Source organism: Nematolebias whitei, chromosome 21 (assembly GCF_014905685.2).
Source record: "Nematolebias whitei isolate Nwh7 chromosome 21, NemWhi1, whole genome shotgun sequence".
NCBI classification, from domain to species: domain Eukaryota; kingdom Metazoa; phylum Chordata; class Actinopteri; order Cyprinodontiformes; family Rivulidae; genus Nematolebias; species Nematolebias whitei.
In genome coordinates this window covers 16421236-16534592 of record NC_056518.1, presented here as the reverse complement: position 1 = coordinate 16534592, position 113357 = coordinate 16421236, and the positions used below count along the sequence as shown (strand labels likewise).

General features: G+C 41.1%; 10 protein-coding genes across 13 annotated transcripts in view; 6 read left to right on the top strand and 4 right to left on the bottom strand.

Moving 5' to 3' along the window:
* The window catches only part of pkdccb (protein kinase domain containing, cytoplasmic b), a 7401-nt gene extending 2163 nt beyond the window's left edge, over nt 1–5238 (bottom strand). Inside the window, exons 1-5 of the mRNA XM_037694924.1 lie at nt 4608–5238; nt 4088–4222; nt 2655–2926; nt 2419–2498; nt 2074–2181 (exon numbers count right to left, since the gene is read on the bottom strand). Coding sequence (XP_037550852.1) covers nt 2074–2181; nt 2419–2498; nt 2655–2926; nt 4088–4222; nt 4608–5180 — 1168 coding nt within the window. The 5' untranslated portion in view covers nt 5181–5238. The remainder of the gene's footprint in view (nt 1–2073; nt 2182–2418; nt 2499–2654; nt 2927–4087; nt 4223–4607) is intronic.
* A 2533-nt stretch (nt 5239–7771) lies between these two features.
* On the top strand, nt 7772–18738 carry disp2 (dispatched homolog 2 (Drosophila)). The gene is made up of 10 exons (XM_037694890.1): nt 7772–7993; nt 11001–11139; nt 11298–11560; nt 11648–11677; nt 11750–11873; nt 12565–12680; nt 13154–13278; nt 13485–13582; nt 13788–13946; nt 15420–18738. The coding sequence occupies exons 1-10, from the start codon at nt 7899–7901 to the stop codon at nt 18729–18731; spliced, it is 4461 nt and encodes a 1486-aa protein (XP_037550818.1). The 5' UTR covers nt 7772–7898; the 3' UTR covers nt 18732–18738.
* Nucleotides 18739–22701: 3963 nt separating this feature from the next.
* Nucleotides 22702–24884, bottom strand: rpusd2 (RNA pseudouridine synthase domain containing 2). Its single transcript, XM_037694903.1, has 3 exons — nt 24244–24884; nt 23777–24073; nt 22702–23697 (listed from the first exon to the last, which is right to left on the bottom strand). Exons 1-3 carry the CDS (start codon nt 24796–24798, stop codon nt 22909–22911), a joined length of 1641 nt encoding a protein of 546 aa, XP_037550831.1. The 5' UTR covers nt 24799–24884; the 3' UTR covers nt 22702–22908.
* Nucleotides 24885–26195: 1311 nt separating this feature from the next.
* pcmtl (l-isoaspartyl protein carboxyl methyltransferase, like) lies at nt 26196–30163 on the bottom strand. Of its 3 annotated transcripts, XM_037694912.1 has the most exons (9): nt 30156–30163; nt 29767–29902; nt 28214–28318; nt 27698–27729; nt 27466–27570; nt 27225–27345; nt 27052–27137; nt 26772–26941; nt 26196–26689 (listed from the first exon to the last, which is right to left on the bottom strand). In XM_037694912.1, exons 2-9 carry the CDS (start codon nt 29882–29884, stop codon nt 26677–26679), a joined length of 750 nt encoding a protein of 249 aa, XP_037550840.1. In that variant the 5' UTR covers nt 29885–29902; nt 30156–30163; the 3' UTR covers nt 26196–26676. The 3 variants fall into 3 exon arrangements, with proteins under 3 accessions (XP_037550840.1, XP_037550841.1, XP_037550839.1); XM_037694913.1 differs by lacking the exon at nt 30156–30163 and having other exon boundaries at nt 26196–26730; nt 29767–29932; XM_037694911.1 differs by lacking the exon at nt 30156–30163 and having other exon boundaries at nt 29767–29932.
* A 167-nt stretch (nt 30164–30330) lies between these two features.
* On the top strand, nt 30331–32039 carry ccdc32 (coiled-coil domain containing 32). Its single transcript, XM_037694919.1, has 4 exons — nt 30331–30435; nt 30628–30899; nt 31041–31194; nt 31327–32039. The coding sequence occupies exons 2-4, from the start codon at nt 30650–30652 to the stop codon at nt 31502–31504; spliced, it is 582 nt and encodes a 193-aa protein (XP_037550847.1). The 5' UTR covers nt 30331–30435; nt 30628–30649; the 3' UTR covers nt 31505–32039.
* A 4587-nt stretch (nt 32040–36626) lies between these two features.
* On the top strand, nt 36627–41503 carry prlh2r (prolactin releasing hormone 2 receptor). Its single transcript, XM_037695342.1, is given in 3 exon segments — nt 36627–36741; nt 40242–41002; nt 41177–41503. Coding segments are annotated over 3 exon segments (1203 nt in total).
* Nucleotides 41504–48313: 6810 nt separating this feature from the next.
* On the top strand, nt 48314–56118 carry LOC119427326 (14-3-3 protein beta/alpha-1). 2 transcript variants are annotated; one of them, XM_037694915.1, is made up of 6 exons: nt 48314–48431; nt 48869–49276; nt 51339–51462; nt 53994–54157; nt 54256–54351; nt 55208–56118. In XM_037694915.1, exons 2-6 carry the CDS (start codon nt 48977–48979, stop codon nt 55277–55279), a joined length of 756 nt encoding a protein of 251 aa, XP_037550843.1. In that variant the 5' UTR covers nt 48314–48431; nt 48869–48976; the 3' UTR covers nt 55280–56118. The 2 variants fall into 2 exon arrangements, with proteins under 2 accessions (XP_037550843.1, XP_037550842.1); XM_037694914.1 differs by having other exon boundaries at nt 48314–48435.
* A 954-nt stretch (nt 56119–57072) lies between these two features.
* On the top strand, nt 57073–72533 carry adam17a (ADAM metallopeptidase domain 17a). Its single transcript, XM_037694921.1, has 19 exons — nt 57073–57272; nt 57440–57572; nt 60409–60542; nt 60632–60720; nt 61065–61254; nt 63226–63356; nt 63516–63602; nt 64190–64315; nt 64399–64543; nt 64846–64937; nt 65298–65450; nt 66532–66731; nt 66823–66926; nt 67037–67171; nt 67382–67509; nt 67586–67664; nt 67784–67872; nt 68022–68081; nt 71157–72533. The coding sequence occupies exons 1-19, from the start codon at nt 57170–57172 to the stop codon at nt 71553–71555; spliced, it is 2577 nt and encodes an 858-aa protein (XP_037550849.1). The 5' UTR covers nt 57073–57169; the 3' UTR covers nt 71556–72533.
* Nucleotides 72516–74706, bottom strand: iah1 (isoamyl acetate hydrolyzing esterase 1 (putative)). Its single transcript, XM_037694925.1, has 6 exons — nt 74587–74706; nt 74424–74476; nt 73783–73934; nt 73166–73327; nt 72952–73073; nt 72516–72850 (listed from the first exon to the last, which is right to left on the bottom strand). The coding sequence occupies exons 1-6, from the start codon at nt 74647–74649 to the stop codon at nt 72674–72676; spliced, it is 729 nt and encodes a 242-aa protein (XP_037550853.1). The 5' UTR covers nt 74650–74706; the 3' UTR covers nt 72516–72673.
* Nucleotides 74707–74914: 208 nt separating this feature from the next.
* rpap1 (RNA polymerase II associated protein 1) lies at nt 74915–99338 on the top strand. The gene is made up of 27 exons (XM_037694893.1): nt 74915–74945; nt 75464–75648; nt 75741–75889; nt 76063–76155; nt 76804–76960; nt 77061–77207; nt 77299–77514; nt 77722–77837; nt 77927–78025; nt 78211–78312; nt 78396–78563; nt 78765–78944; nt 79624–79758; nt 79838–80008; nt 80276–80433; nt 81380–81550; nt 81625–81820; nt 82005–82114; nt 82256–82451; nt 82577–82723; nt 82853–82995; nt 84468–84900; nt 85017–85135; nt 85202–85433; nt 85509–85685; nt 89552–89608; nt 98890–99338. Exons 2-27 carry the CDS (start codon nt 75468–75470, stop codon nt 99037–99039), a joined length of 4203 nt encoding a protein of 1400 aa, XP_037550821.1. The 5' UTR covers nt 74915–74945; nt 75464–75467; the 3' UTR covers nt 99040–99338.
* Nucleotides 99339–113357: the final 14019 nt, after the last annotated feature.

Genomic DNA, 113357 nt, shown 5'->3' with positions numbered 1-113357 from the left:
GTGTGTGTGTGTGTGTGTGTGTGTGTGTGTGTGTGTGTGTGTGTGTGGAGGAAAAGAGTTGAGAATCTACGTTTTAGATCTGAGAAGAAGAAAAAAGAAACCGAGGTTCAGAAGATCCCGACGAGGGGGAGGGAAAAATGAGGCCTGTTAGGGAGCTAAAGGGCGAAGACAAAAACTGACAAGTCTCCGAGGGGACGAGTGATTTAGTCGATTTTACACACAAAGGGCTCAAATCCTCAATTAATCCACGCTGAAGCTCCATCTTTGCTACATTTTGGCCTCCTCTGTCACTTTCAGAAGACGGAAAAATTACACCCACATCCTTGAAGATTCCATCTGTCAGCAATTTCAAATTAAGACGAGGCCCGATGAGTATCTTTCTCTCTCTCACACAAGCTTGGGCATTTTTTCTTTATTTGGAAGCGCTCCTAAGCTTAACCTAACCACAGTTCACACTTTACCTCTAATTCCAGTAATAAAAATGTCCTGACATGGGAAAACTGGTGTTACTGACCTGAAATGATTAAAATATTTTGTGCCTTGCTGAGTTGATGAAGTTAAATATTGTTTCAGCCACTCTAATCAGAGGACAAGCCCAGCTGACCTTAACTTGACGCCACAAACTAAAACCAACCGAGCTTGTCCTCCAGCTCCACAACAAAATACCTCTGTTCCAGCTAACCGTGCAAAATGTTCAAATAATAAACAAACGCATATTTTTGGATCTTATCGCCCAGCAGCCGACTCCTGGCACCTCCTCGTTAAGCTGAAACATTCCCTCCCATCGGCCGCCTCGGCGAGCAGGCCTCTTTACCTCCTGAACCTGGGATTAAATTCACAAAGCGCTGCTATATAAACAGTCCAGCATCTGGGGAGGGAGGAGGCTGGAAAAAAAAAATCCCACAGAAACGCAGCCAGCCAGTCGTTCTGTTATTAATATTTCATACGGCGGGGCTGGAGGGAAACTTTCTGTGCTCCTATGGAGGCCGGAATGTGACAAAATGAAATAAATGCATAATATAAACATAACAATTAAATGCGTAATTTAATTATTAAATACATCATTAAATCATTAAATATACAATTTAATTATTAAATACACAATTAAATAATGAAATGTACCTTTGAAATTATTTCATGATTTATTTATTTATTTAATTTTGTCACCTTCCGTCCTCCAGTGACACCATGAAATGATGTTAACTGTCAGTCTCACTCGTCAAACTCAGTGGGCGGGACTAATCATAACCCTGACGCCTGATTGGCTGCTCCTCACAGCAAGCGAAGACAAATCGACCGCAGATAATGGATTGATCCACAGACAAGAAAATATATTCCAAAACTTTAGGAAGCGGTAATTGTGTTTACGTGTATTTGGATGAAACCTTTTCTCATATCATGAATGTAAAGAAGAAGACGCGCTTTTACGAGCTGCATGGAGGGAACTTCCACGTACGAACTGACGTCAGACCAAAGCAATGGATTTCACATGATCAGCGTTAGCCCCGCCCACTGAGTTTGACGAGTGAGACTGACAGTTAACATCTTTTCATGGTGACACACGAGGGAGGAATGTGACAAAATTAAATAAATGAATAAATCATGAAATAAATAATTTAATTGTGTATTTAGAATAGAATAGAATATACTTTTTTTTGTCATATAATCAGCTAAAAGCGAAGACCACAAGCACAACAGTAAAAAAACAAACAAAAAAACACACAACAGAAGACACCAAAGTTCTTGCACACCTTCCAGGCCTCAACATATTATCTTTTAATGATTTAATGATGTATCTAATATTTAAATGATACATTGCATTATTATGTATTTCATTGTGTCACATTCCGTCCTCCATATAAAGGGCGTGAAAAGGTTTAAATTGTAAAAACCAGCGCTTCCTGGGACAGATAGATTAATCCCACTTTGCTGGATTTGTCTTCTTATTCCAGCTGCATATAAACTTGTCAAAAATCCAAATAAACCCCTGACAACAGGCCTATCTCGAAAAGTGGAGCAGGAAACTTTTCTTTTGTTTTTACAAAAGGCAGCTTTTATTTGACAAGCTCTTACCTCTGACTATGGATGGGGGCAGGTTGTCCAGGTGTAGGCCCGCCTTGTACAGGAGGAGGATGTGTTCAAAGGCCTCCAGAGTCTGACTGATGTCAGCCTTCAGCTCCCCTGGACACACACAACGCACTCATGGTCAAAAAACAGGACCTACACGCACACGCCCAGCCCGATGACACCATTTCACCTCAACGGATAAAAGCTTGTTCTTTTTTCCCAGTATCACATGTCAAGAAGCATCTTGTCGAGCTCATTAAGTAAAAACTATTCGGCGTGTCTTCACACGACTGTCGTAATGGAGCGATTCGCTCTCTGATCTTCTCCGTGGTTAATCAGCCCTTTCTTTACCTGTGGTGTTCATGATGTGGTCTACCAGGTGTGTGAGGCCGTGCGGGGCCTGGTGGGGCAGCAGGTAGGTGAAAAAAAACCTGCAGTGGGAGAAAACAGACAAGCCCCGTCACATCGCGCCCACAGAACAGCACTTTTCTCGCCCTGCTGTTAAAACGAGCACAAAGCTGTCAAAAAGCTGCAGCTTCTGAAGGGTGAACAGCAGCGTCGTCACGTTTCCAGCTGGATGTTCTTACCTGTAGGCGTTGTAAAGGTTCCTCTTCTCGTTCAGCCCCTCACACAGCCCCCGAGCCGAGCAGGCCAGGGTGAAGTTTCGGTGTGGGAACCGGAGGGTGCAGTCCGCGTCGGCCCGACAGGCCGTCTCCTCCGGGCTGGCGTCGTCCAGGTCGGTGAGCTTCAGCTGACCGGACACGGTGACGAACTGCCGCGGCTGGAAGTCCAGCAGCCCCACGGAGCCCAGCGGGGACCGGGACAGGAAGTGGAGGAGCCGGACCAGGTCCAGACACACCTGGAGACGGGACATGTCAAAAACTTGATCAGACGGTCATGGAAACGTGGAAGATTGAACAAAAATGTCTCTAACACAACTGTTCAACGATCAAACTGATTCTAAATTGTGCTTTTTTTTTAGCTGTTTGTATTTTAAAATGTTCGGCTCTTTTAGGCGTCGTGTCTTTTTGTAACTTTTGCACAAGAAAAGCTTTATTTATAAATATTCCTCCTATGAATCACTCAAATTTATTCAAAACAAAAATTTTATCTGTTTCAGAAAATTTGCTCAGTTTTTTTTCTGCTAATTAGCCTTTGATACTTTCAGCTAGTCTTTAGCTACCATTTTGCCACATTTAGCTTTTAGCTAGCTTTTTGTTTCCTTCGGTTTTCCGTTAGCCCTTTGCATTTTTAGCATTTAGCTATCTCCCTTTCAGCTTTCATACTTTATTGTTACAGAAAACGTTTTTAGATAAATAAGTGTTTAAGACATTTGTTTGAATAATTACAGCCATATTTTTTTTGGTATAATTCACCGTGCTGATTATCACGTGCATGAGATTTTTTTAGGTTTATTCTATAATTTTCAAACATTTTATATGCAAACATTAATAATGAGCTTTTTACACTGTTTTTTTTTTAACCTGTGCAATCAAACTGAATTAATCATCATTACTTAAATTAATTATTGTTTTATAAAATAGATCGTCACAGTTTGGGCAGAACGCCATTTCCAGATCGGTTTTGAGTTTAAATCAGAAGAAAAGCAGCAAACACTTGTTCCTGTCACAGCACAGCTGCAGAGTGAGATAAAGTTCAGAGACGTCCTTGTTGGGATCAGAGCACCGTGAAACCAAACACCTTCAGATTACTGAAGCCCGAGGGGCCCGGCAGCGATAATCAGGGGGATCACTAGTCTGTTTGGGTGATGCAGCAAAAAAAAGAGCCTCGGCTGAGAGGATAATTGCTGTATATTTGGTTACTTTTGTCACTCCCACCTATTCTTTCCTTCAAACAGATCCGTGCACGAAGAAATGCACATTGACTCCCGCTGAGCTGAAAACTGTTTGAGATGAAGTTCACAGCCAGCGGTGGATTCACTCCAGGCCTGATCAAACATGAGGGGGTCAGACTGCAGGAGATTCTGCCCATGACCTCCGACAGCTGAGGAGGAGCTCACCCTGAATCTGTCCTCCCAGGGGCTCTGCAGCAGCTGGATCATCTGGAGAGGAGCCCCCTGCTCCAGGATGACTGCCACCCTTCCTCTTTCCACTCCTCCTCCCCCTCCTTGGACTCCTGCACAGTGACCCTTGAGCTGCAGAGAGAAGGGGAAAGCAACTGTTAGAGCAAACGAGAGCTCGTCTCTCCAACGCAGTAGAAGGAAAACGAGTTGTCACACAATTTTACTGGTTTGGTTCTAAATTGGAAATGTGATGGTCGGAGCTCAGTTTCTGATGAAGCTGGGGACAGAGAGGAGAGGACAGAGGCACATTGTGTTGCTGCTGCCATCCTGGAAGCAAAGGTCAGAGCAGGGTCAGTGGATTTAATTTAATTACAGAAGGCCCTGCAGAGGCAGCTCGCGGGGTGAGACAAAGGAAAATGTGCCACGGAACATGGAAACTCCAGTTCAACAACTTCCAGAGCTCAGGACGTCATAGATCTGCAGCTGAAGTTGTATAGTTTGAAACAGGACGCGTCACCTGGATGACGTTTGGATGCCGCAGCCTGTCCAACAGGATCATCTCCCTCCTCAGTTTGGAAGAAACCAGCTCCCGGCAGCCTGTCGGCTCCTTAAAATCCTCCAAACACTTGTTCATGTCGACGCCCTGCTCGTTGACCAGCTTCAGGGCCACGGGAGGCTGACCCCCGGCCAGATGCGCCCTGACAACCAGCTTGGTGTACCCGGACCCGAGGACCTCCACCGCCCGCATGTCCACCAGGGAGTCGCAGCCCATGTGGTCCCGGGAGCCAAGCGTGACCTCATTCCACAGACTGTAACCCAAAACCGAGTCTGGGTCGGACTGTGAGGGACGTTTCCCGTTTGGCTCGGCAGGGAACAGCAGCGGGATCAGTTCTTTGCGCCTCTGGTTGAGTTGGTGGATCAGAGCCCGGCGGAGCGCCTCCTCCTCCTCCTCCTCACCTCCAGGAGTAGCAGACCCATTGGGAAGAGTTCTGGCTCCGAGCTGCTGCTGCACGCTGGTGACCAGGAGGGACACCAGAATGGACAGAACCACGACAGCCAGGAGGGCGGCCGCGCGTAAAGAGTGGCCCATCCCGGGCGCTCCTGTGCAGGGGCCACAGCGCTGCTCCGAGCGGAACTGCAGGAGGAGAAGCTGTGTCTGCTCCTCTGTGTTTCCACTCCCTCTCTCTTTCTGGAGGTGTGTCCTGTCCGCTAGTAACTTTACACCCAGCGGATAAACCGCAGGAGAGCTCGACCTCATGTCGTCAGTCGTGTTGGACACAACCGAATTTACAAGAACAGCCATAAAATGTTGCTCTTGGCGATACTTTTACTCCAATTCAGCACCCAAAAACTAACAAAAACACAGATAATTTAGGCTTGTAGACAGTCTGTGATCATAAAGTTAATTTTACATTTGTTGGGCCTTCATTTAAATCTAAAAAGTCCTTAAATATTTAAATTTATCTGTGTTTAAATGGGAGAGGGGAAAAAAAACCCGAACAAACAATAAATAAATTCTTGGCTGTCACTTCCATGTTTGTCCACTAGATGGCAGCAAAGCGCCCTGTGGGCTTGAAGAAAGCTGAGATTTTTCAAATCAGTTCAAATCAGTTCAGGAGCAAAACAAAGAAAAATACAAAACACAACATTCAGAAACAAAAACCTTGAATGTCTACAAATGCTGGAACTGAATGGGTAAAGTTAAAATAAGCAGGACATAAGGAAGAAGCGGGTAAAGACAATGGATGGATAACTAATGCTAGCAAATATGTAGGTAGTGGCTAAAATAAAAAAGCAGGAGCTAAAAGCTTAAGTTAGCAAAGTCATATAAGCTAAAAATAAAACACTAGCTAAAAAAATCCCCAAAACAAATTCAGATTTAGAAGACAAAAACGTGGCTTAAATGCATTTTTATGGTTTGCTGCTGAAATAAATGCTTATTTTTTCTTTACATCGTGTCCTTTGTCTTGCTGTTCTTGTGTTAGCGCAGTAGATTTAGGTTTTCTGGGATGGTATTTACAATTAAACGTCAAGATGAGTCCACAAACGACGTTTTTGTTCCCTTCCAGTCCTCTTGTGTGTGTTTTTGTGCCACATGTCTGGAAGCAGCGCTGCAGCTGTAATGAAGCGTTTCCCTTCTCGTCACCATTCAGAGGCAAGACTCTGCCACAGGAAATTACCACGGCTGTCACCTCAGAACCAGCCCCTCGTTCTGTGTCCAGTTTACAGTATGGAGCCTGTTAGGCTCTGGGTATGTGTGCATGTGGCAGACTGAGCAGCTAAACTCGGCGTTTGAAGTCATTAAGGCCTCAGCCGTGTCAGCTGCCACACAAGCTGTTCCCTAAACTCCATGCCAACCACAAGCACAGCAGCTTTTTGTTCAGTTTTAGGTTTTGGATTTCACACGGAGACTCCCATGTGATCACTTACAGCTGGGGGCGAATCAGTATCAGGTTAGGAATTAAAATCTCCACCCCAGTCTCTGATTTAAAACTATAAAACATGACTTTGAGCACTTCCAATATGTTCTCACACCCTTTTTCTTTGTTTTTTAATAAAAAAGATCTCCATCTGTCCAATCCATCATTTTACTTTTACCCCCTCAGAGGTGAGTGATCTGAGCTGGGAGCCATGATTCATATTTATAACAAGAACCAGAGCAGCAGTCGCTTCGTTAACAGGAAGGTCTGATGTGTCACAGTCTCTAATTTACTTGAAATAAAAAGCACAGTGTTTCCGTCTCTTTTATCTTTATTTTATGTTCTCTTTTTATTCAACACATCCAAGGGAGGAACGACTGTGCAGAGCATCAATCTGAGCAATTACACAAATTTCTGAATAAATCAGAAACTGCTGGAAAGACATCACATAAAGCTGCTGCATCGTTCGTTACTTCACATGAATACTGATATTGTTTTTATTTAATGCGTGTATATATATAAAAAAAGATTTTATCTCCTTTAAGATGTTTGGCTACAATAATAAGATAAATATTTAATTTATGCACATGGATTTTGGAAAACTTTAGATCTTTTTATTTCTCATATTCCTCAGACGTACCCCTCCAGATATTAGAATTTCTAAATAAAATAACATTTTGAATTTTTGTTGTCTGTTTTTGACGAGTACCCAAATCATTAATTTGTCTTTATTTTATTTTAGTTGAATAAAACAAGTTAGAATTGATCTGACACTTTGCTGATTCTACTAGCATGTTCCGTTTTATCTTCTAAATATTGTTTTGCTTCTAGACTTTTGACATGTTTAGCTTTTAGCTGATCCGTTGCTACTTTAATTTAAATAAACTTTTGCTACATTTAATGTTTTTTAGCTATATTTAACATAGCTTACATTTCGTGTTTTTTGCTACCTTTATTTTGCTGCTTTGAACATTTAGTCACCTTTTGGCTACATTTAGTTAGCATTTTTTTACTTTTTCATTTGTGTTTTGCTACTTTTAGCTGTTTGCTAGTATTTTTGTCCTTCAGCTAGTGTTCTGCTTTCTTATGCTCTGAAATTAGTTGAAACTAATTTCATAGTCTTTTGTGGAGGACATCTGGACATCAGCTGAATGTTGGTCCAGAGCCTGCAGCCTCTGCTGTGCACCAGTTGGACACGCAGCATCCTCCGCGTCACGGCGGCTCTCAGCCAATCAGAGCGCAGCTCGGGGCAGATTAACACAACAGCCGAGCCTCTGCTCCTCATGGATCCAGTCTGCGCAGAGAGAAGACTAGCTGCTCAGTCAAAGCGCCACAAAATGACCCCAGATCGGTAGGACCACCCTCCCCCCGAGGTGGACGTGGGGAGGATGGATCCTGTCTCTGTGAGAGGACAAAGCTCAGAGGGGATGGAGATGGACGAGCCTCCTGAAGATGAGAAGAAAACCCAGCGTGCTCGTCAGAGGTGGGCTGTTGTTTCCTGACTGATGTGTAACGACCCTACAGATGATGCTGTCATGTTTTATGTCCACACCTCATTTGAATACACTGTTTTTATGTTTTGGAACAGCATGAATGAAGCATGGATCTGTATGCATGAAACAATTCAAGCTTTTGTAAATGACACAGATCAGAACAGGATCTGCTCACCTGTCTGAGATCTGCTCTGTGTCTCTGTCCTGCGTTGGTTGTCAGGGTTACAGATGTCACTTGGCTCCAGACTGTAGTAGTAAAATAAAATGTTTCAGACATGAGAGGGGGAGACAGCTGAGAGCTGCGTCCCTGTTTTGCTCGGCAACAAGACCCACTTTTGCCTCTCATAGGTTCTTCTCAGTGCTCATCCAGCAGTTGTCCTCCTGAATACAAAGTGAGACGTTTTATGCTGGTTTGCTCATTTAAAAGACTTCTAAAAACCAGTTGATGCTGTGCTGCAGAGAAACAGCTCAGCCTCTTTTGAGATCATTTTGAATGACTGAGAAGAACCAGCTCGGACCAGAAACATCACTGGAATACACTTTTTGTTCTTCTAAATAAACAGATTTAGTTTTTTATGCATCTAGAGACCTTCTTATTCTAATGCTGAAGAAATCTACATCGTGAGAAAAGTTATGCCAAAGAAACTGGTTAATTCTCCAGTTTGCTTGACCCAGACAAGATTGACCTCATAAAGTTTGTCCCAGTGTGTTTTGGTTGCGTTTGTTCGCACAAACATGATGCACACAGTTCAGGGCTGCAGCTGGAAGTCACTTTAGGTGAAAGTGTCCAAAAACACTTGGGGTGCAGGGCTCAGACCAGTTCTTCAACCTGGACCACCTGGCCGACGTCAGAGCATTTAGTCCTGCAGCCTGGGGACACCGTGCTTGTTTTCTTAAGTTTTGTAAAACGTGAGTTCCCCTTTCCAGTAAAAACTTACGCTCAAACTCAAACCATATCCACAAGGTTAAATATCGCCTGTAAAGGATTTGATGGTGTCCATTAATTATTTAGATTTTAGTGGTTTTATTGGAGAATAAATATAGAACTTCAGTTGATCACCGATCCCCGAGGGTGCTCATCGTCTGTTCATCCTATTACAAGATGCAAATATAACCTGTGTGAGGTCCATTAGGCTCTGTTGACTTTCTCCGTTGCCACGGTGACACGATAGGAAGAGCGGTTGCATCCAGACTCCAGTGGAAAGGCAAACATGTGGAGGACAGCATGGCCTCTTTAACAAGGCAGGTCTGTTTATGTCCCATGATCAAATTTGTTGCTTTATGTGAGCTTTTGAGTTTAAAACAAAAAATAAATAAAATAAACCAGCTTCCAAAATGGCCCAAATTATGAAAAGTAAACCAAAGTAGTTACAAAACAGAAAAGACTTGTATTGTTCAGCATTCGCACCATTGTTTTCCTGTTTTGTTTGTTTTGTGCACGTTTTTGCAGTGTAACTAATTCGGCATAGATTGTCCTGTTTTAGCATTTTGTATATCAAAACATTCGGCTCATTCAGGAGATTGTTGCTTTGACTTTTGGTTTTTGTAACTTTTATACTTTTAAAAATATTTCACATTTTTTATAAATACTTTCCCCATTTAAATACACGTAAATCCCTTTAATACCTCCAAAATTTTTCTCTTTTAATTTTTTTTTTATTATGCAAGCTCCATTTTGTCTTATGTTACTTTTAGCTTTTAGGAAACATTGTTAGCTTTTAGCTAGTCTTTTGCTACTTTTCGTTTTTGGTTAGGTTTCTTTTAGCTTTCAGCTAATAGTCTGCTTCTTTTAGTTTTGACCTGGTGTTTTGTTTATTTTAGCTTAAAGCTAGTATTCGGCTTCTTTTAGCTTTCAGCTAGTGTTTTGCTTATTTAGGTACAAGGTAGTGTTAGCTTCTTTTAGCTTTCAGATAATAGTCTGCTTCTTTTAGTTTTTAGTTGGTGTCTTGCTTCTTTTAGCTTTAAGCTAGTGTTCAACTTCTTTTAGCTTTCAGCTAATAGTCTGCTTCTTTTAGTTTTTACCGGGTGTTTTGTTTATTTTAGCTTTAAGCTAGTATTCAGCTTCTTTTAGCTTTCAGCTAGTGTTTTGCTTATTTAAGTACAAGGTAGTGTTAGCTTCTTTGAGCAGCCTGCTTCTTTTAGTTTTTAGTTGGCGTCTTGCGTCCATTAGCTTTAAGCTAGTGTTCAGCTTCTTTTAGCTTTAACAGCTCAGTTTTAGCCTTTTCAGCAGGTTTCATCAGTCACTCAGCGTTTGCACTTCTCTAATGTTTTTTAAATGTTCCAACTTCCTCCTATGGTAAAGTGTACAGTTTTAAAAGTGTATTTTCTGCGTTTACAATCTTCAGATATCTTGTTCCAACATTTACTAAACACCTTGTAACAGAGATGTGTCTAAAGTTTGTTAACAGACAAAATGAAATATATAAATGCTGCTCTGCAGATAGACAGACCATAAATCCAACCATAAGAATCAGGCCTTGTTGATCTTGAGGTTTATGTTCGTGTCAGTCACATTTTTTATGATTTTTAGCTTTTAGTGCACGTGGAAGATCATATTTCAGCTGAGATATTTCAACCTGAGCCAAAATACTAGAACAAGATATTAATAAACAACCATCGAGCAAACATGTTGTTAACCCAAAAAGGAGGGGAGCGTGTCCTGGGTTCACCTGACACCAATTACCCAGAAGTCAGTGGGTCTTGTTATCTATCCTGGACAGCAGCTCTGCACCTTAATGACACGGTGCTGGGGTGTGAAAACTGTCTCTACTTCCTCCTCCTTCTTCTTTAGTTGGCCCCACTTTTACATCCAGGAGCCACAGTGTGTGTGTTTGTGTGTGTGTGTGTGTCCGAAATCCACTTCTTTCTTATTACTTCTGCTTGCATGAGCAGTTCTCCCCTGAATATGAGATGAAGCTGAGCCAAGATGTTTGTCACCATCCTTCCTTCTTTTTTTTGTATTTACTTGTTATTTTTGCTGTATTTCTCTTTCCTCAGTGAGATCCCGCAGGTTTCTCTGTGCCCGCCTGACAGCTCCGAGGAGGCCCAGCTGACAATCTTCCAGTCTGAAGGGGAGCTCTGCGACAGCTGCAGCAGCCTTGGCAGACCTTCTTCCTCCTTCCAGCTTTATCACCAAGTACGTCTGAGCTCTACTGCACCACTGCTCAGCACAGACACAAGACTTGCTGTATTTTGAAGCCAAAAACTTGTTTTATTGTTAAATATCTTCTCAAAAAGTGGATACGCTCAGTGTTTTTAGTCTAATATCTGCGTACGTGTTCTTCACTCCTTGAGGTTCCTCAGCGTATTCAGGCTGGAGACTGTGATTCTCCACAGCTCCGAAAATGCCCGCACTGCAGCCGACTTGGGCCGGTCAAACCGTACAGCTGTCACTCAAGCGGTCCCTGTGCCGAGGGAGGGTTAGCGGCGAAGGCAGGATGCAGCTGTGGTTCTGCCCGTCAGACGCCCAGCCACAGGCCGGTGAGGTGTCACTGGCTGCACGGGTCCAACGAAGGCAGGACACAGAAACTGAAGCAGAGACACGTAGTGACAGTGAGGTGGGCTCCAGATGGATCACAAAGTTCATGCAGGTTTCTTTAGTCACTGGCTTTTATGTTAACATCATATCGTTCTGCTGTGAATAGGGACGGAGGGCTTTACTGCGTAGTTAAAAAGTAAGAGCTGAACACCAGTTTTTTTCCTCATTTACCACATATGAGTTTCTGACGCTTCTTGTTTGTTTGCAGTTATTCCCAGGTGATAGTGGAGTATCCACTGGCAGTCCTCCTGGGCTGCACCCTGGTGCTGCTGGGGTTCTCACTGGCCGGACTGTTCGTCGGCCCTCTGCCAGATTTCTCTGATCCACTGCTGGTGAGTCACCGATCCACGGCTGAACCGTGTGACGAGACAAGTCACGAGCTCAGCCTCATTTACTTCATTCACTTCACTTCACGTCTGATTCAGTAAATTAAATCACACTCACCGTCATTAATAAGTCTTTGAAATCACTCCTTGCAGAAAGAGCGTCATTAAATTTATTCTGAAAGTTTCAACCTTCAGTTAAAAGCAATGCGGGATTAAAACTGAATGGATTTGCATTAGAAAATAAGATTATTTTGACTCATTTATGCTTTAATAAAGTAACATTAAGCTAGCCTTTTCCTACTTTTAGCTTGCAACTTTCAACTTTTAGCTGACAGCTAGTGTTTTGTCCATCGTAGCCTTTAGCTAGATTTAGCTTTCGGCTAATGTTCTGCATATTTTACTTCTTATCTGGTGTCTAGTTTTCATTAGCTTTAAACCAGTGTTCAGCTCGTTTTAGCTTTAAGTTAGTATTGTTTCTTTTAATTTTCAGCTTTTAGCTGGCATCTTGCTTCTTTTAGCTTTAAGCTAGAGTTCCTCATTTAGCCTTTAGCTAGTGTTCTTCTTCTTTTAGCTGAGCATCAAACATTGTTTGTTTTTTTCAAACAATATTATGTGATGCTGATTACGGTAACTGAATAATTTGCAGCCGTGCTTTGACTGAAATCAGCGTTTGTGTTTTTGTGTCTGGACCCCTCAGGGTTTCGAGCCGCGGGGAACATATCTCGGGGTTCGGCTGTCCAGTTTGTCTAAGCTGCAGGAGAACACTGGTCCGGGGAAGACTCTGTCTCTTTTACCCCCACAGCTCAGAAAAAGGTCAGCAGACGTTCGCCGAACGCACAAACCAGTGCAAACAGATGCTGAACGTAGTTTGGAAACTTTCAGGAAATAATAATGTGATGTACATCTATACAACAGATGGTCGATGTTAGCCAACGTAAAAATATCTATAGGTCACTTTTACAGATAATGAGCTAAAATCTGATGTGGTGGTAGCTGAGAGCCTTCCACCACACATATTGTCTTTCAAAGATTTCACTAAAACGACTTTAACTTTATGATTTCCCAAAATGACCTTAGTCTAAAACTTTAGCACAAAAGGTGCAGAGTAGTAAGCATTCCTTCAGGGTATGTTGGGGCTTTTCAATAATTTTCTTCTAACCTGAACCCACTGAAATCCTTGACTTTTTAGGGCCATTTCTGCAACCATTGTTGTTTGTTCTGCTCTGTTTAAGTAGTTTGACTTCAAATGTGACGTTGTGATGTGATGATATATTCTGTCCTTCCAGCCTCAGTAGATCTGCAGACGTTCTCAGCAGAGGCAGTAACAGCAGTCAGGTCACCTCCAGAGGTCGGACTAAGAGGATGCTGGCTGCAGATTTGTCTCCGCACACTTTCCTCTGTGACGCTCCAGGTGAGTGAGTTATCATCTGTATAATTAACCGTGTTTATTAATGAAAACGATAAACTTAAGTCACACTCGATTAAAAAAAAAAAAAAAAGGCCAGTTTAGGAGGTTAGAGTTTTGATAAGAGAGTTTTGTGCTTTTGTTTGAAATGGTTCTAACCATGCCCACAATCCCATGAGTCACTGTTGGATGTTGAATCCATCTCTTCGCAGATGAGCGTTTTGCCCAGTTGGTGTTCAGATCTGAAAACTCAGCCAGTCTCTGGAGTCTGAAGGCGATCCACGCCATGTGTGAGATGGAGCAATCCAGGGTTGGCTCTGATCCCCTTTTTCCTTTAGACATCAACTTCGATTAACTTTCCTCTCATCTTTCTCTTTAATATCTATAATCCTCTTTTCTAGAACAGCCTGCGCACAATATCTAATGTGAAATTAACTGATTTTTTTTTATATATATATAAATTGGTTTTAAAACTGGGCACCAGTTCAAAAAACCTTTTTCCTTGTGTGAATCAGATTCGCTCCCAGGCTGAGTTCCAGGACCTGTGCCAGCAGCATGAGGGTGTGGACGGCGAGGGAACGTCGAGGAGCGGCTGTTGTCCCAGCTGGTCTCTGGGGAATTACTTGGCGGTCCTCTCAAACGCCTCCTGCTGCCTCAGCCTTACCTCACAGCAGGCACTGTATCGTCCTTCTTATTTTGACAATCAGCCACAAGCTAATTAAATTAATTGATGAACTGACATTTTAGATGCTGATGTTTTAAAATAGTTGCTCAGAGACAACCTCTACTCAGCTGGCCTCCCCTCCAACATACAACTGTTTTATCTTTACCTCTTCTTAAAAAAACTCTGGCTTTTGAATAAAGGTTGGTAACCCCTTCTTTAAGATGTTGTGTACACCCTAAAAACTGCTAGTTATTAAGAAACTAGACAAACTTTAATGTTTTACATCAACCCAAATAAATGTTGTTTTTTTTATCAATCAAGTTTGTTGTTTGAACTTAACCAAGAGACTTTAAATGTACCGGTAGTCTCCAAGGCCCTGTTTACATGAAAACGATTTCTGGTGAAAATGGAAGAGTTTCGTTTTGTACTGTTCATTTACATGAAAATAGCAAATGTTTTCTCTGATGACGGCACAATTTGAGAACAGGTTCCAGAGTACAATGGTTCAAAAACGTCCCGGTGTTCGAAAATTAATCTTTTTTGTCAGCCGGAATCTGCTCATGCGCAGTACGACGCAAAACATAACGGCTTCCTACAATCCTCAGAAGTAGAAACTATAGACAATGGCAGATACCAGAGTATTGTTTGTGCTTCTGACTCATAAATGTAACTACGACTCTCCAACGCAGTGCTCATTTTCTACCTTTATACTTAAACCATCGAAGACGGATCTCATACAGCTCCACTCTGTTACTTATCAGATATATGCAAAGAAGAAACACGACTAGGAGGTGCTACTGGACGCCAAAGAACGTAGCACCAACTGTTGCCGTTGCTGTGTAAACAGAGATTGTAATTAGAATGTTTTCAAGTAAATGTGTTTATAGAAATGGGAAAAAAAAAAAATTTCATTGGATCGTTGTCGTGTAAACAGGGCACAAAATAAAACCCTCCTTACAACACCATCCCTTTTGAAGCCGTAACATATCTTCAACCCTGTTGAACTCCACTGCTTCTGCAGAAATTACGTCTTCCATGTTTCTCAAGTTGGTTGTTTTAGACACAAAATTAGGTTTGTGAAAAAAAGACGTACACAATTCATGGGGTCTGGACACTTGAACGTTACATACTGAAATACTTGAGGCACAGTCATCTGGGAGTTGAATCCTGAGAGGCTTTTATTCCATGTTTATGTTTCATTAAGTTAATAAAAAATACTTGTTTAGAGACTGAATCTACTTGGTTAGGTTTATGATTAAGGTCATCTTTCTATAACACTACTTCATAAATCTGGCCATAAAAGCTATGCATGTCTTGGTAAAATGTACGGATCATGTGCTAAGACCATTTCTGCTCTTTTAAATACTAAACTGTCAGCCATTGCACTTGCATTGACCTAATCTTTGGCCAACAAAAGCAGACACTAGAATATTAGTAAAAACTATTAATGGGTCTAATTTTCGTTATCTTTTCTTCTCACCAGATTTTGGAGTCTTTAAACCTTCTTCGAAAATGTGCCCTGTACTATCACAAAGGGGATCTCATGGAGACCTGTGTCGAGACGCCCAAACACGGCAGCTGCTCCTCTGTTCCCTCCTGCTGTAAACAATCCCGCGTGGTGTTCCAAATCCTGCACTTTCTCGTAGACAAAGACTTCCTCAGCCCGCAGACGGTTGAATACCAAATCCCAACACTGAAGTACAGCCTGCTGTTTCTACCCGTTGACAAGGGAGAGCACATGATGGAGATCTACATGAACAGTCTCGAAGGCAGGGATCTGACGTACAATAATACAACTATAACTGGCATAGACTTTGGCATCAAGAAGACCCTCTTCAAGTATTACCTGGCGAGAGATTCAGTATACCCAGTCCTAGCCGTTTTCTCTCTCCTGTTCACCATGGCATTATACCTCCACTCTTTCTTCATAGTAGCAGTATCTCTTCTAGCAATCACAGCTTCCCTTCTAACCTCATATTTCTTCTACAAAGTAGCATTTCGCCTGACCTTCTTTCCCATGGTCAACTTCTCAGTAGCTCTGATTCTCTTAGGAAGTTGTTCCAATCAGGTCTTTATCTTTTCTGACTTCTGGAAGCTGCAGCTAACGCAGAACCCCTCGGCGTCCCTGGAGAAGAGAGTAAACAGAGCCTTGCAGGAAATGGGCTGGTTGATTTTGGCATCAGGGTTGACCTCCAGTGCAGCGTTTTTCTCTGGTTATCTCAGCAGCATCACAGCAATCAGATGCTTCTCTGTTTATCTCGGAACTTCCTCTCTCATCAACTCACTGTTGGCGTTAATGTGGCTGCCGTGCTCTTTCGTTCTGTGTGAGCGCTTCAGAAAGTCGCCCTCGGCGTCAGGGGCGATGCAAGCATGGAAGTCCTGCTGCGTCAAAAACGCGAGCAGCTTCTGGGACGCGAGTTCACGCAAGAGATGCATCTTCAGTGTCGTGCAGAAGCTACGAGAGTTAAAACAAGCTCTGTCAGACACGTCTAATTTGTTGTTCCTGAAAATCCTGCCTTGTGGAGTTGTAAAGTTTCGGTACATCTGGGTGTGCTGGTTTGCAGTGCTGGCAGCTGGTGGTACGTACATGTCCTGCGTCGACCCAGGCATGAAGTTGTCCTCTCTTGAAAGCTGGGTCACCCAGCTTTTCCGCTCCAGCCATCCGTTTGAGAGATACGACGCAGAGTATCGGCACATGTTCATGTTTGAAAGGCAGAGAAATGGGGAGGATAAACCCGTTACGTTAACGCTTGTTTGGGGAGTCAAACCCACTGATAACGGAGACCACTTTAACCCAGACAGCAACGGCTCTTTAGTTTTTGACACTGACTTCAACATGAGTCGACCTGAAGCGCAGGTTTGGTTGAGGGATCTATGTAGACGGGTTCAGAACCAAAGCTTTTATTCCCCTCCATCACCAGAGATTAAAGATGACATGACAGATAACGTCTGTCTTGTGGAGCAGCTGGTGAGCTGGATTTCCATCAGGAGGTGCTTAGAAAATGATGACACCCTTCATTTTTGCTGTAACATCACTTTCCCGTACACTCCCAGCGATTTTGAGAGCTGCCTCAATATGATGCTGGCAGAGATGTACGCTGAAGGCCATCCTGTTAACGGTGGAGGCGTGTACTTCCAGCCGGACGGCAGAATTGCTGCCCTTGTGTTGGCATTCAAAACCACATACCTCAACAGCTTCAACTTCAGCAGGACCAGCGTTTTTTACAGGGAAATCCTGGCGTGGTTTAACAAAGAGATGTCAGGAGCACCACAAGGGCTGGAGAAAGGCTGGTTCATCAGCCAGTTGTCTCTTTTTGACCTGCAGCAGTCTTTAAGTTCAGAGATTCTGGTAGTAGCTGGCTTCTCTATAGCTCTGACTTTTGTTTTGTTCCTTTCAACCACCTGGAATATTCCACTGAGCATCTACGCCACTGTCGCTGTGGGAGGGAGTGTGTTTGTCAGCACTGGCCTCCTTGTTCTGCTTGAATGGCAGCTGAGTGGCATTGAGGCTCTGTTTATATCCTCAGCTGCAGGGTTGTCTGTTGACTTTGTAGCAAATTACTGCATATCATACAGCCTGGCTCCACATTCAGACAAAATTGGAAAAGTTGCGCACTCCACTAAAAAGATGGGGTGTCCTGTAGCAATAGTTTCTGGGGCATTTTTCTTTATGGGGATCATCATGTTACCTACCACAGCCTTACATTTCAGAAAAACTGGGATTTTCTTGTTTCTAGTGAAATGTGTCGCGTGTGGATTTGCGACCTTCTTTTTCCAGTCCCTGTGCTGTTTTTTCGGACCCAGAGAAAACTGTGGAACGATTGCGCTGCCGTGCTTTTCAGCGCAGACGGACGCTGTGCTGACCGCTTATTCTGAACCATCGACAGCTTCAGCTGCCAACGGGGCCTTTGGCAGATTGAGAAGGAGACGGAGTCATGACAAAGAGGCGTGTGGTTACCTTTACCCTAACCAGCAGAATCAGCACAGGCAGAAACCGAGTGGAGGTGCACGGGCAGAGCAGTACGAGCTGCAGCCGTTGGCTTATCGCCGGAGTGACAGCTTTGAGAACAGCACGTGCACCAGTAAGCTATCTAACCGGCCCTCTGTGCTCTCAGATGAGATTGAGTATTGTGTAGGCGATGTAGAGAAGAATGGCATGGACAGGGAAAGTGAAGAAATGTGCAGTCAGCAGATGGGTCAACAACCGCCAGCTGTCCAGACGTCATCTCCTTACAGAGAAAACACCCTCCGCCCTGCAAGCCTGCTGCAAAAAGACCCTTCTACAGGAAAGCTGCTGTGTAAAACCTGCATGGGTCAGTCGGTTGGGGCAAAGCTGTGGAGCAATACCTCCTACTCCTCATCCTCAAGCATAGAGGAGACCATCATCAGCCACACAATGGAGACCACAGACCAGCCGTCTGTCTGCAAAGATGCAAACCCCACAAAGGAGGGACTGATTGAGCACAAAGGGGCCCACTCCTCCCAGTCTCAGAGCTCCTGTGAGGGCCTGGAGGACTCCTGTGAGGGCCTGGAGGACTCCTGCGAAACATGTCTGAGTGACCTCGAAGCAGGACCTTCAAACCTGCAACAACACGAGGCAGAGCTTCAGCTACAGCCGGGACACCTCAACGGAAAGAGAGACACGCTGAGGCTCTCACTGAAAGAAACCGTTTATGAAAGCTGTGGGAAGGACCGTGCTGGCAGGAGTGAGGAGGTGGTCATTTTGCCCAACAGTAAATCGGACTTACCAGACGTTTGGATAAAGCGAGATGGCAAGCGAGAGGATGCATGCTGAGCAACGTTGGAAAAAACGATTGCAAACACTGTGGATCCTTGTTTCAAAAACACAGTAAACTATTAAACAAAAATTACATTTGTAAAGAACTTTAAATGGAAATATAAGCCACTTGCAAATGTAATCTCTGACAGCATGCTTTTTAAATGTTGCTGCGAAGGTCTGTTCAAGACAAAGTCAGTGTTTTCTCAAGCTGAGGATGATGAGAGCTTTCTGTTCAGCGACATCGTTGCATCACTTGAGACAAGAGTTTGTTTTAAACCCACCATTAACTTCAGCTTTAGGACTGTTGAACTTATGAAGATGAACTCTGCACAGACAAGCCTTTTACTAAAACAGTATGAACTCTGTGCACCGTGTTGGAATTTACTCCAACGAGCCACACTGAACAAAATATTAATGTAACACTTTTGTTTTTGCTCCCATTTTTTCATGAACCGAACTCCAAGATCTGAGACTTTTTCTTTGTACACAAAATACATTTTTCTCTCAAATATTGTTACAAATGTGTGTCTGTTAGTGAGCACTTTTTTCTAATCCATCTCACAGGTGTGGTATGTCAAGATGCTGATTAGACAGAATGATTATTGCACAGGTGAGCGTTAGGCTGACCACAACAAAAGGCAAAATGTGCAGTTTCATCACAGCACAATGTCACAGATGTTACGTTTTGATGGTGTGCAGTTTACATGCTGGCTGCAGGAATGCCCATGTTCACTCGATTCACAGCGTTGACATCAACAAACTGCTCACTCACACGTCATACGTCTTCCATCTGTCCTGCACAGTGAAAACCAGGACTCATCAGTGAAGAGAACTTCTCCAATGTATCATACTCCATCAAATGAGATCATTTGCCCCCTCAAGTCAGTTGCGATGATGAACTGCAGTCAGGAGACTCCGATGAGGACGACGAGCATGCGGATGAACTCCCCTGAGACGTTTCTGACAGTTTGTGCAGAAATGTTTTGATTATGTTGCAGCAGCTGTCCAGGTGGCTGGTCTCAGAAGATCTTGGAGGTGAAGATGCTGAATGTAGAGGTCCTGGGCTGGTGTGGTTACACGTGGTCTACAGTTGTAAGGCCTGTTGGATGCACTGACAAATTCTGTGAAACACCTTTGGACACAGCTTATGGTAGAGAAATGAACATTCAATTCACAGGCAACGGCTCTGGTGGACATTCCTGCAGTCAGCATGTAAACTGCACGCTCCCTCAAAACTTTAGACATCTGTGACATTGTGCTGTGATGAAACTGCACACTTTACAGTGGCCTTTTGTTGTGGTCAGCCCAAGGCTCACCTGTGCAATAATCATTCTGTGTAATCAGCATCTTGACATACCACACCTGTGAGATGGATTAGAAAAAAGTGCTCACTAACAGATTTACACACATTTGTAACAATATTTGAGAGAAAAAGTATTTTGTTCAAAGAAAAAGTCTCAGATCTTTGAGTTCAGCTCATGAAAAAATGGAATAAAACAAGTGTTACGTTTATATTTTTGTTCTGTATAAATTTAAAGGGAGCAGCACGGTGGCGCAACTGGTAGAGCTGTTGCCTTTATAGGTGGAGTTTGCATGTTCTCTCCGTGCATGCATGGGTTTTCTCTGTGTACTTCAGTTTCCTCCCACAGACCAAAAACATGCATGTTAGGCTGATTGGTAACTCTAAATTGTCCCTAGGTGAGAGCGAGAGAGTGAATGGTTGTTTGTCTCTATGTGTCCCTGTGATGGACTGGAGACCTGTCCAGGGTGTCCCGCCTCTCGCACAGTGATTGCTGGACATGGGCACCGGCGACCCCCGTGACCTAAAATGGAAGAAGCGAGTAAAAGATAATGGATGGATAAATTCAAAGGTTTTGTGTTTGTTTCAGGTCTGTTAACCTCAGCTCTTAAACTCATAACGTTGATTCTAAATTACAAGAAGAAAAATAATTCTGGGAATTTGCTAAATTCTAGTTTTTCCCTCAAGTACATCACATTTACACATTAAAGTTTGTCTCTCAAAGCTGTGTAGGATCCGTTTCCCCTCACAACTCATATTTGTGGGAGTGGTGGTGCAGAGGTGGTCCTGTGATCGGAAGATCGCTGGTTCAACTTCCCAGACAGTCGACTCAAAATGTGGGTGGGAAAAGTGGTGAAGCACCTACACCTGCCTCCACCCTCATTTGCCCCACTCTGGGCCCTTGACCCCCACCATCTGCTCCCCCAGCGCCCTAGATAGCAGCTCTCTGCTCCACTCAGTGTCTGTGGTTGTCACGAAGGACATCCGGCGTAAAAATAATTGCCACGTCTTCGTGCGAGTTAGCTCGCTGTGGCGGCCCCTGAAGAAGTGAGCAGCCGCAAAAAAAAAAAAAAAAAAAGAAGTTATATTTGTTGTAGAAAAATGTTTTAACCTTTTTACAGATAAATTAAATCTTTATATAGAACTGATCAAATCTTTCATATAGGAGTTATACTTGCTCCAGTTGAATAACATAAATGTTTAAGAAACACACTTTAAATATTATTTTTATATATTTTCTGAATCGCAACATTAAATAATTTTATTTTACTGGAATATTTAATATTTTTTGCACTTTATGCTGTAATCTCGTCTGTCGTACCACAATACCTGAATGGTCGCGTCAGAAATTAAATCTTATGCAGCATTTATGAACTTCTTAAGATTTTTTTTTTATTATTTCTAAAAAATCTATTTTGACTTTAAATTAACCATGAATCAATTACAATCAAGCTTTATGTCTTAATGTGCAAATAAAAGGTTTTGATTAATACTATTTTGTAATATTTTTGAAGTTTATTTTCTAGAAAACCAATCTTGACTGTACCCTACTCGTTACATGGATCAGTAATTTATTTTAAATCACATTAAGATGCTTTGCTCTCTCCTCTAAGTGTAAATTTTAATAGAAATAGTTGTCAGATCAGACTGTTTGAAACATTTAGCTCACAAGGCAATAAATATTTGGGAGTACAGAGGATTTTATATCCCTTGGTAGGGTTGAAATGACCAAATATAAGAAGATATGGCTCTTATAGAAAGTTATATTTTGTATGGAGAAATAGAATATAAATCACTTGTTAAAGTTACTAACGCCTGTCAGTCATTTATGCTTGATGACTTAGAAAATCACATTTAGTTAGCATCGGTGTGCCATGTATGCTTTTTTAAATTTAAAGTCCTGGTAATGAAACTGTGTACTGTCAGAGCCAAATCTTGTATTTACTGATTTTATAGTTCAAATGAGTTTCAAATACAAACATTATTTGTTTTAACACATTTCCACAGAAGCTCTAATGCATTTTCCCAACGTGTTAATGTTACAGACCTGTGCACGAACAGCGCTGGTAGAAAATCTGTCTCTGCAAACTGTTTTCAGACACGAGAGAGCTGCACGTAAAAACAAAAAAAATCCATGCACGAGTATATTTTTTTAAATAATTGCCACAAAATCAGAACGTGGCTTTAATTATCCTCCACATGCTTTAACTGGAACGGTTTTGTTTGCATCATATTTAATAAAAACACACATTTTGGCTTATTTCGTAGCCGACGGTCTGTCGTTCAGCTTTTCTCCACAGCTGAGCTCATTCTGTGCAGCAGATCACGTTTATCACATTACCAGCATGTTCCAAGTGTCTCAATAAGTTTGGTTTTTATTACTGAAAGTGTTTTGTGCAAAGTAAGACGTGTTTATTGTTCTTCAAATGATATTAGGTATAAAAACAGACATGTTACGTGGCAGTGACTGTGGTTGAGCATGAAAAGATGAACATAAAATGTGCCTATGAGCAGATCTTTTGAAGCTCTTACCCTAAATGTCAGATAATCACGGAGCCTTTGTTTGAACTCATTCAGCAGAACCTGCCTTACAGACAACAATCAGGTTTCTGTTGGCACAAAAAAAACAGTGTCATCCCTGTTAGAATTGCCAGTGTTGTTAGTTTTTCACAAAAAATAAAACCCTTTTCCTGCACACCAGTGATTTATTGTTTTGTTCCAGCAAATTACAGCCTTCCGCTATGTTGTTTAATAAGTCCTCACAGGAAAATGGATTTTAAATTAAAGCAGCCAAACAAAACTTCCAAGTTACTAAAGATCTGCTGAGAAGTGACGAAACGAATCAAGGAGCCTTAAAATAAAACGATTTCTATCGTGTCCGTTAGAACTGTTTTACTCCGTTTCCACCCAGTCCTCTTTGGCCCAGTCGGGGAATCGTGTTGAATATTCAAAGTCGGGTCCTTTGTAGCGTAAAGCATGGAGATACATGATGAGTTCATTACTAGTGGGGTCCGCTCGCATCAGTTTACATTCACTGCACAGGTGGTCTCGGGTCACGGAGGGATTTTTCTGTGCAGAGCGGTCTGCTGTGGTCACATCATCATTTGATTTTGTTAAAGTTGGAGATTCATTAAGATTCACACTTTCAGTGCTTTTGAGCTGGTTGTCACCAACACGTTGCTCTGCTGGTACTTCACTTCCTCCACTCTCGGCAGGTTCAGAGAAACTACGTAAATTGTCCACTTGCTCACATGACTTCTCTGAATCCTTTGTGACCCCAGTGCAGTCATCTATCAGATCGAGCAGGTGTAAATTTTCCTGCGAGCGATGTTCCTCTACTAAAGCCTGGAGCAGCTCCTCGTTGCTCTTTTCAATCATTCCCCCTTTGCCCCTGTGAGGACCCCACACTAAGGACCCATAGATGGGATCGTTGAGGATGGGAAAACCCAAGTACTGAAGGTGGACCCGGATCTGGTGAGTGCGTCCAGTGAGGGGTAAACAGCGGACCACGCTTGTTTTTCCATTAAAGCTGAGCCTCTGGAAAACAGTTCGGGACTCCTTCCCCTTTGGGTCGACTCTACAGAGGCCGACTTTGAAGGCAACCACCAGGATGGGCTCCTCACAGATTAGCTCGGCCTCAGGAAACTCCCCCTCTACCCGACACACATACTCCTTTTCAAGCTGGAAAACAAAGTAAGATGTCTGAAGAACCCCCCCAAAATTGAAACACAAGTACAATCTCAAGCCCTCCTGAACGTACCTGTCTGTCTCTCACCATCTGGTCCAGCTTCTTTGACGTCTCGAGTGTCCGAGCGAACAGCAGGACTCCGGACGTAAGCCTGTCCAGCCTGTGGATAGTGTGGAGCGCAGAGATGCCGTGCTCTTTACCCAGAATGAAAATCACAGAGTTGTGGCGGAAACGACCACAGGGGTGGACAGGGATGGAGGCAGGCTTGTCAACTACAAGAACTTCCCCGTCGTCCACCAGAATCTCCAGGGGCCTGCCGACTACAGGTGGCTCGTGGCGGTGCACGGTGTTGCCTATGAGGTCATTATTCTAGAAAGAGAGAAGATGCAACTTCAAGTTGGGGTCACTCATGAGTTACAGTATTATAAACCAAAAATCCTAGAGACTCAAGTTACATATTAAATATGACAACAATCAGATTAAAAGTATAAAAATCATATAACACCTAAAATGTCTGAAGACACACAGTGATCACTGACCCTGAGCACCATGGACAGGTTCTTCACAGGGTTCCCATTGAGCCGGATACGACCCTTCTCGACCGCCTTCTCGTAATACTCCATAGACTCGGCTCTGAACTCGTTCGTGAACACCTCCTGGAGGCTCTTTCCAATCCACCGACCTTTGCAGTAAGTCTTGAAGTCAAAATAATAAGGATACACCTTCCGCAGCCCGTTTTCGAAGTAATAGGACGCCTCGTCGAAGTGCTCCTGCCTGAAGCTGACGCCTGGGTTGCGTTTCTGCGGCGGTGGGATGTACCTCTCTTTCGGACGGAGCTTCCTCCCCCCTGCTTCCCTCCGCCTCTTCCCCCTGCCACTCGCCTCCTGTTGATCCAGCTCCTCGCTTTTACGTTTTCCATTTTCTGTCGCCGCGGCTTCTCCCACCGCTGGTTCAGAGTTTGCGTCCGACCGAACTTCTACGTTCTTACCCGCCGCCTCCATCGCCAAGTGCCTTTGTTTCGTCTGCGAATAAATAAAACAAGGACCCAGAAGTTTATAAATGCTGCGAGACGGAATGAAACAAGCTAAATACATTTATTTGTTAGTCTGGGCCAAAAGCAGCGAACTTCCAGCTAATGCGCACACGCGTATAGCTTCGACTGGAGTGGGTCCTTCTTTGAACAAGCGCATAATGATGACGTAGTAGCTAGCTCAGTTTTTGTTTACATTTTTTCAATACGTTATTAACTTTTTATTAGTTATGATAAATATCACATTCACACCTTCAAATATTTACAACAGAAGCCCAACTTCCAGATTTTATTATCTTCTATAAATATTTATATAGAATCTTTAAAACGAAGCTCAAATGCTAAAGCCATTCAAAGAACTTGAAGAACTTCAACTCCCTCGAGCACCGATTTGATTTTAACATTGTAAAATATTGTTTTATGTTCTGTAATACCCTTGATTGCTGTATTTGTGTTTATAATTAGTTCTCCTTTGTTCATATATGTTCTATATTTGCAATAAAAATACATTTTTCAAGTTTCCCAATATGGCTCAAATTTGTTTACAATTAAGAGCGAAAAACTATTTTTGTTTTCATTTTGAAGACAATATATTTATTCATTTAGAAAAAAATATTCTGTATGATTTGACAATTATGCATATTTAATTTGCAGAATAAAGTACACCAGCTACTTTTGTTCTTCATAAAAAAGATGTCAATGACAGCATCAGTTTCCAGTAACTTTTACAAAGTAAACGTATGAAAGTCAGTATAATTTTTTTTAACCAGTTAAAATATTGACTTGTGGCTGTACAGTGCATCTACGAAGTAAACTATTTATTGTTTTCTAATATATAATTTTTTTAATGGAGCACTTGGTGAGATCCTTCCATAACCTTCAGCCGCTTTAAAGCTGTTATTTAAAGATATAAACATTAAAAACAAAACAATCCAGGAAAAAAAAAAAACCTTCTCAAGAAGTATTCGTTGGTTACAATAAAAACAAAATCTTTTTCACTTTTATGATATTCCAAAAACTGATTTACGCCACTTTATGTAACATTTAATTCAGTATATCCATCCATCTATTATCTTTACCCACTTCTACCTTTCAGTATCTTTTATTATTAAATTTGATTTACATGTTTAATTACATTTTTTGTTGTTCAAAAATGTGTTTGTGTTATTCATTCATTTAGCCTTTATTTATGCGTTAGTCTCACTGAGCCTCGAGAACTCATTTACAATAGACCCGTTTTAAACAAAGAACACAGATGAGGTACAGACAATAGACAAAAAGCATATAAAATGAAAAGTAAATAGAAGAAATGATATAAGAATGAAACAAAAACAACTACATGTAAAATAGTGAGGAAAAATACTAAAAACGGGAACATGTCTACATGGTTCTGCAATTAACAGTTTCATATCTTTTGTCAAACAGAGCATATTCACAGATATGTAAAAAGCAGTCTCAGAAAAATATATATCACTTTATTGTGTTATTTTTTATTAGTTTTGTGGCTTATCCCCATGTGTTCACTGCATTTGTGATCAAAGCATTCCCTTAAGCTTGCACAAACATTAAGCACTCATTTGAATCTCCTGCAAGCATTTTAAACTATTACTGTTGCTTCCAAGATGTAATAGGTCATTGCTTCACAAGCTTTCTCATAAACAACGCTGCCAGTTCTTTCTCATCAACATTCCCGTTTTTCTTTCTCCCAAGAATTGTGGGAACACGGCAATCAGTAAACCAGAGCTCACTTATTCGGTTACTTATTGTGTCGGCTCTCCAGGCAGGCAGTCTGTTCAGGATCAGGATTCTCTTTTTACGGTGCTCGGTGTCGGCCCAGTGGAGCAGAAGGTCATGAACACATGAGCTCAATGAGTGAGGAGAACTACCAGACCCCAGAAATACAACACCAGTGCCACCTCCTGCAGGGGCAACCACACTGCAGTCACAGCTCGCCTCTGAAGAAACAAGGAAGGATAGCAATGAAGGTGAATTACTCCTTTTCACTTTTGGAATAATAGATTCAATGTTTTTATTTACCCTGGCCACTGATGCCTCTTGTCAGTGAGTGGAACATAAATCACTCCCATCAAAGCTTTCTTGAGGAAGGTCCCGTTGCTTTGACGATCATACTGTTCTAGCGCCTGACTGCCACCTTCAGGGCCCACTGGAAGAACCATCCTTCCTCCTGGCTTTAGCTGCTCTAAGAGCTTTTGTAAGAAAAAACATCTAGTTCAACAAACAGAAGTCAAAAGGACTTTTACATCTTACATTTAAGAAAACGACTATGTATACTACAACATTGTGTATGTGTCCTTACATCCTTGGGAACGGCAGCTGCAGCCGCACCAACATGAATGGCATCATATGGCGCTCCATCTGGAAAGCCAAGTCTTCCATCTCCCACTGCAAACACATTAGTGCGTCACAGGTAATACAGTCTTTTGCTGTACTGTCTAAATATCAACATCACTTTAAAGTGTCGTGACTTACCTATAAATCTCACCCGTCCAGAAGACAGCAGCTCAGGGTCATCAGCTTGCACATTTTTTATTGACATTTGCACCAGTTCATCAATGTGTTCGATGCCAACCACTCTACCACTGGGTCCCGTCTACATGATAGGAAAACACAGCCTTGCACTCAGTCATACTGTAAATTTAATACAAAGTCAGACCACAATATAAAGTCAGATTTTTAAAGGATCTTGATTAAGTTTAAACACAGAACTGACCATTCTTGCAAAGCAGGCTGTGAGATATCCACTTCCTGAACCTACATCCAGTGCCGAGGCGCCTTCAGTCAGTTTGTCGCTCAGCAGCTCCAAAGCATGCGCGTGCTGTCAAATACAGCAAATAAACACACATAAAATCTTTTGATGACTCATGTGCACAACATTATTTACTTCCTACAACGCTATGTAGCTTCTTAATTATTGACAGTCCAGTTTGGCATTCATTACTCACCATGTGGGGAGCACTGATGGTTGCCCTGTAGCCTGAAAAAATAAACAAAAGATAGTCACTGCTCATCTGCACTAATGAAACAATGACTGTTATATTGATAGATTTAGTGATAACCCACATAGCTGCTTAGTGACATATGACACTCACTGAGGCAGATTTAGTCATTGTCATTGTCTTACTTGTCACTGATTTTCTACCCTAAGACCTATTTGTAGCTTATCGTTGCTACATATGAATCCTGCCTCACAGATTATTTACAAATCCAATTAATCTGACAATCTCTTTCTAGCCAGTTGTTTCAGTAGCGATATCTTGGTTCACTTGATCCACAGTGGTGAATGTTTGCAATATGTGTGACAGATTGACAGTTGTTGACCCATCCTTGTGTTACAGCCATTACTTAATTTACTTGAATGTTTCCATGCTCCCATAAATCAAAGGTGTGTTGATGCCACTAGATAGAGGAATAAATCTGTGGTCTTAATGTTGTTGAAAAAGTGAGACTGGACTGAGTACCTATGGTCTGTGGAGAATCTGCATAAGGATAGTCTCTGGAGTAAAGTCCTCTGTCAGTGGCCAGCATGGCTTCAAACACTCGGTCGTTGCGAATGACCCCATGATCTGGAGAAAAATATAAAGGAGAATTAAACTCAGCGAATGGCAAAACTGTACAAGACAAAATCTCTGGTGGATTGCATGTTTTAGGCATGCCAGTAAATCAAGTTTAGCAGCTGGTTTTTGTCTGATCCACATTTACTGCCTTATATGTCAGGGACTCCATCTTCTAGTTAGTGAGTAACTCTGTCAGGAGACAGGTGCTAGCCAAGGTAATCACCTCTGAAATAATTTGTACCCTGACTCAGGAGCACACAAAGCAGAAAAAGCAGATTTAAATAACTACTCGTCAACTTCAACCAAGTAAACCTAAAAAAGTTCCATGTGTTAACTTATTGTGTGAGTGTTGTTGGTTTATTGTTGAAGTTGTAGTTCAAAGTAAAAATAAATGCCATTATAGTTCTCAGTGAGGTATTATTTGTCTTCTACTTAGAAAGCAGAGCAGCTGAGTCCATGTAAACTGTTTTTTTATTGTAGTTGTAACGTTACATCTGCTGGACACAAGAGATGTACCTTCCTGATTACATCACTGTAAACTGTTGTTTACTTTATTCTTGGGAATTATTGTTTTTTTTTTTTTTTTTTTTTTCGTCTTTTTTGGGAAGGCTGTGGCTGAGTGGTTAGAGCAGTCGTCCTCCAATGCGAGAGTTGGGGGTTCGATTCCACCAGCAGTCACATGCCGAAGTGTCCCTGGGCAAGACACTGAACCCCTCATTGCCTCTGATGTGTGTGCGTGTATGAATGTGATAAAGCACTGATTATTTTTTGTACAGATAGAGTGCTGTATGAATGGGTAAATGAGGGCACAGATTGTGTTGGAAAGTGCTTTGAGCATCTTGATAAGATAGAAAGGTGATATATAATTAGTACATTTTTACCATTTTTTTGGTGTCAGCACAGACACAATGTGTTTATTTTATATCCTCATCATTAAGCACAGCGTTCCTAACAGTTTAGAGCAGCAGGGGTTTCCAATCCTGGTACTTGAGGGCCACTATCCTGCATGTTTTACTTGTTTCCCTGCTCCAGAACACCTGGTTAAATTACCTCTTCATGTCCTGAGGTTCTGGTGTGCTGGAACCGAGAAACCAAATCGTGCAGGATAGTGACCCCGAAGGACCAGGACAGACCTCAGTTACCGGTAGTTTTCCACAGACATAATCTGGATCTCCCCCTCAATAAAGGACAGACAATGTTTCACTATCAAGTTTTAATTGACGTATCCCCCAGATCGTGATTTACTCTTAATTTCAGACAGGAGGAATCCCCACCTCTTATATGAACAAACAAATAACATGAAAGTTTCAGGTTACAAGTTGATGCTGTCTGCCTTTTTTAAAAAAAATATAAAGTTAAAGAGGGACACAGATTGTGGCAGAGATGGTGACCCAGCCTATCAGAGCCCACTCACTGTCTGAACAAGGGTATCAAAGCTGGATCTCTAGTATTTTTACCTCTCAGCCTGTTGATGAGCTCTGAATGTGTCTTGCCACTGGACATCCACGCCATGGTCCGGGACAGCAGCACACCCATGGGGACAGCCAAGACAGCCAGGCGCAACACCGCTCGCATCTCCTCCACTGGACCTCCCTGTAGTTCAACAACCACTGAAATCCTCATTGACTGACACACAATAAACTATACTGTATTTTATTCTGGGCTCCTGCAAAACGCTTTTTGAAGCTGAGCTGCAAGAAGTAGCAGTGAAAATGTTTTACAAAACTACTTGACTTAACTTGTTAAGTAAACGTTACTTAACGAAAATACACACCGGTACACGGTCACTAATGTTTATGTCGTCAGTAAAGGAATTTAATCTAGATCATTATTTGTAGTTGTTTACCTTGCTAGTTGGTGGTCACCGTCACTTTAAGATGAGAAACACTTCCTGGCTCCAAACAGTCCTCAACCAATAGGATTCGATTGTTTCCACGTGTCGTCAAAACTGTCCAATCATATCTGAAATACGTTTGATTGGCAGCTACATTGTCCAATCATATACCGGTGGTTAAGGGGCGGTCAGTTCACTGTTGATGTACAGTTAGCCTTCAAAGCTAAACTCTCGTAACTAAACTGAAAGTATTAGCTATAATAACAATTAACCTGTCGAGATTATTACCCAGGTAAGAAATATGTTTCAGTTTTAATGTAACAAGGCGGAAAATTGTTTGAAGAACATAAAAAAAAGACTAGCACCAATCTAGTAGGTTTAAATGTGCAGTAAGCTAATTATTTTAAAGTCACGTAATGATTCGCTTTAGTCTTGTTGAAGGGATGCGGTTTAACTTAGGACTGATTTGTGGCATCTGTTTTAGCTCAGTGACTGGACCCAGAAATATGATTGAGGACTTCGAGAACCAGGAGGTTCGGTCCAGTGGCGAGCTTTGGTCGGAAATCTGCTCCAGTCTGCCGGAGGTCCAGTCTGAGACTGGTCCGGTGGAGGACACCACTGACTTCACAGATTCTTTCCGTCCAGCATCGCAACAAGGAGTGCAGAGCAATGAGCAAGTGAACGGGACCAGAACCAGTTCTCCCAGAGCTGAGTGGGAACCCATGGAGGACTCTGAGGTCTACATTGCAGGTTTAGGTATGCCCCTGGTCTCAGTTTTCCCCCTGTCCTCTCAGACAGCATCACTAACTCTTACAGGGATGCCTTCATGTCAGTGTGGTTTAAAATAAAAATAAATAAATAAAGAATAAAACACGATGATTTTATGTTTATTTGCAGAGAACCGCCTGAAGAAAATAAAGGGCCAGTCCAGTGATGTGACCTCCAGAGACATCTTGCGCTCTTTGTCTCAAGCCAAGAAAGAATGCTGGGATCGGTTCCTGCATGACGCCCAGACCTCCGAGCTCTTCCAAAGTGGTGACATGGATGAGAGGTAGGACATGGAAGTGGAGCATCCTCCACAACTGAATCTAAATGAGTTTTTTCCACCTCAAATGGATATTATGAGAGAATGTGCTCCTTTGTAAGACCTTCCGTCTGTAACTTCTCGCATCGCCTTTCCCAGCGCTCTGGAGCACCTCAAGAGATGGCTGATCCCAGAGAAGGTTGCCATCAGTGCAGAGGAGCTGGAGTATCTCCTGAGGCCGTCTCGGAGTGAAGAACCAGCGGGACCAAATCAGACCCAGGACAGAGCAGAAGACACGCAGAGCGCTGAAGAAGACCCTCACAGCCCAGAGAAATGATCCTGTTCAAATGTGAATGCTGAGCGGAATAGTTTGTACATGTTCTGTAAGAATGATCTGTGAGTGGAGCCCCGTTATGTTAAAGAAGTGTTCTGAACAAGCCTTTATCAAAAAGCAGCTTCTCTGTATTCTCAGTTGTTGCGTCATGTCTTATCGTTGCAACTCAAAAATATTGCATGTACTAGAAGTTTGGTTTGTTACAAAACAACAGCATTAAGTTAAGTCTCATAAAGGTTTTCATTTTTAACTAAATGTGCAGAAGTAGAAGAGAGATCGTGTTTACGCTCATGTTGCAATAAAATGCAACGCCTGCAGATGAGAAGTTTTCTATTTTTTAAAAGTTTAACATCTAGAGTCTGATTTAAAGTGACTTTTACATGTTCAAGAAAATACTGTAACATACTATGTAATATTTCTTTTGTATCCGCATAAAAAATGGTAAGAATTGATGCTGATCTTTGCTTGTTACATGCAGCTGAAACTAGAACAGTTATGTTAAAGTGCTGTTGAAACGTGCCTGCTGGTGTACCATTAAAAGGACAGTTTTATAATTAAAACTGTTGGTCTGGTGAGGTTTTGTTTGTGTTTTGCAGTAAAGGACCTTACGACGCAACTGTGACCACGGCTCTGAGATCTTTAGATGGCAGCGTGGAGCCAAATTCATTTCATCCTTAGTTAAAAAAACTCATGAACCACAAAACATAAAGTTCAGCTTAAAAATGTAAGACTAGTTGATGGCTTGAAATCGTAAGAAAAATGGCAATTCTTCTATTCCAGTCTCGTTGATTTCTGAGTTTTTGCGACCAGTGAGCCATGCCGCCATCACTGATCAGGCAGTTTTTGAAAATCTTAATTTATTTTGTAAGTGCAGCTTGTAAAAGTCATGCTCATGATTGAATCTACACTTTTCAAATGACGATGGGCACATTTGAACCTGCTGTTAATTTTTACTTTTTACCTGGACATTTGAGGCTGTATCCTTAACTGTTTCCAATGTTCTAAAGAGAGCTCCTCTGCAGGTGTCAAAATACAGCTCAGGTGCTATAGAATAAAAGAAACTGAACTGAGAAGGCTTTGAGGCAACTCTGCAACTACTTTGAAAGAAAACATGCCACACAAAGTTTTTGAACATGTTCATAACTCCAGCAACAGGACTGCAAGCCTCTGACTGAACAGAGAAAACCCAAGACCCCGACGCAAGATTTTAGAGACAAGTATGGACACGTACCATCAATCATCCCATTTCTTGAGCTGGTTTTCTTCCCTCATATCGAACACTTGTAACTACCAGTCTAACACGACCCTTATACCCCTCACGGATATTTCTCAATACAGAAGTCTGTTACTCATGTGAATGAAATGAGGTTACAAGGATCACGTCATCATACCAGCACTCAGACTCAGAGATTCTGCAGAAACTTCACCGTCAGTGGGGCTGGGAAGCCTGTCCTGAGTTCAATCCCGGATTTGGACCTGGGGTCTGTCGGTGTGGCGTTTACATGTTCTCATGTTTGTATGGGTTTTCTCAGAGTACTCCAGTTTCCTCTACCAGTCCAAAAACATGCATGTCAGGCTGCCTTCAGGCCCAGGCCTCCCTTGTAAAACAGATTTGTGACCTCGAGGTGATTTGCCTGGTGAAATAAAAAAGGTTAATAAAAATAACTCTGTCCAGTGATTCAGCTGAACTAAACAAATAGAACTTGAAAGTGTCTTGTTTTAGCTTTTTATTTTAGAGAATTGTGTGGTGATAAATGATGAAGCATCAAAAGTGGATAGCTTTAATGGATTTATACATTTTCATTTGCACTGAACTTTTATTTTTAAGCTGTAGTAAATTTGCATCAAGGTGAATCTGCACAATTAATGCGGGAAAAACACACAAAAAAAAACAATCAAAGTGTCCCACAGGTATGTTTGTTATTGCAGAGATGATGTGTGAGGCGATCGTTGGCCTCAGATGCAACAAGTACCCAAATTTACCATTTAACAAAATAAACTCAGCCTGGGAAAATCTTGATAAAACCAGTTAATTAAAACAAAAACAGCAGCCGAAGCTTCATCCTCGATGTGGACACCAAAACCTCCAGGATTCGACTTGTTGTCCTCAAAGACCCAAAAGAAGAACTCCAACATCGACTATCTTTATTTCTCTTTTAAATAAATTCAAATAAAATGGACTTTTGTTGCTTCCTGAACACTATTTCAAAAGGATCAGTTACTGAAAAGCTTTGTACGGGGTAATAAGCAGAATTAAATATTAGTAAGAGCTGCTGAAAAGCAGGAAATTAAAATCTGCTTAAAACCTTCTCCTTAATAAAAAAATGCAACATCCATCTCTGTAAGGTGTTCATAAAGAAATCCATCTGTGAGATTTGATTAAATAAATGAACCATATCATATTCCTCATGTTTAATCACTGATATTTGTTGAGTTTTCTAAAAAATACATTTGTCTTTCTCAACTTTCAGGAATCCTTAACGTCAAACTGCTGTCGATGAATCTATTGCCAGAAAATGGCAGAAACGAATGCTGGGTTGTACTTTTATTACTTATCAGAAACACCGATATCCTCCAGCAAATATTGATGCTGTGGAGCCAAAAGCAATTGGTTTATTTTGTTCTGACTTTTGCTCTTATAGCGTTTCAACCGGCTGCCCCTCAAAGGCCACGAGGATCCCACACCAGCTCAAAGCACAGTTTAGATGAAGGTCAATGGCATTTTAGTCAGGCCAGCTGAGAGGAAAACATCAGAAACAACCTACTTGACCTGTTCTTGTATAAATAAAATCTTGGTAAACAAGTTAAAAAAAATTATTGAAAGGAAGCAGAAAAATAAATGGGCTCGTAAGTGATTTTGTCATGTTTTTTTGATTGATTAAATCTGTGCTTTTCTAAGAAGGTGCAGGCGTGTGACACAGTCATTTCCTCTATAGAGAAGTCTAAACACCTCAGAGCTGAATGCAATGAATTCAGTCATTTTAGGGCTCGTTCAGTTTATCGTGAGGGCAGAAACGACGGCAACTAAGACCCTAAAATAACCACAAAAAAAAAGACCTGAGAGGCCCCGTCAGGTGGATTCACAGTGGATTTGTCATGCTGCACACATTTTGATGACACTGAAAAGAAAGAGTAAAGACCAGGAAGTCCACTGTGGCTGTCAGAACATCACAGGTGAGAATTTACCAAACCAGAAAATCTGCCCTGCAACAACAACCATGAGACCTTGGAGTGGCAGAACACACAGGTTTATTACTTTGTGGATATTGCACTAATAAAAAGTTACACAGTGCCAAAAGAACTCATCACAGGGAGGGAAGAATGGGGCACTTGGCCTTCCTGAAGGATCTCACAGCTCAGCAGTCTAATAACTCTGAAACCACTCATAATAACCTCAGTCCTGTCCCCATCAGCACATACATCTATCCCAGGGTGAAGCACTCCTGAGGGAAGCCACAGCTGAAGTCTCTGCAGGACTCAAAGGTTTCGATGTGTCACTAACAACAATCACAACCAGTGTGAAAAGGCGGCTGAGACGAGCTGGTCTGGGAAGCTCAGTCCTCACCTCCTTCTACAGGTGTGCAGTGGAGAGCATCCTGTGCTCCTGCATCAACGTGTGGCATGGAGGCTGCACAGCTGCAGAAAGAAAAGCTTTGCAGAGAGTGGTGAAGGCTGCACAGAAGTCTGTCGGAGTCAGCCTCCCCACCATCACAAACAAACATCTACACCTCTAGATGCAGGAAGAGGGCCACCTGCATCATGAAGGACCCCACTCACCCAGCACACACACTTTTTGCCCTCAGGAAGGAGGTTGAGGAGCATTAAGTGTAGAACCACTAGACTGAGGAACAGCTTCTACCCTGAAGCTGTTAGACTCATGAATCTCTAACTAGAATAATCACTGTGAAAAAATCACATCATGTTGCTGCTGATCTGTTTCATGTTGCTGCTGATCTGTTTCATGATGCTGCTGATCTGTTTCATGTTGCTGCTGATCTGTTTCATGTTGCTGCTGATCTGTTTCATGTTGCTGCTGATCTGTTTCATGTTGCTGTGTTCATGCGTGCACATCTGCTCACTCAGACTCATGTTCGTGTTGCTGTTCGGCGTATTGATTTTTATGCTACTAGTGCTTAGTGTATATTTAGTTGATGTTTATCTGAGGTCACATCTTATTACTGTTTGCTTTTACATTTTAATACTATTGTTGGATGTAACTGGGACCCTGTGTACACAATTTTGTTGCATGACAAATAAAGAACCTTGAATCCTTGAAAAATAAAATAAAATCAACCTCCAAGAAAAGAAAATCAGATATTTATGAACAACTTGGTGCTCTGAAGCAATTGTTCAGATTTGTTGTAGGTTCTGTGGAAAAATAACAACCGTTAAATATCTTACCTGTTGCAGATGGCTCTTTAAGCAGCCTCAGTTTAAAGATTTTCAGTGAAATCAGATTTGAAAACTGTTTGTGCTTTTGATGATTTCTTGTTGCAAGGAAGGTTTTGACAACAACTGGTAGGATTTCTTGAAGATGTTCACAAGGTATTATAGACACAGTACTGTTTCTCCAATACATATTGTGAACTCTGATTTACATCCTGCCAACTTTTTTTGATACATATACATCAAAACATGAGGATTTTTATCCTCTTTCACTCTCTGTGTGTCGTACTGATGCAAGGTTTAAGTTTCTCTCAAATCCTCGCAGAATGCACACCCAGTATACCCCAGACTTCGTTATATTGAAGCTCAAAATATTATTTTCAAAACAGAAGATAAAAGGTATTTTTAACGTCATATATTTTGAGAAAAACACAGCAGAAACATTAAATTTTTTAAAAAAAGCATCCGTGTTCTGCCACTCACGGATCGAGAATATCTGACATCAAGTTGTAGCTTTTGCACAGGAGCTGTTTGTCTGAGGCTTAATTTTCAGTCTGTCAGAGAGTGAGAGACACAGGTGTGTGGTTACCATGGTGACCATAACGAGTCACTGGCAGCAGTGTTATTTCTTATGGTCAAAATATAAGCATTTGGTTTGCAGTTTGATTAATACATGTAAGGAAAACCAAACAAAGAGCTTTTTGTTGCGTATAATATTTAAATTATAAATAATTTTTACATGTGTGCCAGTATAGTACTATGTATTTGGTACCACTTGACCCGTCACTGTATTGGTCCTGACGACTTACACAACAGGACTCACAAGTCTTAAATTAGTTTTAGCGTCTCAAATATTTAACATGCATGTGTTCGACGGTGGAGAAAAGTTTTGGTTTGCTAATTAAAAGTTCAATTTGGGCTACGTTTTTAAACTATTAGAATCTGAGTGTGTTTGTCGAAAAAGTGTCCGTCCTGTGCAGAACCTCACAGCTGGAAACGGGACGTCGTTAGTTCATAATTTATAGTTGAGAGCGAGAGATGCATTTTCATCAGGAATCAAAATCTAAAAAAAAAATTAAAAAAAAAGACAGAGTTGAGGCATCATTTGTTTATTAATGAAGAAATATGATAATAAAACAGCCATTTTAAGATGAAGAGCAGAAACTTTTATCGATTCTTTGTTTAGTATTTACAGGAGAGTCGTTTTTTATTTCGCCCTATGGGAGGTGACTCATTCACTCAAACACACACTGTGAGGTGTGTGTGAGACACACACTGAGAGAGAAACGGCACACATAAAGGCGAGCGGGCTGCAGAGAAGAAGTGACGGCTGCACAACTGCAGGACTCCCACCCCCCCACCAAGACGGAGGACACAAACAGGTGCTGAGACGTCCATCTGAAGCCTTAAAAAGGTACTCTTCTATTTCAAATGAACTTTATATACACAGTATAGGATTCTACCTCTTGTATTTTCCTATAGGCAGACTAATGGGAGCTTTATTAAGTTTAAAATCTTAGTTTGAGCCTGATTATTCTGTGGTTCTGTGCACAAAGTAAAGCAATGTGCTTGTTGATCATGGCAAACATGACAAATTTAGCTTTAAAAAAACCAAAAAACCTGCTGGTAGTTTTGTAGCAGGATTGTGATCAGCCTGACTGGGTCATTTTTGCGCTCCTATTCCTGCTCCACAATGTGATGAAGCTGTAATGAAGCAGCTGCCCCCTGGTTTTTATTTTGCTTTGGAGCTAAAGAAAATTCAGCTTCTCAGACAGAATTTCTTTTTTTTTTTATTGTGCTTTTGTTCTTTATATCATTTTAAAACGAGAGCAGCGGAGTGAGATCACTCTGTTCTGATGTCAAAATGATGCCATTTATATCTTGTCCTTCAACCAAGCAGATGCATTTACAAATCTCTTCAAGTATTTGGTTGTTTCTCTTTCTTTCTGCTTCTGTTTGCCTTATTTGTTGAAAGGAAGCAGAATTTCAAATGAAAGTGTCTTTGTGAAAGTACAGCAGGCAAATCATGTTGTCATTCATGACTGTTTCCATGCATGTGATCAGGCTGATTGAGGAGTATTTCTTGTTACTCAGCACTTCCTGGAGCACAGATTTCATTTGACATTTTATGATCAGTAAGAGTTCAGGATTACTATCACTAAACGTAACTTTGATCCAAATGGCAAAAAATGAAATAAGGTTTAGGGAGGAGGGAGACTAATGGCTGAAAACTAAGCAGATGTTTATTAAAAGGTACCAAAAAAAGCCTTTTAGTGAGGCTGGAGTCCTTAAGTGGTCATTACTCATTCTGTCTAAACATCTCTTATCATTAAATTCAACATCAATGGCTCTCATGGAACTAATAGGAGAGATAACAAATGTTGATCAAAAACAGCATTGTGTTAGTGCTTTTGTTGATTAAAAAAGGCCTTTGACACTACTGACCACACCATTCTCCTCGAAAAACTGAATAAATATGGCATTGGAGGATTAGCACTACAGTGGGCACCTTGTTATTTGAATAATAGGAGACAGTTTGTACAGGTAAATGGTTGAAGATCTGAATTTTGTGTGAATGGGTGTGGAGTTCCTCAGGGCTCTGTGTTGGGACCAAAGTTGTTTATTTTGTATGTGAATGATCTGGTTGATGTGTCAGGGCTTTTGAAGTGTGTTTCGTTTGCAGATGATACAACATTTTTTTGTTCGGGTGAAGATATTGAACGGATGTTCGAGATGATACAGGCAGAAGTCTTAAAAATACAAACTTGGTTCCAACTTAATAAGTTATCATTAAATTTGGAAAAAAACAAACTACATGATGTTTAGTAATAGAAAGAAAATTATTGAAGTCCCATTTAAAATTGACAATATGGAAATTCATAAAGTTAATGAAATTAAATTTTTGGGTGTCATTATTGATGAGAGGCTGACATGGAAATCTCATATAAATTACTTAAGAATAAAAATAGCAAAATTAATTGCATTACTGTATAAAGTAAAAGAGTTTTTAGATGACAAAGCTTCCTATATATTGTATAATGTAATGATTGTTCCATATTTAATCTATTGTATTCAAGTTTGGGGAAAAGCATGCAAAACAATTACAAATCCTAATTTCATTTTCCAAAAAGAGCTATAAGAATTATTAGTAGGAAGTGCTATGGCCGCCCATTGAATATATTATTTCATCAGCTGAAATTATTAATATTGTATGAGTTGGTTGAATATAGTATTTTGCAAGTCATGTATAAAGCTCATAAAATATATTACCCCCTAAATTCAATTAAATTCGTTTTTAAAAACAGTCATTATATCCTTAAGGGAATGGAAATGTTTGTAAAACCTCCATTAAGAACTAATCTGAAGGAGCTGTGTTGTAATTCAGGGAACAGGATTATGGAATTGTCTTGATATCACCATAAAAATTTCCAAAACAATTTATATGTTTAAAAAGATGATTAAGTTAAAATTGTTAGGAAAGTACGGTGTGAAAGATGCCTAATTTTTTTTTGTTTTCACTTTGGAGATGTTCAAGCCTGAGTTGTTGTTGGTTTGTAGTTATTAAAAAAAAAAAATTAAATAAGGGGCAGATATAATAATCTTTTTCTTCTTTCTGCACCCTTTTCATTCAATGTTTTTTTTTCTTTTTGATGAATTTGTTTTGTTTATTTTTATTTTAAATGAATGAATAAATGAATTAAATAACAAATAAATAATTAAACTCATAAATGGTTCAAATACTGTGATTTAATGAGAAATGACTGTATTAACTAAAAAAGGTTAAATTGTGTCATCTGGACCATTTTCTTTAAGTGAGTTTAAGTTCTGTCCCCCATCCAAAGAACTTCCTCAGTCTACGGCTTGCCATTGTTGTACATGATGACTGATTGTTTTGGATGGATGTGTTTTGCATAAAATCCTAAACAGGAGATTGTCTTGAAACACAGCAGTGAAGACTGCCTGTAGGACAGATCTGGTTGGCAGGCTATAGACTGAGGAAGTCCTCTGGATGGGGAACGAAACATTTATCACTTAAAGAAACTGGTCCAGATGACATTTAACCTTTTGTGTTGACTGTATTAACAGTTCTTCACCCTTAAATCATTGTAAGGTCCTGTTGAGTAAAGTTACTTTATTCACAGCAGTACAGCCTGAGCTGATACTATAAATTTACAATGCAAGGCTCTTTTTAAAAACCGCTTGTTTCTTGTTGTTTCACCTGTAGTGATGGACTGGGAGAAGGCAGCCAATCACTCCAGGGTGAACACGTCATCTCTGACCTCTGACTCCTTGCCCTCCTTCTTCTTGCCTGGCTGCAATTCTTCCCTCCACCCTTTCTCACTCATTTCCGTCCCCTCCTTCTCTGGCTTCGACCTGCTGCTCAGTCTAAAGCTGCTCTTCATCCCCCTCTACTCCGCCGTGGTTCTGATCGCCTGCTCCGGGAACCTCCTGCTCCTCTTCCTCATCTGGCACAAGAAGAAGAGACACAACACCACAAACTTTCTGATCAGTAACTTGGCGCTCGTTGACCTGGCGATGTGCGTCCTCTGCGTCCCTCTGACGGCGTCCTACGCTTTCGACAGGCGTGGATGGGTGTTTGGATCCCACATGTGCTACTTTGTGACCATCATGCAGTCCACGGCTGTGTACGCCGCGGTTCTGTCCCTCATGGCTATTGCGGTGGACCGGTACATAGTCGTAGCTTATCCCATTCGCAAAAGAGCGGGATGCCAGTTTTGCTGGTGTCTAGTGATCCTGATCTGGTTGTCCTCCCTGGGATTATCCACACCTACAGCTGTGCACACCGTCTACCTGGACCTGGATGCAACCGGTCTGGAGATGGCCGTGTGTGAGGAGTTCTGGGACGGCCAGGAGCGAGGTCGCCTCATTTACTCCTGCTTCATCCTCTTCTTCTCCTACTTTGTTCCTCTGGCCGCTGTCTCCATTTCCTACTGCGCTATATCCTTCCACCTGAAGCAGAGGACCACGTCTGGTTTGACCGCCTGTCCAGAGTTAAAATGTGCACGGGCCGCCTGGAGCAGACGGAGGAGGAAGACTTTCTGCTTGCTGCTGGTGTCCATTCTCTGCTTTGCTTTCTCCTGGCTCCCGTTACAGGTACACAAAAAACTGACCGTATGAATAAATAGCTCCACATATCATACGAATAACTCCACTTTGTAAGAATCCCTGAAAGACAACTTAATTGCTGAAAGACAACTTAATTGCTGAAAGACAACTTAACTGCTGAAGGCAACGTGTTTTTGTTTTATAACACCCTTTACCTTCCAGGTGGTGAACCTGATCCGTGACCTGGACACGGACTTTTCCATCCTGGGAAAGAATTACGTGAACGTCATCCAGGTGTCGGCTCACCTGCTCGCAATGAGCTCCGCCTGCTACAACCCGTTCATCTACGCCTCGCTGCACAACAAGTTCTTGTCCTACCTGTGCCTCCACCCGCTGTCCCGGAGGAGACGGAAAGGGAAGGACAGAGGTCAGAGGTCAAGCATCCTGACAGCGTCCCACAGGATGCTGCGCCTCCACACGTCCACCATTGTGGCAGATGCACCCGGAGTTGTCCTGGATGACACTGTCCCGCAAGAAAGTTACACCTGATGTAGCTAAAAACAGAATAAAACACACTTAATGCACCTCAGCTGGGAAATTTGTCACCGTTAGACAAATGGTATGAAAACAGCAATTGTTATGATGAATTTCACTCAGCTGATCAGAGGAAGTACTTTCCTTTCATTTCATATAAACCCTCCTACTGCCCTTGGGTCAAAATGATGGACGAGGCCTCAGTTTAAGGCTTTAGAGTCGCTTTGACCCCAGAGCAGCAGGAGGATTAATAAAGGGACATTACATTCACATCATTTTTCTTCAGCAAATACTGATTTTTCTGTCCTTCTCAGTGTTAAATGACTGATTTTTCACATGTTCATTTGTCGTACGGTGCATGTGTGTGCGCAAATATCTGTGGCCAGTTTAAATGTCAACCTTGAGAAATCCACAAAGAGCAAAGACTGAAGAAATGCCAAGCCTCGTGGGATTTTTTTGTGTGTGTGGGGATTAATTCAGAATTAGCTCTGTTAATCCAATGCTTCTGCTATTTAAAATGCATTTCTTGTTTTCTCTGTCAGTGCTCTCAGTTTTAGCACTTTGTGTGTCTCTGAATATTTGGTCCAAACTGCTCAGCTGAGTCACAACATGTTCCAGCAGAGTGTGAACTTAAGCACGGAGAGCTTTGAGAATCTCAAGTTATAACCCCCCCCCCCCCACACACACACCACCACCAGTAACAAGCAGCAAAACACAATGTCTTATGAGTCGACACAAAACTGCTTTTCTGACCTCTTTTGTGAAGCTGCATGACCCAAATGATTCGAGCGCTGTCGAGCTGTAACAAGCTGCGCCTTGTTGTTTTGTAAGAAAGCAGAGCTCTGGATATATATGAATATTACATTACACTGAGGGGAGTTTGTAAGCAGTGTTGTTCCACTGTTTCTGAGCTACCTTTGTTGAAAAAAAGAACTGAAATGCTCATTTTAAAAAGAGCAAAGATGGTTAATTAAACCAGACACTTGAAATGGGACAGATTTAGCACCAATATATGAATCACGGTCGAAGCAAACGTATTGAAGCACATAATCTCAGACAAAGGCTCTCACATAGACACAACAAGTATCGAGACTGAGAATCACTCAGGCACATAACACACTTGCGTAAACTTTAATCTCGCAGAGCATATGTGTCAAAATCAAGGCCCGGGGGCCAAATGTGGCCCCCATCTTATCTGGTCCCCAAGATGATATTTTAAATGTAAAATACTTTTATCACTTTTTTTTTTTTTTTCAGAAATATTTGATTATGATGTCAAAAATGCAACAGAGAACATGAAATGAGACCAATCAAACTTTTGTTGAGGAATCTGCAACCAAGAAAAAATGCTGAGTATCTGATTTGAGTTAATGTAGATTCTGAAATTGGCCCTTAGTTTGAAAAAGGGGTTAATTTGGGCCCCCAAGTGAGCTAGACACCCCTGTCTATCTAAAGCATTTTGAGAAAAAATAGCAGGGTGGGGGGGCAAAAAAAGAGTCAAATTAATAGATAAAATTAAAAATATACATTGGCTGCAGACCAGTTAACTGTGGAGGTGGACACCTGTGGGTGCAACACCAGAGAGTTAATTTGTCACGAATTATTGACAAATTTTATTGATCTTTTTTTCCTGCAGACACTCTTTTAGGGGAAGAAACACATAGAAGAATGAATGCAGCAGCGGTGATGCAGCAACGCAACGGTTCCAAACATTTGCAGCCTGTTTGATTAACCAGTCACTGCTGGTTTATAGATTTATAACAAGATTTGAAAGGTGTGATGTTGCCCAGTCCTCTGGGTTTAGTATTCCCAGAGAAAACTAACAGCTCAAAAGCAATTCTCCTGTTCAGACTTACATAATAAATCCCATTAATGAGAGGTGGTGATGCACAAGAGAGCGAAGGAGTAGAAAAATTACACCCAGCTCAAATGACAGGAAATTTGATCATCTTTTCACGTATGTGAATCAATTATATTTAATGTAAGGTGATTATCATTAGAAATAAATCTTTTGAAACCAGGTTTTATGTTATCACAATGAGGAGAAACTTGCAGTTAAGAACTAAATAAACAGAAAGCCATTAGTGATGTTTAGACGTGTACCTTCTGGCTAAAGCCATTAATGAGCAATTACACAAGAAGACGGCGCGCTGTTATTCAGATTTCTCCCTTCAGACTGAATATTTAGCAAATAAAACAAGGTTCTGCTGTTTGCTTACTCAGATGTGATTTTATTCTTCGTTTTCGCTTTTAAAAAGTTTTTTATTCAGGGATTTATAAAAGCAAAAATGAACTAATTGCGCTCATTTTCAGTTTTTTTTTTTCAAGGGTGATTTTTGAAGTGATATTATGTTTGTGTTACTATGAGAATGTAAATTTCCTGAAGCTGCTGAAGAGTCTGCCATGAGTTGAGAAAACCTTTGGATTGATCAGATCGTGGTTATTAAGATCTCTATGATTATCTGCAAAAACAAATAAAGGAAGTAGCAGCCAGCTACCTGGCCCAAATAACAAATTCAGTATATTATGAAACTAATGAGTTTTAATAATAGGCTTGATATGAACTGCTGTGATTTGTTTGAGATTGCAGTTGTTTTAAGATGTCAGTAGTTCAGTTTAGTCTTTTGAATCAACCGATAGGTCATTCAAAAAGCTATCTACAACAGGTAAGATATTAACTCTTCATAACCTTTTCAAAGAACTCCACTGCAAAAGAGCTGAACATCTCTTTTCTTAATTACAGATAACAGTGATTTATATTAAAACAGATAATAAATGTTTTTATTTAATGTGCATTTCATGTGAGGTTGAATCTGCAGCCTGGATATGAGTCTCCAGAAAAATAAAATGCATGTTGAATATAATTTTACCATACCATACCATTTTATTTATAGAGCACTTTAAACAGCGACAGGGCCAACCAAAGTGCTGTACAAACAGAAACAAACAGGCAAAGCACACAGCAACATATAACAAAATGTAACATTTTGCACAAATGTATCTGCTGCCATCTTAACAGGAAATGAGAGTGAAACTGCCCTCCAGCAATACAATGCACACAAATCACACCAGGGCTTCATCAGGTCAATCAGGTCCAGATGACCTGACTGACCATTATTGGATTTTGTACCTGGATGACTGAGCATGAACTTTGATGTCTTGAACCACTTTGGCTGTGGCTGCCTGCCTGGGAGGAGTCGACGGGGGACAGGACAGCCCTCAGAAACCATCTTATCACCGGCAAACTGGTTGGTCCACTAAAGGAGTGTACTGCTTAGTGGGGAAAAATGTTTACTTGGGACTCCTCAGACTGATGAAATCCTATGGATAGAGGGCAAAACGTCTTTCCACAATAAAGAAACTGTTCAAATGGTATCAGGACCAAATAAGTCCCTGATACCAGGTGAGTACCTGTATAGAGTGAGCTGGTACTTACCTGGTATCTGCAAGATGGTACTTACTGGAACCAGGTAATTATGTAGTACTTCCTTAGCACTAGGTTCTTATCTGGTACCTAGTATTTACCTGACACTTACACTACTTTTCCATAGCACCTATTCGGCATGGTTCGACTCGGCTCAATACTGTTTCAAGGCTTTTTCTACTAGCAAATATTCGAGAAATCGCCCCCTCTGGGGTTCCAACCGTATCACACTGGTGCCGTACCACATTTGGTATCCCCAAAATAATTTGTTTCCTGGCCTTAAAACATGACGTCAGAACACTGTCAGTCACTGATTGGTTAGAGGGTGGAGTCACTGGTTGTTTGAGAAACTTTTACTACAACCCGATCCGCCATTTGCAATAACTCGAACTCAAGGAGCGACTGGATCTATTTTGAAGATTTTAAAAACAGTAATGACAACAAGGTGCAGGTGCCTTTTGTGCTTAGTGGCTGACAATAAAATTCAGAACGAGTAAGATTGAGCTCTGTCGGTCCCCCGGTCCTCTCACTGGAGCCTTGAAGATCCGTCAGGCCGGGCAGGCCACCATCTCCTTGCTCCGAGCTCCGCTGGTAACCGCTGAGGATCCTCAAGGTTGCCAACCCGCAGGAGTGCACGAGGTCGAGGCCCGGAGCCCGAGCCCTGGATGGCAGGGTCTGGGATGGAGGGTGGAAATGATTTTTAAAAGCATTATATATATATATATATATATATATATATAATCATTGAATATAAAAAAAACAGTGCTGACTTTATCATGAAGTTCTGTTTTCACTTTAATGACATTTAATGACTTTATTAAATAATCTGTTAAAGTTAACTCAGCTGAAAAATAATAAAAAGAAACAAAATTATTGGATCTCTCAGGAATATTTCCCTGAAATTGTTAAAAGAGCTATAGCCTTTAGTTCAACTTTATTAGATGTACAAATCACAAAACAAGAATTAAACTTTAAAGCAAAGCTAAAATAAAAAAAAATTAAAAAAATCTGCATACAAGAAACAAAGCCACACATCTAAATTGAACAGTAAAAACAGGCACAATGAGTGCAAATGCATCAAATGATGAAGAAAAATATACAATTTTAAATAAAATCTGGTTCATCAGAGATTTAATGGTGAACTAAAGTTAATTAAAAGTTAATTAGCAGGATATTGTTTAATTGGATTATTTTAATAATCTGTATTCTTTTTAATTTACCAGAAACTCCAAAACAAATTCTCACCCTGTACTGGGACCTGTTTCAGGGTCTTACCACCAGCATTACCTGAAATTACCAAAAGCATGGAGGAAAATTAATCAGTACTTGTTAGAAACGATAGAAATCCATATATATATATATATATATATATTATGTATTTTAAACAGAAATGAACAAACCTAAAGAACTCAAGCCATTCTGTGAATCTCTAGAAGAGAATGACACAAAAAGACAGGTGAAGTTAAAAAGAAGATGGCAGGAGGTGTGAGAATGAGCCTGATTGTTGAAAGGTGAAAGGCTTTAGAGGTGTGGAGTAAAAACACGCCAGGACTTCTACCAGAATACACCTTCTTTCATCACAGTCCTAACTCTGAGGGGATGGAAATCCCATTGGAAGCCATTTTATCACCTCTCCAGAGAGTTCTGACACAATTTGAGCATAAATAAATAAATAAATACATATTAATAAATAAAATGATGTGACAAGTTAAAACATGGTTGCTCAATATTTACGAAATCTTTCATCAAGATGGCCACACCAGCCAACAGACACAAAAATAACTCGACCAGAGTGGTAGTAGCTGAGCATCTTCCCCAACACAAAAGTCAACATGTCTTTTGAATTTTAATGCAAGCAGCTTGTTGACTTTAAATGTTTCACATTCAGTGTCTATATTTGTTAAGAAGTATCAATTCTGGGAATTTTATGTCTGGGAAAACATTTTTTTAAACAATTTCCCCTATGAACGAGAAGTCTTGCTTGTATCAGTGGTGCCATCTAGTGGCCAGAATAAAAACCAGTCTACCAGAACCAGTCAGCTAATAGAGTAAAAATGTATTATTACTTTCATTTTGTTCTCTTATCATATTAAACTAATGTAACAAATTTCACGAATGTATTTGCTTAAATTTCTAGGCAATATAATCAAACCCAGAGTGGTAAGAATGTGTTAAAGTATTTTATTGAAGGTTCTGGAAGCAACAAAACACAAGTACCTGCAACATTTTCTAAATTGGGACTAGCAGAAATACTAGAAATGAAGTCTGTCACATGATGGATGTCCAACCTTTTATTGCAACATAAACTGTGTGTGGTTAAACAAAATCACAGTTGTGGCTCAGAAGATAAATGCTTTGTTTACCTTTAATTCAGCCAAGACTTGTCAAATTGAGATGGGAAAATCCATCAGAAAATTGATGGTCTATAATAAGTGAGACAGGAAGTAGGCATGCAGTACAAAACCACGTGAATTGACTTTTTTATAAGCATTTTCCATCACTTTGATTGAAGCTCCCATTTACTTGCCTGTTGGGTGGGTAAATAACGCACACATATGATGACATTAGGGATGTAACGGCAGAGAATCAAAAGCCAAATCTGATAAAAACGCTTAAAACTGCATTTACCATCTCATGCTAACAATCAATCAACAGCAAAATACAATATTTTATAAATGTTACTTTTTGAACTATCACAGAGGTGACTTTTCACTAAATCGTTGTAATAAAAATGTTAATTTCCACGTTGAGTCCAGACCACACCCGCCTACTCTACAGTGTTTAAGAACTAAATCGCCATTGGACGAGAATCACTATAGCAACGAGATGACGTCTTCGTCCCTTGTTCGCGGTCCATGGCCACGGCTGCACCCCATTTACAGCCCGGCTGACAAAGCAGCTAGCCGGGTAGGAGGAAGTCGCACAACATTTCAAACGGCGTGTCAGCCGGGGCTTCACACCGTTGTCCCATTCTGATCCTAGGGCAAGTCCAGCGAATGCCCTCTTCGATCATGTGACTGAAAAAATCAAAACGGAGTTGTGTCGATAACAAGGTCAAAAAGTAAAACAAAGTTAGAGAAAATGCACAATGCGATTAACTAAAATGTCTATTTTAATTTCTGGTGTTGTTTTCTGATATGTTTATTATATCGTTATTGCAAATTTATGTTGTTAGCTTTTAATTACGTCATAAAATTAGATCGCATTTATGAGGGAAACTCCACCCTTGCCGCTCGTCCTGCTTTTAGTGACAGACAACGACTGCGCCTTCAAACTGCAGCGCTAGGCTACTCAGGTCCCGCCTTCATCCCCCGCGCTAAAGGACTATTGGTTCAAACTATCGCCTGGTCCTGTCCATCAAAAATAAACCCGGCTTGTGATTGGACGACCTACACCCAGCTCTAGATGAACCCCTCCTATTTTAGCACGTTCAGTTGGAGTTTTCTCTGCCGCGGCTGCTGTTTTTTCTTCCTTTTTCTGTCCTACTTGAATCGATCTGGGGGCCGAATTTGGACTTCAGTAGGTTCGAGACCATTACTACCTTATTTATTTTCATTTAAACGTATTACCGCTGGCTTTTGATGAAACTAATAGGGCTTTTGGCGTATTTAGAGACGTGTATGAGAAACGCTAATGAATTGAAAGGAGTGGCTGGTGTTGCTAGCTAGCGTCATCGTCGTTGGCGGTTCGCTTCGCAGCATGGACCAGCGAACAAATCTACATTGATATTCACACAGTCAGTCTTGTCTTTAAAAAAAAAAAAACAACCTTGGATGTAGATTAACTGCTTATTGAAGTTGGCAAATTATTATCTGGTCTGTGTGGCAATTACAGTAAATTTAAGCTCAGAATGACGTCGTGCGCTATTGTCTTAAAAAAAAAAAAAATCAGTTCTGATGACTTATTAGACTAGCCAGATCATCAGGGAACCAGCTGACATTATATTTATTTTACAGGTTTGTGGAGAGATAAACCGCAGATCCCTAGCTACATCCACCCTTCAATTTATCAACCCTTGACTGTCATTTGTACGCCCGGATATCCCATTTAATACAGAAACTACGATGGATAAAACGGATCTTATCCAGAAGGCCAAGCTGGCAGAGCAGGCTGAGCGCTACGATGACATGGCAGAGTGCATGAAGGAGGTCACAGAGAAGGGAGGCGAGCTGTCAAACGAGGAGAGGAACCTGCTCTCTGTCGCCTACAAAAACGTGGTCGGGGCGAGGCGGTCCTCATGGAGGGTGTTGTCCAGCATCGGGATGAAGACCGACGGGAGTGGGTGCGAGAAGAAGAAGCAGATGGTCCATGAGTACCGGGCGAAGGTGGAGAAGGAGCTGCAGGACATCTGCTACTGTGTTTTGGTAAGAGATTTGATCATAGTTTAATATACAACAGGAGTGATCATTCCTGTGATTATTGAATTTATGGTGTCACACGGTTGTTGTTCATTCACAAGTATGTGTCTAATGGCATCTGTTTCCTGTGAGCTGTTCTGTTTTGTATAAATAAAACCTCTGAAGACAGACAGGACAAGGAAGTATTATGTAGTCTTCCGACTGTTCCTGCCTTTTTGGGAATCTGGATTTTAGAACAATAGGCTTGAAACCTTTTGAGGGCGTGAAGTGGCAAGAGGTCAGTATTGAATCTCCAAGGTGTGTCTGAAAGAACTGTGTTAAACACACACAAAGTTTATTCTTAGACACCAAGTTCCATCAGACGGCAAGCAGCCTAATGTGTATAAATGACTCACACTCAGTTTTATACAGTTCACCGATGTGGCACTCTTCCTGCTGTCATTTATTGAAACCAGTGGATTTAAATGTATCATGTGCCACTTTAAAAGGCTTAGCTTCAATGAAATAATGGGTGATGCTGCTTTAACCTCATGCTTGCTGCACAGATTGGTGGTTGATATTATCACACTTCCTCAATAAATTATGGACCTCTGATTTTTTTTTTTAAGTAACATTGAAAAGCTGGGACCGTTTTGGGCGTACATGAGACTATGCACTGGCTGGCTGTGACTCAGCACAGTTTCTCTGCCAGCCTGTGCTGATTGAGGGTTTGTGAAGAGAGGAGGGTGTGTCGGTCCTCAAGCCTTAGCTTGTCTTCAGAAGCTTGACATGTCAGCTATGCACTTTTTGCTGGAAAAAGAGTAGAACGCAAAAAGACCAAATGGATTTGTGTCTGTCTGCAAGGCAGGAGAAACGCAAAGTTGTTTGGAAAATCATGCTGGTGAACTTTTTTTTTTATAAATTTTTTTTAAATATCTGGTCATACAGGGGGGTTTTGCACATTAAGTTTTCCGCAAATGTAGATTGGTTTTATTTTTGTTTTTCCTACTGACAGAGTATACAATAAAAGCAAAATTTTCAACACATGAGTCATGAGTTTCAGCTGAGACAAACTTCCCAAACCTGGTTACAATCAAATGCAAATGGTCAATTGTTATGAATTATAATGCTGATAAAATGTTAGTTACAGTTTTTTACCTTCACAACGTTAGATATGTTATGAATGTTACTGTTAACATCAACACATGGTCCAAGGCAATGTGTTGGACCTATGACTAAGATGTATGCGTCTGCCTATCTCGCATAGAAAACCTTTCCAACGTTGCTCTCACCTCAAAAGCATGCCCTCCTGTTTACCATCAGAGCCCCCTCTTCCCCTCCAAAAATAATAAAAATAACAATCAGTGCCCAAAATAATTTGACTAGACAACTGTCTTTCTGTAAACCATCAGCGTATGGAAATACTGTTTTGCTATTTAAAACCTTTGGGATTTTCTTAGCAAATTTTACTTTTAAAGATGGGTGTCAAGCTTGCAGCAAATTTTTTTTCTGTAATGTTCAGAACCTCTGGTTAATTTAAGTGTAAGTAAATGTTTTTTATAAATTATATTGGTTGTTTCTATATATAGATTTCCTCTTGAACCCTTAGACTCATTGAAGACACTTCTGAACTTGTAAGACATAGAAGGACCTGTGTTTTTCTTTTTTATTTTATTATTTAATTTTGTTAATTAAATGTTATTTACAGCATGCAGTGCTGTCAGAGCTTGTGTGTTTCGCTAGACTTTACAAATAAAACTTTACCAAAAAAAAAAATGCACAACAATATTTCGTAACGGCGCAGAAGGGAAAAGAGCACAAGCAGAAATCAGCATTTGTGGTCAAGTTTAAGGAACCTGTCTAGAAGCAGGTTGTACTTTGCAAAGAGGATGTTTGTTTTATGCCTTCTCTTTTGTAGTGCGACAATGATATAAATATGGGATGACTAGGGTGAATGATGGTAGTAATAACCCTTTAAATGTGACTGCTATAATATAGCTTTGCAGGTTTAATTAATGGATCTCTGCTCTGGGTGTAAACGCTCAAGTTTATCTATCAAAAACTAACCTTGTACGTCTTTTATTCACAGAACTTGCTGGACTCTTATTTAATTGAAAATGCCACAAATCCAGAGAGCAAAGTCTTCTATTTAAAGATGAAGGGGGACTACTATAGATACCTTGCTGAAGTTGCTTCTGGAGAAACCAAGTCGGGTAAGATTACAACAATCCTACATTTTCTTTAAATTCCCTTCAGTATTATTAATCCCCTTAAACACTAAGAATAAATGTCTGATATTTAAAGTTGTTGACACTTAACTGCGATTACTTCCTACTTTCCCTGCTGTGTGTTCTGTTCGGTATAGGGCTGGGCGATAGAGACCAAAATTAATATCTCGATATTAATTTAAAAGATAAATCACAATATACAATAAATCTCTATTTTTTATTTCCATAAAGTAATAACAAAAATGTTTCAGAGTCAAAGCTTTGTCCCAATTGTCACACAGGCACATTTATTAACAACAGCTGTAACTGTACAAAATAAATGTCTAAAAAATAAACTATTTACTTATTAAATGGTTTTATTTTTAGACCTTTATTTACATACATTAAATAATAATCCTCTTCAGCTGGGGACAGCTGTGGCTGAGAGGCTAGAGTAGTTGTCTTCAGATGGGAGAGTTGGGGGTTCGATTCCACCAGCAGTCACATGGTGAAGTGTTCCTGGGCAAGACACTGAGCCCCTCATTGCCTCCGATGTGTGTCCCATTGGTGTATGAATGTGATAAAGCTCTGATTATTCTTTGTAGGGATCCAGCAGAATGTTGTATGAATGGGTAAATGAGGACACAGATTGTGTTGTAAAGTACTTTCAGTGTCTTGATAATATAAAAAGGTGCTATAGAAGTGCAGTCCATTCAGCTGCGCCACCTTCACAATGTTGGTAAACGTGTGTGAACCGCAGCTGCAGGTCCGACAGACTTAAGCCTCCTTCCCTGAGACCAACCACAGTATAAAACTCATTTAGCCGTGCTGTGCCTTATGAAACAAAAAGTGAGAGGTGGCACCGCAACATTAAAGCAGCAGCTTATCATATCGCCAAGACACGGTCCCAGTCTCAGCTGTCGAACAAGACTGCTAAAGCGTTGTCTTGTTAGCCGCTAAGGACCGTGTCTTTAGCGGTATGATAAACTGCTGCTTAATTAATGTTGCAACACCGCACTGTTCCTCATAAGGCACAGCACGGCTAAATGAGTTTTATACCGTGTTTGTTTCAGGGAAGGAGGCTGAAGTCTGTCAGACCTGCAGCTGCAGTTCACACACGCTTCATACCCCACTGATTTTAAAAGGTGAAAAAGATTTGTAGTTCCGACCTTTTGGTCGGGACTTGTTTTTGGCATTATCTACATTTTTCTGTTCCTCATCTGACAATTTAAATCCAATCGATCTCCATCTCGATTTCCAAGTATAAAACTATATTGATATAGTCTGAACTTATATCACAAAAAACCCCACTTTATTTTTAAAATATCACCCAGCTCTAGTTCAGTAGTACAGTTTCCTCACCGCTTGCCCTTAGTAGTCTAAAGGCACTTTCGTAAAGTATTTCAAGCTGGAACTTGGATGCCTTAGGCCGCCTCTGTGTCTTCTGAATTGGCCGAGGGTGTTGAAGCCAACTCGACAACCTGATGCACCTTTGTGCTGTGACGCAAGGTAGTGACAGATTTGGAACAGTCGATGTATGAAAACATAAACTGGTTTTGTGGCTCAATAATGTGAAATGATGACATATGGTCTATATTGAATTAAAAATACAGATTTATTACCTAGGAAAGATCGATGATGATGCACAGCAACTTTGCAACTAGTTTTAAAGAAATTAGAAAAGATTAACCACATAAAGGATCGTTTACTTGAGTTAAATTTGTCATGTTTTGAAAACCGTATGAGAGAAACCTCCATCACACATTTAATGCTTTTTGCTCCAAACATCTTTAGATTCTTTATTACTTGCTTCTTTTCTAAAAAGTCACATCTCTGCTGGTTTTGCCTCATGAAGGACCCCACTCACCCAGCATATATATCCACCCCGCTCCCCCCAGGAAGGAGGTTGAGGAGCATTAGGCGTAGAACCACTAGACTGAGGAACAGCTTCTACCCTGAGGCTGTTAGACTCATGAATCTCTAACCAGAATAATCACTGTGAAAAATCACATCATGTTGTTGCTGATTCGTTTCATGTTGTGTTCATGTGTGCTCATCTGCTCACACAGACTCATGCTCATGTTCGTGCTGCTGTTCGATGTAATGTTTTTATGCTATTAGTGCTTAGTTTATGTTTAGTTGTTTTTCTTAGTTCACATCTTAGATGTTATCATTGTTTTTCTTTTACATTTTATTGTTGAATGTAACTGGGACTCTGTGTACATAATTTTGTTCGCACCACATGTACCACATGTGGTGCGAACGACAATAAAGAAACTGACTCTGATTTGTCTGGATTCATTTGTGATAAACGGCTAGAGTCAACATAAAGACCGACTGGTCGTTGTGACCATTTTGCAGAAATGTTTTGTGAAAGTGCCTTCAGAAATCTTTAAAACTGATCTACTTTAACATACGGCTTCTTAAAAAACCTCATAGTAACCTAATATTATTTGCAATATATTTTTGAATTAAATTTGTGCCAAATTCTGTGCTTTAAGCAGAAACTTAAATGCTTATTTTTTTTTCTCTTTCAGGGACCATTGACCAATCACAAGAATCTTACCAGGCTGCATTTGACGTCAGCTCCACTGAGATGGACCCCACACATCCCATTCGCCTGGGGTTGGCTCTTAACTTCTCCGTCTTCTTCTATGAGATCCTCAACTCACCAGAAAAAGCTTGCGAGTTGGCTAAAAAGGTTGACAAACTTAGTAAATACAGTTTACCGCTCGCTTGTGCCTTCTGTTGTAAATTGAGAGGTTTGTTCATAATATTACCGTTTGTCTTTGTTTACAGGCATTTGATGACGCCATCGCAGAGCTGGATCAGCTACATGAGGAGTCCTACAAAGACAGCACTCTCATCATGCAGCTCCTCCGAGACAACCTGACAGTAAGTCTTTCATATAAGACCGTTTCTGTGGATAAAGGGGGTCATATTACAATCTCAGAGTTAAAATAACCTCTTACATTATGGTAATTAGTCAAATTTAAGGGCCCTTCAAAACCAAACTGCAGAAATTGAAATGCAGCAAAGGTCGGGCCTTTCTGTCAGCTTGAACATCTACACTTATGAGTGATATATATAAGTCGTCAGTGCAGGTGTAGTGCAGCAGTAAAGACCATAACCACAGAAGCAAACTTCGGCTCAGAGCAGAACTTAAAGCAGGGGCTTTGTAGCGACTGAATGCTGTAAGAAAGCATCACATATATGAAGCATGTGGTTAGAAAATCCTCCTACATCCTCAGTTTGTTTGGCCACTTCTGTCATACAGTTCATCAGACGCTAACAAAACTACTTCATATGTATAGAGTTGTTTACAGCAAGTAAACATCTGGAGATGTTTGTTCACTACTGGATCAAAAATCATCACTATACAATAAAAAAAAAGCTTATTTTTAAATTACTTGTGTTTTTACGTGATTTAAAATGAACCTAAACTAAAAACTCACCTCTTTACATACTCTATTTTAAATTGGGAATGATTTAAGAATACAGTGTTTTAATCTGAAGTGCACTTTGCTGCTCTATTTTTTTTAATTAAAGTTTCTAAACGTATGTTTATACATTGTCTTCCTGACTGTTTTTTGCCCTTCAAAGTCAAAAACGAAATGAAAAACTTCAAATAACAGGGTTGTGTTCACATGTTCCAAAATTAAATAATTCCAGGAAAATTCATAAGTCACATAGTATCCGAGTACTTTGCTTTATTTTGTATTGTTTTAATCGAGTGCCTATTTTTCCTCAGTTATGGACGTCAGACAACGCTCCTGAGGAGGCCGACGGCGGGGAAGGAGAGGGAGGCGAGACCGAGAACTAGAGCACCAACTTCCTCTATATTGTTGGGATTCTTTCTCTAAACAAAACAAAAAAAACAACTTTTTACATTTTTCTTTATTCCTTAATGCTTCACTCAATCATTCCACCAGTTCATTCCATTCATGAGTTAATATAAAGAACCAAAATTATTTGTGCCAAGCAGATTAGGACAATAATTGGTGAAAAGAGGAACCATCTATTCCTTTTACTGGTAGTTTTGCTTCTTGGCCTTCCCATCTGTGTAGTTTGAACTGCCGAAAGTATCTGATACTCTGAAATTATATCGCCCCCCCCACCCCAGTTCACTTTAGAGGCAAAGAAGTTGGAAGCTTGACTCAATCAAGTGAGACAAAGTATAAACATGCAATAGTTTCCCTCACATATTTTTTGTAGTATGTATCTACACGTGTGGTGTTACCTGTGCTGAGGTACAAGATTAAAGATGTAATTTTTACACTGCAGGGAAATCCAGTGCGCTACACTTAAAAAAAATATTTCAACACATAAGCAGTGCTCATTGGTTGGACGTTCACTTCCTGATCTCGTCATATTTCACTAAAAATCTGTTTGGGATAAATTTATGGCTTTTATCAGACATTGTTACTGGAGAGATGTGCTCGTCCTGCACGTCTCTTCAGATATTACACTGGAATGGGAACAATGCGGTTTTGTACACTTTGCGAGGGTATTATTTTCTAGTCTGTCCAGTGATTGTCACTAGAGATTTGGACCACTATTGTTTTGTAATTGAGTCAGTTGTAGTCCCCAAGAGCCTCGTGGAACTTTTGAATCCTGGTGCATCTACCATGTTAACAAGAATAAAACATTTTATAAACCAAACGTGTTTACTGTCTCTATTTTTACGTGCGTTAGATTTAAGATGTTAAAAAACTTGTGAGCTTTGAAGTTAATTTGTGAGTGTTGTGTTATGCATTTCTATTTAACATGACAAAACAAACGGGAATCTATCAAAATACATATACAGTATATTAAATGCAGGCTGTGTTTTCAATCTTCGCCATTAAATGAATTTGCTGACCTCAAATGAACCATGTTGTTAAAAACTTAAATTATAAAAAAATAAACACTGCATCATTGCAGTGTATTTTAATAGTGCAAATGCTGTTGGAGTCGTTTTTAAACCAACTACTGCATATTGTGCTATTTTAGCCTCGTATATCAAAATATTAGGCTTTTTCAAGCAATAAGTGCTGTGACTTTTGTAACTTAAACATTTTAAAATGTTTAACTTGTTTACAAATGATTTTCCAACTGGGAAAACAGAAATGACTAATGTTCTTTGAAGGCTGATACAGCATACTTGCTGTTTTAATTTACGCTACATAGGTTTTAGCTGCTGTTCTGCTACTTTTAGCTTCTAATTGGCTTTTTGCTACATTTAATGTTAGCATTTTAGCATTCAGCTAGTGTTCTGCCTCCCTTCCTTTAACATCTCATTTTCAGCAAATAGCAGTTGGTATTACTTATACAGTCTAAATTACAATATTGTGAATATTGCAGATTGTTTTCAGTCCATAATAAATCACTTAACATGCAGTTGTATTTATCTGATTGTAAAAAGTTCAGTGTGCCACACCTAAACTAACAGCTACATAAGTACTTTCCGGTTCTTAGATGGTGGTGATTAAAAAATATTTAATTATACCATAGCTTAAATGGTGATTACTATTCATAATTAGTATTTTTTTCTCCACTTTAAAAAGCAGAATCGATCATTTTCATTAGTGTTTTCTTTTTTTTTCTACTTCTCGGAAAGCGGATGTTTCCACTCGGGGCACTTCCGGGTTACACTGGAACTCCTAGCAGCTTCCGAGACGATCCGAAACCTTTTATTGTTGAGTCGTGAATGTGACAAAACCGCTCGGACACGATGAAAACATTGCTTTTAGTCCTTTTCGCTCCCTGTTGGATAAACGGCGCCGTTAAATCAAGATTTACCACGGAGGGAAATCACGAACACAACCCAGAGTTGGGTAAGCTCGGCTAACGTTAGCTTGAATCAGCGCCAACCATAAAGCTATTGTGACGGTCGCACCTCTGATTATAAGCGCCGCTGTTTTGTCTTACGTCCTTTATGAGGGCGTTAGTTTGCGAAGCCGCTGAATCTGTGTGCTTGCTTGACTCCTGTGTGTGTTTCCAGATCATCTGAACGCCATCCTGTCAGATTATGAAGTGCTGCCTCTGTCCGACCTCCAGCTGCACTCTGTGAGGAAGAGGGACGTCAACCCTCAGTCTCACCTGGAGCGCCTGGTGAGCTTCAGAGCCCTGCACAGGTAAAGAACAAGTCCCAGCTTGCCTGCATCATATCTCTGCTTTCTCACAAGATAAATTACCTTAACTAAATAAAAATCACACTGACTCTATTTTACCTGTCTGACCTATAAACAAACTGAAATGTAAACAGTACTTGTATGTTTAGTTATTAATAAATGGACTAGTTGTATTTGTACACTGTCATACTATTGTAATACTACTGTATTTATATAGCGCCTTTCTATCTTATGAAGACACTCAAAGTGCTTTACACTACAATCCGTGTCCTCATTTACCCATTCATACAGCTCTCTACTAGATCTCTACAAAGCTAATTGAACAAATCATTCTAAAGAGACTAATCAGTGCTTTATCACATTCATACACTGATGGGACACACATCAGAGGCAATGAGGGGTTCAGTGTCTTGCCCAGGGACACTTCAGCATGCGACTGCTGGTGGATTTGAACCCCCAACTCTTGCATTGGAGGACGACTGCTCTATAACGACTCAGCCACAGCCGCCCCACTATTCAAAAGTTATTTATAAGTGAATACTTTAGATGCTCATTCATATCCTGCACTATGCCTCTGCTTTTACATGTCTGCTGTAGACCCATGTTTTATTATGTGCAGTGCCTTGAGATGACACTTGTGAATTAGCACTATATAATAAATAAACTGAATTGAATCAAATTGAATTGACGCTGGCTGGCTGGTATGCAGCATACAGTATGCACAGGACTAAAATAGGTATTTCAAACTCAGGCAGCAAGAAAATAAATGAGTCACATTTTAAAAGTTTTTAGTGGATGGTAGGACACTGCATTGATAGGTTTTTAAATCCATATAATTAAAAAATGAGGTCAGCAGAGATTCACAGCGTCACTTGATTGACTCTTTTATCCTCTAACCTGTGCACAGTTACACATTCATTCAACCTTTATTTAGACAAGTTAATCCCATTGAGCCTCAAGGACTCATTTACAAGAGAGACCTGATTTCAACAGAGTGTTGACAACAATGGACAATAATGACAACAATACAGTTATAAAAAGGCATACATATATATATAGTATATATTTATTATATATATATGAGCAAATATAACCTATATTAGGTAAGACCGATTGCACTTGTTTCAGAAACACAAACATTTGTTTATCATGAAAGTGTTTGCACCACAGTGGTTCATGCCCTGCTAACTATTTTACTATGGGATCTTTTAATTTCTCACCGTTAAAAATGCTTTTATTAGTAAATGGTTAAAATGTCACTGTGGGTTAAGGAAAATGCAAAAGTCAATAATTCAGAATAAGCCAACAAAGTCCATGCTCAATAATCCAGGTATACAATCCAACAATTTTCAGTGAGGTCATCTGGACAGTTTCTTTTTATGTGCTGAAACATTTCACCTTTCATCCAGAAGGCTTCATCAGTCAAGGAAACACACAACACAAAACTGTTTCTTTCCCCAACAGCTTACTCCAAAGTGGAACAAACCAGTTAGGTTGGTGCTAAGATGGAGTTCAGAATAAGCTCTGAGATTCTGCAGCTTGTTCTCATAAGCATCCACTTCTGTCTTTTACAAGAAAATATTTCCATTCAAACTCTTAATGTCTGATTATTTTTCACAGGTTAACTGATAGATCTTCGTTTAACTAAAGTCATCTTTTTGCCATCATCTATATTTGAGAAGAATGAGGATGAATATGCTCAGACCCTGTTTAGTGCTGTTAATATCAGGGTTAGTTCTGGGCTAATTTTTGGTTTAAATGTATGTATCAGCTGATAAACTGGTCCAGATTACATGATTGAAACTGTTTTGTTGTTATCTACCTGGATGATTGAGCTTACAACCCTTTTTCTGCACCCCTTTGGCCTTGGTTGTCCACAGGCTGTTTCTGTGAGCAGCAAGTTTGGCCATCTGTGCTTTGCACGTGTTAAAAGCCTACTTTTGAGATTCTAACAGGAGATGGCTTGAATCACAGCAGGGAAGGCTACCTGTGGGACAGATCTGATTGGCAGGTCGTAGACTGATGAAGTCCTCTTGATGGGGGACGAAACGTTTCTCACTTAAAGAGACAGGTCCAGATGACATGATTGAACCCTTTTTGTATTTATCAGCAGTGTTAATATATAGTGATCTGGTAAACAGATAGTTTATACAGTTTATGTATAAATAAAAGTCATATATTAGCAAACATATTTCAGTGCCACAAACTATAAATAGGAGTTACCAGATGATATATTTAGTGTATACTTATGTCTTACTAAAATAGTGTAAAAAAAGTAGTTTTTACCTCAAAAACTAAGACAACACTCCAGCATATTTTCTTTAAATGCACATTTTTAATGCTGGGACTTTAGTTTCATATATAAATATATATATAAATTGAAGCATTGCACTGGGTTTCTTTCTCTTTTCTTTTTTTAAAGCGTATAAAAAGAATGTGACACACATTTTAGCTGATTTTTGTCGGCGCAGTTGATTGCATAACAGCTCTTCCCCATTGCAGTTTTGTTTTCTGTTTTTGAGCCGCTCATACGACCCGTTGTCATTCAGTCTGGGGTCATTTCTGTCTCAGTCAGCTTCACCTCAGATGGACTTGTTGGCGGTGATATCACGCGCATAACCTTTTGTTGATGTAAGCCAAAAAATATATCGTAAGCTGCACAATTGTAGACCAACAATTCTTTCAGCAGTATTACGCCAGCAGTGTGGGTATTGTACATGTATGTGGTAAAAATATACTTTAATGATACGAAAAGTATCCAATATGACTCCTGAAGATTTGTCATACTTACTGTGAGTTAAAAATAAATATTGCATTTAAATTTTTTTCCTGCCTTCAGAAATTTCCAGCTCTACGTGACCACAAACACAGACCTTTTTACCGACAACTTCAAAGCTGTGTTTGTTAATAAAAACGGAGAGGAGGAGAAATATGACGTTCAGCTTCAGAACTACTTCACTGGACACGTTGTTGGTGAGTTGATGGAGGCGTTTCTCTTAAGCCCAACTCTCCTGGGTATTGTGTTTCTCAGAGGAAAAATTATATATCTCTATATTTTTTAGGTGAGGAGAACTCACGAGTGCAGGCTCACATCGACGGAGACGAGTTTTCTGCTCTCATCCAGACAGATGAAGCAGAATATAACGTAGAGGTGAATATCTTCATAAGAGCTGATTATTTAATGCCGTCACCTTTAAATCGGTATAGCTTCTCAAAGTATTTTTTGTATAACTAGTTCAACTTTCCTTTTATGATGTATTGTATTGGATATGGTCAGTTTTTATGTATTTGTATTCACAAATATTAAAAAATGCACACAATACGTTTCATCAGTCCACTTAATCTCTAATAAACTCCTGACTGAAAATTTTACATATTTTGCTCCCATCTTGTTTTATAACTTTTTTTGTATTTCCTTTTGAATTAAACACCCTTATTATGGTTTGAGAACCTCTCTGATGTGGTTTCTTCTTTTTTTGGGGGGGTGCTGTCCAGCCCTTGTGGAGGTTTACAGATTCCCCAGTTGGCAGCAGGTTGCTGGTTTATCGATCAGAAGATATCAAGAATCTGAGCCGGATCGCATCTCCAAAAGTGTGCGGCTACATCAGTTCAGATGCAGCGAATCTTCTGCCTGAGAATATCAGGAGCAGATGGGAAAGGCTTAAGGAGACGGACTTTAAAAACGGTGAGCTCTGCTGTTTATTTGGTTGGAAATAGCGTCTGAATGAATGGACTTACTTGTTCAACCTAAACTGTGTCCTGTTTTTTAAATAGGTGAAAAACAATGTATGATTTAAGATAAAGAGGAATAATTTGAAGGTTATAATATTAAGATTACGTTTAAAATGTTCAGCAACCTTTTTATAAACTTCGTCATGTACCTACATACTTGAGCTGCTACGTCGAAAACCAAAATGTTTGGTTCTGCGTTGGAACTGTTAAGAATATCAGTGTTTATGTGTGAGAGGAGTTATCTCCAACACCTCTCACTGGATTCTGGTTGGTTGAGTTGAGGTGAAGGTTCATATGGAGGAAGCATTAAAATTCATGAAGCCTCCGCTGCCGACCGATGGCTCTGAGTCAGCACTGGCCTCCCACATCTTATTGTGAAGGACGAAGCAGAGCTCTCCCACTCTTCTAAATCATGTAGAGCCAAGTGCAGCTCATGATGTAATGTTCAGAATGGTATCTTTTTTTTAAGCTGATGGTTCAAAGAGTTTATTGAGCTTTAAGTTACATTGTCCCAATCTAAGGTGTTAGGATATCAAAGTATAAAGTCTATACCTAATTCTTATTTTTGGCTTTAACATCCAAAAAGACATAACGTTAAAAGAAAATATATTTAATGAAGACTATTCTTACAATTGGGCAGCACGGTGGCACAACTGGTAGAGCTGCTGCCTCTCAGCGAGCAGGTTACCCTGGTTCAAATCCCGGTCCGGGGGCCTTTCTGGGTGGAGTTTGCATGTTCTCTTTGTGCATGCGTGGGTTTTTTCTGGGTACTCTGGTTTCCTCCCACAGACCAAAAACATGCATGTTAGGCTGATTGGTAACTCTAAATTGTCCCTAGGTGTGAGTGAGAGAGTGAATGGTTGTTTGTCTCGTTTGTCTCTATGTGTCCCTGTGATGGACTTGCGACCCGTCCAGGGTGTACCCCGCCCCTCGCACAGTGATTGCTGGACATGGGCACCAGCGACCCCGTGACCCAAAATGGAATAAACGGGTAAAGATAATGGATGGATGGATTCTTACAATTCTAGAGCGTGGCGTCATTTAAAAAAACAATTTATAAACTGCACTGATGTAAACTTGCATTATCCACTATAGCAGGGGTATTCAATTAAAACTCACTGAGGTCCAGTTACTAAAATTTCCTCTAACGAAAGTCCAGCGTTTGACTTTTATGGTCTTGCCTACCCGTATTCACATTTTCATTGTTAACAAACTGCACTTTGCAGTAAACAACTACCTCTTTTATCATATTTAAAAGTGGGCAAACAAATTTAAGGCCTTTATTTCAGATTAAAACAAAGCACAGAATAAAACACATATTGAATGTGCAAACGGAGCCTAATAAGCCTTTTTCTCTTAAACTGAAGAGGTCCAAGAATTGAAGGCTTACACTTGAAGTAAAAAAAGTTCACATCTTTAGAAAACAGAAAACAACAAAGTGGCTCTAATTACTAAAGGTATGGCCTTTTATTCGGCTTACTTATTGAGTAACTTTATTAGCATATTAATGGTTGGGAAGATCATATTGACGAGGGTAAAACACTAGCCAAGTTAGCCGTTAGCTCTATGGAGTCTTGCATTGTAAGCGCTGTGATTGTTGCTGCGGCGTTAACGCAGCTACTGACACGCCCAACAGGATTTTAAAACAAAAAGACAACTCACCGTCGAGTAGATGATTGAGTAGTTTCAAGTGTCGCTGACTGTAGATCTCGCCCAAGTTGTTTAGCAACAACAGCAGAGTCGGAGCACAGCCACAGCGAGCAGCAGCGTGACGCAGCAAGCAAAGCGGTAGCCTGGTCCGATGTTCTGTCGGGTCCAGACAGAGCCATCACTCGGTCCGGATCCGCCAATTAGTGACGTCTGCACTATAGTATAAATCTGACCTTTCCAATCTCCTCACTGCCCCTCCTGTTTTTTCTTGCAGAAAGCCAACACAGAGAGAAAAGACAAGTCCATGACCATAAGAAGAATACGTGCACCCTGCTGCTAGTTGCAGACTATCGCTTCTACGAACACATGGGCCGCGGACAGGAGAGCGTCACTCTCAACTACCTGGTCTGATACAATAATGCTGCATTCAGATCATCTTCTGTAGGACTGCTGAGTAACCTTTATGTTACTAGCTTTGATAAATCTGTTTTTGTTCATCTGTATTGGCATGTACAGTATCTCTGCATCATATGTAGGTGTTCTAAACATCGTATTTTGAAACAGATCGAGCTGATTGATCGAGTTGACGACATCTACAGAAACACCACCTGGGACGATGAGTTTAAAGGCTACGGGGTGCAGATCCAGCAGGTGTGCAGCTGGCACGGAGTGCTCCTTTTCTCCTGAACCCTTTTGTGTTGAGCTGCGACTTCAAACTTTAGTGCTCTCAGCTGATTAATGGCGTCACTTTATTCAGCACCACTCCCGGAAACAAGGTTGAAAATAACACAGTGCTTCAGCCAGTCTGTAAATAGCTCTTTTTTTTAGGAAGAACTGTCAGCTTGTTGTTTATGTCTGATGGGGTAAATTGATTAGTTAAAAAGGGCTTTATAAAAACACATAGGTTATTACATATTTATTTATATTTACTAAAAATGTAAAGAAGAATTTGCACTGTTGCATTGATCTACAATATAAATCCCAGAATGAATGGCTGTTCTGTCTTCCTTGCAAAAACTGCTGCTATAGCTCAGAGTTCGGCTGGTTTTAACAAGCAGCGGTGTGTGATCTGTAGGAGCTGTGTTTGTCATTTGCATCTTAAGAATTTTTTTTTCTTCAAATGTGTAAGTTATGAACCAGCAGACAGAGTTGCAGCATTGCTTTCTTATTGATTATTTAGACCTTGCAGCAGCCACGCTCGAATTGCTCTAAATGTTGTTTTTGTTTGTTCTCATCAGATTATTATTAATAAAGAGCCGACAAAGAGTCCCTATGGTTCTGACGACAAAAGCTGGGTTCACTATAATATGAAGGATAGCCCCGTTGAAGGAAAGGATGTCTGGGATGTCAAGAAACTCTTGGAGGTAACGCGACTCGTTACTGTTTATCAGCGTATCAGTTTGAACGTAAAGACATCTTAACAGTCCGTTCTCCTCACGTCTTACAGCAATTCAGCTCAGACATCGCAGACAATGCCTCCTCTGTGTGCCTGGCCCACCTCTTCACATACCAGGATTTTGATCAGGGTACCCTGGGGCTGGCCTACGTCGCCCCATCCAGACCTCACCCATTGGGTGGCCTCTGCTCAGAACGTAAGATGCACCCCTCACCATCAAAAGGCCTGCTTTGATCTGCTAACCATCAAATAATGCATGGACATATGATGATAGATTTTCTTATAACACCTAACATATTCTATGATGATAGATTATTAAAATAAATCCCATATAGAAAGTTGTTGTGGTGTTGAAGGCTGTAGATTTTACTTATCGAAGTAAATCTATTGGCTAATCATTTAGAGTGGAAGAATTTAAAAATAATTCAAATACTTCAGCGCTGCTTTCAAAATCCCAAACAATCCGAGATAATTCTGTTAATTTTTGTCACGTTGTAGCCTACTACCCATCTCACTCTGCCAAGAAACCCAGTTACCTCAACACAGGTCTGACCAGCACCAAGAACTATGGCAAAACTATACTCACTAAGGTTTGTGCACTAGATTTTAACCGAGATGTTATGCAACCGGACATTTAGCCAAGTTGATCCTCTGAGTGGAGCAGATGCATCTTCTGTGTGGGTGTTGCGGACTGATGCTAGCTTGTTCTGTCGTTTTAAATTCCTTTTAATGTCTGCCACATTGCTAACACTTAGAGATGACTAATCAGGACTTTCTGAAGCATCTCTAACTTTGAATGGATTTAATTTAGTGGAAATGTATAACATTTTATCATCAGTTCATTATTTTGTTTTTATTATGATCAGAAAACATAAAGACTTTTCTAAACTAACTCACTTTTGGCTGTTAGCTCCACTATAGTTAAACGTGATGGGCTTGTGGCTCCACAGGAAGCAGATTTGGTGACGACTCACGAGCTGGGTCATAACTTTGGAGCAGAACACGATCCTGATAACATCGCTTCCTGTGCTCCCAGTGATGACGACGGGGGGAAATTTGTCATGTACCCCATTGCTGTTAGCGGAGACCATGCTAACAACAAGGTACCCAGTTCAACACATTGCTCTTCATCTGTGGTAATACTGTATGTGTGGTTGAAACAGTCTATGCGATCAAAGATACAACATAGAGAAAATGTGTTTGAGTTGTTGCAGAAATCCTTTACTGTTGAGTCACAGTTGTTCCTGTGAAATGTGACGCACAGAAATGTGATGTCCCTCCTCCATCATTGACCCTGACAGCCCATATGCTTATGACTTGATGTTGTTTAACCACTGAGATTATTTTTGTCTTTTGCTTGACCACTTTTAACAGAGAAGAAGCATCAAACCTGGGTTGTATTCCAGTTCTTGCTGTGGAGCGTTTTGTTTAGTTTTTTTCCCAGAAATTCGTTGCTTTCTACGAATTTGGCGGTGACGTTGTTTTCGGTGTCATCTTTGTTTAACGCCTCTGGCGTCCTTCTGTTACATTTTGCATGAGTGGTCTGACTAGATTGAACTACGATCACATAGAGTAAGCCAAGAAAGAGCAAGTCTGAACTGGTGCAGCCACATTACCAGACTGACAAGAAGTGCAGCTGTGTTTTTAGGGACATGTGATCAGCTCTTAAGAGGAATGGGACACATTGTGAAAATGTATTTATATATATATATAATTTATTATTATTATTTTTTTTTTGTAACTTATCAGTTGATGGTTTGTGAAGTGGGGGAGGCTTCTTAGCTTTGAAATGACATTCTCAAGGAAACTACAAATAAAAAAAGCTTATTCACCAAGATCACTATGCTGCTAAGGTAGTCCTATCAAACTTCAGCAGCTCTATAACAGGAATAATTTCAGTTGTTTCCAGATTCTGCTGCTGTTGTGTGTTTGACATAATCAGTGTTAGCACACCAGTATGAAAACCAACGTATTGTCATGAGTCTGAGACTTTCAGTTCTGCATTTCACAGGGCTTATTTGTTCCATTGCAAATATGTATTCTGGATTTATATATATATATTTTTAATTAATTAGTTGTTTGGGTTCAAGACAGGGTTTCATCTTGTACCATTATATATTTGTACAGCAAACCATTACAGTTAAGATGTCTCCCCTGTTTATTTGCTTCTCTTCCCTCCCGAAGCACTTCTCCACATGCAGTAAGATATCCATCGGCAAAACGTTGCGTCTCAAGGCTTCGATCTGCTTCAAGGAGAGGAACAGTAAAGTCTGTGGAAACTCCAGGGTGGAGGCCGGGGAAGAATGCGACCCCGGGTTACTCCACCTCAATGATGACAACTGCTGCACTGCAGACTGCAAGTTCAAAAAAGGCGCTAACTGCAGGTAAGTTACATAAAAGTCAAATGAAATTTATTTGCTTATCAAATCCAAGGAAACAGATACTCAGGCAGTGGATTAACTTGTGTTCCCACAGTGACAGAAACAGCCCGTGCTGTAAGAGCTGTCAGTTTATGCAGGCTGGCACAAGATGCCAGGAGCCCATTAGTGCCACCTGTAAAGGCAAATCTTCCTGCACAGGTAAGCTCCTGCACATGATCTCCAACAGCCTCTGTGTTACCAAGGAATTTACTTTATGCTTGCAAAAATCAAAAATAATGAAGTATATTTTCCTTTTCCTCAACTCACAGGCAACAGCAGTCAGTGCCCTCCTCCTGAAAACGCTGCTGATAACACGATTTGTGTTGACAACGGCCGCTGCCATAAAGGAGAGTGTAACCCCTTCTGTGAGGCCATGCAGAACTTAAGGTCCTGCGCGTGCAACGGTAATGAGCACCCTTACAGGAGGAGTGGAGAGTTTGCAGCTGTAGCTGGCAAAGAACAGCTGAGCATTTTCATCCAATCTGTGTTGCTTCTGATTGTTCTATTACACAAAACAAAGTTTAATCGTCCGACTCGGAAAAGTGAGGTTAAATTGTGCTGCCTAGCTTACCTCCATTAAAAGTGAATTTTAAATATTCTTTGGCTTCTTGCAGAGACAAATGATTCCTGCAAAGTTTGCTGCAGGGGAAAAGATGGCACCTGCTCCCCTTTTAACCAGACCACCGGCTTCCTTTACCTTCGCAAAGGCAAACCCTGCACAGTGGGCTTCTGTGACGGAAACGTGAGTCCGCAAATCTTTGCATTCGTTTTCAAAATGCGTGAATGTTTAACGTTTATTCTGTTCTTCGTTCAAACAGGGCAAATGCATGAAGCAGGTTCAGGATGTTATTGAGAGGCTGTGGGATTTTATCGACAAACTGGACATCAACACGTTTAGTAAGTTTGTAGCATGAAAGCTAATTAAAGCAGAGAGGGAAGCCTAGTGAGATTCTAACCTGAATCTGTGCTCGTTGACTTAGTTCTGTTTGTCTGTGCCATCTTCTTGTCCACATCAGGGAAGTTCTTGGCTGATAACATCGTGGGCTCAGTCGTGGTGTTTTCTCTCATCGTTTGGATTCCTCTCGGCTTCGTGGTTCACTATGTGGTAAGAATATTTCAATCATTTCTGCTGATCTTTGCTGTCTTTGCTCTTTGTCGGTGTTAATAATGTGAATAAAGAACGAGATATCTTTTAATTTTTAACCATTTGACTTGAAGCGCTAACAGTGCTGCATTTCTTGTTTCCCTCTGAAGGACAAACGTCTTGACCAGCAGTATGAAGAGAGTGCAAAGTACTTATGCCCCCCTCAGAGTGTAAGTTCTTTAAGTGATGTGGTCCTATCCAGTGCACAAGCCTTGCTGCCACACAAACCAGACTAATTAAACCCCACGTTTGCTCTGACCTCGTGAATCTTTAATGGGCAGGGAAACCAAAAGTGCATGAAGGGGTACTGTTGATTGTTGTGCACAATAAACATCCTGCTCAGTAGAAAAATGCATACTTGACTTTATCAGTATTTAAAACAAGGCCTGAAAATATAAAAACTAAAGTATGCATATGACAGGGCTTTGCCAATTATTTGACTTTTTTATAGGGTTTGTTTTTATGTTTGTAAGACTCTAAAAACATGAAATTATTTATATCTTTTCATATACAATGCATCCAGAATTGTGTCCACGTTTTGTCATTTTACACAACCTTATTCCAAATTTTATTAATCTTTCCTCAAAACTCTACACACAATAACTCATTATGACGATGTGAATAAAGATTGAGATTTTTGCAAATTAATTAAAAAATAGAAAACTAATCACATTTACATAAGTATTCACAGCCTTTGCCATGAAGCTCCAAATTGAGCTCAGATGCTGTTTCCACTGATCATCCTTGAGATGTTTCTACAACTTAAATGGAGTCCACCTGTGGTCAATTCAGTTGATTGGACTTGATTTGAAAGACACACACCTGTCTATAGAAGGTCCTACAGTGCATGTCTGAGCACAAACACCAAGCATGAAGTCAAAGGTCTGTAGACCTCAGAGACAGGGTTGTGTGGAGGCATGAATCTGGGGAAGCATGCAGCAAACTCTGCTGCTCTGAAGGTCCCAGTGACCTCCATCATTTGTAAATGGAAGAAGTTTGGAACCACCAGGACTCTTTCTAGAGCTGACTGCTCATCTAAACTGAGCAATCTGGGAAGAAGGGCCTTAGTTAGGGAGGTGACCAAGAACCCGATGGTCACTCTGTCAGAGCTCCAGTGTTCCTCTGTGGAGAGAGGAGAACCTTCCAGAAGGACAATCATCTCTGCAGCAATCCACTAATCAGACCTGTATGGTAGAGTGGTCAGATGAAAGCCACTCTTTCATAAAAGGCAACATGGCAGCCCAGCTGGAGTTTACCAAGAGGCACCTGAAGGACTTGGACCATGAGAAACAAAATTCTGCTGAGATGATTGTCCTTTTGGAAGGTTCTCCTCTCTTCAGAGGAACACTGGAGCTCTGACAGAGTAACCATTGGGTTCTTGGTCACCTCCCTGACTAATAAGACCCTTCTTCCTCGATTGCTCAGTTTAGACAGCCGGCCAGCTCTAGGAAGAGTCCTGGTGGTTCCAAACTTCTTCCATTTTCAAATGACGGTCACTGAGCTCATTAGGACCTTCAGATTTGTGCCTCCACACAACCCTGTCTCTGAGGTCTACAGACCTTTGACTTCATGCTTGGTGTTTGCGCTCCGACATGCACTGTGGGACCTTCTATAGACAGGCGTGTGTATTTCCAAGTCAAGTCCAATCAACTGAATTGATCACAGGTGGACTCCAATTAAGTTGAAGAAACATCTCAAGGAGGATTAGTGGAAACGGAACGCGTGAGCTCAGTTTGGAGCTTCATGGCAAACGCTGTGAATACTTAAATGTGGTTTCTTAGTTTTCTATTTTTAATACATTTTTAAGAAATCTAATCTTTTTTTCACATTGTCATAATGAGGTACTGTGTGTAGAGTTTTGAGGAAATATTAATTTAATACAATTTAAATTAAGGCGGTAACATAAAATGTGGAAAAAGTGAAGTGCTGTGAAAACTTTCTGGACGCTCTATAGTTGGACAGTTTTTATGGATTCAAATCTGAGGGAAAGTTTCATTCTTTAATGCCATTTTAAAATGCCATATTGATTATTATTATTAGCAAATTATCCCCTAGTTGGTTTGTGTTTCTAACCCCTTTGAATCAAATCGAATCCCAGTAGCGCTTGTTAATACATGAAACGTTTCTTTGAATAAGGACATGAGATTGTCAAACTCCTCTTTAATCTGGTGTTAAATTGTCCCACAGGGTCAAAACTAATTCAGAGAATATTTGAGGCAGGGGGTCAGAGTTTGTTTTTGCCGTTCTGTCACTGTCGGGGTCTCAATCATTTGTCCATCACTCTTTGCCCTGGAACTGCAGCAGATGGTGGAGGTTTGTAATAGAGCTCCCGCCATAGGTGAGTGTGTTTGTGCCACGGCCTGATGTTGAGATGTCTTACCATTGAGCATGGTGCCCCCCCCGGTTTGGGATACTCCTGCAGTCACTCTCTTTGTCGTAATCGCTGATCGAGCTGCACAACTCTTCTTCAGACGGGCAAAGAGAGGAAGGAAGGCTGTGTTCTTGGGCACAGATGCGTAGCCTCGTCTGATCAGAAATTACCTCAAGGAAGCAAGATTGCATTTTAGGAGTATTCAAAACAGCAAAAGGGTTTAAGTTGTTTTTTATTTATTTAGTTTTTTTTTTTTTTTTTGTGTGAAATCAGATGGAGTACGTCTATTTTAAGTTTGCACAGTGCCGTTAACATCACAAGGAAAAATGTTCTGCAGGTGGCTGTTTTTTTATTTTTATCCATCTTATTACGATCATCTGTACTGAGTCAAGTCCAGTTTTTGGGCTCGATGGGAAAAATGTTGAGACTGAGGGTGCATTCCTCTGCAGACCTTTCCCTGAGCCGACATTTTGACTTGCCAGGACGGGATAAGCTCAGGTGCAAAATGACAGAATTACTGGTGACTGATTTCTTTTTAGATGTGCTAACACCAGAGTCCTGGTGTCCTTAGAATAACTTCAACCACCATGATCCTCCTGTGTTCTGACAACTCTAAATGTCCCGGCAGAAAGGTTTGCTTTACTCGTTCCAGTCTTCACATCAGGTTAGGCTTGGGGATGAAGATAGAATTTCGTGGAATCTTACAGATGGTAGAAATATATAATAACTAAATAATTATTTATTGGTTACGTATGAAGTTCAGAGATGTGTCTGACATGAACAGAATGGAGTAAAAAAGGAATGGCTCCCTCCTCAGTCAAGAGGCAGAAAGCTCTGATGGGCCCTCTCCTCACTTGTCATTTTCACTTTCCAGAGTCAAGACAAGCTGAACAACTTCGAGTTAACGCCCGTGCGCATCGTCAAGCTTCCTCCACTTCACTCCTCCTCCTCCGCCGGCCGGACCGCGCCCTCTTCCCAGTCTCCGCCGCAGCCAAGCCAGGTTTGGGCCCCTCCCGCGGCCAGCAGTGCCCAGGACCCCGACCCGAGCTGCGACGGCAACCCGGACAGCGCCGGAGCCCTGCGGATGGACACCATCCCGGAGGACACCAGCAGCGACTCTCATCTGGCAGAGGACGGTTTCACAACCGCAGGAGCCTCCTCGTCGGCTACGAAATCCTCCTTCGGGGATCTGACAGAACTGAACCCAGCAGCCAGGGACCGGCGCCGCCTCATGAGGCAGGACCGCATTGACACTAAAGAGACTGACTGCTGAGAGGAAACAGGTGGAGGAAGAACAAACGCGTCCTAAATATTTAAAGCTACATGACTTTAGTGTTGGCTCCACAGGCAGCAGCAGATTGTGTGGGTCAGAGTTCAGGTTGTGAAATGTGGTTTTATTTCAGTCACCTCTAAGTTGAATATTACTGTGAGTTCACATCTTTGTGCCTTTTTAGTTGTAGGCTGAGGAATCTACGAGGATAACGGGCTTTCCTCGTAGCGCAGCTTTTATGATTCAAACACTTTGACTTGAGTTTCTGAAAAGGCTTTTCAGAAGTAAAATATTTAAAAAATGAGCTACACTGATCCTGAAGCACCCGGCTGTATATAAAGAATATATTGTTTAGCAGTAGGCTTTGATTTTGGATCACCAGGAAAAGTCTCATTTTAGCACACGCACTAAATCCTTGTTCACCAAACTGGTTCCATTTACAGCTGATTTTGTTACAAGCGAGGAAACATTTCAGTGGAGCTTCTTGAATTCACACTAAAATGGACAGATCTGTCTCAATGCTTCTAAATGCACTTAGATTTTTTTTAACATCACTCTTTGTACACATAATTTGAGTGTATTGATGGGGTTGTGTGTGTACACTGTAATGTACAAGGACTAGTTTTAGTATCTTTTTTTACTTTAATATGAAACTGAAAGTTGGATGAACATGAGTTTTCTGAAATGGGATTGTTGACACATGTGCTTTTTGTGGCGTTTGTTCTATTGTGACTTATTCATGCGCAGCAGAAACTTCCCTGCCTTTCATGACATTCTGAATTCGATCTCGTCGCCCCCTCAGGTGCTCGGATATTGGTTTGGTTTTTGTACTCTAGTGCCAATGTGAGCTCCGCACATCATTGTCTCACCACTGTTACCTGCTTCGTCACACGTCAACACTGTAAAACACTTCTTCTTGTAGGTCAAGATAAGCAGAAGTTAAATTTTATACCAGACTATATGTATATTATAACTGTCTTGTAAAGTTTTTAATGTTCTTTGCTTGCATTCAAAACCATCTCCAATAAAAAATATCTTTATTGTACATGTTTTAACGCTTCATTATCTCAGCTGTGGAATGAGTTTAGTCCTCCATTGATCTAAAGCAGCATTTTTTCCCCTCACTGGTTGCAAAGGAGGCTGCTTTCTGGGCTCTTTGCATCCACATCTCCCCAGTAAGGCAGGATGAAGGGCAGGTGAGCCAGGCGAGTTTCTAGTAAAGTCCACAGTTGCTGGGACACAAACTGGTTTCCTTTCTCCGACAGGTGCAGCCCATCAGACAGGTAGACTGTATAATCCTGAAGAATCGATAAAAAGAACAAGATGCTTGTAGAAACGGAAGATTTGTTTTCAGAGGGCAGTTCTTTGACTTCAACATGTCAAAGGCTCGTGCACTCACTTGTCCGTCTTTCTGCATGAGTGTCCAGAGATCTAGAACGTCTGAACCGCACTGACCGGCTGCCTGGACACAAGCCTGAGCGTACTGTCCCGTAACCGAGTTGTGGCGATTGAGAGGACATCCTGGAAGAGACGACGAGGAGGTGCTCATGTTCTTTGCGGGACAGCTGAGGAAGAATAAGGGATCAAATAAAACGACGGCCTGGCAGGATTACCTTTGAGAATACACTCTTGCTCCCAGGCTGGCTCATGAAGAGGAGGAGGAGTGATGAAGATAACTTTGTCTGCCGACACACCAGCTGAGGTCAGAAACTTGCTGATGTCCTTCAGGTTTTCTGAATACTCCTGTAGAGGGACATACTGCTGCGGGTTCTTATCTGAAGAAGGAAAAGAGAGTTATTAGTGACAGTTTTTCTAAGTTCGAGTCTTTTCCAGCTCTGCAAAAGTGCATTCATATCTAATACAGTTAATTGGTGCCGTGCATCCAGATAATAATAACATATTAGGACTATTATTATTAGACATTATTATTGTTTAGTGTATATTTTAGATCCTTATATACTGTTTCTTTTTATTATTTATATTTTTGGGTGTAACTGGGAACTTGAGTACACAATTTCGTTCCACCTCATGTACCACATGCGATGCGAATGACAATAAAGAACCTTGAACTTGACTAAACTACTGTTATTACAGATGTAGTCCTCACTTTTAACAGGGTAACAAAATAATGTGGGATACTTTAAAAACAAGATCGTTGGAATCTCGCTGACTTTGCAAGAAAATACACACCCTGACTAATGCTAAATCTGCTTCTCGAGCAAGGCTGTACCTTCCAGTGCAGAGTCGTTGGCTCCAAAGAAAACTGTGACAGCAGAGACGTGCGCGTCTGATGGGTTCTGGCTGCTAATGAGGCGAGGAAGAACGATCTTGGCCCATCTGCTGTTGTAGCCAGACAGCCCTCTGTTTACAACATCACATTTTCTGATGGGGATGTAAAGCTCAGAGTCACAGGTCCATCAAAGACAGATGTGCAGAAAGCTAAACTAACAGCAGTGGGAGTTTTTTTTTTTTTTTTTTTTAATTAAATCAAGTGGGTCAAATTTACATTAAAAAAAATAAGAGGCTCAAAAATGCAGTTTGTAAGTGGTAAATTGAAGAAAAAACTCAAAAGGCAACAATTTAAAATAAAAAAAATGATTGAGCCATTTAAAATTGCATAATATATCCTGTATTTAAAGTTATAGAAGGCAAAAGTAGTTATGATAAAATATGAAATATAAGTTAAAGTAATTAAGACACTAGAAATGATTAATGTTGAAATTGTAGATAATATGAAAAGTCCAGGGTTTAAATGCAAATAGGGTATTTGAAATATATTTAGAGTTAATTAATTAACACAAAATAATCCTTATGATTTTTTTTTTTTTTTGGCTAAACCTAAATAAGAAAGAATAAAGGGTAATTATTCACCTTGCAAGCTTGTTGGCAATGTCTGCTCCCCATCCATTGGGCTGAAAAGAAAACTGAAAGAAACACTTTAATGTTAGGATGGCAGGTCTGCGGCTGAAGCTAATTAAGAGCAAGGAAGATAAAATGAAGGATACAACTGAACGGGTTTAATGTCGGAACCAACCTGTGTGATGGAGTCACCAAATAAAACAACTTTAGGCCAAACTACTGGATTGAATTTGGACATAACGAAACAAACTTCTGTTCCGGATGTAGACCGGAAGTAAATAAAATAAAGCGAGGATCCTGTTTGTCCGTGGATTTAATTAACTCGGGTAAATTTTATCCACGTTTTATTAGTTACAAAGCCTTCTAATTGATGAATACGTGTCAGAAATTAATTAAATAGCTGCAAAAATAAGAAACGCAGATCTCCGATTTGCTTTTATTTTGAAGGAAGTGTTTTTTGTGCAACAATAAACACGCTCCGTGTGAACTGCAGACCCGTGTGGAGGTTCCTGAAGGAGTCAATAAAAAAACAAGGTAAGCTAACATTAATAACTACTGTGAACAACATTAAGATAATTTTACGAGATTCTGTTTACTAATGTTTTGTAATATTTGACCCTAAACTGAATGCGTTTTGATATTTTAAGCTAGCCGTCGGCTAACATTTACTGCGCGTGCCGAAGTAAACTAAACTACACGTGAAAACGATAAAGCACTTCTCAGTTGAAATGAGTATTTTTTGTCTTACTATGAGACAGTGCTCGTTAGTGTTAGCGTTAACCACACAAAAACGTGAAATCAAAATATAATGTAAGATTATAATCTTATACGACTATGTACTATAATCTTAAATCATTTCAGGTTTAAAGAACCAGTTTTCACACGTAAACAAACAGGGGCCAAACATTCACCTGTGTGGGCCCTCCTTGAGTCATCCACATTGTTCAACCCATCAATCAGTGTGTTGTGGTTTAATTACTCATGATCAGGTGATTCGTAAATTCTTGGAAACACAAAAGACATATCTCTCTTGTCTTCATTACTGTGTTTAGAGGGATGCTGCGGCGTCCAAAACCCACTGACTCCGAGGAGGACCTCCTGAAGGAGCAGGAGCACTTTCTGACTTCTGGTGCTCCATCTGCTGCCAGTGTGCTCCGCCGTCCTGACAAGAGGAGAGGAGGAGGAGGACAGAATGGGGAAAATGAAGGGAATCAGAAGGATGTGGTCACCATAGAAGGTTACAAATGAGTTGTGCTTTGGAGACACAGATATTTAAAGATGTGTGTGTTCTGCCAGCTATGATTTATTTTGCTCTTGTGTTTGATGCAGATCTCCCAGATGAACTGCCCTCTCTGACGCCAGCCCCTGCTAAGAAGTCCCGCTTTAAAGCCAGTCGTGTCACCTTTGAGGATGAAGATGCTGAAGACCGGCTGGACAAACAGGATTCTCACATCAGTGCGGTCCTCTCCAGGATCGTTGTAAGCGTTCTCGGTCAAATCACATCGCTGAATGGTGTGGAGAAGGATCTGAAAGATGTTTAAATATAAACTTGTGCACATTGTGTAATAATAAAACTTATTTTGTTTTGGTTTATATTTTTATTACAGTTTTTTTTTGAGGGGATAGTAACATTATCCTTTTTTGCTTTAAGGAGAGAGATACCAGCTGTGCTCCCATATCTCTGCCTGCGTTTACAGGCCTGGCTTTCCCCAAAGTTCTGCACCGTTCAGAAACCAGCAGTCAGGTAAAAAACAGAAAAGAAAAAGGAAAAAACGTATTATTTATTCATTACCCTGTCTTTAAAACACATACCATTTTAGTGTTTTGTTTTTAATCCAATGTAAACATTTCAGGTATTTTTTTAAACTATTTTTATGTATGTATTTATTTTAGTACTTTGAATTTAATATAGTAAGAATATTTATAAGGATGTAAAATTGTTACAGTACATTTTCCAAACCTCCAAATAATAAATAAGTTAGAAAATGCATCTAGTCCTCAACAAATCTTCTCTTGTGGAGTAAAAAGTTTGTGTCAGTTCATTACGGTGAGCACAAAAACATCCACGAATCCTATTGTACTTCAGTTTCAAGTCATGGGAGACGAGGTTATTAATTCATCTGTCAAAAAGAAAAGAAACTGGGTGCAGGGTTGAGGACGAACTCGTATTTGCTTTGGAAACGAACGCTTGTGTAGTCAGAATGTTGGTAGTCTTGCAGGCTGGTACATTCAGGGGAAGAGTTCAAATCAGCCTTTAAGTATAAAAAACTGTGGAAAAATAGAAGACGACAAAAATCCACTGTACATTACAAAGGATGTGCACATCCCTGACTGGTCAGTCATTTTTGTCTCATTGTCTAAAAGATTCTGTTTATTTGGTTCTGACCTTCAGGCACCACCGTCATCAGTTAAAGGAAAGAAAAGCATTTTTGCTCGTCAGATTGCTGCCCAGAGACTAAAGGAGGGAAAGACGGTTTTACCCTGTTCCTCTGAATCTCCTCAGACACTTGAAGCCAAAAAGCAGAGCCTCTCTCCTGAAGCTCATTCTGGTAAGAATCAAGTTTGTAAGAAATATAAGAGAAGAGAAAACTGTCAAAATGTCTCTTTATTCCTGTCATTTTTGTTCACTAAAACCACCTCTAGTCTCAGGTCCCAGGTTGGTTTCAGGTGAGGGGCTTCAAGGTCCAGATGGCTCAGGAGACACCATGAGGATCCACTTGGAGAATCAGGTCAAGCTCCAAGCGATGTCCCAGGCTGAGATACAACAGGAGCAAAGAAAGCTCTTGTCTCAACTTGGTAAGCAGAGACGTGGTCAGAAAATTAAAACGCCTTCAGTTTTCTTGTATTTCTGTTAATGGTGTTTTTTTTCTTCCTTTCTGCTTTCCAGATCCCAGACTGGTGGAGTTTATTAGATCTCGTAAAGCTCAGAGCGCTCCGTCCTCTGGATCCCCGTCCACGCACTCCGCAGAGGGAAGCAATCAGGAAGATCCTCCTCTTGAAGCTGCAGACAGCAGAGACTCCTCCAAGGCTGCAGTTTCATTTCCGACACCACAGGAGGCGGAGATGGAGGAAGAAGAGGAACCACCAGCAGCAGCAGTAAGCGGTATGTTCGTTGCTTGTGGTTTTATTCACCCTTGAACATATATTATTTCTTCAATCCTCCTTTTTTTGCACAACAAGCTCTTTTTTTATGTTTAGTATTGAATCTAATTAGCTGAGAAGTGCCTCAAATTATGTTTGTGTTGTAAACAAACCTGCAGTGGTGTTTCAGGATGATTTGTCTCGTTGTGTCTCATAGATGTGAATTCAGTGGAGGATCTTCCTGTGAAGCCCCAGAAAGACTGGGTCCACATGGACAAGCTGGAGCTGGAGAAGCTGGAGTGGATGAGAGACTTGCCTTCACCCAGAAAAAAAGGAACCAAGAGGGTGAGGCCTGATTTCAGCTCATATATGTGTTGTCTTGAATTTAAATGTTTGATTTAGTGATCAGCACATCATTTGGTTTGTCCTAAAAGGCCATGCAGGCTCGGTTCGACTTTGCAGGGACCTTAATTCCACCAACCGAGGACCTGCCAACCCATTTAGGGCTGCACCACCACGGAGAGGAGCCTGAGGTCTGTAGTTTTCCTCGAGAAAATAAAAAGTTCTTCAACTGTTTGTGTTTGTGTCGTTGGATAGAAACTACTTTTCCAAATTTGCCAACATCTCAGATTAAACAAGATAAAGTTTCACCAATTTAAAAGAAAATATTGTGAGATTATTTTTTTAATCATCGTTAAACCTGATGATGTTTCTGCAGAGAGCAGGTTACTCCCTGCAGGAACTCTTCCTGCTGTCTCGGAGTCAACTTATCCAGCAGAGGAGTTTGGCTCTTGGCACGCTCGCCAACATCCTCTCCAAGGTACACGCATGTAATTTAACACACGCACGCACAAAGACGCATGCAGACAGTCAGTTAGGTGACTGTGTTTTATCCCCTGGCAGGCACGAGCTGGAACCTACCTGTCGGTTCTGAAAGGCAGCGTTATCTCCACCCTGCTCGACGCCGGCCTGCTCTTCCTGCTCCGCTTCGCTCTGGATGATAATGTGGAAGGAGTGATGTCTGCAGCTGTGCATGCGCTTAAAGCACTCCTTGTGTGTGCTGAGGATGAAGTGAGTTCACACTGAATATTACATTTAGGTTTAATAACATTAATTAATGAAAAATATGGCCCTCAGATTTATACTTTTAGTTTCTTCTAGTAGTAAAAATAATAAGTTTAGACATTAATGTTAAGTTAATCAGGAGGATTATTGCAGACTTTGTTAGCTGCATGTGACAACAGAGCTCTGGGTGTCCTGGGTTCATTTCAGGAGTGTTTGGACTGCACCTTCTCCTGGTTTCGTGGCATGGCGTCTTTCCCTATGCAGCCATCTTCTCAAGAGGAGGAAGACGATGATGATGAAGGGCTGGATGAACTCATGAAGGAGACGGCCAAGGAAAAGGAAGAGAAGAAAAGTGATTATGATGTCAGCAGGCAGGATGTTGTTAAGGTAAAACAAAAGTGGTGCTTAACGTTCTGTTTTCACCTCGTTATTGTTGTCCCTGATGTGGACTGAAGAGGGGAACTGGAAATATTCTCCGTCCATTTGTCCATCTTGTGAGCTGATAGCTTGAAAAATAAGTGACATACTGGCTTCTATTTTGGTGTGTGGCTGCATTTAGGTGTAAGAAATGTCTATCGAAAGGAAAAAGTTGGTAAAGATAATGGATGGATGAATGGATGGGTTGCCACATAAAAATCCAAGATGGCCACCACCATTTATATATGTAAACCGGCCACCCCCATTATTTAAGGAAACTACGTTTTCTAGTTTTTATATTACTTAAAAGTATAGTTTCCTCAAAAGAGTGGGGTGGCCAAGGATTAATCTATGGTGGCCACAACCCCCTGGCTCCCCCATTGCACCTGGTGGTGGAAAATATTGTTCTCCAGGATTCACAAGTCTGCGGTGCCTTGAACAAGAAAAATAAACTATTATACACAGTGTAACTTGTATCCACTTGATAATCTCATGCCAAAAACATGAAGCTTTACTTGGATTCTTTGTTCAATTCCAGTCCAGAAGAACACTCATCTCAACAGCTGCAAACATTCACTATTGAAATCTCTCGGCGACGGGGCACATGGGCATACCACTGATGAAGGCTGACCTCAAGTCTGTGTTTCAGGGTCTGTTGAAGATGAAGCTCCTCCCCAGGCTGCGTTACATCCTTGAGGTCATCCGACCGGCGCCTCGAGTCGTTCAGGACGTCCTGCAGGTTCTGACGCGGATCGCTCGACACACCTCGTCATCCGCCACGCAGGTAACGATGTCCACTTTGATAAATTTACAGTCTCTTTCATTGAATCTGTGGTTTATCATCTGCTGCATTCTGCTTCCAGGTGTTGGACTGTCCTCGACTGATGCAGACGGTGATGTCAGAGTTCCTTCCCACTTCCTGGACGTCGTCATTGTCTCTCAGTCCTCAGTCTGTTTATGGACACACACTCACCAGCGCCATGAAGCTGTTAAGGGTTATAGCTACCACTGGCAGACACGCCTGTGCCAGATTGGTAATTATTTTTAATTCTGACAGTTCTGCTGGTTCAAGTGGGCTATATTAGCTTGAAAACAGACTGAACAGAGTAAACATCCTTTATGCATTCAGTTTTTGTGAATTAAATTTTCATTATAAAACAAACAAAAAATAATCTAGTAATGCCTCATTAAAAGTACAGACTTGATGTGTTTTATGTAAATATGAGTAAACTCTGATTAAGGTTGCAGTATGCTTTAATGTCCTGTAGAGTACTTTACTCATTCTTGTTCTTCATTCCCAGTTAAACTCTCTGGGAGTGAGGGAGCGGTTGTTGTGCCTCCTGAGTGCAGAGCCCAGTGAGCTGCTGCTGGAGCAGAGCGAGGCCTTCGGGATCACCACAGAGGCCTACAGGCTGTGGACTGTAGCAGCCGGCTACGGTCAAGCCTGCAGCTTGTACACGTAAGTTACCACGTACAGTTCAGAATCCTCATCTATAAAAATCTAAATAAAACTCCATGATTTGAATTAGTTTTGTTTTTCTTACCACAGACCTCAAACCTCTCATTTAACACCAAATTGATAGAATCATAGTGGTTCTTTGTGATTTGAGAGGAAAAATGTGCTTGATATGAGACAATTATACGTGTCATATTTTCCGCCGTATAAGTTGCATCAGTCCAAAAATGTCTACTGAAGTAACAAAATCCATAAATGCGTCGCTTCGCCGTATAAGTCGCATCTATTATACGTCACCTCTGACGTCACTGCTGACAACCTGGAAATGTGGCCGGTGCTGTGCCAGGCTGCCAAATGGCGGCCGCGGGAGCGTGCACGGGAGGACTTTAACAAGAATTTAACAAGATTAACACTTAAAAACAATTGCTTGTTTGCTCAAAATTATAGCAAAGGTGTGTCTCAGTTTAACTTTTACTTAATAAATGCACTTCAATGGTCAAATCAGCTGCATTTCGCCGGGGCGGCGCAGCGAAATGAAGCTTATTTGATGGTTGCTCCAGGCATGATCCTGGAGATGGACAAACGTGGCTCTCTGTGGCAAACCGATTTTGTCATTAATAGCCACTTTTTACCTATTACATGACACAACAGCATGCCATACAACTCGAGTGCCATCTAGCGGCTGAAAATGGTAGTGTTCAATATTTTCCTTGTCAGAATGAATGAAAACGGTCATATCTTCAGCCAAAAATTGGTTTATAAATATGGGGAAATAATCCATAAATGTCACTTCAGCGTATAAGTCGCAGGGCATGTTAATTATGCAAAAAACTGTGACTTACAGGCTGAAAAATACGGTAGTAAACTATCATGTTTATAAGTCATAAATGTGCTTTTTAACTTAAGTTGAGTATTCAGTTTTTTATTTTGCCACTGTTTTCCCCCACAGGGACCTGTATCCAGCCTTAGTGAGGACACTGCAGTCTGTCCACAGCCTTCAGCCGTCCTCGGATCCTCTGCCGTCTCTGCAGATCCACCGTCTGTCAGCTCTGCTTTCTCTGCTCACACAAGTTACACACACCGCCGGCTGCCACCAGGAGCTTCAGGCTGGAGCGGTCAGGTACCGAGAGGGGACGACACGAACTGTTCGCTCGATTCTCCTGTTTCTACACGTTTGCTCTGTTTTCACCACAGCGCTCGAGGAGAAGAATGCCCACCTCCGCCCCCCGTGTCCTGGAGTCAGGTCACTGGTTTGCAGGCGTCCTTGTTGGGACATTTGAAGGGTTTCGTTAAGAACCTCGATAATCCAGCTCTGAAAGACAACAGCCTGGCTCTGATACCCGTTTATCTGCTTTACTTACAAACCTTCTACCATCAACTCTCCAGACAGGTGCCATTTCTAACCCCACGTGTTTGTGTGCTGTTGTGCTTTATGTAACGTTGAAGTTTAAAATCTCAGTTCCTGTTATCTCAGAAAGTCTCATTTTACTTTTTGGTTGCAACATAAAATACAAATAATATAAAACAAAACAATCTATGAAACACGTGTTTCTACGATTGCCATTTTTCTACAGAGCTCCTTTAAGCCGGTGGAAACTCTACAAGAACTGGAGCTTCTGACCTCCGAGGTTCTTCTTCCCCTCATGGGTCACAGTGTTGTTCAAGGCCTGATAAATAACCTCAGGTACACTTGATTTACCTGTGATCCACACAGGCCCTGCTGTTCTTCTTCGACCCCCTTCTCATGTGGTCACATTCAAGCTTTTTTAAAATAATAACTAAATGTTTCTATGTGTGCTTTCAATAACACATTTCTTTCCACCAGGTCTTCCTCAGTGGTGTGTAATGTTCAGTTTAGTCCTCTGGGCCTGGAGACGACACCCAACCTTCCTGGTTTAGCCTGTTCAGGATGGAGGAATCGTCCCGGGCTGGTTGTTTCCAGCTCCCCCTTCCCCCTTTTAATAGGATTGGGACTCCTCTTGAAAACGATCACAGGGATCCATAAAGGTCTCAGTAGGAAGGTAGGTCATACCAAAAGACACGCTCAAATGAAAAGTGGCTGAGTCCAGGGAAATTTCAACTTCTAGCAACGAGAACAACCTTAAAGTTTTAAATATTTTGACGGATCTTGTCTTCTAATCTGTAGTTCGCTGACCTCCTGCTGTCGGAGCCTGTGATTGGTTACCTGCAACGCTGCAGTCAGGCCACACCCACTCTGTCTCACAGCCAGGCTTGGCTCCTTCGCCACGAACACCTCCTCCTGTACCTGCTGCTCCGGCTCGCACAAAGACTGGTGAGTCTGATGTAAACTACAACTCCCAACAATCTGTGCAGCAAAAACATTCAGGTTGTATATTTTTTTTCTAATTTATGTTGTGATAGGTATTATTAAACTTATATTTTGCTTTTTAATATTTCTCAGGTTCCTGTTGAGCCAGAAGTAGCAAAATATTCTTCACTTTACCACAAGGTGGCGCTGGTGCTCCTCCCCTGGTTACTGCCAGGCAGTGAATACCTGGCGCATGAACTGCTCTCCACCATTATCTTTAACAAGGACTTTATATCGTAAGCATAACATTTTATTTTCTGTTAATCCAGGATAAAGTTTCACAAGAAGCTAACACAAAGTATTCTGCCTTTGGGTCTAAAGTCTTGTCCCTGTAGCTTGATAGGTTTGACTTCTGATTAGTTTATATTAAAATGTAATTTCTTAGAAAAATTTAAATGAATAAAATGCACATTTTCAATAAACGTTTAACGACTTTTAGCACCATTAAATTCACGACCGTTTGTTCCTCATAAATTATCAACCAGTGATGGATTTAATAGGTTTTTATTGTTCTTCTCCAGTGGCTGTAAAAAGGACAAACAAAGTCAGGTGTGTGGATGTGGAATATTTATTTGCTCAACTTAATTACCTCCTCAGAGCCCCCACATGAAGGAGCTGCTCAGATGTTTTTCAAACCTAATTTGGGGGATTTGACTTCTTGTCTCTGGCGCCTCTGTTCACATTTGGTGATAAATTGTGTAACTGAAAACCTTTTGTGATTACCCACGCTGTGTGTAGATACACACGCAGACACGGCTCTCAGAGGGCTGTCAGCTCAGGACAAACAGGACATCTGAAGGTCTGCGGGGGCTTCTGTAAAATGAATCATGTCTTCAGACATCTGAACTGTTGTTGTTTTGAGATTAACACAGATTAGAGTATTTTTTGTGTGTGTGAAATTACCTTTTGTTAAGCCTAATTACCCTACAGATGCAACTTAAGGTAGTCACATTGCTGTATCCATCCATCCATCCATCTATACATACATACATACATACATACATACATACATACTTCCATACATACATACATACAGACAGACAGACAGACAGACAGTTCTTATTAGCCTTCTCCAAGGCCGTCACCAACATGCTGGTGAGTCCCAGAAACCGTAAGTGGTCTGTAATTCTCACAAATCACTTCAATCTTACGGCTGAGCTCGTAAATCAGCTGATTTTGAGTGCTCGAAGCACAAACCAAACCTTCACATACGCTCGGCAGCTTTGCCATGGCCGAAACTGCTGCCGCCGTCTTCTTCAATAGTCGATAAAATAAGAATCTGTCGGTGCCAAAAAGCAGAAACCCTGCCATCATGATTCCAATTATATAAACATCTTCGGCATCCTCCTGAGACAATACAGAAAGGCACATCAACTTCCATTCCCCCCATGGATCCATGACGTATCCTGCTGTGTGTGTCTCAGCAGGGCATGAGGGCTCTCCAGGACCCTGTCGCTTGGTTGAAACATTTTTATCAATTGCATTGAAAGTCCAACTGACCAAATCCATGACAGTAGTTTACGATAAGGAAGATGTGTAGAAAAAAAAATAAAAAATAACCTTGACGTTGTGAAAAATGTCTGTGCTGCTGCTAATTACTTTGGGTTAAACCAGTTGTGGGTGTTTAAACAACTCTTATCTGTGTGACGAACAGTTGATGAAAGTCCAAACAAACTACCTGCTGCTGTTTGGTTTGTGTGATTTGCAGGGAGGGACACAGTGGAGGACCGGAGGCTGTGGAGCTTGAGGAGCTCAAGCTTCAGGAGAGCCCACACCTCCACACCGCTCCCTCCCTCCAGACTGTGGGCGCTCTCCTGCGAGAAGCCTGCACCCAGCTGCCCTCCATACGGGGCTGCTTCCTCACTTACCTGGCCCATCTGGAGCAGTCAGTGTTCACATCCCGAGATGCTTTCCAGGGCCGTAATCCGTGGATCAGCTCCCATCTCCTTCCAGAACTCAACGGCCCCGCAGTACCCTCTGACTGGCCTTTTCTGCCCCTCATCAGCCTGTACGAGCGAACGGGGGTGTCTGCGGGTGGAGGCCTGGCTGTGGAGGAGCTTCCTCATGGAGCTCTGCAGGCGGCGACTCACTGTCTGCAGTGGCTGCTGATGCTGGAGGTCTGGAGGGAGGATGCTCTGACGGTACAGAAGTCATTCTGATGACACTAAAGGCAGAGTTGCTGTGACTGAGATTAGCACATCTGCCAGATGTTATTGGCTGACATTACACCTGCCGATTTGAACGTTTGCTGTTTTAGGTGATCCCGCCTGTGGCGAAGCTCGCCCGCCTCTCCTGTGTGTTCCTGTGTTCAAGCGACCTGTTCCTGGAGAAACCAGTTCAAAAGCTAACCTGGGGACTGTTCAGACTTCTGACCAGGTCTGGCAACACCAGAATCTAAAATAAATCCAGAAGCTCCTGCTAAACCAACGTTTTTTATTCCAGGGGGTCCAAGCTGGACTTGTTAGACCTGGATGTACCACCTCCAGGTCTCGCCTCCTTCCAGGATTTGTACACAGCCCTGTTGACCCAGTATGAGGCCGTGTCCTTTGGGGACCAGCTGTTTGGCTGTTGGGTGCTCTTGCCCTTGCAGAGGAGGTACAGCACCACCATGAAGCTGGCTGTGTTCGGAGAGCACGTAGGGATGCTAAGATCCCTGGGGGTCACCCTGGAGGAGGTAATCAATTAAACATAAAGTAGTTTGAAGCAGTTCTTGTCTCCTCTAACCTGCGTCCTGTCTCTTCATCTGAAGCTGTCCATCCCCATCGAGCGGTTCACCTCCCCGCCTGAAGACTCCCTCCCTCTTCTTCGGCTTTACTTTCGCTCCTTAGTGACGGGGACCCTGAAGTCCTCCTGGTGTCCTGTCTTATACACGGTGGCTTTATCTCACGTGAACGCTTTCATCTTCTCTCAGGATGCTGCAGCACAGGTACCGCACTCACATTGTGGCTCAGCACAAACAAATGTCTCGCGTAAATCTAAAAAAAAAATAAAATGAATAAATGAGCTTTTTATGGTGATGCTTGAAATGTGAGGAGAACTTGCTCGTGTGTTGAAGCTGTATTGACTTTACAAAGATCTATGAACATTTTCTGCTCCAAATAATGTCCTGCAGAGGATAAAAAGAAAGGTTAACTGAGTTTAAAGAACAATTCTTATGTTGGAGCCACAAAGTAAAGTGTTCCTCTTCTGCTTTTATAGAAGCAAAGTAGAAACGAAGAGAATCGTGATCAAGATTGGAAAAATATACAAAAAGTTAGTGTCTGGTTATACTTTACTCCTTGGAAGGGTTAAGTTTAAATGAATGTCATCATAGCTTGTTAATCAAATGTTTGAATGCTGCTGGAACAGTTGGCGTGAACAAAATATTTATCTCCTGCTGCCCAAGTTTGGGCTTGCACGTACAGTATTTTTGCTTGTTGTGTTGACAAAATGGATGAACCGTCGGTTGGATTTTATTAAAACTCACAAAATAATCACTGGATATAAATCTACAGCGGGCTGACTTTCTGAGTTAACCCAGTTGAAGATGGCCGCCGCATCCAGCAGACTCTTGGCAGCACAAAAATACTCTATTACTCACTTACTCATTACAAGTTTTGAGCTAAAATTTGGCCGATAGTCATTCATGACACATACTTTGAGCTCTGCAGCAAGTTTAATTAAAAATCTGGCATTAACCATCAGTGTTAACGCTGTCTGTTAGCGAAAAATCTCATGAACCACTGGACAGGTTTTAATGAAACTTTCAGGAAATAATCACTGCGTGCACATCTACAATTAATTAACTCTTGGAGTAAACCTGATTCCAAATGGCTTCTACTCAGTTATTTTTATAGATACTGAGTTTAAATTCAGTGTGGTAGTAGTTGAGTCCTTCCCCTCTCATCTTCAGATAATCTCAGTCTAACGCTCTGGCATGAAAGGCGACGGGCGATATGCATTCCTTCAAGCAATGCTAGGTGTTTAAGATACATATTAGTTTTCACAAATTCTAAGTTTAATTTAGTCAAATTAGATTCCAGAAATGTTTGTTTTGTAGTACAGCAGTCCCTCAATTATTGCGGGGGATCCGTACCCTGAAGCCCCGCGATAAAGCGAAAACCGCGAAGTACATGTAGTAAGTAGTAGTTTATTTTAGTATTTATATATAAAGGTGTTTTAACACTCTTCCCACACTCTTGCAATATTCTAAACAATGTTTCTAAACTCTAACGCTCTAAAAGAGCACAGAATGTCATGATTTCAGCTCCCTGCCTCCTCTGCTCTTTGCCACCTTCAAGTGCTCTTGGCCACGCCCACTTATTCGCTCTGCACGGAGAACAGCTGATCAGCTGCAGCAGGAAGTTTATCCTGCAGTATGTGCTGCACAAAGGTGCAGCAGGTACTAAATAATTTAAAATAATTTATGTTAAATAAAAATTCCATGCCAATTGTGTGGCAGGGCCAATCTTATTTTGAAAAACCGCAATAGAGCTAGTCTGCGATAAACGAACCATGAAGTAGCGAGTTACTACTGTATTCTGATATAAATGAGTCTTGCATCATCTTTTCTTCAAAATATAACATTTAGGAGTTTTATTATATTAAATTAAAGTACAAACTGGATTCCAAAAAAGTTGGGACACCAAACAAATTGTGAATAAAAACTGAATGCAATGATGTGGAGGTGCCAACATCTAATATTTTATTCAGAATAGAACACAAATCACAGATCAAAAGTTTAAACTGAGAGAATGTATCATTTTAAGGGAAAAATCTGTTGTTTCCAAATTTCATGGCATCAACAAATCCCAAAAAAGTTGGGACAAGTCCATTTTTACCACTGTGTGGCATCCCCCCTTCTTCTTACAACACTCAACAGACGTCTGGGGACAGAGGAGACCAGTTTCTCCAGTTTAGAAATAGGAATGCTCTCCCATTCATGTCTAATACAGGCCTCTAACTGTTCAATCGTCTTGGGCCTTCTTTGTCGCACCTTCCTCTTTATGATGCGCCAAATGTTCTCTATAGGTGAAAGATCTGGACTGCAGGCTGGCCATTTCAGTACCCGGATCCTTCTCCTACGTAGCCATGATGTTGTGATTGCTGCAGAATGTGGTCTGGCATTATCGTGTTGAAAAATGCAGGGTCTTCCCTGAAAGAGATGACGTCTAGATGGGAGCATATGTTGTTCTAGAACCTGAACATAGTTCTCTGCATTAATGGTGCCTTTCCAGACATGCAAGCTGCCCTTGCCACAAGCGCTCATGCAACCCCATACCATCAGTGATGCAGGCTTCTGAACGGAGCGTTGATAACAACTTGGGCTATCCTTGTCCTCTCTGGTCCGGATGACATGGCGTCCCAGTGTTCCATAAAGAACTTCAAATTGTGACTCATCTGACCACAGAACAGTCTTCCATTTTGCCACACTCCATTTTAAATGACCCCTGGCCCAGTGCAAATGTCTGAGCTTGTGGAGCTTGCTTAGAAATGGCTTCCTCTTTGCACTGTAGAGTTTCAGCTGGCAACGGCGGATGACACGGTGGATTGTGTTCACTGAGAATGCTTTCTGGAAGTATTTCAGAGCCCATTCTGTTATTTCCTTGACAGTGGCATTCCTGTTTGAGGAGCAGTGACGTTTAAGGGCCCGGAGATCACGACCATCCAGTAGAGTTTTACGGCCTTGACCCTTATGCACAGCGATGGCTCCAGATTCTCTGAATCTTTTGATGATGTTATGCACGGTTGATGATGATAACTTAAAAGTCTTTGCTATTTTACGCTGGGTAACACCATTCTGGTATTGCTGCACTATCTTTCTGTGCAACAATGGTGGAATTGGTGATCCTCTTACCATCTTGGCTTCTGAGAGACACTGACACTCTGAGAAGCTCTTTTCAATCATGTTGTCAATTGACCTAATTAGTGTTAATTGGTCTTCCAGCTGTTCATTATATGCTCAATTTCCTTTTTCCAGCCACTTATTGCTACTTGTCCCAACTTTTTTGGGATTTGTTGACACTGAAATTTTGAATCAACATATTTTTCCTTTTAAAATGTTACATTTACTCAGATTAAACTTTTGATCTGTCATCTATGTTGTATTACGAATAAAATATTGACATTTGCCATCTCCACATCATTGCATTTGGTTTTTATTCACAATTTGTTTTGTGTCCCAACTTTTTTGGAATCCCGTTTGTAGAAAGTTAGATTATGCAACAAAATATAAACAAATTATTTGCCTCAAACTCAGATTTTGTACTTTAAACTGTGATTGCACCTCCATAGAGGTAATATTACACAATTATAAAGTAGTTTTTATGATTATTTGTATTTCTGTTTGTTGGGAGCAGTGCTGGTTGTAGAGTCTGATCTCTGCTGCGAGGAAACGACCTCCGAGATCACTAGTTTTAGACATTTCAGCACTAAAGTAGCTGTTCAGAGCCTTCAATGTCACACATGGACACAACGTTGTCCAGGTAGAGCTCCTGTGCTGAGACGAGGGGGGGGGGGGGGGGGCACTCAGGACAAAACTTCCACCTCAAACGACCTATTAAAGTCATTTTCATACAGAAGCTGAGATTTGGCTCTAAAATATCTTACGCAACTACAGCTGATCAATGGTTGTTGTGTTTTTAAAACAATATACGACTAATCCCAAATACATTTATCAAGTTTGGGTTAAAGAACATATTTTCGAACATGATTATTTCCTTATTTCCAAACGTTGAAGAGCAGTGCAGCTGATTTGAAGCTGTAGAGGTGCCTCAGTCGAGAGCGTGACTTCACCCTCTTGTTCTTTTCCAGGAGCTTGAAGCTGCTCGACAGAGTATGCTGAGAAAAATCTACCACCTGACTGATGAGGTACTGCTCTGCTTTCTGCACACACCGCTTGTTTTTCCCGTCTCTGTTCTTTCTTTCCTCTAGACGTTCATTGATTTCTCTCCCCTGCTCTTCACGTTCTTGCTTCATTTTTGATCAACCTGTCTGCGTCGCCGTTTATCTACTTGTTGACCTTTCATCAAGTTTAGCAGAGCTAATTTTTTCTGACAATTAAAGCTTAGTTTTAAAAAGTTTCTTCTTGGTTTTTGAATGTAATGATACTAGTTTTCTAATAAAATGTGTAATTTGTAAAGATGCACGATATTGGATTTTTGGCCGATATCCGATATGCCGATATATTAAAACTTATTTGGCCGATAACCGATACCAATACTGATATTTTTCCCCTAGACCTACTTACAGAGACTACATAGCTTTCTCTGCTGTGGAATTAAAATACTACATTATTCTGCATGATCTTTGTCAGTTTGGCCTAGTGCCAAATGCAGATGCCAAAAAGGCTGAAAATGATGCAACACTTCAACTTGGATTATGTTTAATTTCAAACTTAATCATGATGACAACACTCAAACAGTACAAATTTGTAACTTTTCACAAATCCAAACTCAACCTGTCCACAAGCAACAAGTGAAAAGCACATAAGTAGAAGTGCGTTAATAGATATACTTGACAGTTTTTAATTAAAATTTAACTTAAAACAGAAGTCCAATACGTGGTTACACGATCTTAATGATCAACTCAAATCTCCTTGTCACTGGGTTGTCATTCAAGAACAGCACCTTTTATATCGGTGAGTTATTTTGATGCAATGGCTGATGTCCGATATTTAACTTTATCGCTAATATCAGCCGATACAGTACCATGCCAATAATATCATGCATCCCTAGTAATTAGTAGAGGTGCACCGATTTCCTTTTATTTTTGGAAATCGGAAATCGGCCGATACTTGTATGAGAAACCGATTTTACCAATTTTTTTTAGATTTAACAACAATTATCTGAACTTCATTTATATTTCAGAGCACTAATTCATGGTCAGTTAAAACAAGTTTGTATTGTTTCTATGATATTGTTCAAGGGTATGTTTTACAACAAAGTAAGATTGGAAAATTAAAGGTGTATTGTGACCTTATAACACCTGACGGTGTCGCTTATAAAACAAAATTGGTATCGGCCAAAATCGGAATCGGCAGGTCAGACTTTTTAGAAATCAGTGATCGGCCAGAAAACTGCAATCGGTGCACCCCTAGTTTTTATGTGGTTTGAAGGATTTAATCACTATATAAATAGTTGTTTCATTATTTCAGCTCTAATTTGGTGTCATTTAACAGCCGGACCTGTCCATCAGCTCGGCTCTAACATCATATTAAGTGTATCATATTAAAATTAAAAAACAGCTGTATTTCTTCACCTAAAAGTTTATTTTTTGCTTCCCGAGGAACCCAGATGGATTTTTGCTTTGCCCAAACAGCCAGTTGACATAACATCTTTGCAAATCAGCTCCAATCGACATTTGCAGATGGTCTGAGATGCTTTTCCAGTCAGACATCTGAAAATGTGAGTCAGTCGAGTCACATCCAGACTGACTGAACTGATTTTACATAAACACTTCTGGGACAAAGATGCCAGGTTTAATTCCAGGCTTCCAGAGTCTGCACATCTGAGTGGATGAAACGCAGAAGGCCACTTTTCTCTGAGGGATTTGTCAGCGTGAGGTCGTGCATGAGACGCTGTATGAATGAGCGTGAATAGGTGGATGTTGTTTCAGGTATGAATGTGCTTTCACTGGATAACAGCAGAAAATGACGATACAAGAACAGTCTTTAACCGTTTATAAGAAAGAAAGGAGACCGTAGGAACGATGTGGACTGACGGTCTGTGAACAGGTTGAAAAACAAACCATGTGTCGAGGTTTCTTTACCGGCAAAGCTAAAAAAAACAACATGACTGAACTCGAGTGTTCTATTTCATATAGGCTTCGCCCTTTAAGGCTGTCGCTGATGGTTTATCCCGTTATGCGCAGCATAAGCACTGAAAAAAAATTAGTCCACGCCCACCTGCTGTGTGGGCCCCACCCGGTCCGTATAAATTACGTTAAGAGCGGGAAATCGGCTCCCATTTTTTCTTCAGCGAGCTAATATAGCACTGTCAGAAGAACAAAGAAGATAAATTGTGTAAATGACCAACCTTTGCGGAAGATGCTTGGCCCGGCAGTCGACCTCCGGTCGTCCGGTGAGTTCTCCTCCCCGAGGAGAAGATGACAGCAGTCTTATTCCAAGGTAAGCGTCGGGGAACTTTTCCCAGTGACAGGTCATTACACGCTGGACAACGCCATCTTGTGTTTTTCCTCTTATCGCCGACCCTCGGGGCGAACCGGATGGTTCCTCCGGGGCAAGGTGTGCTCAGCTGCAGCCCCCGCTGCTCATTCCCTCCTGGGGAGCGTAGTGTAGGTGGAGGGGGGCTGAGTGAATGCTCACCCCATCCCACCTCGTTTCGCATCGGCGATCACACCGCTCCCGGCCGACAGCGCCCTCAGGGGTTGCCCGGCGGAACCCGGGAGGAGGCTGACATGAAGGGACCCCTTTTTTTCTACGTCCCTCGCCTTTTCCCGCCAGTTCGGATGATCGGCGGAAAGGTTATTTTTCACCGACGTGTTTTTCCAGGCAGCCGCAGTTGGCAACAACCTGCGCTGCTAGCATATAGCATGTCCAAGGGACTGAAGGCCGCAGACCTGCCTTGGAGACAAAGAACTCCTTCTGTAAGGCAACTGACGCTATTCCTCGGTTCCCTCCCCTGGAGCCAAGCCTCGCGGAAGCTTCCGGAGCGAAGCTGCCCAGGTCGGAGCAGCGTCCCGTCCCTCCGGAGGAACCAGACGGCGACCAAAGCTCTCCAATCGAGCCCACCGATGTGTTTTCAGGCAGCCGCAGTTAGCAACAACATGCGCTGCTAGCATTTAGCATGTCGAAAAGGCTGGAGGCCTCAGACCTGCCGGAGGAGACAAAGAGCTCCCTGTGTAATCGGCAGACGCCATCCTCAACATGTGCGTCGCTCCCTCGGTTTGCTTGTCGAGGATTGTAGCATGGATGACGGTAATCCAACGTTCCATCTGGCTCCGTCACTTTCCATTGCTGCCGGAAAAGCTGCACAAAGACCGGATGGAGGGCCCCATCTCATCGGACGCGCTGTTCGGAAGCAGCTTGACGTCCATGCTGACGAATTCGAAGCAGTCGAAGGAGACGTCGGAAGCTGTACGCCATCTCATCAAGCCACGCGGCTCATTCCGTCCCCCAGCCCGCTGGAGAGATCGTCGAAAGCAGAGGCAATAACATCGACGCTCCACGGCAGCAGCAGCTTCGTCTCGCCCAGCTCCACCACCAGCCCCGCCCGCCAGAGACCACCCCTCCTCAGTCCGGCAGCCTGCATTTCAGCGTTTTTCCCCAGAGATCGCCTGCAGACGGCGCTCGGAGCAAACAAACCGCAGGGCTCACGGGGGAGAAGTTTTAAGAGATGACGGTCTGCGGAGGATGTGTGTATAAATGACACAGGAATTGAATAAATGATTTTTCAAAGATCAAATGCCTGTTTTTAGCCAGTCTGTAAGCTCGGATGAGCTCACAGCCGCTACACACACACCCTCCACTCATAAAGAGCCGGTGTCCTTAAATAAAGGTTTTTTAAATCCACCGCCGCTCCTTCACATGCCCAGACGCTCACGTGACACCACGGTAAGCGAAATAACTTGTTGTCAATCAGACCCGCACGATCACCTCCCAACGGTGTTAACGCGCTCCCGAGCGAGACAAGCAGCCTCCATCCTAACGGCACTGTGTCGATGATGCACGCACAGCTGCCCGGCGCTCACCGGCCCACATCGGGATAAATGTGGGACCGCAGGCCGGGTCCGGTGGAGGTCCCTGCTCTCAGCGAAAACAACACACGCCTCTCCTGAATGAACGCGAGTGGCCGTCATCCACCGCGTCTCAGCGATCAGCAGCTCACGGCGGCATAAGCGTGAGACAGCTGAATGAATCCAATGACGGGCCCCGCCCTCAGCGAGAGCGGCGCGCGTCCCCCCAGAGGAAACGTGCGCTCCCGCGAGGCTCACAACCTTCACTTCGACAGCACGGCGTTGATGACGTCACGCCCTCCACCTCTCAACGTTCGCACAGCGACGTTAAACGTGCAGCCTTCTCGACGGCATCAGCTGACACACGCCTCGCCTCAGCGCACACCGCCCCGCCCGGACATGAAGGTTGGTCCGCGATCCAGTCACAGCGCACGGGCGCGCGCAGAACAGCCCTTTCGAGAAAACCTCGCCTTGGGTCACGCGGAAAACATTTCCGCGACGCATGACGGCGGTCGAGGCGGAGTTTTGGATGACATCCGTTCAAAACATGGCACATCATTTAAACGCACGTCCACTCCACGAACGTCACGCAGAGTGGTTAAAAACATGCTCACCGGACAGATGGATGGACAGAGTGTTATGCAAGGGTTACACGCTGCAGTTTGCAACCCGACCCCCTCCGTTCGGAGGAGTTATAGAGACGGTCCTGTCATCACCAGACCAAGTCTCAGCCTTAAATGCAGAAGTCCAGGAGCTTCTGATAAAGGGTGTAATCTCAAAGTGTGTGGAGACAGCCCTGCATCCACTGCACAAAGCAGGGATGAGAGTTTTGTTTTACCTGGACGACCTGCTGCCCCTGTCTCACTCCAGACAGGAAGCATTGATACAGGCTCAGGTGTTAGCATCACACCTGCTAAATCTGGGCTTCGCCATAACTGGAAGAAGAGCTCGATTTTCCCGGCCCAGACAATTGTTATCTGGGAGTGGAATTAAACTCAATTACCATGACGGCTCGTTTATCACAAACAAGAATCGACACTCTAAAAACCAATTACGCCACGTAAGACCTGGCAAAGTGGTAACAGCTGTCTCCGTCATGAAGCTGTTGGGAATGACGTCATCAGCTCACACAGTGGTCCCGCTGGGTTTGTTACACATGAGACGCCTCCAGAGGTGGTTTACGCGTCTGCGTGTGGATCCAGTAAACAAAAGAGACGGATGATCACTGTCCCTCCCTCCGTGGGAGCAGACCTCCGACACTGGGGAAACACCCTGGCTCTGTCAGAGGGAGTCCCCGTCAGCAGACCCACGTCACGTGTCAGTCTTCACGGACGTGTCTCTTTCAGGGTGGGGGGGGGGGGGACATGCCTATCTCAAGCAGTAGGGGCGCTGTGCCCCACCGCACACCAGCCCGCATCAATGTTTTTGGAGTGTCGCACAGTGCTGAATGTGATTCAACATTTTGCTCCCGTGCTACAGAATCAACACGTGTTGATTCACACAGACAACATGGTGACTGCTGCGTACATAAACCGCCAGGGGGGTGTGCGTTCAGCCCAGATGTTACACATTGCGCGGAAGCTACTGAGTTGGGTTCATCAACCTGCTCTCTATTAGAGCGGTTTTACATATCCGGTGTTCTGAACAGAGGGGCGGATGTAACTTTCAGGGGCGGCCCACGTCACGTGGACCGGATCCTCCATCCGGATCTGATGTTTTCAGACGCAGCAGAAGTTGGCAAAGCAGCTGTGGACCTGTTTGCGACGCGAGAAGAACGCTCAATGTTAACTACGGTTTTCCCTGAGCCCGCGAGACGATCCATCGCTGGGGGGGGACGCATTTGCTCACAGTCGGTGGCCCAAAACGCTTTTTACGCGTTTCTTTTCCCCCACCTCCTCTGTTTTTTACGGTCCATGAACCGAGTTCAGGAGGAGGGATTGACAGCTCTCCTGGTGGCTCCCGGCGTGTGAACGCACCATGGTTCCCAGGCCTGCAACGTCTGTTGTGGGGTCGCCGTGGAACTGTCGTGGAGGAAGGATGCTCTCCTTCAGGCAGGAGGAGCGACCAAGAGTTACCCAGAAATAGGTCAACACCGGTGGGTCTGACCGCTGAGCGGTCCCACTTAGAGGATGGGTCTCCCTCAGGAGATAGTGTGCACAATTCAAGATTCACGTGCTGCATCTACCACAGTTCTGTACACATCAAGGGTACGGCTTTTCAGCGCTGGTGTACAGAGAAGGTTTAGAGACCACTTCATGCCTTTTAGGCGGCGTGTTGTTTTTCTACAACAGCTGATGGATAGGGAGTTGGCTTTCAGTACGCTTTAACGTACGTTGCAGCCATCTCTTCCTGCCACAAAGGGTTTGGAGACAGAACAGCTTTTAATCACCCGCTGATGAAGCGGTTTCTAAAGGTGTACAGAGATGTAGGCCTGTTTCATGCCCACTTGTTCCACAGTGGGATTTTACGCTGGTCCTGCGAGCCCTGATCAAAGCTTCAATTGAGCTTCTGGATCAGGTTTCATTTAAATTCTTGTCTCTTTAAACAGCCCTGTTGCTGGTTTTAACACCCGCTAAGAGGGTAAGTAATTATCTGCCCTCTCTGTTGTTTCGTCATGCCTTAGAATTAGGCTGACGGGCAGCTCAGCTGATTTAAGACCAACCCAGCTTTTATGCCTAAAACATCACGAGCTCTTTTAAATCAAGAGTGATATCGTTGGAGGGGTCTTTTCCCCCCACAGATCAGAAAGGGAAGCATCTGTTCATCTTCTCTGCCCGGTGCAGGCGTTGACGTGTTACGTAACGCGCATAGCTGCAATGCGTTCAAATTCAACAATTGTTTGTGCATTATAGAGATGCTTCTGCAGGTCGCCGTTATCCATCCAGCGCTTGTCACACTGGCTGTGTGAGGCCTTTTTTCTGAAGCCTACAGAGCATCAGATTTAGGGCCTCCTGTCAACCTCTAAGCACACTCGACCAGGGGTATCGCATCTTCGACTGCTCTGCATAATGGTATGTCAATGCAGGACATTTGCACTGCGGCTGCATGGTCAACACCCTGCTCATTTATTCGCTTTTACCTACGTGATGTAACGGCTCGTTCCATGACACATTCTGTCCTTAGTGCTCTAACAGAATGAATATTGTTGTTCTCATGGAACTCTGTTTAAGCTCACTTCTGTCTGCATGCATTACAGTGTGAGATGTTGTTTTTCAGTCACAGTCGTGTCTGTGATTTTGGTTCTATTGTCACTAATCAGTTCATGATTATTGTTAACAATCAGTTCATTTGATTATTGATCAATTCATGGACATTAATCTGTTTATACTGTTCAGCCATGAACCAGTTGGTTCATGCCCCCCTCCCCCCCCTCTTTTAAACTTCCTCTTCCCGTTGAAAGTTTTTCCGGGGTATTCATGCTTGTCAGAACGCATAGCTACACAACATGCGTCTGTGCATGGCACATAATTACGCGATGCGTAGTTTATGCACACGGGGAGCTGGGTGACAAGACGTTTTTTTTGGGCAAGCTTCCGCTTCTTACTGTGTTCGAATGGACCCAGTGAGGCGAGGACCACATCCGCTTCGCCCTTAAACCATCAGCGACAGCCTTAAAGGGCGAAGCCTATATGAAATAGAACGTTGGTTACGTACTGTAACCCCAGATTCTATGAATATAGGCGTAGCCCTTTAAGCGTCGGGCCTCACTGGCTCCTAAATGGCTGAAGAAAAAAGCTATTTTGGGAGCCGATTTCCCGCTCTTAACGTAATTTATACGGACCGGGTGGGGCCCACACAGCAGGTGGGCGTGGACTAATTTTTTTTCAGTGCTTATGCTGCGCATAACGGGATAAACCATCAGCGACAGCCTTAAAGGGCTACGCCTATATTCATAGAATCTGGGGTTACAGTACGTAACCAACGTTTTGCTGCAGACGTGCAAGTGATTGATGCATAAAGATGACCTGATCACAGCTCTGATGATTTGTACTCGAGGCTTGTTTTAAGATAGAAATCTGATTTTTTTTCCAGTCTAAATATGGACTGAGGGCTTGTGTTTGTTTTGGCTGCATCTGCTCATACTGTAATTTAACAAGACTTTCCCTGAGTGCAGCCCAGGCCAATCATCCTGTTTAATATTCTGAGTGGCTCCATTGCATCTAGAAGCATTTTGGTCTGTGCTCGTTAATCACACTCTGAAAATACTGTTTGAATCTAGTGTTTCTTTACTAATTGTCATTTTACATTATTGGCAAATGAAGAAGTACTCTAATGATGTGTTATTTAGTAAATATGTGCATTTTGGTTTAAGGCAGGGGTGTCCAAACATTTTCATATGTGGTACGAAGCTATCCAGATGAAAGGACTCGTGGGCCACAAAAATGTGAATTGAACTCAACGTGAACAATATTTTGGAGAATGGACAAAAAGTTTGCTACTTTAGGTGGAGAAATAGTTTTAAAATGTTGTAGACCCAAAACATTAAAAGCCTCATAAACACTAAACTTATATTTTTATTAAAAAGGATTTGATTAGTTGGGTCTGTTTGTTGTTTTCTTGTGTTTGGAAAGTTCATTTTAGTCTGTTCTCAGCAACAAAAGCATAAAATGAGCAAGTGTCCTTTTTAAAAAAGGGGGTCGGTCGGCCTTTTGGCCCAAAAGACTGATGGAAGTTCTGAAAAATCATCCAGCTGTCAGTCACTACATCAGATTCATAGAAGGTCTGATAACGTTGATCAACTTGTATGTAGATGATACCACGTTATATTTATTTAAAAATGTCCAGTTTCCCTTTTGATTATTTTATCAACTGCAACATTTAGCCAAGTTTTATGAATCATCATCCAAAAATCTCCTTTCTGGTAGAAATCAGTACAAGTTTTGTGTGTTTTGTGCCATGAAGTGAAAATATAAAAATTATAGCCAAAGGTTTGTGTTTTGTTTAATATTGCTCATTTTGAGAAGCTTGTTTTTCATCCGTTTTGCTTTAAAACCTAAACATTATATAAAAAAGGATTACCAACTAATTTGCAGAAAGTTTGCGACCTCTTAAGCCTGCTGGCCAAAATGATATTCTTAAACTGCAGCTGTGGGCCGCACAAAATCACTCCTAGGGCCGCAAATGGCCCGCGAGCCACCCTTTGGACACCAGTGGTTTAATGTACAGTACATGTTAGGAAACATTATTATTAATTAGCTGCCAGTATTTAGATGCATTTAGTCATGTTTGCATTCAGATTTTGATAGAATTTGAACATTTCTGGGGTTTATTAGCAAAGTTTTGCCTAAAGTAAGCAAATGTTGCAATAAGACCAAAAAAACAAGGGTTAGATTTTTTCATTATACTATTTTTGCATTGATTTATTGAATCACAAATACCCCTTGCAGAAAACAGCTGGTTAATAGAACTCTGCTGCTCTTCTCACATCCTTCTCACTCTTCGTTTCTCATTTCTAGGTGTTGAGGAACCACTTGCTTCTCTTCCGTCTGCCTCAGCAGCATCTTCAGCTTGGCTTTGACACGTACGAGCAGCTGCCTCCTATCAGGGCGAAGCGTTTGGAGAGTGTTCTTGGTCTGCAGGGCTGCGGTGGCGACAAAGGAGACTGACTGGGAAAAATGCCACAGAGGATAAAGAGAAGATGACACAAAGAGACAACATGTGAATTGAAAGATGAGCCACGTCAATCGGATGGTGGATGAGTTTAAAGTTCATGTTGACCCGAGAGATGCTACAGAAATACACAGTTCAAAGTACAGATGAGACGTGGTGTGTGTCCTGCAGCTCGTCTTGGGACTTTGCTCTTCATAAAATATTTTTAACGCCCGGGACTGTTTTTGGCACCTGAGAGTAAAGACAGATGTTCTGTAAATGGTTTAAAATGCTCTTTATTTGTAAATAATACACGACGGACGATAATGATTTTGATGTGATATCTTGCTGTTTTTCACATTAAATTTAATTGTGTTGGATTGAATGACCACATTGGGTTTGAAGCAACACTAAGCGTGCACATCCTTGTCTGCTGGAACGATTTTAAATTCTTGGTTCCATCTGGTTATTGATTATCTTTATAAAAAAAAAAAAGGTAATTCAAGTCTTCATTACATTTCTGCTAAAACCATCTAATGTGATGTGGAACATGCCCACGAGGCAGCGGTTTGTTTTTAAATGAGCATGGTTGAAATAAAAAATTGTCTAGTCTCGTTCCACAACATTAGGGTTTCATTAAGTGTTGATTAAAGTAAAACTTTAAAGCCTTTTAATAGTCATTTTAGGAGCTTAGCTAATTCTTTATACAGAACCCAAAATAACAGGTTTATCCAATGTTTCCAGTTTAGTAAAATACTGTCCGTACATATTCAATTTGGTATTACTGTACACCAATTTAAAAAAATGTCAATTCACAAAAGAGGAACTTCTGTTTCTCATTAGACTTGTTTGCTCTGCTGTACATTTTCTCTTCACTTTTACAGCCCCATGTACAAAAAAGTTGGGATGTTTAAAACGTACTGAACGAAAATAGCTTGTTTTTGCGCCCATTTTTCATGAGCTGAACTCAAAAGATCTAAGACCTTTCAAATATCGTTCACAAATTTGTGTAAATCTTAGTGAGCACTTCTTTCTAATCCATCTCACAGGTGTGGTATATTAAGATGCTGATTAGACAGAATGATTATTACACAGGTGAGCTTTAGGCTGACCACAACAAAAGGCCACTGTAAAATGCTGTTTTATCACAGCACGTCACATGTTGCAGGTTTTGAGGGAGCGTGCAGTTTACATGCTGACTGCAGGAGATTAACTTCTCTGTGATGGTTTCTGACAGTTTGTGCAGAAATTATTTGATTATGTTGCAGCAGCTGTCCAGGTGGCTGGTCTCAGAAGATCTTGGAGGTGAAGATGCTGAATGTAGAGGTCCTGGGCTGGTGTGGTTACATGTGGTCTACAGTTGTAAGGCCTGTTGGATGTACTGACAAATTCTCTGAAACACCTTTGGACACAGCTTATGGTAGAGAAATGAACATTCAATTCACAGGCAACGGCTCTGGTGGACATTCCTGCAGTCAGCATGTAAACTGCACGCTCCCTCAAAACTTTAGACATCTGTGACATTGTGCTGTGATGAAACTGCACATTTTACAGTGGCCTTTTGTTGTGGTCAGCCCAAGGCTCACCTGTGCAATAATCATTGTGTCTAATCAGCATCTTGATATACCACACCTGTGAGGTGGATTAGAAAGAAGTGCTCGCTAACAGATTTACACAAATTTTGTATTATTTGAGCGAAAAAGTCTCAGATCTTTTGAGTTCAGTTCATGAAAAATGGGAGCAAAAACAAAAAAGTGTTAACTTTAATATTTTGTTCAGTGCACATAAAAACTGCAAAGATTTAAACTTCTCATCAACCCTTTTTATTTCGCTCCATAATTTAATTCACAATGGAACATAGTAAACACATGTTGGTACGAGTAAGAAACGGCTGGGAGAGCAGTGAAGTCCAGACGGACCAAGTTTCCACCTGCTTGTGAAAAACAATAAAAATACTATAAAAATAAAAAAAGTTCCTCGGTGGAAAATTGGAAAGACTGAATATGCCAACATCTGTGGTTCATAATGTCAAATAATTTTAAGAGTCAGGAGAAATGCTGATGCTAGATTTGAGCACCATCCTGAAATACCAGCTGCTTCTCTGGGCCAACAATATTCTGACCAATAAAACAATTAATAAAATTCCCTTCTCTTTATTTTCTTTTTTCTTTTCTTTTCAGGAAACCACATGTTTCATTCTTTTTGTATTAAAGAGGAGAGGAACTAGCCCAGGGGTGTCACACTCACTCTTCTTGGTTTTCTGAACAGAAGCCTGTTGATCTCCCGTATGTTGGAGCAGAGAAACATCTAAACGTGCAGGATAGTGCCCCTTGAGGACCAGGATTGAACACCCCTGATTTAGCCTATTTCCTGTGCAGAGTTTGGAAACCTGCCTCTCTGATGGTATGGGGTTGCATTAGAGCCTACGGCATCTTGTTATTGATTTAAATATCCCCTTCTGTAGAACCGCTGTTGCTAATTTTTCATTCATGCATCAAGGCTGTGGAACGGTTCAAAACAACTAAATCATGTACAACATCTGTGTTTAATAGAAAGTTGAAACAAAGTTTATAGTTTTATTTATTTTTTTTGGACAATTTAAATTTATTATGAGCTATTATATATTATATTTGTGTTTGTGTGTGTTTAAAGTAAGCTGGGAGCTTATGTAAAAAAGTTTTTATGATTTTTTTTTTCTTTATTATTTTTCTTCGGGGGGGGGGGGATGCTTATAAACTCATTTTGGGTTTTTATGACCTCTGCACATTTTGTTTTAGCTTTTCCTTCATGTGTGTAGTTTCTTTTTTTTGTGTGCAAACAATAAAATAGAATAAAGCCAATGTAATTTCTTGGTCTTACATTTATTATCTTTTCTCTAATAGTCTAAAGTTAAAGTTGCCTCCTGTGGTTAATGATGTGAGCCGCAAGTTTCGCTCCACGTGTGTTCTGACTTTGGGCCTGCAAATCTGGAGGAAAACGTGATGTGCTGATCCATGATCATAAACATAAAAAAAAAAAAAAGTCATATGTTCCCCTTGCTACATTTTGTTAAATAATAAAACGTTTAAGCTTCTGTTTTTGGTACCCATGTTAGAACAGTCCAGGATCATCAGTGTCCCATCCATCCGTAGTTTATTTATATATTAATTTATGACACATTAATAAAAGGTTCATGTTGTGCTGTTTGAGTTTTCACATTCAAAAATAAACAGAAAACTGTGAACATAATTGAATTTTGGTATAAAAAAAAAAAAAAAAAAAAAAAGTATAACGCTTCAGATTATTTCTCATTAGCTGATTTGTGTTGCTTGTAGTTTGGCAGCTTTAGCAACACAGGAAATATACCGCTCCCTGCCAAGAAATAGTCTGACACTTTCTTCTGTTTGTGCTCATAGAAAACACTTTTAAATAATTATGTCATGCAGAGTAACTCTCAATAAAACATTTAACAACTGGGCTTAAAATATCTTAATTACTGTGTTAATAGACACATTCTTTGTAGCTTCTTTAAGGACTTTTCAGAATTAGGTATTAGGTTTTCATGGTTGCCAAACATTAAACAAAGTGAACTGAATCAAAACCTATTACATAGGTCTGAGATTACACCTTTAGTTAAAGAGGGTGAATAATTGTTAAATTGACTGTATCCTCATCTGGACTTTAGAAAAAGCACAAATGCATTCAGCAGTGGCATAATTTCAATATCCTCGCTAATCTGTTCTTTTATTAAACATTACCTTCAAGCCAGAGGGCTGAAATCTCAAACAGTGAACCGATGCTTCTCACTGGATTTATACCTTCAGTCTGGAGCTGATGTAACCAAACCAGCTGAAACCATCTAAGAATCATCTGAATAACTGCTCTCATAAAATTTGACCTGCGTACAGGGTCTGGAGTTGAATTATTGAAGGCCAGAGCAGTTTGTGTAGAATATTAATAGCACCTTGTGGTGATTTGTGTGGATTTACTCTTTAACGTACAGCCAAGAGAGTGATGTCAGTCCTGGACTTTTATCTAACAGGGTCTTGGGGCTCGTGCACCTAATGATTCAACTCTCTGCACTATTACCAATAAGAGCTACAGAGGTAGAGTGTCCTGATTCTTATCTTAAGCAAAATGATTTAATGGAAAACAAATTATTACCCCAATTAACTTCTGAGGAACCATACAGGACAGAAAAAAAGTGATGAACAGACCCCCAGAACATGTTAGCCTCTAAAACAGAGAGTTGGTGAGAGTCTTAGAAGGTATTGCTCTGATTAATCCAACTGTGAGGTTAAAATAACTCTAAAACATAAGCAGGTGAAGTCCTCTCCACAATAGATTTATGGCAGAGTGGCAGCAGGCTCAATAACATTTCACGTTTAGACTATGATTACTAAATTACTGCACTACCTTTTCTTAAAGACACATCTTGGTCCATATTTATGGGATTCCTAGGTTTCTAACCAGACTCACTTTCTCCACAGCTGCCACTCATCCTAATCAGCCACCACTCCACACCTGCACCTGATTTGGAAGACTGCTCTGTTGAACAATGTTCAGTCAGGTCATCTGGACGCTCTCTTCCTTTTGCTGAGACATTTCGTCCTTCATCCAAAGGACTTCTTCATACTGAGGAGACACAACAAACTGAAGTCCCACAAATACCACACTCCCATAGTGGAAAAAACAGTTTGCTGGTGATAAGATGGTTTCTGGGGCCCACCCTCTCCCTTGTCAACTCTGAGGCAGTCATGCTAAAGTGGTTCAAAACATCAAAGTTCAAGCTCACGGGGGAGAGGGCAAGCTCCAGAAACCATCTTATCACCAGCAAACTGTTTTTTTCCCCACTATGAGAGTGTGGTATTTGTGGGACTCAAGTTTGTTTGTGGCTCCTTAGACTGAAGAAGTCCTTTGGATGAAGGACGACTCAGCAAAATCAAGGAACTGTCCGACCTGACTGAACATTGTGTGATGTTTTCCTGGATTATTGAGCATGAAATTTACAGTTCTGTTGAGTATACTGTAGAAGCTCCTGTACACAGTTTTGTTCCACCACATGTACCACATGTACCACATGTGGTGCATATGACAAATAAAGAACCTTGAATCCTTATTTACCTTTAATAAGAAAAAAACTTTTTTTTTTCAAAGTCATATTTTCACCATGTTAGTCATACATTTATAAATGTCATAGTTCTTAACTAAATATTTAATTTACAAGCTAAATGTTCAGTTTACTAACTAAACATTTAAATATTTAGTAAACTAAATACTTAGATGTAAATTAAATATTTAATTTCCAAACTAAATATTTAATTTCTAAGCTAAACATTTAATTTCTAAGCTAAATACTTAATTCCTAAACTAAATGTTTGACTTGCAAGCTAAATATTTAACTTGCAAGTTAAATATTTAGGTGAGAGTTAAATATTTAATTAGCAAATTAAATATTTATTCTGAAAAATACATTTGTTTAGCTTAGAAATTAAATATTTAACTTGGAAATTAAATATTTATTCATTCAACCTTTATTTAAACAGATAAATCACATTGAGCCTCAAAGACTCATTTACAAGTGAGAACTGTTTGGACAGACAAAAACAGTGGTTAACTGGACACATGTAGGAGTTGGAGGCGAAAAAAAAAATCCTATCAGACGTTTTTTTTCCTGCCTGAGGAAAAAAAACCCTCTAATAATAAAAAAACACCTCGCACAAACAAGCACATATTTACGTAGACAAGCTGCAGACGGGGGAGACGAGAACGGTCAGTAATGTTCACAGATGCTCTCAAGGTCACTGTAAGAGTTCTAATAGGATGGAATAATCAATCAATGTCCTCCGGTAAGATCCATAAACATTCTCGAGGTATGTCGGGGAATGGCCAAGAATAATGTCTATGAGAATCCAAGAGTCCTGAAATGATGACACGAGTTTATTCAGCTGGTTCATCTGGTTATCAGTTGGAAATTCCTCAGGGAGGGGGTGGTGAGCGTCAGATCATGTTCTCCAGGTGAATTCAGATAAGATGGCCTTCAAGGCCAGCCAAGGGAGCCAAATTAAGATAAACACACAGTTGTTTTGGGGACAGGCAGAACTTAATGGCATCTACCTTGAGTCTGTGCTGGTCGACTTGGTTCCAAAATGTTCAAATTACATGGTCACACCGATGGAACGTGACTGAGTAAAATCCCCAAGATCTGATCCATTCAGCCCAAAGCATTTGAGTCTGGGTACTCGAGACATGAACCAAGCCATCATAAAGGCAAGCAGCGTGATCGGGTCCACATTTGCTGCCGACGACTTCCTTGATTGTAGATAAAACTAGCAACCAGCCGAATCCAAAAAGCAGGGAGCAGTTATCGTAAATCCAATTAAATATGCGTCCTTAAAATCCACAGATGGCAGCAGAGATAGACACATCATCAAGTCTTCCAGTCGATGAGAGATCCAGCTGCGTGCTGCATTTGTAAACTCAATATTTAGCTTGTAAATTAAACATTTCGTTTGGAACTGGCATCTATAAATGTATGAATAACATAGTGAAAATATGACTTTGAAAAAGAAAACCCCATTTTTTCTCATTAAAAGCTAAATAAACCAAAATATTGCCGTTAATTTTTGACAGTAATTTTACAAACGGCACCCCATGAGCCACAGGCAACAAGCTCTGTTGTCATATTGGTGGACAGGAAATAAGTCTCTTTAGTGCTGACACAGAGACTGATACAGGTAAAGGTTATGGTGCTTATTTATAGAACATATATAAATGTACAACTGAGAATGAAGCAGGAGATCTAAAGGTGGGTTCACTGGAAGGAGCGACGTATTAGTCATTTTTGTAGTTAATTATTCACAGTCTAAGACTGACAAATCTGACTTTTTCTTGGTTTTCTTTAGGTGCACGGAGAAGATGAACAAAGAGGTGAAGCTGGGCAGGCACATTGGTGTCCAAAGGTGTTTGCTTAATTTTCTTTTTGTGGGTAAAGATCTGCATTGCAGGAGCATCACATGAGAACGCGTAGGAAACCTTGAGCTCACTAGAAACGGTTCAGCTCCGAGGAGCACGTAACAGTTCAAATGAGCCGTTCAGCTCAGCTGCTCAGTCTGCCCACAGCTCCACCTGCAGAGAAACGAAAGAGGGGACGAGGATGAGACCGGCAGGAATCCTAACATCTGTAGTGGACTAGGCCTACGTCGAAACCCAGTCTAAGGTCAAAACTCTTGACCTTTAGAACCTTGTGGGACAGAAGCTGTCATTTCATGTATTTGAATCCATAAATACAGGTTCACCCATCCTGAGACTTTCTTTCTTGAAGATTCAAGTGAAAAGAACACTCTCTTTTTATTATCATTACTATCTTACAAATGTTGATAATCAAAGTGTCTTAGTTCAAACCATTTTAGATGTTGCAGTGAACTAATCAATTTTATTAACTGAGTAATGATTTTCATTCTCATGTTAAAAGCTGTGCAGAGTAATTATGCATTTTTCTGATTTCTGCTTTTGAATGAGCAAGTGTGTGCGTTTACAAGGTTACAGTCAAACGAAAAACAAGTTGTTATGTTAAAACTGTCATGTTTTAGAATCCTCTCAGACGTAAATAGAGATGTTTTGCACCTGTGTCTTAGGCACGCCAAAACAGAACCCTCTCGGTCTGTGAGAACATTTCTGAGCTGTCTCATAACAATTCTCGCTGTCTCTAACCCCTTACGTCACAAAAACACACCCCTTCTGGTCGTTTCTGACCAATGAAAAATCCCAAAAAGTGAACCGGGAAAGAGTCTTTAAAATGTCAGTACTTCCTGGTCTACACGGACTCACAGAGACACAGAGTTGGAGAGTTGTCGGAGTTCTAAGAGTTCTGAGAGCGTAGAGTTCGGTGAGAGTCTACTCAAGTTCTGGAGTTCTGATGGAGTGCTGTTGGAGTTCCTGACATGACAACAAAGCTCTTCCGAGTTTCATGGGATTATAACATTTCCACTGAGGTGAGCTGTGGCGGACAGAATCTCGCCGCTACTCCGGACGAGTAACAGCATCCTACGGAGACGCTGAAAGGGTGCGTTAAACGGAATCTCGCCTGAGACATCTCCAGGTAAAAGAGTCGTTTTCACCACCTAAGTGTACTGTGAGGAAGAAGCTGAAGAAAGCCCGGAGAGTGCCGTTCTGTTCAACACTCTACCTCAAACACCATCTTTCTCCCCTTTAAACTTCATCTTTCATCTTAAACTTTTCTATCAAGTAGAAATTCTCCCAGATATTTAGAAATGTCTGTGTAAAGTGCTTACCCACATTCATGTGGGCAAAAGATCATAGTTGTACAGTTATAAATGTCTGTGGTGCAGCAACGGAAAAATCATGGCCGTATGATTTTTCCTGATTGATTGCTTATATTGTTATTTTCATAATTTGCCAAATTAATGTAAATGTTTGATGTTAAATTTGATTCTGTAAATAAATGACCGCATTCATTTTGATGGGTCAAATTTAAATGACGTCTCACTTTGCATTTCCTTAAATTCAGTGCACGTTTTATTCAGTCCAGAAAAATGAGGAACTCGCGTTAAATGATGAATATATATGTCAGCATCTGTTCATCTACACTGGTGGCCCGTCACGTGCTCATAAATGGACTGTAACTCGTGTGCTAATTGATTTTCATGTTGGCATGTGTTGTACAATAACAGTTTATCAGCTGTGCTGAAACCGTGCGTCTTTACGCAGCGCAATTGGAGCTGCGCGCTTGGGTTACGCTGGCAATGTTTTAAAAGCTGAAATTGTGTCATTGAGTCTTTATAAAGCTGAATTGTACGTCTGTATGTGTAACATAAGCTGGCTTTGAGCTGTGGAAACGCTTTATTCTGTTTAAACTGTGTTCTGACGCTGTTCTGGTCCGATTCGGTTCTGGTTCCGACTCGGTTCTGGAGCTTCGAACGAGTTGTTTTAAATAGCTAGAAAGACGTTTTGTCACGGAGCGCCGTTCTCTGTGCAGCTCAGGGGGTTGATTCGTTACATTTTTAGCAGAGAAAGTGCATTTTGATGGTTTAAAAGACGATAAGTGATGAAAGAGTTTCAAGCTAAATTAACATGGTTGCTAACGCTTCGTGGTTGATGTTTGCTGCTTTGGAAAGCTCTGATTTGCTGAGAAAGGTTGACTGACGTCACCTCCCCTCACCCCTACGCTGCGTCATTGGTTGAGAAAGACCGTGTGTAACGTTCTGATTGGATGAGGGAAGTGTCAATCACGTCACCCGGAAATGAAATTCGTTTTCATAGGGAATAAAATCTGTTTTTAACGCTGGAAAGCGCATTAAAGCTGTGTTCTGAAACGCTGTTTACATTCATTCGAAGCATATTCGCTGAAAGTTCGCCACGTTTGAGTTTAAAGACCGTCATAAAATGATGCTTTTGAACTACGCTAGCGATGCTAAATTTTAAGCTAACAAGCTAACGATCGGGTGGATGACGTGTCACGTCACTTCCCCCAAGTCGGAAATGAGCTTTACCGTGCTTAAATTCACTAAATACGGCTGCTGTTTTGTTCCACAAAACTCATGTTTCATGATATAAGGTCTGATTGAAAAAATTTTGCCACGTTTGTGTAAAAAATCCGTTCAGAAGTGTTGGTTTTCACCGAAGCAAGCCGATGCTAATTTTAGCTAACAAGCTAACGACCGGACGCCACAGGAAGTTATAGCACCCCTAGTGGACGATACAAACAGTGTCTGAGTTAAAATAGTTGAGGATCTGCTGACATCTTGTGGAGAAGACGTGGGATCACAGGTTTTCACTTCGTTTTAGGTAAAGAGTGACATTAAACGTTTTATTTTTCTGAAAGGCATTTTTTGAGTTAAAAAACTTCCTCAAAGCTGAATATACACTGTTATCTTGCGTTTTAAAAGTTATGAAGGTATTTATGCAAAGGGCTTTTACCAAACAAATTTTTATTCGCTGATAAATCCTTAAGAAATAGGTACATAATAAAAATTTAGAAACTTTTAAATAAGATACAGTTACAAATATTCACAGAGTTGAATAGTTTACTCATTTTGCTAGAAGATAACGCATGTTTAATTGATAAATCACTAAATAAGAGTAAAGCTTATCAGGAAATAGAGATTTTCTGATTTTCTGTTACCACCTAAACGTTACATCTACTATTTAATTTCTAAATAGCAGATAATGGCGGACGAAGAGGTAAACACTGACCCCTTACAATCCGAGGATGTGGTCCAGACAGCCTTACACATTTTAACAAATTCAATTATTGGCAAACAATTGGAGGAATTGCGAGACCTTGATGACGATCAAAGACGTGAGGAGCTGCAGAGTTTATCAAGAGCAGCTACAGTGAAGGAAGACACAAAATCAAGCCGCGTACGGTTAGCAAAAATCTCTCTGCTTATGAAGGCGGAATTAGACCGTTTGGTAGTGGAAAAGGGCGTGCTATTCAACGGTTATAAGTCTGAAAAAGAGAGGTGTGACGAATTGACTAACTGTTATTTATAAAGACAGCAGCCAACATGAAGCTCAGTGTTGGAGAGACGTCTCACCTCTAATCCAAGGCAAAGTCTGGTCAAGCTGGGAGTGGAACTTTGACCAGAAACGATCAATCTCTCTGACTCCAGCGGTGACTAATCATGCTGGATCTCACAGAGGCCTGGAGAGAAAATGATGAGGCTCGCTCGGGGAAGTGCATCAAGTGCCAGCAGCTTGTGGAAGAGCGAAGATGGGAACGCTGGCACCCCCGCTGTGATCCTGTGGCAGTGGGTTTAAAAAGATTTGCAGAGCATTTCCTCTGCAGAGCTGACACAATACTGGATGTCACAGGAGACACAGAGGAAAGACGTTCGCTCACCACTGAAGCTCCAGAAACACACTATAACCTGATCGACTACACGTGACACCAGCAAGGAAATCTGACACTTTGAGTCGCAGATTAGTCAATGACCCACAGTTCAACTAGTGATTAACTGGTAATAAAGCAACTGAACTGTTAAAGAGGCTGGATAATGAAAATAGAAGTAACTATTGTACTATTTAATAAAAATCATATTCGTAGTCTTGGTTTGGCAGAGAAAGAGACGCCTTGCTGCATTCATGCAGTCAGTAATCTGAATTAGCTTTCTGCACAGACATGCTGAAATACAAACATGATGAAATTAGGCTGACTGAACATCCTTAAAGATCCCCCTCCAGTCAGATGGCTTCAAATAAGACTCAGACATTATCACAAATCATAATAAGAGATCTCCTTTGAAGAACGTGACGTAGAGCCTTTTATCCGGAGGTGGAAGAGACTCTCGTTGATATACTCTGATCTCGCCAAGAAAAGATGCTGTTCAGACATTTCTCTCCTCCATCTGCTCTAACTTTGCAAAGCCTGAGACAAGCAGTGAGCTTAAGTGGACTAAATGAGTGTCACCAGGTTCTAATGCTATTAGGCGCTCGTGTAATTTACTGAAACTGATTATATTAGAGAGAAGACATGATGCTCCCACGATGCCCCCTAACAAAGCCTGCCTTCTCTCCTCCTAAGGCGAGGAGAAAAACAGAGTTAAAAGCAGAAATACACGGCGTGCAAATGTAAAATAAGTGAGCAGGAGCACCGGGGGATGTTTAGAAGCAACTGAATTCATTTACAAAGCCAAACAAAGCATGCTACTTTTGACTTTGCTTTAAAAAAAAAGTGTCTCGTATCAAAACTGTAACTGTAAAGTACTTTTTATTAGCAGTGTTTACATCATCTGCTCAGAAAAAAACAACAATAATTTCATTGTGCATGACGGTCAGCTTTAGTGCACCCACCTCCTTTTCCTCACTTCAGATCTGCGCTGAATTAAATATTCATCACAGAGCTGATGACGGCTCTGGTTCTGGAGTCAAGCTGCGATGTGATCCCAGTGTGAAACGGAGAGTGGGATTCACCCGTTTATTCTTTCATAGGCCCTATGGCCTGATGGAAAGCACTTTAAAAGAGAGGCTTTTTTTATTTAAGCGAAAGGTTACTTGGGTTTCATCCACCCACTGTTTGTGTTTGTGAGCACGGCAGATGTTTCTGACAGCTGTGAGCCTGAACGACAACTTCCATACACAGTAATTGTTGCGACAGCAGTACACCTGCAAAAGCTTCACTCCCTTTTTCCTGAAAATATTGCGGAGATTAAGGCAAATTATAACATCTTTAGTACAACTATTGACAAAGTTGGGATGTTGTGTAAAATGTGAATAAAAACAAAATGCAATAATTTGCATATCTCAGAAGTCCATGTTTTATTCACAATGGAACATAACATGTTTAAACTAAAAGATTTTAAGAAACAAGAAGGTATATTAGAATTTGATATCTAAACTATTTAAATTAAACCTCTTCCCGTCTTTATGTCTGAGAGATTCAGCCTTGGTAAAACAGAGCATTGTGTCAGAATGCTCCTCCAGATGTTTCGGATTTGTGCCACTTACGTTTGTAGTGTTCTGTTGCTCCTGTCCTCACTTCACTGAGGTATGTTTAAGACTTTTCAAACCAAACCACAATAGAAAGGGAAAAAGTTCTCACAAAGATGAACATTTTAGAGAGGGATTTGTAGATAAACGGATATTTTTTTGTGTCTGAAATCAGAAGGTAGAAATTTACTTACAGGAAAACAGAAGACAACATCTGTACAGCTCATCTCAGTGGTTGTGAGGCTATTACATTTAAAATGGTTTAGAAGTGTGGTTGTTACAGGTTTAGAAGGAAGATAAGGTTTTAAAATTAAGACAATTATAGTTCTAATGCAAAGATTTCATGTCTTTGAATCTGACTTTAGCATTTTGAATCTAAGTGAAGGGAGCAGTAAACAACAACAACAACAATAAAAACCCCTGACTGCTGCCTGTTGTATAGTGCTATACAATATTCAAGACAAGAGTAAATAAACATCCTTTCATCCATTATCTTTACCCACTTTTTCCTTTCACTGTGCCCATATCCAGCTATCACTGTGTGAGAGGTGGGGGACACCCTGGACAGGTCTCCAGTCCATCACAGGGACACATAGAGACAAACAACCATTCACTCTCTCACTCTCACCTACAATTTAGAGTTACCAATCAGACTAACATGCATGTTTTTGGTCTGTGGGAGGAAACTGGAGTACTTTGAGAAAACCCACACATGCACAGAGAGAACATGCCAAATATACCCAGAAAGGCCCCTGTTGGGATTCGATCCAGCGACCTTCTTGCTGAGAGACAATAGTTCAACCAACTGCACCACTGTGGCAATAATAGATGAACAATGCATTAAATTCATTGCACATTAAAATAAATGACTATGAAGCCACAATGTGTTTAATCTGTGCATCAAAATTAAAAGTAAAATCAGCCATTACTTCCTGATTTTTGAAGCCTGGATTATTTTTTTTTTGAAGAGTTTACCAAGATCAAAGCCTCCATAAGTATATGACCTCCAATTTATTATTGTTGAGTTTAAGGAAACATTCAGAAATAAAAAAAATTATGTCAGAGAGATGCTGTAAAAGCAGTTTCTTCTGTGGGTTTTACTGATCTCATATAAAATGTATGTTTATGTTACGGCTTTTATTAAACTGACAGAGAAGAAGCATGTAAACCAGGAGCAAAGGGTGTCCTAGAACTGATCCTTGTGGTGCACCAAAAACAGGAGGGTACAGTGTTGAAGGTGACAAATAAACCTGAAAGGAACCATTTCCTTTATTTGTGTTCAATTTAAAACTTTAATCACTGTTTTAATGACCCATTCTGTACAATAAATTGATCTAAAACTAGATCGATATTTGATAATCTGTTATCATGTATAGACACTGACTTTCTCCAGATATAAACAGGTTAAACTTTGTGCTCACTCACAGATGGCACGGTTAAATAAAGGGTCTCAGTAAATTTACAATATCATGTTAAAATTTGCCCATAAAAAGAGCCAGAAAAAGATTTAAAAAATGTAAGATATCATTGCTGGTTGAGGAATACTTCTCTAAGCAGCACTTTGGCAGCAATATTTAAAATGCAGGTCATGTAGGACACTGTAACTCTGCAGGAGATGTCTTTGAAACTGTGTAAAGGAAGCAAGATTACCAAGGCGGAGGAAATTCTGCATACAAATTCTGATATTTTTCATTAAAAAAAAACAACAACATAGAATAGGTTTTTTGGAAGCTCATCATCAGAATATGAAAAATGTGAGAAGACATCATTTGGTACCTTAAAAAATATTCTTGGACTATTCAGTTGTTTGCAATATATATTTTATTTATAAATATATATTATATATTTTGCAAACACATAGATGGCACGGTTAAATATAGGGTCTCAGTAAATTTACAATATCATG

Excerpts from the sequence above, each read along its gene's own strand:
- ccdc32 (XM_037694919.1), top strand. The coding sequence starts at position 30,650 with ATGATTGAGGACTTCGAGAACCAGGAGGTTCGGTCCAGTGGCGAGCTT. Across the intron at positions 30,900-31,040 it reads GGTCTACATTGCAGGTTTAG|AGAACCGCCTGAAGAAAATA; the intron begins GTATGCCCCTGG and ends GTTTATTTGCAG. Across the intron at positions 31,195-31,326 it reads AGTGGTGACATGGATGAGAG|CGCTCTGGAGCACCTCAAGA; the intron begins GTAGGACATGGA and ends CGCCTTTCCCAG.
- rpusd2 (XM_037694903.1), bottom strand. The coding sequence starts at position 24,798 with ATGTATTTAGCTTGTTTCATTCCGTCTCGCAGCATTTATAAACTTCTG. Across the intron at positions 24,074-24,243 it reads ACCTGTCCATGGTGCTCAGG|AATAATGACCTCATAGGCAA; the intron begins GTCAGTGATCAC and ends CTCTCTTTCTAG. Across the intron at positions 23,698-23,776 it reads AGATGGTGAGAGACAGACAG|CTTGAAAAGGAGTATGTGTG; the intron begins GTACGTTCAGGA and ends TTTGTTTTCCAG.
- rpap1 (XM_037694893.1), top strand. The coding sequence starts at position 75,468 with ATGCTGCGGCGTCCAAAACCCACTGACTCCGAGGAGGACCTCCTGAAG. Across the intron at positions 82,724-82,852 it reads TCCGGCTCGCACAAAGACTG|GTTCCTGTTGAGCCAGAAGT; the intron begins GTGAGTCTGATG and ends AATATTTCTCAG. Across the intron at positions 82,996-84,467 it reads TTTAACAAGGACTTTATATC|GGAGGGACACAGTGGAGGAC; the intron begins GTAAGCATAACA and ends TGTGATTTGCAG.
- pcmtl (XM_037694913.1), bottom strand. The coding sequence starts at position 29,932 with ATGAGGATTTCAGTGGTTGTTGAACTACAGGGAGGTCCAGTGGAGGAG. Across the intron at positions 28,319-29,766 it reads GCTCATCAACAGGCTGAGAG|ATCATGGGGTCATTCGCAAC; the intron begins GTAAAAATACTA and ends ATTTTTCTCCAG. Across the intron at positions 27,346-27,465 it reads CAGCCTGCTTTGCAAGAATG|ACGGGACCCAGTGGTAGAGT; the intron begins GTCAGTTCTGTG and ends CCTATCATGTAG.
- adam17a (XM_037694921.1), top strand. The coding sequence starts at position 57,170 with ATGAAAACATTGCTTTTAGTCCTTTTCGCTCCCTGTTGGATAAACGGC. Across the intron at positions 57,273-57,439 it reads CGAACACAACCCAGAGTTGG|ATCATCTGAACGCCATCCTG; the intron begins GTAAGCTCGGCT and ends GTGTGTTTCCAG. Across the intron at positions 64,938-65,297 it reads GCAAAACTATACTCACTAAG|GAAGCAGATTTGGTGACGAC; the intron begins GTTTGTGCACTA and ends GTGGCTCCACAG.
- iah1 (XM_037694925.1), bottom strand. The coding sequence starts at position 74,649 with ATGTCCAAATTCAATCCAGTAGTTTGGCCTAAAGTTGTTTTATTTGGT. Across the intron at positions 74,477-74,586 it reads TTGGTGACTCCATCACACAG|TTTTCTTTTCAGCCCAATGG; the intron begins GTTGGTTCCGAC and ends TGTTTCTTTCAG. Across the intron at positions 73,935-74,423 it reads ATTGCCAACAAGCTTGCAAG|AAAATGTGATGTTGTAAACA; the intron begins GTGAATAATTAC and ends CATCCCCATCAG.
- disp2 (XM_037694890.1), top strand. The coding sequence starts at position 7,899 with ATGGATCCTGTCTCTGTGAGAGGACAAAGCTCAGAGGGGATGGAGATG. Across the intron at positions 11,874-12,564 it reads ATTTCTCTGATCCACTGCTG|GGTTTCGAGCCGCGGGGAAC; the intron begins GTGAGTCACCGA and ends TGGACCCCTCAG. Across the intron at positions 13,279-13,484 it reads TTTCCTCTGTGACGCTCCAG|ATGAGCGTTTTGCCCAGTTG; the intron begins GTGAGTGAGTTA and ends ATCTCTTCGCAG.
- LOC119427326 (XM_037694915.1), top strand. The coding sequence starts at position 48,977 with ATGGATAAAACGGATCTTATCCAGAAGGCCAAGCTGGCAGAGCAGGCT. Across the intron at positions 49,277-51,338 it reads ACATCTGCTACTGTGTTTTG|AACTTGCTGGACTCTTATTT; the intron begins GTAAGAGATTTG and ends TTTTATTCACAG. Across the intron at positions 54,158-54,255 it reads CTTGCGAGTTGGCTAAAAAG|GCATTTGATGACGCCATCGC; the intron begins GTTGACAAACTT and ends CTTTGTTTACAG.